At 42.7% G+C, this 144,179-nt stretch overlaps 2 protein-coding genes and 1 long non-coding RNA gene across 8 annotated transcripts in view; 2 read left to right on the top strand and 1 right to left on the bottom strand.

Annotated features, from left to right (window-relative positions):
• Positions 1 to 39,854: 39,854 nt before the first annotated feature.
• On the bottom strand, positions 39,855 to 44,291 carry LOC116742748. Of its 2 annotated transcripts, none has more exons than XR_004346559.1 (3): positions 43,112 to 44,291; positions 40,179 to 40,374; positions 39,855 to 39,909 (listed from the first exon to the last, which is right to left on the bottom strand). It is a non-coding gene; the product is annotated as an uncharacterized LOC116742748 (long non-coding RNA). The 2 variants fall into 2 exon arrangements; XR_004346558.1 differs by having other exon boundaries at positions 43,140 to 44,291.
• An 84-nt stretch (positions 44,292 to 44,375) lies between these two features.
• RB1CC1 (RB1 inducible coiled-coil 1) lies at positions 44,376 to 104,689 on the top strand. Of its 5 annotated transcripts, none has more exons than XM_032609434.1 (24): positions 44,376 to 44,691; positions 61,874 to 61,987; positions 62,923 to 63,042; positions 64,033 to 64,159; positions 64,328 to 64,498; positions 69,083 to 69,285; positions 70,933 to 71,359; positions 75,109 to 75,279; positions 77,868 to 78,052; positions 78,217 to 78,403; positions 78,488 to 78,569; positions 78,692 to 78,753; positions 80,004 to 80,107; positions 80,832 to 80,958; positions 81,046 to 82,946; positions 91,216 to 91,381; positions 93,724 to 93,832; positions 93,916 to 94,144; positions 95,263 to 95,317; positions 96,327 to 96,374; positions 98,390 to 98,448; positions 100,084 to 100,211; positions 102,474 to 102,544; positions 103,417 to 104,689. In XM_032609434.1, exons 3-24 carry the CDS (start codon positions 62,972 to 62,974, stop codon positions 103,699 to 103,701), a joined length of 4,968 nt encoding a protein of 1,655 aa, XP_032465325.1. In that variant the 5' UTR covers positions 44,376 to 44,691; positions 61,874 to 61,987; positions 62,923 to 62,971; the 3' UTR covers positions 103,702 to 104,689. The 5 variants fall into 5 exon arrangements, with proteins under 5 accessions (XP_032465325.1, XP_032465324.1, XP_032465327.1 ...); XM_032609433.1 differs by having other exon boundaries at positions 100,084 to 100,220; XM_032609436.1 differs by having other exon boundaries at positions 103,287 to 104,252.
• Positions 104,690 to 137,569: 32,880 nt separating this feature from the next.
• Positions 137,570 to 144,179, top strand: part of ALKAL1 (ALK and LTK ligand 1) — an 8,977-nt gene continuing 2,367 nt past the window's right edge. Inside the window, exons 1-3 of the mRNA XM_032610547.1 lie at positions 137,570 to 137,749; positions 138,757 to 138,772; positions 143,792 to 143,845. Coding sequence (XP_032466438.1) covers positions 137,570 to 137,749; positions 138,757 to 138,772; positions 143,792 to 143,845 — 250 coding nt within the window. The remainder of the gene's footprint in view (positions 137,750 to 138,756; positions 138,773 to 143,791; positions 143,846 to 144,179) is intronic.

Raw genomic sequence — 144,179 nt, 5'->3', positions numbered from 1 at the left:
CCATGTGAGGACATGGCAAGAAGATGGCCGTCTGCAGGCCAAGGAGAGAGGCCTCAAGAGGAACCAAACTTGCTGACACCTTGATTTTGGACGTCCAGCCTCCAGAACTGTGAGAAAATACAGGTCTGTCGTTTAAGCCCCCCAGTCTGTGGTGGTGTGTTATGGCAGGTGTTGCAGGGTAATACTGATAGTAAAGATTTTAGGCAAGTACATACCCAATGGGAAGTAGAGGTTGCTTCTGAAGCTCTGGAATAAGAAGGGGGAAAGGAGAAAGATTAAAAAGTATATATATATATATATATATATATATATATATATATATATAGAGAGAGAGAGAGAGAGAGAGAGAGAGAGAGAGAGAGAGAGAGAGTTTACATATGCTTTCATGTTGCTAGAAATGTTTAGAGCAGTTATTCCTTTTGTAGTTTTTTTTAAATTGAAGTATAGTTGATTTACCATGTTGTGTTCATTTCTGCTGTACAGCAAAGAGACTCAGTTATACACATACAGACATTCCTTTCCCTTATGGTTTATCACAGGATATTGAACATAGTTCCCCGTGCTCTACAGTAGGACCTTGTTGTTTATCCATTCTATATATAAAAGCTTACATCTACTAACCCCAAGCTCTCACTCTATCCCTCCCGTCTTTCATAATTAAAAAAGAAAAAGAAAAAAAAAGGATCACTCTGGCGAGTTGGGGAACATTTGTTGATGACACACAAAGCAATACTTTAACCCATTACACAATGTTCTAAACAGAATAGATGCAGACAGTATGTTTTGAGTTTAGTTATACAGGAATGTCATAAAGTTTATATATGGAGTATGTATTTTTGAAAAGACTTAAATTATCAGTTCTATTTTCAGAAGGTACATTTTCAGAAAAAGAGACCTCACAGCCAGTGTAATTTTAAGTCCAAAGACTGTTCATTTTCCTCGCGGCATCTCCATTACTGCAACAAACCACCACCACATTTTGCTAAATCTAAGTTATTCCAAATTAAATAAACAACACACAAACAAAGTCAGAAACATTTCCACCCCAGAGAGGGCAGCAGAATCCACAGCAAAGCTCTCTGGCTCGACCCTCCACGGCCACGGATACTACCTGCCGGACGCAGATTCTGACAGGTTGTCTTACCCAACAGCTGGCTTCAAGAACTTGCTTTACACTCAGGTCACTAAAGGACAAATTCAAGAAAAAGAAGCAAAGGGATGAGGAAGTCGCCCCGTCTCCCAATTCTGAAACTTAAAATCGTCGGCTAGAAGCGTAAAAACTCTACCATCAAAGTGTTCACTAGCTGGACCGTGTTTTAACCCGGCTCCACTGTCCACGCTCTGCCATCCGCATCCCGCCCATCCCTGGGATTAGGGTTTGGATCCATATTGTGACATATTTGTTAACCTGAATCTTATTGTGTGATTTTTGCCAGAGAAGAGTCTGCCCTGAGAGGAATGATGTTGGAGGCTCCAAGCAGAGGAACTACGTACCTAGAATTGAGCTGAAAAATGACACTGGTTGCTGTGTTGATGACAGACAAAGGAGGTGGGGGGCAAGCAGGCAGAAGAGTTAAGCATCTATTAAAATAGTCTAATGAAGGAGACGGTGGTGACTTAGCCCAGAGCATAGGAGGGGAGAGGTGAGAAGCAGTCAGATTCTGGATCTTTTGAAGGTAGAGCCAAGAGAATTTCCTGATGATTGGATTTGAGGGGTGAGAGTAAAAGAAAAGAATCAAGGGTAAGTTGGAGTTTGGTCAAAGACAAATGGAAGATTAAGTTGTTGGATGCAGGGGTCTTGGAGAATCAAGAGTATGTCTGGGGGACTTCCCTGGAGGTCCAGTGGTTAAGACTCTGCTCTTACACTGCAGGGGGCACAGGTTAGATCCCTGGTCTGGGAACTAAGATCCCGCAAGCCACACAGTGTGGCCAAAAAAAAGAAGAGTGTGTTTGGGCATATTTTGGAGATTTCACATAGAACACTGGATATACGATTAGAGTTTAGAACCAAGGTCTGAGCTGGACGTACAGATTTGGGAGTGGAGGCTGTAGAGTCTGTGTCTGATGCCAATGAGTTGGGTGTGACAGAGGTGAGGTCCAAGGTCAGAGAGACGAGGAGGGACAGCAGGAGAGATGAGAGGAGGGAGAGCGTGACACCCTAGAAACCCAGATGAGGAAGAGGCTTTGAAGAAGGGAGGTGACCAAGCAGCCTTGTCCGCTGTTAGAGCAGGACGGGACAGGGAAGGGCCATTGGTTTCCCGTACTGCAGTCACTGGGCACCGTGATAAGTGCAGTCTCCAGGCCGTGGTGGTGCAAAGCACTTTTGTAGGATGACGAAGCAGATTGCAAAGCGCTATCTGCTATGTTTTTTGTTTACATCACAGAAGGAAGCACATTAATTGATAATACTATCTGGAATCAGATTACTACCAGATTTCTGGTAACATATTGATACGAATCTATGTCGGTGTGATAAAGAAGAGATGCATATACATTGAAATATTTTTAATTAACTTGAGAGGAAACCATGGAGCCATAGATAAAAATCACAGAATCTTGCCAAAAGTTTATTTTTATCTTAGGAAAAAACCTCCTTCCTATTAAACCTTTACCAAAGCCGCTAAAGAGCGCAAAATCGACTGGCTGATAACCCACCTCTCAGCGATATTAGGTACAATTAGCAAATGCTCTGAAATAGATGCGGGACCTAGGAGGAGAAGCAATGGCCCTGAATAATCTCCAAACTGAATACTCAGCAAGCATTACAAAGCATCTGTAGTCCAGAGAAAGGTGGCCTGTATTTCTGCATCACCTTTGCCACGAGCAAGCTGCCTGAACTCTGACAGGCTACTGGCCCTTCTGGGCCTCCAATTCTTCACGTATAAAATGAGTGGGTCAGAACAGAACCTCCAATTCTAAAACGCCATAAGTCTGTACCAGCATAAAAACATTGGTGTCTTTCAGAGCAATCTTTGAGGGTATATAGGAGTGAACTCCATTCTTCTCTACGTATTTTTAAACTCAGAAGATCATTCTCGGATTCAAACTTGACACTACTGATAGCTTTCTTTCCCAGTACCCTATTCTCTATGCAAATGGACTGACTCAAGGACGCATTGAACTGCGATGATGCTGTTGAGTTGCAACATGCAGGGAAGACACAAATATTTACACCTTTCTCTTCCTCCCCAGAACCAGTCAATTCAGAAGGTTTAGTAATAATGAAGGATTACTGCACCCAACAGTCGTGAGCATGGAAATGGTGACGCTGTCCCTGTGGGGCCTTCAGGGGCTATACCATCAAATGAAATGTTTAGTTTGCTTTTCCAGCAAAGAGATCCCGAACATAATATTTCAAGCTTTGCCTATTGATGTAGCAGAACTGAAAGAAAAATCAAATCAAAATGAAACAAAAAACTCATTATGGTGAAAGGCAAGGGTTAGACGAAGGTATCTTTGCCTTCCAGAAGTAAGTTACAAAATGCAGATGCATGGTTTATAAACATTTACTTTTCTCATGACATAGAATCAAGAAAATCATACATAACAGAAATGCAAATCAGCACTCTAGGACAATAAAAATCTGAAGAAAGAACACTGTTGGCTTTCAAGTCTCATTAGATGTCAGAAGATATTTATTAGCAAAAATAACAAACCAGGGCTTCCCTGATGGCGCAGTGGTTGAGAGTCCGCCTGCCGACGCAGGGGACACAGGTTTGTGCCCCGGTCCGGGAGGATCCCACATGCCACGGAGCGGCTGGGCCCGCGAGCCATGGCCGCTGAGCCTGCGCGTCTGGAGCCTGTGCTCCGCAGCGGGAGAGGCCACAGCAGTGACAGGCCCGCGTACCGTAAAAAAAAAAGAAAAAAGAAAACCACTACTTTGCCTAGCATTTTAAAAATATAGCTTAACGAGACTGAAAGGCAGGTCACCTTGCCCACTCCCTGCTGGGCACCCATAAAGTGTTCAGATTCCATGGTGAACAAAATAGGAAGTGGTGGGTGTGCTTCAATCGGGATAGGACATGACTATTATCAACAACAACACATGTATCCTCTGGTTACAGATGACTAGTTAAAACTCCTAACATTTCCACGCCCTTTTTTAAAACAATTTATTTTTGGCTGCGTTGGGCGTTCTTTGCTGCACGCGGACTTTCTCTAGTTGCGGCGAGCGGGGTCTACACTTGGTTGCAGTGCACGGGCTTCTCATTGCAGTGGCTTCTCTTGTTGCAGAGCACAGGCTCTAGGCATGCGCGCTTCAGTAGTTGTGGCATGCAGGCTCAGTAGTTGTGGTGCATGGGCTTAGCTGCTCTGCGGCATGTGGGATCTTCCCAGACCAGGGCTCGAACCTGTGTCCCCTGCGTTGGCAGGCGGATTTTTAACCCCTGAGCCCCCAGGGAAGCCCTCTGTGCCATTTTTAATTAGAGTAAACTTCATAGACTTACCTTGCTTAAACATTCATGCACAGCAACCACGTTTGTTGAGAGTTTGCTGTGTTCTAGCCCCTCATAAGGCACTGGTGTGTATATATACAGTGGAATATTACTCAGCCGTAAAAAAGAAATTCTGCCGTTTGTGACAACATGGATGGACCCAGAGAGCATCACGCTAAATGAAATAAGTCAGACAGAGAAGACAAACACCATATGATCTCACTTATATGTGGAACGTAAGACAACGACAACAATAAAATGAACTCACAGATACAGAAAACAGATTGCTGGTTGCCAGAGGCGGGGTGGGGAGCTGAAATGGGCGAGGGTGGTCAAGAGGTACAACGTTTCAGTTATAAAATAGATAAGGCCTGGGAATGTAATGTACAGCTTGGCGACGATAGTTAGCAATACTATATTGTATATTTGAAAGTTGCTAAGGGAATAGACCTTGAAAGTCCTCATCACAAGAGAAAAAAATTGTACCTGTGTAGTGTTGGATGTTAACTAGAAATACTGTGGTGATAATTCATAATATATACAAATATTTTATCACTACGTCATTTACCTGAAACTCACATGTTATATATCAACTGGATATCAATTTAAAAATTAAAAAGACAGTTTAAAAGAAAAAAAAAGATTGGAAGGAAAATCAGAGAAGGGGATGAGAGCTGGCAGTCTCGGGGGAAGGAATGAACTCCCACCTGTACTGATTCCTAGACTAGTGGGATGGTCCAGAGGGAGTTTGCAAGGTAAATTATAAATGATACAGCAAGTGTGGGAGAGTGTAAATATTTTATTCTCTACTAGCACAACCCTGAAAAACAAATTTTCTCTAGATTTGATTACAGAAACTTTTCTTCGCTCAAAAATCGCTATATACAAATAACCAGAGGGAATAGAAAGAAACTAATTTTTTAAGAGCAATCAATCATTCGTTGTATTACTTCTTTCATTCATAACCACACAATGAGCACTGAGCACAGCTCTATTCTCTGTGCTCAGATGCTAAAGTGGATAAACACGAATTCTACAGTCCAGTGGAGATGAGGGGCGTGAACCACTCAGGGCAGGAGGGCAGTGGCCTGAGACGGGCATGCACCTTCCTGGGGTGCAGGTCACCTGGAGGACTAGAAGAGGGCCCAGGGGGTCGAGCCCAGGACCTCGGGGCAGAGACTGCAGCTGGAGAGACCCTGCACTTAGGGCGGGGTGCCGCCCAGCAGAAGGCACAGCATCCACCCGGGCTGGACTTAGGGAAATCAAGCTGACACAAGCGTCAGGAGGACAGAGGAAGACCGGCACAAATACACTGTGGTGGTTCAAGCTGCGAACCTCAGGAAGACAGAGCCCCTGCCCACCTCCAGAGGGGTCTGAGCTGACACAGAGGAAGCTCCGAGCTGGATCTCACTGTGCCCAGCGGAGAAGCACCTGCTGTCCAGACACAGCGGCGAAGGCTTATAGCTCTTATATTTGGTGTTCTCCAGACACTAGTGAATTTATATATTTGTGTATAAAGAAATACATATATCTTTTTATCCTTTTTTTCTACAAAACTTGAACCATTCTCTGCATACCATATTTTTTAAATTAATTAATTCATTTACTTTTGGCTGTGTTGGGTATTCGCTGCTGTGCACGGGCTTTTCTCTATTTGCAGCGGGTGGGGGCTACTCTTCATTGCAGTGCGCGGGTTTCTCACTGCAGTGGCTTCTCTTGTTGCTGAACATGGACTCTAGGCGTGTGAGGTTCAGTAGTTGTGGCATGTGGGCTCAGTAGTTGTGGCTCGCGGGTTCTAGAGTGCAGGCTCAGTAGTTGTGGCACACAGGCTTAGTTGCTCCATGGCATGTGGGATCTTCCTGGACCAGGGCTCTAACCTGTGTCCCCTGCATTGGCAGACAGATCCTTAACCACTGCACCACCATGGAAGTCCCTGCATACCATCCTATAATTTTGGGGTTTTTTTAACTTAACGTGTCTTAAAATTTTTTCCATCTCAAAAATATAAATTTATGCCATAATATAACAGCTGTATAATATTACATGATATACCTGGATCAAAATTTTCCTGATTATTCATCTATTGTGAGGAATATGAGTTGTTGTTTTCTATTTTCACTCTCATAAACAAAGACATGATGGAAAACCTTGCAGTTTTCCCATTATTTCCTAGGATTAAATTCCTAGGATTGAATTTACCCTGGAACAAAGGATGGTTACTTTTGAAATTTTGATACATGTTCATATTGCTCCCTGGAAAGGTCGATCCAATCTTCACTCTCACCAATAGCATGAGATTTCCCATAAAACCATCTTGGATGCTTAATGAAACACTCCCACCTTGAGATACTAACACCTGCTATGTCACACATACACAAGTGTATCAGTTTTCTTCTCAGATCATTCATTTATCATTTTTTTGATATGGTCTAAACATATACATAACGTTTTGATTAAAAGCAGTTTTCCAGTGTAAAAATCTATACACAGACCAGAAGGCAGACAGCAGAAGCAAGAAATACAATTCTGCAGCCTGTGGAAGGAAAACCACATTCACAGAAAGATAGACAAAATGAAAAGGCAGAGGACTTTGTACCAGATGAAGGAACAAGATAAAACCCCAGAAAAACAACTAAATGAAGTGGAGATAGGTAACCTTCCAGAAAAAGAATTCAGAATAATGATAGTGTAGATGATCCAGGACCTCGGAAAAAGAATGGAGGCAAAGATCGAGCAGATGCAAGAAATGTTTAACAAAGACCTAGAGGAATTAAAGCACAAACAAACAGAGATGAACAATACAATAACTGAAATGAAAACTATACTAGAAGGAACCAATAGCAGAATAACTGAGGCAGAAGAACAGATAAGTGACCTGGAAGACAGGATGGTGGGATTCACTGCTTCGGAACAGAATAAAGAAAAAAGAATGAGAAGAAATGAAGACAGCCTAAGAGACCTCTGGGACAATATTAAATGCAAAAACATTTGCATTATAGGGGTCCCAGAAGGAGAAGAGAGAGAGGAAGGACCTGAGAAAATATTTGAAGAGATTATAGTTGAAAACTTCCCTAACATGGGAAAGGAAATAGCCACCGAAGTCCAGGAAATGCAGAGAGTCCCAGGCAGGCTAAACCCAAGGAGAAACATGCCGAGACACATAGTAATCAAATTGACAAAAAACTAAAGACAAAGAGAAATTATTGAAAGCAACAAGGGAAAACTGACAAATAACACACAAGGGAATCCCCATAAGGTTAACAGCTGATTCCTCAGCAGAAACTCTACAAGCCAGAAGGGAGTGGCATGATATACTTAAAGTGATGAAAGGGAAGAACCTACAACCAAGATTACTCTAACTGGCAAGGATCCCATTCAGTTTTGATGGAGAAATCCAAAGCTTTATAGACAAGCAAAAGCTAAGAGAATTCAGCACTACCAAACCAGCTCTACAACAAATGCTAAAAAACTTCTAAGTGGGAAGCACAAGAGAAGAAAAGGACCTACAAAAGCAAACCCATAACAATTCAGAAAATGGTCATAGGAACATACATATCAATAATTACCTTAAACATGAATGGACTAAATGCTCCAACTAAAAGACACAGGCTCACTGAATGGATACAAAAACAAGACCCATATATATGCTGTCCACAAGAGACCCACTTCAGACCTAGGGACACATACACACTGAAAGTGAGGGGATGGAAAGAGATATTCCATGCAAATAGAAATCAAAAGAAAGCTGGAGTAGCAATACTCGTATCAGATAAAATAGACTTTAAAATAAAGACTATTACAAGAGACAAGGAAGGACCCTACATAATGATCAAGGGATCAATCCAAGAAGAAGACATAACAATTATAAATATATATGCACCCAACATAGGAGCACCTCAATACATAAGGCAACTGCTAACAGCTACAAAAGAGGAAATCAACAGTAACACAATAATAGTGGGGGACATTAACACCTCACTTACACCAATGGACAGGTCATCCAGACAGAAAATTAATAAGGAAACACAAGCTTTGAATGACACAATAGAGCAAATAGATTTAACTGATGTTTACAGGACATTCCATCCAGAAACAGCAGATTACACATTCTTCTCAAGTACACACGGAACGTTTCCGAATTTTTAAGAATTCCTCTTTCGGAAAGCTTATTATATCAAAGTAGTGCACAGTATTAAGCGAATTACTACAGTGATAAAATATCCCATTGCAAAAATTCTATTCTTTAAACCCTCTGTGTTAGTTCAATCTGGGGAATCATATCCGGATGCATGAAGGTGCTGGTGGGCCCCTGAGGCTGTAGGCAGGCCTCCCTTCGCATGGTTGGGCTGTAAAAATGACTGTGCCCACTGAAACCATGCTCAGTCCCATAACATCAAAGGGGAAAGTATGATTGTTCTGTGGCTTTTTAAAGTTTTTGTCAAAATATTTAAAACTCTTGGACTTCCCTGGTAGTGCGGTGGTTAAGAATCCGCCTGCCAATGCAGGGGACACGGGTTCAAGCCCGGGTCTGGGAAGATCCCACATGCCGCGGAGCAACTAAGCCTGTGCACCACAACTACTGAGCCTGCGCGCCACAACTACTGAGCCCGTGAGCCACAACTACTGAGCCCGTGAGCCACAACTACTGAAGCCCACGCACCTAGAGCCCATGCTCCGCAACCAGAGAAGCCACCGCAGTGAGAAGCCCGTGCACTACTTCGAAGAGTAGCCCCTGCTTGCCACAACTAGAGAAAGCCAGGGTGCAGCAACAAAGACCCAACACAGCCAAAAATAAATAATAAAAATAAATTTATTTTTAAAAATAAATAAATAAAGCTCTTACTGTTATAAAGGAAAATGAAAAAAATTTAAACATTGTTAATGCTAATATTCAAATATGAATTTATATTAATTATACTAATATTCATTTAAATCCTAATGAATCCTAATTTTAAATATTAGGAACATTGAGAATAGAAATATTTTATTTCTTGAAAAACTTAAGAGCAGCTTGCACACTGTATAACTTACAGAACAAAGGGAGCATATTTTCCTTGCTTTGGTCAATTATACTCCTTTCTAAATGGATCAGCTTCCAATATTTTCTAGTTTGTGCCTTTGATGTCATGAAATATCGTCAAGAATTCCCTTAACGTGAAGCTTTCTGCCAGCGTCACGGTCTCTGAGACATTGTCGTCCTTTTCTCACAACCATGGTCCTTGTTTACGTTGATAAGTTCCTCTAGCCTGCACGACTAGAAGCTCTTGGGGCAGCGGGGTCAACATTGCTGTGGTCCGGTTTCACTTCTATAATTCCATTGATGTTTCATTCAGATTTCACTTCCAGCATGGTCAGTTTTTGCTTCTTTGCTGCACTTTTGTCGTCGTCGGCCAGTTTCCTTTTCTGTGTCTATTTTCCGGAAATGTCACAGGGGTTTACAAGTGGGAGACAAGGAGGCAACAGAGCTACATGCTTTGCTGCCTGTGTGTGACCTGAGTAACCGCTCAGGGACTCATCACCAAAGGACTTTGAAAGATGTGATGACACACACCTGCTATTTATGTAATGACATACACGCTGAAGACCTAGCAGTTAAGTTTGTACTTTATCCACTTACAGTTCATGTATGGTGGACACTGACATTTCAGCTGAGTTGTTGGGGGACTGCGTTATTGAGCTGAACGGGGGGTAAATGAAAATTCATGCATATTGGGACCAAAACCAACACAGGGGCTGCCTGTATTGTTCTTACTTGCACATGCCAATAACTTGGAGGAAACTTAGGGAGAGAACAGGACCTAAGACCCGCCTCCTATTCCCTACATTATTTCTATGCAAGATCTTTCCTTTACCTATTTGCTACAGTAGCTAAAATCCCACTGATGGTCAGCCACCCTTTGGTGTTAATACCCTGCCCTCCTTTGATAAATATTTACTGAGTACGTCCTGTTCCGCACACAAGGAACGTAGTGGGAGACGAGCAGAGAGGGATCTAAACGGAGCTTCCATTCCAAAGGAGAGAGTCAGAAAACAAAATGAGCAAATAAACCTGAAGCATGACTTCTGCCTGTGAAACTTGCTTTGGAGAAAGCAGGGAGGGCGATGTGATAGAGCTGAAGCCAGAGTGTGTGGGAGGAGGCTGTGTACGCGTGAAGGAGAGCAAAGGCCCGCTGAGATTTCAGATGAGCTGCGCCCTGCTGATGGGAAGAAGCCAGGTTTCAGAAAATGAAAATGCATTTGGAGTGTTTGGAAAAAAAGCGAGGAGTGCGGCTGGGGCCCCCGAGTGAGGTGGGGGGAGAAAGGGGACGTGGGATGGCAGAGCTGGGCCAGATCTCGGAAGGCCTGCAGGGCCCCAGAACGGAATGGGGTTTTATTCCACTTACAATGGGAAAAGGTTGGAAAGTGTTAGGCAAAGGACTGGCGTGATAAGAGCTTTGTTAAGATGGAAATATGTCTGGGAAGGGTGACAAGCTGCCGCCAGTTGGAAATAGAAATGGTAATTCTGTAGCTGAGCCGAGAGGAATAATTTGGGATGAGGGGTGCCAGCCACACCGAGTAAGATGAACTGGAACTCCTCCGTGCAGGGATGTGGATGCTCCAGGGCACCCAGGACCATCAGGAGGACAATGGGCACCCCTGGGCAGGAGGCCGACCCACGCTGCCAGGTGCTCTCCGGGCCCGGTGATCCGGCCTACAGCAGCCAGTGTGCTAGAGGTATAGACGCTGCCTGCTAAAAACGGCAATTTTCTAGCCTGAAGTTTGTCATTGCCCGGCGTCCTTTTTCATTTCTTCTCTATTGTCGCTAACCCAGATCCCCTAAACCCCGCAGAGAGAAGTAGCTAAGAAAGAAAGAAGATGCATCGTGAGAGGCAGGAGGACTTGTTACTTCGCTGTGTTTCCAAGATCTCGGAAGGTAGTTGAATCTTTCCTCAACGCCTGGGGTCCTGGAAGTAAACCTGGAGTTCTGAAAACTGAAAGAAATCAGATTAAGAGCCCTTCCTATGATATTGTGAAATAAGGATCTTTTGTTAACAGAGCCTCTTTGGGTTGGGGGATGGAATAGACAGGCTTTAAAGTCAAACGGGCTTAGATTTAAATTCCAGGGGTAAATCATTTTATGTCTGAACCTCAGCTTCCTATTTGTATGGAAAACGGGTTTTATAATCATACTGACCCACCATGCTCCTGGGCAGGTGAGATGAGGCAAATATATAATATGTCAAAATCCCTGGCCCACAATGAGTGTGAAATAAATGTCTGGTATGTGAAATACGGAATCCATGGAAGTTCCCGGCTCCGATACGAGCTCAGATAGATTAGTCATCTTCCTCCCACTCCGGCCGTTCCCCTCCCCGCCTCCCTCCCTTGAATGGGATGCATGGCAGGCCCAGACCATCTGAATTTTCTTCAGTATTAAAATATTATTATAAGGTGCCAGGATAGGAAAAAGAGGAAAAGGAAAACAGTCAGTCAACAGGAACATGCAGCGCGGAGCGGTTCTCGGGGAGCCGGAGGGCAGATCCGGGCGGCGCCGTCTTCCAGCGCTGGTTGGTGCCGCTGAGCCGGAGCCGTTTGCTAAAATGATGGGATCGCACCCCACCCCGGCCCTGAAGCATCAGCCATCAGTTCCCTGTGCACAGCACACTCGGGCGCAGCTGTTCCATGAACGGGGAAGAGGGTTCTCCAGGCAGGCTCGCAAACACAGTCTTAACTTTTTAAAACATCAAATGACTGTGAAATGGTATTGAATGCTAAACAGAACATATATCTGTATAATATATATATAATATATAAAAAATATATATTATATGTCCTTAATATAATATTTTTATATTATATTATATATAATATATGTCACACATAATATATATAACACACATAATATAAATATGTGTGTGTGTGTGTGTATATACATATATATAATATATAATTTTATATAATATAATATAATATTTTTATATTATATTATATATAATATATGTCACACATAATATATATAACACACATAATATAAATATGTGTGTGTGTGTGTATATACATATATATATATCTTAGGGAAAGTGTACTGATTTCTGCAACTTACTTTGAAATGCATCAGAGAATAAGATGGGTTGATGGATAACAGAGGGATGGACAGATTGATAATAGGCAATAAAGCAAATAAAATAAAATGTTAATGGTAAAATCTAGGTTGTGGGTAAACAGGTTTATAGTGTAAAATTCTTTCAACTTTTATGTGTATTTAAAACTTTTCATAAGTAAATGATGAAAGAAATGCACTTGAAAGCTTTTCTTATACTTCTTGTAAGTTTAGAGTTAATTCGGCACTATATTATTAACGTCCATCTGGAACTGTCTGCGTCTTCCAGATCTGGGCCATATTTGGCATTGCCAATCGTGTTCTCACCCAGGCACCCCTCTTTCTATTTGCACGGTTCATCGTGCCCCCGCAAGCCCCCGTGCTCTACACCCTATTCAAATCTGTCAAGAGGCATCATAGTGATTATCCATCACGCCTCCATCTTTGTGGTCATTTTGAAACGATATACCTGTCGATCCTCTACCCCCAAACCAGGGCTGTGGTTTTCCAGGGCTTTTTACTCCATCTGATCTCTGTGCAGAGGGTGGGAGAATAGCAGTCTCCTGGGCTGGTCACTAGGCAGCATGTTTGCCCAGGTGCCTAATTTCAAGAGTCGTCATATTGAGATTATTTTTAGCCACATAAATTTTTCAGCCAGCCACCTTACACACCAGATGGCTCCCTGCTCCTTCTTTTCTCAATAGGACCTTCTAATGAGACTATGATATAGTGTGCTTAGGGTACCACAATTAGAGGTAAAATGAAGAGAGAAATCCAGGCTTTCTGATTTCACAAAGGTCCTTCCAGTGAATCCCCACCGACCTCAGTTCTGTTAAGCTCATTTTAGAAAGAGAAAGAGTAGAGATAAGGGAAAAGTTCTCCTTATTTGTGGAAATGTTTTATAGGAATACATTTACTCTTATAAAGCACAGTAGGATTTCTGTGTGCTTAGAAGGCTGGGTGTCTGCTGGCCCACGAAAGCTATCATTAGAAGGAATTAAATGGTCTGAATGCCAACAGCCAGGTGCCATCAGGATTCTCAGATAAACAGATATGGATGAGGGAGAAGATCAGATAGGAGAGGAGGAGGGAGCAGGATAATGAAAATGAAGGTTAAATCTTGATTGTAAACTTTTCAATTCTGTAAGGCCATTTTCTAAAATTCTGTCATGTTGAAATGTTACCTTATTAATGACCATGAGCACGTCTCAAAAGATTCCAAACTTCTCCATACTCTGGTCTTTCAAAGATATTTTTTTTTTTTTTTTTTTTTTTGCGGTACGCGGGCCTCTCACTGTTGTGGCCTCTCCCGTGGCGGAGCACAGGCTCCGGACGCGCAGGCTCAGCGGCCATGGCTCACGGGCCCAGCCGCTCCGCGGCATGTGGGATCTTCCCGGACTGGGACACAAACCCGTGTCCCCTGCATTGGCAGGCGGACTCTCAACCACTGCGCCACCAGGGAAGCCCTCAAAGATATTTTTTAATGCAGATCCAGACATTCTCTGTGATACTGGAGAGAGCCCTCTTGGGCAGCAGGACCCACGACCATTACCAATGCCCCAGGGAACCTCCAGTTGGGCTGCAGCAACTGGAATAATAACACCGAGCGTTCTGATCTAGCCTGCATCCTCCCTTTGGAGCCTATGGACCACCTGCCCACCTGTTCCTGTGCTTTCTATCAAGGCTACTTTCTACAGTAAGTGCACTTACCTCCACCTTTGGTCTCTTTCCTCTTGACTCGTCACCTTAGTGTAAACATGATTTTCAACAACAGGTTAATTCTTTGCATTATACCTTACTTGTCAATTTTTGACCTTAGACCACTGTTTCCCTGTGATATTCCCATGACTTTACCTATTCATATTCACACATCTACCAATGTAGATGTTCTTGTCTACGAGATTGGATCTCATAGACAAGAACACACCTTGATAGAGGGATTCAATATAGGGATTCAAGGTATAAGGGAAATAACATAGAATCTGAAATCAGGAGACGAGTTCATCTCTCAACTCAGAATCTTACTAGATGGGTGGCTTTGAAAAGTGCACACCTCTGTTTCCTTTTCAAAAGTGAAATAATATTATTCTACCATCCTCTAAAGGTTAAGCCGATGTGGCCAAATGACAAAGTGTTTGTAAATTAGTTTGGGTCCCCCTCCCCCGTCCCATGCAGATGAGACAAGGATTTAAATGCAAAGAGTGTATTTGGAAGGTTCTGGAAACACTGGTAGAGAAGGGAAGAAGTGACACCGGGAGGAGAGAAGTGACACAGGAGAAGAAGTGACACCAGGAAGAGAAGAAGTGACACCAGGAGGAGAAGAAGTGACACCAGGCAAGAAAATTCTGGGGAAAAGTACAAAACGCAAGTCTCAGAGTCATCCAACCCAAGACGCAAGGAAGCTGAATTGTTGGGTATGGAATGTTTCCGAGGGACTTATCCTCCAGCAATATAAAAACAATTGTTTCTATCCCACCTGAGAGTTCCTTTGTAGATGACCAATAAATGGAAATCAAAGCCACACTGAGCAGCAGTGGTTTTTAATCAACTGTAAGAACTGTTTACATTAAGCACTGGTTTAGAGGATTTACTCTGGGTCTTTCAGGGTAAACACTATAACATTCTTTCAGTACATGTGCCACTAACCATGTACTAAAAAAGTTCTGCCCTGGGATAAGTGAGGGTTAGACAGGTAGATGTGTAATTTATTATTTTCTGTCTGAACTGGTACACTTTTGAGAGTGAGAGGGGGTGATATTAATGGGTTATTTGTTTTATTAAGTCCATCTGTTGATGGACACTGGGTTGTTTCTAGTTTTTGGTTGTTGTGAGTAAAGCTTCTTTAAAGATCTGCTATACTAGTATTTGTGTGGACATAGGGATTTATTTCTCTTGGCTAAATACAAGAGTGGGACTACTGAATTGTATGGTAAGCATTTAATATTTAAAAAAAATTTTTTAATGTATTTATGGCTATGTTGGGTCTTCGCTTTTGAGCGCGGGCTTTGTCTAGTTGTGGCGCGCAGGGATTACTCCTCGTTGCAGTGCGTGGGCTTCTCATTGCGGTGGCTTCTCTTGTTGCAGAGCATGGGCTCTAGGCACATGGGCTTCAGTAGTTGTGGCGCACGGGCTTAGCTGCTCCGCGGCATGTGGGATCTTCCCGGAATAGGGCTGGAACCCGTGTCCCCTGCATTGGCAGGCGGATTCTTAACCACTGCACCACCAGGGAAGTCCTAAGCATTTAATTTGTAAAGACTTAAACTTTTCCCAAAGTTGCTCTACCAATTTACATTCCCACCAGAAATGTATGAGAGTCACATTTGCTTTGTGTCTTTGCCAACATTTGGTATTGGAAGCCTTTTTAAATTTTGCATTCAGTAGGTATGGAGTGGCTTCTCATTTTGATTTTATTTTCCTAATAACCATGAGCAGATTTTCATGTACTAATTTGCCATTTACTTCTCAGTGAGATGTACTTTGTTATGTTTAATCTTTCTGTTTCTTTTACTTGGGCTTTGACCTGTTTGTTTTATGGTTTTCATCATATGACAAATATTCAGCCATTATCTCTTCAAACATTTTTTGTCTGAACCCCTTCTCCCTCCTTTCTAAGACTGATTATATGTATGATGTATATTAAGCTGTATTATGTTGCTCTATTCATTTTTGTAAAATCTTTTCCCTCTGAGTTTCATTTCGGTTATTTTCAACTGCTTTGTCTTCAATTTCACAAGCCTTTTTTTCAGCGTCTTATGGTGTCTTACATGCTGTTAATCTCATCCATTGTTTTTTTTCATCTCAGATGTGATATTTTTCACATCTGGAAATTTAACTTGGATCTTTTTACAATGTGCATTTCTTTTCTCTAATCCCCTTGAGCATAAGAAGTATATTTTTAATAGCTGTTTTAATATCTTGTCTGCTGACTATATTAGTTACATCATTTCTGTATCTGCATCCTGGTTTTTTCCTCTTGGTGTTGGGACATGTTTTACTGCTTAATTGTATGTCTGGAAATACATGATTAGATGCCAATGCTGTCAATTATATGCTATTGGATGTTGGGTTTAAAAAACCATTCCTTTAAATATGTTAGGGTTTCAGTTCTAAAATGCAGTTAAATTACTTGAAATCCATGTGATCCTTTTGAGGCTTATTTGTCTAGCTCTATTAATGCACACTATGAATGTATGATACCTAGCTAAATAGTCTGTTTAATCTGATTTCAATTATAACCAAATAGCTGGGGGGGGGGGGCGGGGAAAGGTGGTCCTGAGAGCTAATCCAATTCCCTTTATTCCATCATGGCCAGAAGTAGAAATCTATCCAGAATCTTTTTTGATAGCAGTTCCATGAGAATATTTAAGTTCTCTTATCAACCTTCAAGTACATACTACAGTACTGTTAACTGTAGTCACCATGCTATGTACTAGGTTTCCAGAAATTATTCATCTTAAAACTAGGAGTTTGTACCCTCTGAACAACCTCTCCCCATTTCCCCCACTTACTGCTACTGCTACCACCACTGTTTCTGTGAGTTCAGCTTTTTTAGATCCCACATATAGGTGAGATCATCCAGTATTTGTCTTTCTCTGATTTACTTTGCTTAGCATAATGTCTTCAGGGTTCATCCACGTGACCATAAATGTCAGGCTTTCCTTTTTTATGGCTGGGCTATATTTCACTGTGTATTATTACCACATCATCTTTATCCGTTCATCCATCAGCGGACACTAAGGTTGTTTGCATATATTGCCTCTTATGAATAAGGCTGCTATGAACATGGGAGTGCTGATATCTCTCAGAGATTCCGTCTTCATTTCCTTCGGATATATAGCCAGAGGTTGAATTGATGAATTATGTGATGGGTTTTAGTCACTTGTATTTCTTTAGTTACCTGTTAGTGTCATTTTGTCTTATTTCCTCCTTTTGAGTTCTTCATGCTTTTCTTAGAGATTTGTATGAGCTGTTTAGCTAATAAGCATCCAATCATTTTTTATGAATATTATTTCCTACTTTATGCTCTCATTTTATTCACAGTCAATTCACAACCATTGTGATGTGTAGACATTTAGATCTTTTATAGTCAGATCTCCCTACCCTTTCCTTTCAGAGGCCTGCCATCCCTTTGATGCTTAGAAAGACTTATTTACCTACCTCAGTGAATGGCTCAACAGCCAAACCAGAAACCTGAAACATACATTATGATGTAAAGGCCCCCTCGTTTGTTAAAAATTATTATAAGTTTATCGTTAATGCCTGAACTAGTAGTAGGCGCGGTTGGCACCAGGACACCACGGAGACAAAAGTAAACAACATCCAGCCAGTCGTCCTGCCTCTCCCAGTGTTTCCCTCTTCACTCCCACGTCCACCATCCTAGTTCCCATCTGCACCTCCTGCCTCCGTTCATCTATGCGTTGCTCCCTGATTGCCAGAGTGATTTTCCAAAAAGCCAAAACCGTTTCTGCCACTCCTGTGTTTAAACCCCTTCAATACCTCCTTGAGGATGACGTCTCAGCAGGGTAGCTTGACTTTATTCATAGCTCATCTCTCCCCTTTGATTTAGTCACGCCCTAAATCCCACCGATTTTGCACACAAATTATTCCCTGTGGTGTTGGGAAAGTTTTAAATATCTTTTCTATTTAAACAATTTTTCTTCATTTAATACTACTGTCCTCTCTAATACACTCTACCCTTTTATTGTCATAGCCGCAAACCTCCTTGGTTCCCCAAACAAGTGGAAATCTAACAAGTCCTTTCCACATTCTGATTTGCTTTCCCTTGAAGGAAGGGTGGATGTGCAAAGGCAGTAATAAATGTATTCCCTGTCTACGTTATAATGAAATACACAAGAGTCTACAGTGCCTTTTTTTTTTTTGCCGCATGACTTGCGGGATCTTAGTTCCCCCACCAGGGGTCGAACCCACGACCCCTGCCGTGGAAGCGTGGAGTCCTAACCCCTGGACTGCCAGGGAAGTCCCCACAGTGTCTTTTTAAATTTGCCTTCTCAGGGGTGAGGAAATATGCATGATGGCAACCACATAGCAAGTCAAATGAAGTAGTCGCATTCTTAAGACGAACTTCACGGTAATGATTATTTGTGACTGAAAACTGCACGCATTTTCGTTCATAATTTTTTGTGCCCTAACTTATAGCCTCTGGAGGGGCAATTCAGAAATAATCCAAAGGATGAGGGCAAGCATTCAGCCTCAGTGTCACTGGCTCTTCTGGGTGAAGGTACTGATTCATGTATAGGTTAGGCTGCTAAGAAGCAGAATTGCACTTATCATGCCTGGCCAGTGGCTTCTGTGGGGCAAGTTTGCTGGGTGCTGAATTACCCCAGCACAGATCTAACTGTAGCTAAAAGCAAACCTACGACACAACCCATCCTTGCTTATCCTTTACAAATAAGAGAAATCAGACTGAAATTCCTGTGGTAGAGTTTCTCAACCTAAGATCCTTGCTTCTTTATTGGTAAACACGGAATTTTGTGCATCTTTCTGGGTCAGAATGTCTGTAGCTATAAGCAAATTCCAGAAGGGGTTAATGATCCCCTAAAATGCTAAAATCTATAGTTTGGTAACCGGAACTCTATTTCCTGTATAAACCCTATCCCACCTGACCCCCAAATTGAAAAGTATTCTATCTAATCTTCAACCTGAATTTACTCTTCCTGTTGTCCTTATCCTTCATTTGCCTGTTTATTTTGAATAATAAATACTGAATTTATTTTGTTGTGGCTTAATATTCAAATAAAAATCATGTGATTGACATGAACTCAACATTTTAAAACATTTGAAGGTTTCTAGCTAATAGTGACCTCTGGTGTTACTTTGAAAAATATGCAGTATGCTATTCATATCTTTAAGATCATCCTTAAGATCTTTAAGATCATCTACTGATGGTCTACTGGCCGGAGTGGGCAAACTGTATAGAAAGCTCCTCCGTCTTGGTGACCCATGGGGTAAATAGCAAATTTATCCACGTGAAATTAGATTCTGTGCACTAAACATACAAAAGAGCAACATTGTATTAGGTAATACCTGCACATGCTATTTTAAAATTTTACAATAAAACCATTTGGGAAATAAATTCATTTTATCAACTCAAAACTATTAAAGCAATAGGAAAAATAAAAAAGTGATTATAGGAATTCAGACTTATCTAATCTAGTGGAAGGCAATATCTAAAAGGAGAAACATAGATATTTTTCAAGTGCCTTAAAATCCACAATTATGCAGAATTAGGTGTTCCCCCAAGAAGAGCAAATTTAAGAAATCAGTTGTCTATGTAATAATATGAGATAAATCTAAGTAACTCATACTGAACACTAGAACATTTATCTCTGGATATGCTATTGTAATGAAAACAAAATGTTCACCTCAAATCCTTCATGGATGTATAAACATAATTTGTTTAACTTGTCTTCTATTAATGAACAGTCCATATTTTACTACTACAAATAATATTTCAATAATTATTCTTGTTCATGTGTTCTTGTTCAGTTCCCATACGTGCAGTTATGTCTATAGAATAAATTAGAATTGACACTTTTATGGTAATATTAATCACAATGGATTGTCAAATTGCCCTCCTTTGAGGTTGTAATACACTTACACTCCCAGAAATAAATATGTGCCCACTTTCTCACCTCCTTTCCAACACTATTTTTTACTTAAATACTACATTTTGGAGATATATATAGCTCTAGTTCATGCATTGAATAGTATTCAATCGTATAACTTAAACATACTGCTATTTATTTATCCACATCTCCACTAGTGGACAATGATGTTTTTCCCACGTCACTTTATCCTTGTCAGAGTGCCTCGTCCATGATAAATGTTTGTTGAGTGAGTGAATAAACTAATGAATCAGGGGGGACCTTGAAGATGGCGGAAGAGTAAGACGCGGAGATCGCCTTCCTCCCCACGGATACACCAGAAATACATCCACACGTGGAACAACTCCTACAGAACTCCTACTGAAGGCTGGCAGAAGACCTCAGACCTCCCAAAAGGCAAGAAACTCCCCACGTAACTGGGTAGGGCAAAAGAAAAAACAGAGACAAAAGAATAAGGACGGCACCTGCACCAGTGGGAGGGAGCTGTGAAGGAGGAAAAGTTTCCACACACTAGGAAGCCCCTCCGCGGGCGGAGACTGCGGGAGGCAGAGGGGGGAGTTTCGGGACCGCGGAGTAGTGCACAGCGACGGGTGCGGAGGGCAAAGCGGGGAGACTCCTGCACAGACGATCGGTGCTGACCGGCACTCACCAGCCCGAGTGGCTTGTCTGCTCACCCACCGGGGCGGGCGGGGCTGCGAGCTGAGGCTCGGGTTTTGGTTTTGGACGGAGCTCAGGGAGAGGACTGGGGTTGGCGGCTTGAACATAGCCTGAAGGGGTTAGTGCACCACGACTAGCCCGGAGGGAGTTCGGGGAAAAGCCTGCACCGGCCGAAGAGGCAAGAGACTTTTTCTTCCCTCTTTGTCTCCTGGTGCGCGAGGAGAGGGGTCTAAGAGCGCTGCTTAAAGGAACTCCAGAGACGGGCGCGAGCCGCGGCTAAAAGCGCGAACCCCAGAGACGGGCGCGAGCCGCGGCTGAGGGCGCGAGCCCCCGAGACGGGCGCGAGCCGCGGCTGAAAGCACAAACCCCAGAGACGGGCGCGAGCCGCGGCTGAGGGCGCAAGCCCCCGAGACGGGCGCAAGCCGCGGCTGAAAGCGCAAACCCCAGAGACGGGCGCGAGCCGCGGCTAAAACCGCGGACCCCAGAGACGGGCGGGAGACGCTAAGGCTGCTGCTGCCGCCACCAAGGGGCCTGTGTGCGAGCACAGGTCACTCTCCACACCCCTCTTCCGCGGAGCCTGTGCAGCCCGCCACTGCCAGGTTCCCGGGATCCAGGGACAACTTCCCCGGGACAGCGCACGGCGGGCCTCAGGCTGGTGCAACGTCACGCCGGCCTCTGCCGCAACGTCACGCTGCCTCTGCCGCCGCAGGCCGGCCCCGCACGCAGTGCCCCTCCTTCCCCCATCCCCCAACCCCCGGCCTGAGTGAGCCGGAGGCCCCGAATCAGCGGCTCCTTTAACCCCGTCCTGTCTGAGCGAAAAAACAGACGCCCTCCAGCGACCTACACGCAGAGGCAGGGCCAAATCCAAAGCTGAGCTCCTGTGAGCTGTGAAAACAAAGAAGAGAAAGGGAAATCTCTCCCAGCAGCCACAGAAGCAGCGGATTAAAGCTCCACAATCAACTTGATATACCCTGCATCTGTGGAATACCTGAATAGACAAGGAATGATCCCAAATTGAAGAGGTGGAATTTAGGAGCGAAATCTATGATTTTTTTCCCTTTTCCTCTTTTTGTGAAGGTGTACGTGTATGCTCCTGTGTGACATCTAGTCTGTATACTCTAGCTTCCACCATTTGTCCTAGGGCTCTATCCGTCCATGACTTTTTTTTAAAAATTCTTTTTCTTAATAATTAAGTTTAATTGTAATAACTTTATTATACTTTACCTTCGTTCTTTCTTTCTTTCCTTCCTTCCCTCCCTCCTTTAGACAACGAATCACCCCAAATTGAGGAGGTGGTCTCAGGGAGCAGGATTTATGATTTTTCCCCCTTTACCTCTTTTTGTGAAGGTGTATGTGTATGCTTCTGTGTAAGATTTTCTCTGTATAGCTTTGCTTCCAACATTTGTCCTAAGGTTCTATCCGTCCCTTTTTTTTTTTTTTTTCTAAATATTTTTTAATTCAATAACTATATTATACTTTATTTTATTTTTACTGTATCATCTTTCTTTCTGTCTTTTTTCCTTCTTTCCCTCCTTCCTTCCTTCCTCCCTCCCTCCCTCCCTCCCTCCTTTCTTTCCTTCTTTGCTTCTTTCTTCCTTCCTTCCTTTCCTCCTTTCCTTCTTTCTTTACTCATACTTCTACTAATTCTCCCTACTTTTTCTCCCTTTTATTCTGAGCTGTGTGGATGAAAGGCTCTTGGTGCTCCAGCCAGGAGTCAGGGCTCTGCCTCTGAGGTAGGAGAGCCAACTTCAGGACACTGGTCAACAAGAGACCTCCCAGCTCCACATAATATTAAACGGTGGAAATATCCCAGAGACCTCCATCTTAACACCAGCACCCAGCTTCACTCAACGACCAGCAAGCCACAGTGCTGGACAACCTATGCCAAACAACTAGCAAAACAGGAACACAACCCCACCCTTTAGCAGAGAGGCTGCCTAAAATCATAATAAGGCCACAGACACCCCAAAACACACCACCAGACGTGAACCTGCCCACTAGAGAGACAAGATCCAGCCTCATCCAGCACAACACAGGCACTAGTCCCCTCCACCAGGAAGCCTACACAACCCACTGAAACAACCTTAGCCACTGGAGACAGACATCAAAAACAACGGGAACTACGAAAGTGCAGCCTGCAAAAAGGAGACCCCAAACACAGTAAGATAAGCAAAATGAGAAGACAGAAAAACACACAGCAGATGAAGGAGCAGGATAAAAACCCACCAGACCTAACAAATGAAGAGGAAATAGGCAATCTACCTGAAAAAGAATTCAGAATAATGATAGTAAGGATGATCCGAAATCTTGGAAGTAGAATGGACAAAATGCAAGAAACAGTTAACAAGGACCTACAAGAACTAAAGATGAAACAAGCAACGATGAACAATGCAATAAATGAAATTAAAATCACTCTAGATAGGATCAATAGCAGAATAACTGAGGCAGAAGAACGGATAAGTGACCTGGAAGATAAAGTAGTGGAAATAACTACTGCAGAGCAGAATAAAGAAAAAAGAATGAAAAGAACTGAGGACAGTCTCAGAGACCTCTGGGACAACATGAAACGCACCAACATTCGAATTATAGGGGTTCCAGAAGAAGAAGAAAGAAAGAAAGGGACTGAGAAAATATTTGAAGAGATCATAGTTGAAAACTTCCCTAATATGGGAAAGGAAATAGTTAATCAAGTCCAGGAAGCACAGAGGGTCCCATACAGGATAAATACAAGGAGAAACACGCCAAGACACATATTAATCAAACTGTCAAAAATTAAATACAAAGAAAGCATATTAAAAGCAGCAAGGGAAAAACAACAAATAACACACAAGGGAATCCCCATAAGGTTAACAGCTGATCTCTCAGCAGAAACCCTACAAGCCAGAAGGGAGTGGCAGGACATACTGAAAGTGATGAAGGAGAATAGCCTGAAACCAAGACTACTCTACCCAGCAAGGATCTCATTCACATTTGATGGAGAAATTAAAACCTTTACAGACAAGCAAAAGCTGAGAGAGTTCAGCACCACCAAACCAGCTTTACAACAAATGCTAAAGGAACTTCTCTAGACACGAAACACAAGAGAAGGAAATGACCTATAGTAGCGAACCCAAAACAATATATAAAATGGAAATAGGAACATACATATCAATAATTACCTTAAATGTAAATGGACTAAATGCTCCCACCAAAAGACACAGATTGGCTGAATGGATACAAAAACAAGACCCTTATATATGCTGTCTACAAGAGACCCACTTCAGAACTAGAGACACATACAGACTGAAAGTAAGGGGATGGAAAAAGATATTCCATGCAAATGGAAACCAAAAGAAAGCTGGAGTAGCAATTCTCATATCAGACAAAATAGACTTTAAAATAAGGACTATTAAAAGGGACAAAGAAGGACACTACATAATGATCAAGGGATCGATCCAAGAAGAAGATATAACAATTGTAAATATTTATGCACCCAACATAGGAGCACCTCAATACATAAGGCAAATACTAACAACCATAAAAGGGGAGATCAACAGTAACACATTCATAGTAGGGGACTTTAACACCCCACTTTCACCCATGGACAGATCATCCAAAATGAAAATAAATAAGGAAACACAAGCTTTAAATGATACATTAAACAAGATGGACTTAATTGATGTTTATAGGACACTCCATCCAAAAACAACAGAATACACATTTTTCTCAAGTGCTCATGGAACATTCTCCAGGATAGATCATATCTTGGGTCACAAATCAAGCCTTGGTAAATTTAAGAAAACTGAAATTGTATCAAGTATCTTTTCCGACCACAACGCCATGAGACTAGATATCAATTACAGGAAAAGATCTGTAAAAAATACAAACACATGGAGGCTAAACAATACACTACTTAATAATGAAGTGATCACTGAAGAAATCAAAGAGGAAATAAAAAAATACCTAGAAACAAATGACAATGGAGACACAACGACCCAAAACCTATGGGATGCAGCAAAAGCAGTTCTAAGGGGGAAGTTTATAGCAATACAAGCCCACCTTAAGAAGCAGGAAACATCTCGAATAAACAACCTAACCTTGCACCTCAAGCAATTAGAGAAAGAAGAACAAAAAAACCCCAAAGCTAGCAGAAGGAAAGAAATCATAAAAATCAGATCAGAAATAAATGAAAAAGAAATGAAGGAAACAATAGCAAAGATCAATAAAACTAAAAGCTGGTTCTTTGAGAAGATAAACAAAATAGATAAACCACTAGCCAGACTCATCAAGAAAAAAAGGGAGAAGACTCAAATCAATAGAATTAGAAATGAAAAAGGAGAAGTAACAACTGACACTGCAGAAATAAAAAAAATCATGAGAGATTACTACAAGCAACTCTATGCCAATAAAATGGACAATCTGGAAGAAATGGACAAATTCTTAGAAATGCACAACCTGCCAAGACTGAATCAGGAAGAAATAGAAAATATGAACAGACCAATCACAAGCACTGAAATTGAAACTGTGATTAAAAACCTTCCAACAAACAAAAGCCCAGGACCAGATGGCTTCACAGGTGAATTCTATCAAACGTTTAGAGAAGAGCTAACACCTATCCTTCTCAAACTCTTCCAAAATATAGCAGAGGGAGGAACACTCCCAAATTCCTTCTACGAAGCCACCATCACCTTGATACCAAAACCAGACAAGGATGTCACAAAGAAAGAAAACTACAGGCCAATATCACTGATGAACATAGATGCAAAAATCCTCAACAAAATACTAGCAAACAGAATCCAACAGCACATTAAAAGGATCATACACCATGATCAAGTGGGGTTTATTCCAGGAATGCAAGGATTCTTCAATATACGCAAATCTATCAATGTGATAAACTATATTAACAAATTGAAGGAGAAAAACCATATGATCATCTCAATAGATGCAGAGAAAGCTTTCGACAAAATTCAACACCCATTTATGATAAAAACCCTCCAGAAAGTAGGCATAGAGGGAACTTTCCTAAACATAATAAAAGCCATATATGACAAGCCCACAGCAAACATCATCCTCAATGGTGAAAAACTGAAAGCATTTCCACTAAGATCAGGAACAAGACAAGGTTGCCCACTCTCACCACTCTTATTCAACATAGTTTTGGAAGTTTTAGCCACAGCAATCAGAGAAGAAAAGGAAATAAAAGGAATCCAAATTGGACAAGAAGAAGTAAAGCTGTCACTGTTTGCAGATGACATGATACTATACATAGAGAATCCTAAAGATGCTACCAGAAAACTACTAGAGCTAATCAATGAATTTGGTAAAGTAGCAGGATACAAAATTAATGCACAGAAATCTCTGGCATTCCTATATACTAATGATGAAAAATCTGAAAGTGAAATCAAGAAAACACTCCCATTTACCATTGCAACAAAAAGAATAAAATATCTAGGAATAAACCTACCTAAGGATACGAAAGACCTGTATGCAGAAAATTATAAGACACTGATGAAAGAAATTAAAGATGATACAAATAGATGGAGAGATATACCATGTTCTTGGATGGGAAGAATCAACATTGTGAAAATGACTCTACTACCCAAAGCAATCTACAGATTCAATGCAATCCCTATCAAACTACCACTGGCATTTTTCACAGAACTAGAACAAAAAATTTCGCAATTTGTATGGAAACACAAAAGACCCCGAATAGCCAAAGCAATCTTGAGAACGAAAAAAGGAGCTGGAGGAATCAGGCTCCCTGACTTCAGACTATATTACAAAGCAACAGTAATCAAGACAGTATGGTACTGGCACAAAAACAGAAAGACAGATCAGTGGAACAGGATAGAAAGCCCAGAGATAAACCCACGCACATATGGACACCTTATCTTTGATAAAGGAGGCAGGAATGTACAGTGGAGAAAGGACAGCCTCTTCAATAAATGGTGCTGGGAAAACTGGACAGGTACATGTAAAAGTATGAGATTAGATCACTCCCTAACACCATACACAAAAATAAGCTCAAAATGGATTAAAGACCTAAATGTAAGGCCAGAAACTATCAAACTCTTAGAAGAAAACATAGGAAGAACACTCTATGACATAAATCACAGCAAGATCCTTTCTGACCCACCTCCTAGAGTAATGGAAATAAAAACAAAAATAAACAAATGGGACCTAATGAAACTTCAAAGCTTTTGCACAGCAAAGGAAACCATAACCAAGACCAAAAGACAACCCTCAGAATGGGAGAAAACATTTGCAAATGAAGCAACTGACAAAGGATTAATCTCCAAAATTTACAAGCAGCTCATGCAGCTCAATAACAAAAAAACAAACAACCCCATCCAAAAATGGGCAGAAGACCTAAATAGACATTTCTCCAAAGAAGATATACAGAATGCCAACAAACACATGAAAGAATGCTCAACATCATTAATCATTAGAGAAATGCAAATCAAAACTACAATGAGATATCATCTCACACCAGTCAGAATAGCCATCATCAAAAAATCAAGAAACAATAAATGCTGGAGAGGGTGTGGAGAAAAGGGGACACTCTTGCACTGCTGGTGGGAATGTGAATTGGTTCAGCCACTGTGGAGAACAGTATGGAGGTTCCTTAAAAAACTACAAATAGAATTACCATATGACCCAGCAATCCCACTACTTGGCATATACCCTGAGAAAACCAAAATTCAAAGAGAGTCATGTACCAAAATGTTCATTGCAGCTCTATTTACAATAGCCAGGACATGGAAACAACCTAAGCGCCCATCATCGGATGAATGGATAAAGAAGATGTGGCACATATACACAATGGAATATTACTCAGCCTTAAAAAGAAATGAAATTGAGCTATTTGTAATGAGATGGATAGACCTAGAATCTGTCATACAGAGTGAAGTAAGTCAGAAAGACAAAGACAAATACCGTATGCTAACACATATATATGGAATTTAAGGGAAAAAAATGTCATGAAGAACCTAGGGGTAAGATAGGAATAAAGACGCAGACCTACTGGAGAACGGACTTAAGGATATGGGGAGGGGGAAGGGTGAGTTTTGACAGGGCGAGAGAGAGTCATGGACATATACACACTAACAAACGTAGTAAGGTAGATAGCTGGGGGGAAGCAGCCGCAAGGCACAGGGATATTAGCTCGGTGCTTTGTGACAGCCTGGAAGGGTGGGATGGGGAGAGTGGGAGGGAGGGAGACGCAAGAGGGAAGACATATGGGAACATATGTATATGTATAGCTGATTCACTTTGTTGTAAAGCAGAAACTAACACACCATTGTAAAGCAATTATACCCCAATAAAGATGTTTAAAAAAAAAAAAAATATTTTAAAACTACAACAAATAATAAATATCCTTAATGGAAAAAAAAAAAAAAAAAAAAACTAATGAATCAATGAGTAACAAAGAAACTGATTGCAAAGTATGCTAGACATCTGGTATGGACTGTAGTTGAGAATCCCTACTACAAATTGCAGTGTCAAAGGGATGCCCAAGAAACTCCAAGCCCAGCTACCTGCTGTCTTTTCAAGACCTTAGAGGTGGATGGGTAGGGTTGGGGAAGAATAGCCTTTCATTGCTTTTAAGCTCTGTATAATTTTTCAGTTTTCATAATTGGCATTAATATCCTCAATTATCACTTAATCAAAGTGTATATTAAGGATAATTTTTCTACTTTTAAATGTAAACAGTACATTATTAGTGATCTTTTGAATTGTAGGGACACACCCAGCTAGCTACAGGCCACCACAACCTGAGTGTGGCTTAGGTTGCTTTTTGTTAAAACGAGACCAGTTATTTGAAGCTCAAGTTCGAGTTCATATATTCTGATTCACCAGCTGGTTTTTATATCATGACAAAGGGACAGCTTCCACATAAGAACTTTACAACACTGACCATCCAGTGATGGCAAGTTTTGGCATAGGACATTATTTAATATGTGGGAACGATGCATTTTGTGCTGGGGCAAAGGAACACTGAAATGTGGTCGACTGAGGCCAAGCTTAGAAATTTCTCATTCCATGGCAAAATGCCACACATCTTTCTTGCTGGTATCTAGCTTTCTACTATGGGAATAGAATTCACTCCAAAAGTTTTACAATTGTAGGTAGGAGAGAACATTTTAGGAGCATGTTAAAAGACACTAGTTTTGTTTCTCTCCTGTCCTGTATTTTAGAATTGTACTTTATCTTAATGATTCTACATCCTCTTATTATTTACCTGTCTTTCAAAATAAAATTGTGCACCAAGACTTTCCTGAAATAGCCATTTCCGGACAATTTTTCTTTGAGCTGAGTTCGTGTTGACTAGGCAAGCTACAAACTTAATACATTATTCATTTGGCAAGGGTTAATTAAATGCAAGACTAAGCATCTAGGACTTCCCTTGTGGCGCCGTGGTTAAGAATCCGCCTGCCAGTGCAGGGGACACGGATTCGAGCCCTGGTCCAGGAAGATCCCACATGCCAAGGAACAACTAAGCCCGTGCGCCACAGTTACTGAGCCTGCGCTCTAGAGCCTGCGAGCCACGACTACTGAACCCGCGTGCCACAACTACTGAAGCCCACGCGCCTAGAGCCTGTGCTCCGCAACGAGAGAAGCCACCGCAATGAGAAGCCCATGCACCGCAACGAAGACCCAACGCAGCCAAAAATAAATAAATAAAGTATGTTATATTATTAAAAATAAATAAATAAAGTAAAATACATGTATGTACTAATATTTCCATAATCTTGAGACAGTTGTCTTGCCATGAAGTATACTAATGTCCTGGAAAGGTGTCCTTATTAAGAACTAAGAAAGTGCAGAAGTTTAAAAGTTACTAATTATATAAATAGTGTGCTACTATATTGTTTGGTTTTGAGAGAGCAATAATCAGCCCAAGACTGAGATAGCAACAAATCTGCCAATACAAATTATTCATGCTATTTAGAATTTTAAATAGAATTTGAGGAAAAACGGCCACTTAAGTCAGCCTGAGCTTGTATATAAAGCACCTACAATGATACCTCACACATGGTCATTCCATTTTATTAGTTCCCTCTCCTTCTCTGAAATCAGTGGTGTACCCATTTAAAAAAATTTTTTTATTGAAGTATAATGGATGTACAATATAAGTTACAGGTGTACAATATTGTAATTCACAATATACTTCATGCATAGTTATTATAAAATATATGCTATATTCCTTGTGTTGTACAATATACCCTTGTAGCTTTTTTTTTTTTTTGAGGTACGCGGGCCTCTCACTGTTGTGGCCTCTCCTGTTGTGGAGCACAGGATCCGGATGCGAAGGCTCAGTGGCCATGGCTCACTGGCCCAGCCGCTCCGTGGCATGTGGGATCTTCCCGGACCGGGGCACGAACCCGCGTCCCCTGCATCGGCAGGCTGACTCTCAACCACTGCGCCACCAGGGAAGCCCTTCTGCCCATTTTTTAAAAGTGGGTTTTTTTTTTTGATGTTGAGTTGTATGAGCTGTTTATATATTTTGTATATTAACCCCTTATTGGTCATATCATTTGCAAGTAATTCCCTTATTCAGTAGGTTGTCTTTTTATTTTATGGTTTCCTTCGCAGTGCAAAAGCTTTTATGTCTAATGAGGTCCCATTTATTTATTTTTGCTTTTATTTCCCTTGCTTTAGGAGACAGGTTAAAAAAATATTGCTATGATTTATGTCAAAGAGTATTCTGCCTATATTTTCCTCTAGTAGTTTTATGGTTTCCACTCTTATGTTTAGGTTTTTTAGCCTCCTACAGTAAAGAATTATCTGGCCAAAAATAACAACAGATTGAGAAAACCTGACTTGGATTAACAAAAGGTTTTTTGGGGGAGAAGTATTTTATTGGAGGATTGTTTAAGATTGATGGCACATAGTGATAATAAAAGCAGACTGATTATATTTATTATTGTTAAATAATTAACATCGACAGTGCTCTACCTTATTGCCTGCACCCAGGGCCAGTCATTAGATTTCCATTAGATTTCTCCTTCTAAAGGACTGCCACTTCAAGTGAGGGCTAAATCATATTTCTGCTTTCAAAGTACTTTTAAAGCACTTCAGTGATAGTTAAGTGAACTAGAGCTTAGCAACAGGTGATTCACGTGGCTATGTTTTTCTGTTTACTACTTATCTCATTTGACTTTTAAAAATATAATTTTAAAATGTTGTGAACTTTTTATTGAAATATAATTCACATACCAAAAATTCACCATTTTGGAATTTCCCTGGTGGCCCAGTGAGTAAGATTCCACACTCCCAATGCAGGGGGCCCGGGTTCGATCCCTGGTCAGGGAACTAGATCCCGCATGCCAAAACTAAGGCCTGGTGCGGCCAAAGTAAATAAATATTTAAAAAAAACAAAGCAAAAAGTCACCATTTTGAAGTGTAATTCAGTGGTTTTTAGTATAGTCATAAAGTTTTGTAACAATCACCACTATTTAGCTTCAGAATATTTTCATCATTCCCCAAAGAAACACGCACATAATCTTTTTTAAAAAATATTTATTTATTTATTTGGCTGTGCCAGGTCTTAGTTGTGGCACACGGGATCTGTTTTATTTGTGCCACGTGGGATCTAGGGATTGAACCCAGGCCCCCTGCATCTGGAGCGTGGAGTCTTAGCCACTGGACCACCAGGGAAGTCCCAAAACATGCACATAAGTATTCATATCTCATTCTTCCCTTTCCCTAGCCCCTAGCAACCACTAATCTACTCTCTGTCTAGGAAAGTGCCTATTTGGCACATTTTATATAAATGGAATTATAGAGTATGTGACTTTTTCTGAGTAGCTTCTTTCACTTAGTATGTTTCCATGGTTCATCCACGTTGTAGCAAGTATCAGTACATTCCTCTTTATTGCCAGATAATATTCCATTGTATGAATAAGCCACATGTGGTATATCCATTCATCAGTTGATATTTGGGTTGCTTTCACTTTTTGGCTACTAAGGATCCTATGAACATTTGTGTCCCCATCTTTGTGTGGACATAGGTTTTTAATTACCTTGGGTATATACCTAGGAGTGGAATTTCTGGGTCACGTGAGGAACTGAATTTCTTGCATCACATGTATTCTACTGTGTGGATGTGCCACATTTTGTTTATCCATTGATCGGCTGGTGGATGTTAGGATTGTTTCCACTTTTTAACTGTTACGAATAATGTGGTACGAACATTTGTGTACAAGTTTTTGGTGGAGACGTGCTTTTGTTTCTCTAAGAATGGAATTGTGGGGCTATATGATAACTCAATGTTTAACCTTTTGAGGAACTGCCGATCTGTTTTCCGAAGTGGCTGCACCATTTTACAATCCCACCAGCAACATATAGAGTTCCAGTTTCTCCACAGCCTTGTTATCGCCTGTCTTTGATTTTAGGCACCCTAGCTGATATGAAGTGGTATCTTCTTGTAATTTTGATTTGCATTTCCCTAATAACTAACAAAACTGAGGATGTCTTCATGTGCTTATTGGCTATCTGTATATCTTTGTTGAAATGTACATTCAAATCTTCAGCCCATTTGAAAAACTGGGTTGTCTTTTTATTATTGAGTTGTAAGAGTTCATTAGAGAGTCTGGGTACTTGTTCTTTATATGATATGTAATTTGAAAATATGTTCTCACCTTCTGTGTAGTCTTTTCACTTTTTTTTTTTTCTTCTTTTTTGCGGTATGTGGGCCTCTCACTGTTGTGCCCTCTCCCGTTGCGGAGCACAGGCTCCAGACGTGCAGGTTCAGCGGCCGTGGCTCACGGGCCCAGCCGCTCCGTGGCATGTGGGATCTTCCCAGACCGGGGCACGAACCCATGTCCCCTGCATCGGCAGGCGGACTCTCAACCACTGCACCACCAGGGAAGCCCTCTTTTCACTTTTTGATGGTATCCTCTGAAGTATAAGTTTTTAATTTTGATGAGGTCCAGTTTATCTAATTTGTGTGTGTATGTGTATTGCCTGCATTTTTGGTGTTATATCTAAGAAACCATTGCCTAATGCAAGGTCATAAAGATTTACTCCTACGCTTTCTCGTAAGAGTTTTATAATTCTAGCTATTACGTTTAAGTCTTTGATCCAGTTTGAGTTAATTTTTGTAAGTGGTATGAGGTAGGAGCCCCACTTCATCTTTTGCATATAGATATCCAGTTGTTCCAACACCGTTTGTTAAGAAGCCTATTCTTCCTCCATTGAAATGTCCTGGTGCTCTTTTTGAAAATCAATTAACTTTAACAGTTCATTTCTGGACTCTCAATTCTTTTCCTTTAATCTGTCTAACCTTATGGCAGTACCACACTGTCTTGATTATCATAGCCTTGTCGTAAGTTTTCAAACTGGGAAGTATGAATGTTCCACATTTGTTCTTTTTCAAGATTCTTTTGGCTATTCTGGTCCCTTGCACTTCCATCTGAATTTTATGGTGAGCTTTTGCCAGTTTCTGCAAAAAAACCTACCTGGGATCTTGGTAGGGCCTATGTTGAATCTCTAGATCAATGTGGAAAGCATTGCCATCTTAGTAAGTCTTCTAATCCATGCACAGGGGATGTCTTTAATTTCTTTCAACATCTTGTAATTTTCAGTGTACAAGTCCTACATTTCTTTGGTTAAACTTATTCCTATTATATGCTTTTAAAATGGAATTGATTTCTCTATTTCCTTTTTTAAATTTATTGCTACATTACAGAAATCTAATAAAAATGTTTTTAAGTAAACAGTACCGCTGAGGCAGACACATGAAATAGGAAAAGGATGTTTCTTAATCACTTAGTGTGGACTTTTGCTTTTTTTGAATGTGTACTATCTGCTCTGTTGAAGACATCCATTCCATAACTTCTTTAAAAAGGCTGGATGAACTTTCAGGAAACCTGTGATTCTCAGCTTATTTCTTGGTGTTGTTGGACATTTTTCAAAATGATAATCTTTTTTTTTTTGACAGGGAAGAAGTGATTTAGAGAGAAACACACTCCACAGAGTGTGGGCCACCTCAGAAGGTGACAGCGGCAACAAAACAATAATCCTCTTGAAACAGGAGTAAAAAGTATTCTCGGGAGCCTTGTATAGAAAGGAAAAGACAAGCATTTCACACAAAGATCTCTCTTGGGTCAGCTTCTAGGAATTTAGAGGTATAAAGGAAGGAAGGGAAAAAGGGGAAGAGGTAAAAAGCCTATAATATGAATGTGACATGATGTAAAATAAAGAAATTTGGGAAATTCTTTTATGTTTTAAATGTACCTAGATGTGTGTACTGACAAACACTTTATTAATTTCAAGAACTGATGGAGTTGCATTTTTCAAAATGTATCGAGTGGCCATTATATAATTATTGTTCTGGGCCAACACAAAATGTCTTGAGTTACGGTATATTTTACATGCCCTTTTTTTTTTTTTTGGTTCACTGCATGGCTTGTGGGATCTTAATTGCTCTGACCAGGGATTGAACTGGGGCTCTCAGCAGTGAAAATGTGTATTCCTAGCCACTGGACTGCTAGGGAATTCCCTACATGATATTTTTTTTTATTTTAACCTAGAGAGTTAATGTGGTGTAGCTACAATAGGTATTGCCAACACCATTTTAACAGGAGGAACTTCAGATCATAGATTTTCCAAATCCAAATGAGATCTCAGGTTTTCCACCTCCTAAATGCCAACAACTTTATGAACTAGTTATGTAGAAATATACACATATTTAAAAAAATTAGGGCAGGGACACATGCTTTCAGAGGGCAGGAGCTCTCTGTGCTCCCCTTTGCCTGGCAAAACAATGAAGCTATTCTTGACCAGGGGGCAGACAGAAGCAGCTAGATGAACTACAATTCTGCAGCCTGTGGAAGGAAAACCACATTCACAGAAAGACAGACAAAATGAAAAGGCAGAGGACTCTGTACCAGATGAAGGAACAAGATAAAACCTCATAAAAACAACTAAATGAAGTGGAGATGATAGGCAACCTTCCAGAAAAGAATTCAGAATAATGATAGTGAAGGTGATCCAGGACCTCAGAAAAAGAATGGAGGCAAAGATCGAGAAGATGCAAGACGTGTTTAACAAAGACCTAGAAGAATTAAAGCACAAACAAACAGAGATGAAGAATATAATAACTGAAAGGAAAAATACACTAGAAGGAACCAATAGCAGAATAACAAGGCAGAAGAACTGATAAGTGACCTGGAAGACAGAATGGTGGAATTCACTGCCGCAGAACAGAATAAAGAAACAAGAATGAAAAGAAATGAAGACAGCCTAAGAGACCTCTGGGACAACATTAAACGCAACAACATTTGCATTATAGGGGTCCCAGAAGGAGAAGAGAGAGAGAAAGGACTTGAGAAAATATTTGAAGAGATTATAATCGAAAACTTCCCTAACATGGGAAAGGAAATAGCCACCCAACTCCAGGAAGCGCAGAGAGTCTCATACAGGAAAAACCCAAGAAGAAACACACCCAGACACATAGTAATCAAATTGGCAAAAATTAAAGACAAAGAAAAATTATTGAAAGCAACAAGGAAAAATTGACAAATAACATACGAGGAAACTCCCATAAGGTTAACAGCTGATTTCTCAGCAGAAACTCTACAAGGCAGAAGGGAGTGGCACGATATATTTAAAGTGATGAAAGGGAAGAAACTGCAACCAAGATTACTCTACCCAGCAAGGATCTCATTCAGATTCAACAGAGAAATCCAAAGCTTTACAGACAAGCAAAAGCTAAGAGAATTCGGCACTACCAAACCAGCTCTACAACAAATGCTGAAGAACTTCTTTAAGTGGGAAACACAAGAGAAGAAAAGGACCTACAAAAACAAACCCATAACAATTCAGAAAACGGTAATAGGAACATACATATCTATAATTACCTTAAACATGAATGGACTAATGCTCCAACCAAAAGACACAGGCTCGCTGAATAGATACAAAAACAAGACCCATATATATGCTGTCTACAGGAGACACACTTCAGAACTAGGGACACATACACACTGAAAGTGAGGGGATGGAAAAGGATATTCCATGCAAATGGAAATCAAGACAGCTGGAGTAGCAATACTCATATCAGATAAAATAGACTTTAAAATAAAGACTGTTACAAGAGACAAGGAAGGACACTACATAATGATCAAGGGATCAAAACAAGAAGAAGATATAACAATTATAAACATATATACACCCAACATAGGAGCACCTCAATACATAAGGCAACTGCTAACAGCTATAAAGGAGGAAATCAACAGTAACAGTGGGGGACTTTAACACCTCACTTACACCAATGGACAGATCATCCAGTCAGAAAATTAATAAGGAAACACAAGCTTTAAATGACACAACAGACCAGATAGATTTAATTGATATTTATAGGACATTCCATCCAAAAACAGCAGATTACACTTTCTTTTCAAGTGCACATGGAACGTTCTCCAGGATACATCACATCTTCGGTCACAAATCAAGCCTTGGTAAATTTAAGAAAATTGAAATCATATCAAGCATCTTTTCTTACCACAACGCTATGAGATTAGAAATCAATCACAGGGAGGAAAAACATAAAAAACACAAACACTTGGAGGCTAAACAATACATTACTAAATAACCAAGAGATCACTGAAGAAATCAAAGAGGAAATCAAAAAATACCTAGAGACAAATGACAACAAAAACATGATGATCCAAAACCTATGGGATGCAGCAAAAGCAGTTCTAAGAGGGAAGTTTATAGCTATACAAGCCTACCTCAAGAAACAAGAAACATCTCAAATAAACAATCTAACCTTACACCTAAAGGAACAAGAGAAAGAAGAACAAACAAAACCCGAAGTTAGTAGAAGGAAAGAAATCATAAAGATCAGAGCAGAAATAAATGAAATAGAAACAAAGAAAACAATAGCAAAGATCAATAAAACTAAAAGCTGGTTCTTTGAGAAGATAAACAAAATGGATAAACCTTTAGGCAGACTCATCAAGAAAAAGAGGGAGAGAACTCAAATCAATGAAATTAGAAATGAAAAAGGAGAAGTTACAATGGACACTGCAGAAATACAAGGCATCATAAGAGACTACTACAAGCAACTCTATGCCAATAAAATAGACAACCTGGAAGGAATGGACAAATTCTTAGAAAGGTATAAACTTCCAAGACTGAACCAGGAAGAACTAGAAAATATGAACAGATCAATCACAAGTAATGAAATTGAAACTGTGATTAAAAATCTTTCAACAAACAAAAGTCCAGGACCAGATGGCTTCAAAGGTGGATTCTATCAAACATTTAGAGAAGAGCTAACACCAACGCTTCTCAAACTCTTACAATAAATTGCAGAGGAAGGAACACTCCCAAACTCATTCTATGAGACCACCATCACCCTGAAACCAAAACCAGACAAAGATACTACAAAAAAAGAAAATTACAGACCAATGTCACTGATGAATATAGATGCAAACATCCTCAACAATATCCTAGCAAACAGAATCCAACAGCACATTAAAAGGATCATACACCATGATCAAATGGGATTTATCTCAGGGATGCAGGGATTCTTCAATATACGCAAATCAATCAATGTGATACATCATATTAACAAACTGAAGAATAAAAACCATATGATCATCTCAGTAGATGCAGAAAAAGCTTTTGACAAAATGCAACACCCATTTATGATAAAAAATATCTCCAGGCATAGTGGGAACCTACCTCAACATAATAAAGGCTTAGATGAAAAACCCACAGTAAATATCATTCTCAATGGTGAAAAGCTGAAAGCATTTCCTCTAAGATCAGGAACAAGACAAGGTTGTCCACTCTTGCCACTATTATTCAACATAGTTTTGGAAGTCCTAGCCACGGCAATCAGAGAAGAAAAAGAAATAAAAGGAATACAAATCGGAAAAGAAGAAGTAAAACTGTCACTGTTTGCAGATGACATGATACTATACATAGAGAATCCTCAAGGTGCCACCAGAAAAACACTAGAGCTAATCAATGAATTTGGTAAAGTTGCAGGATACAGAATTAATGCATAGAAATCTGCTGCATTCCTATACACTAATAACGAAAGATCAGAAAGAGAAATTAAGGCAATAATCCCATTCACCATTGCAACAAAAAGAATAAAATACTTAGGAATAATCCTACCTAAGGAGACAAAAGACCTGTATGCAGAAAACTATGACACTGATGAAAGAAATCAAAGATGACACAAACAGATGGAGAGATATACCATGTTGTTGGACTGGAAGAATCAATATTGTGAAAATGACTATACTACCCAAAGCAATCTACAAATTCAATGCAATCCCTATCAAATTACCAGTGGCATTTTTTACAGAACTAGAACAAAAAAATCGTAAAATCTCTATGGAGACACAAAAGACCGTGAATAGCCACAGGAGTCTTGAGGGAAAGAAATGGAGCTGGAGGAATCAGACTCCCTGACTTAAGACTATACTACAAAGCTACAGTAATCAAGACAATATGATACTGGCACAAAAACAGAAATATAGATCAATGGAACAGGACAGAAAGCCCAGAGGTAAACCCACGCACCTATGGTCAACTAATCTATGACAAAGGAGGCAAGGATATACAATGGAGAAAAGAAAGTCTCTTCAATAGTGGTGCTGGGAAAACTGGACAGCTACATGTAGAAGAATGAAACTAGAATACTCCCTAACACCATGCACAAAAATAAACTCAAAATGAATTAAAGACCTAAATGTAATACCAGACAATGGGCATCATCAGAAAATCTACAAATGACAAATACTGCAGAGGGTGTGGAGAAAAGGGAACCCTCTTGCATTGTTGGTGGGAATGTAAATTGATACAGCCACTATGGAGAACAGTAGGGAGGTTCCTTAAAAAACTAAAAGTAGAATTACCATATGAGCCAGCAATCCCACTACTGGGCATATACCCAGAGAAAACCATAATTCAAAAAGACACATGCACCCTAATGTTCATTGCAGCACTATTTACAATAGCCAGGACATGGAATCCACCTAAATGCCCACTGACAGAGAAATGGATAAAGAGATGTGGTACATATATACAATGGATTACTCGGCCATAAAAAGGAACAAAATTGGGTCATTTGTAGAGATGTGGATGGATCCAGAGACTGTCATACAGAGTAAAGTAAGTCAGAAAGAGCAAAACAAATATCGTATATTAATTCATATATGTGGAACCTAGAAAAATGGTACAGATGAACCGGTTTGCAGGGTAGAAATAGACACAGATGTAGAGAACAAACGTATGGACACCAAGGGGGGAAAGTGGTGCGGTGGTGGTAGTGGTGTGATGAATAGGGAGATTGGGATTGACATATGTACACCAATATGTATAAAATGGATAACTAATAAGAACCTACTGTATAAAAAATAAATAAAGTAAAATTCAAAAAACAATTAGGGCACATTTGAAAATGACAAGTGATTTCAAATGAATCCCTTCAACAGTACAGAGATATAGAAAGTTGTGAATGAATTAGTATTTATCTGATGAATTCATTTTGAGAGAGAGGGTAGCACTATGGATTAAAAGGAGACGGAATATTTTGTAGTACTGCAAGGGGCTGTAGAGATTTAGTCCTTTGTTTCTCAAGGCCATCATCTGCATTAGAATTCCCTTTAGACCATGTTAAAAAAGTCTTGGACCCTGTCACTGGTATATATCTAGTGTATTAAAGAGTGGATAAATTTCTAATACTCCATTTTTCCATATAATGAAATTAATTTAAGTAACAATCATGAAATAATAATAATGGCCAAAAAAGAAAGAAACATTGAAAAATTTTTTTAAGACTGAAAGTTTTTATTGAAAGTTCATATAATCAAAGCAGTCAAAACTAAAGTTAGAAAATAAATATTACAGAAACAAAAAGGAAAACAATTTTTCTATAGTTTTTATATCTGCCTAAGAGTTTTTTTCTTTTTTTGCATTATGCGGGCCTGTCACTGTTGTGGCCTCTCCCGTTGCAGAGCACAGGCTCCAGACGCGCAGGCCCAGCGGCCATGGCTCACGGGCCCAGCCGCTCTGTGGCATGTGGGATCTTCCCGGACCGGGGCACGAACCCATGTCCCCTACATCGGCAGGCGGACTCTCAACCACTGTGCCACCAGGGAAGCCCAGCCTAAGAGTTTTAACATTAATCTTTTGTTAAGAGATCAACATGACATTTCGTGTAAATAACTGTCTAGCAAGTAATAAGTGAATTTTAATAAAACTGAGAGATCAAAAGATATCTTACGTAACTACTAAATCATACTGCTGATGTAATGCTTTCTTACTTGATTTTCGTTTTAAGTGGGACAACAGGCAATTAAGGACGAATTCCAATTTCAAAAGATGTTACTTCAATTCTGTAAAACATTTGCCATGTACACGAAATTTGGCACTTACCAAGGGGTCCCATGGAATGACTGAATGAGATGGTGGGATGGAGTCCAGAGCTCACCACTCCCTTCAGTAGAAGGGACAGAAGAGTGACTGTAGGGGGTACCAACAGTAGGCATCGATAGGTTTGCAGATTACTTGGCAGGAGAGCGGAGTTCTTTCTCACAGCTTCCACTTCTTCGTGATGTAGGAGGTGAGATTACTGACCAAGAGAGAGAAATTGCAAAGGAGTGGGGATTAGGGCTTTAAGAGCAGTGCAGTTTGATGGCGAGCAGAGTTCAATACTAGGGAAACAAACATAGCACAGATGGCTGAGGCAGGAATGGACACCAGGTTTCCAGACATCCAGTTTAGTGCTCTCTTTAATAAACCATATTAAAAAGGATGCCTACTGGGAAGAGTTTTACATGTATGGGCAGCAGGTAGGGTTCACTAAAACAAATGGATGATTTGAGGAAGCAGTAGTTTCTGCTTTTTTTTTTTTTTAATAGATCTAAGACAACCCAGTTCTACTTTTTGACATTTTAAGTTCTTTGTCAAAATAATGAAAGACAGGAGCTCGATGTGAAAAAATGACTGTTTTGTCTCAATCTATTGGTTTAAATCTGTTGGAAAATGAAGGATGCTGTATTTTCTTGTGGGTGTCGCATTAGAAACAGCTCACAAAGCTCCTCACTAGCTTTGAAGATCCTCACTTGTAAATTAACTATCATCATCATTAATAACATGTGAGTACCAGCAGAGCAGCTGACTAGGGCAGCTTTAAGGTCTGTAAATAGCACTGGACAGATTAACTTAATAATGCCAGAAGCCTCCAAGTATTGTACGTGACCATATCTTACACACCAAATAGCTATGGTCTTCAAAACAAAGTCCGAGACTTTTTAAAGGGGCTAACTTTTGAAAATGGAAAATTATGATTCATACTTTAAGTCATGTCCGTCGTGGTTACTGCTGTTTGAACATAATCTAAAAAATCAGCCTAATGACACGAAATTGTCTGAGAAAAATCTGACACAAATGGAGAATGAAATCCCTGATCAGGCAGAGTGAACAAAATTAAGCTGTGTACCGTGATCTTCCCAATATCCTGATGTATTTTTGGTTAAAAGATTAATGTCATAAACTTGCCACTACAATGATTTTTGAATGATGCCCTGAGTTTTTGAGATACTTGAGGGCAGAAATTTTCCACAGTACCTTACCTACTCAACCTTCAACTTGAACATTTGCATAATTTATTACATTCAATATTTTATTAATTGCTAAGTGCCCAGCTCTCTATAAAGTTCTAGGAACTTAAAAATGAGTAATTCATAGTTCCTTGTCTTAAAAGGTTTCAGATTTAGATGGGGAGCCAACAATTTACAGTTGTGTGATACGAAGCAGAGGTGGTAGAAGGGGGAGTGATCGCTATGTTGTCTAGAAGCTGGCAGCTGGCTGAGGTCCAAGCTCTGTTTTAAAGGATGCCTTTGAAAGATGAACAAGAGTGGAAGAACATCCCTGGATGATGAAACTCATACCAGGCATTTGTAAACGTGACAAGTGCCAGGAGATACCCCAGAGGTGGGTTGGGACCTAACAGATTCTTATGCTAAGAAGCTTAAATTGTATGTAAAACACCAAACAAAATCAGTTAAGGTTGTAGGTGGTTAGATAGGATGAGGTTGGTCTTAGATTGAGTAAATAACGAAAGATGAGTTGGGTGGTGAGCTATCAACTAAGAAAAACTGTAGGGCACTGTCAACAAATGTGTGAGTGCTCAGCACTGTACAGCATGCATTTGGGGAAACAGCTCCATTAAAGGACTTACATTTCAGCAGGTCAGATAGATGCTGAAAGGTACAAGGATCTAGGGGAACTATGGGCATGTCAGGGAAGACTCCCTGAGAAAGTGACAGTGAAGTTGAGACTTAGAGGAAAAAGCGGTGTTAAAGACTGGATCTGATGTGAAGTATTTAGGGTGTTTAATAGACTTTTCCTACTCCTCTTACAGACTCAGAAAGAGAACCACTGTCTTTTGCCCTCATGGGAAATCTATCAAAGGACCTAAAATGTTTATCAAATTAACGAAGTAGTGTGATGAGAACAAGAGCAAGTCTCTTATCTCTGCGCCCACAGCACCTTATATTTTCATCATTTGCATCCGTATTATAATTACTTGAGAATTTGGAAGAGGTCCAAGTAAAAGAACAGATTTAAGAGCCAAGTGGGAGACACTACAAAGGGAAGGGGGAGAAAAAAAGATTTAAAAATGTAACAGGGCAAATGGTTTAGAAGGTTCAAATTAAGTCTCAGCGTCGCCCATTTAATACAATAATTTGGGGGTCCTTATTAACCTGCAATTTCAGCAAGAAAAGTACAGTTGGCAGAAATGAGACTGTGGATCGAGGACTTCCTATCAAGAAGCTTGGGTGAGAAGGAATGCTGCATGAGGATCGTTTGTTCTTGTTTTCATTTATTAAGGGAGAGTGCAGAGGGTTTTCAATATCCTTGGTTTGAAGGAAAATGTGACTTACTGAGAACTATTATGGACACACGCAGCATCAGGAAACTGTAACAGTGTTTTCTCCAGATAGCTAGATATATGTCAAAAAACGAATGTTGATACATTTTCACTTATCGCTAGGAAAGGACATGAGGCATATCAACTCTTACTATTTACACTCTGGAGAAGAGGAAGATGAGGATTGAATTAGGTTTTGTTTTGTTTTTTCCCCCAAATAAAGAAGTCGGGCAAGTAACATTTAAAACATTTTATTTAATAGATTATCATTGGCATATTCCAGTCATGATTTGACACTCTACGGTGTATTTAAGTTGTACTGCCGGACGTCACTGATAACTAAGAGGAAAGTCAAACACCAATATATTCTTTAGAGGCCTAATCCTGTGCTCCGCTTGCCAATTTTCTGGCTGAATCCCTTCTGACCACTTACTTTCTTTATGCTGGTTACGATGCTGTACCTGATAAAATCAGCTCCTTTCTTCATCTTGCCAGTTCACACCTTCCCCCAAGGCATAACAACGGTTTAGCCTCTTAATTTTCGGTTTCCTGCAGTAGTACCTTGTTGCGGTGGTGTAATGAAACTCCATCCTTAAAAAAAAAAAAAAAAAAAAAAAAAAAAAAGTAAAAATCACTCGCCAAAAACAAGACCTCTCCAGGATCGGCAGGAGTGTAAACTTAAGAATCAAGTGGTAACACGTCTTAGCCCGTCTCAGCCATAACTTTCAGATACCGGGTCAGCGCGATGGAAACTGAAAATCCGTAATGCTTACCAGCTGTCCGACGTTTTCTTTCAGTTCCTACCATTACAAACGACGGAGCGCAGATTTCGCTTGCCCGTAGCGTGAGTTCTGCTTGGGCGCCCTCGAAAAGGGTGCTGACACGCCTCTTTACGCAATCGCAACTCAAAAGCCCTCTAGTGACTCAGCGGTAGCACCTCCAAGCTGTTACTCATACCAGAGATTCCTGGACCCAACAGGAAGCCTAGAAGTCTTACGTATTTACTCTACCTGCAACTCCCGCTCCTCAGACTTGAATACTTGCGCGCTGCGGCTCCATTGCCCGTGACTCACCGTCCTCACAGCATCAGGACCCCCGACACTGCTTTCCTTAGGGGGCTCGTGCTAACCTACTAGAGAGCTCAGGCTCGAGCTGAAAAATGCGGTGGTCGCGGCGCTTTCGACCTCCTCCCCACCGACCCAGCCTTAACTGCCTTCTTTCCCTTCCCTCATCTGAGCCTGTGCCGCCAGCGCCTTCAGGCTTGCCAGGCCCCTGGCCGGCGGCCTGCAGGCCCCCCTCCCCGGCGCCCCGTCCCCTCACGTGCCCTGGGCCGGTGGCGGGAGCCCAGGGGCCGCGACAGGCCGAGGGGGCCGAGCTCTTCCGTCCGGGTAACCCAGGATTCGTTGGGTCGGAGAGCGCAGGCCCACTCGCTGGAGCGAGAAGGTCAGGCTCACCTTGGGGCAGTCGCGCCCGGACAGCGGCCAGCACCGCCCCGAGCCGCCCAGCGGAGTCTCCCGGGTCACGCGAGGACGCCAGGGCCCCGAGCCGGGAAGCACCAATACCAGCACCGGCACCAGGCGGAGCCCGGTCCAACCCTTCCCGGCGGCCCGCCGACTTCCGGACCTGCGCAGAGCTGCCCTGCGCCCGCCGCGCCGCCCCTCCCCCGCCCGCTTCCCGGCGTGCCCCGCGCAGGAAGGGCCGGAGTCGACAATAACAAACCCGCGGCGGCCGTGTCCGCGGCCCTGCTGAGCCCGGCGCTGCCTCGGCTCCCCGTCGCCCGGCCCCTCGGCTCTGACCGGCCGCGGCCCGCCCTCCCCCGGCCCCCGACCCAGAGCCGAGGGGCCTGCCCGTCCCCGCCGCCCAGAGGCGGCGGCCCCGGCCGCGGCGGTTGTATCGGTTGGCGGCGCCGATGGATGGTTGGTAGCAGCCGCCGAAGACAAGGCGGCGGCGGAAGATGGTGCCGGGAGCCGCGGGCCCTGCTGCTGCCGCCGGCGGAGGAGGATGCGCTTCCCGGTGAGTGCGGCGTCCTGCCCCTCGGGCGCGGCCCAGGGAGCGGGTCCCCGGGCGGGGGAGGCGGGGGCGGGCGGCTCCGCGGGGGCCTGTGCAGCCCCGGCTTCCCGGTGCCTCCCGCCGGCGTCGGGAGCGCCGGGGCCCAGGGACGCACCCTCGCCGCCGCCGCCGCCGGGCTGGTCCCCGAGGTGTCAGGCTCGGAGGCCGGACGGGGCGAGGGTCTCAGACGCGGCTCCGTCCCGCCGCGGAGCGCGAGGCTTCCCCGAGGGCACGATGCGGATAAAGTTACTCCCGGGAATGACTCAGCCTCCGCCGCCCCGCGGGCGGGTGCGGGTTTCACAGCTTCCGCGGCCGGAGCCGGACGGCCCTCGTGGGGGGTCACCGCCGCCGTGCCTCCCACCGCCTGCCGCGTGCGCTGCGTTCGTTGTAGATGGTTTCGTGCCCGCGTTCCCTCCGTCTGAAGTGTAGTCGCCCCGCGGGGCCCTGGGTAGGCGCAGGTGCCCGCTATTGATAAAGAGGCGCGTTGCTGCGAGACCCGAAGCCGGAGAAGAGCGTCCGCCAGGCAGGGAGCAATGATTTGGGCCGCAGGAGCAGGGCCTAACCGCCGTTTTGTATAGTTTCTAGGTTTTCGTGTGTGGGTGGTGCTTGTGTGGTTTCTCCCGAGGGTGGGAAGGTGAGCCGCTTAGAAGCAGGGTACTAAGCTTAAGCAGACAGACAGCCTGTTTGATGAAGAATCTCGCCGTTGTATGTCCGTATTTGATATAAGCAGCGCGCTTCCGATCCTGACGTTACTATGAGGGGTAGCCAGGGACCACTGAGGAAGGTGGCTGACTCGATCCGTAAGGAGACCCTTGCTGGCGAGGTGAAGATCTCTTTTTCCTTTCTGTTTTTAATGTTGCAACAATAGAATATGGTCTGGGTGAACACATTTTCTCAGCAACATTTTTGTGTTTAATATTGTGTTTAAAACCTAGAGTTTTAGAAAAGAGATGCTTCCTGTTGATAAACGTTTGTGTTGGCAAATGCCTGTTGATGGACCTCGGACATGGACTCAGACCACGGTTTTAAAAAGTAATTTTATTTCGTCTGTTTGGAACCTTTTATGTTAGTCACAGGATTAGTTTGGGGCCTGATTCTTATATGGTAATGTTGGATGACAGGGAAGGCGAGGAGGCGAAACTCGTCTCTGAGGACAGTGTTTTTCTGGCCCTTGCCAACAAGCACAAGGTCAGAACACATGGCAGATTTGACTCCTAGCAGATGAAATTCATTAAGTCAGAAGGGGCAGAGGGCCCAAGACCTTTGCTTTTGAAAAGCCACACTTTTGAACTTAAAATTTTTATTTTGTAAGCTTGAGGAGCTTTTATTTAGCCTCTGATTTTGAGACTATCTTTAATTGTCATGCATTCAAGCAAATGTTTGAACACCTGCCCTATGCTTTACTTTTCAGCTGTATATAACTCTTCAAAAAAAGTAGTGGGTAGTGAAATTTTCTCATTCAGGTAATGCTGTTCTGTAACCCCAGTTAAGCTTTCTGTGTTCAGAAAATACTGGTTCAGGCAACTCAGGTAAAAATCTAGCAGTCCCTTTCCACGCACACTCATTTAGATGGTTAGTATTTCCTTACCAAGGCAGACCGTTGAACCAGTTACTGCAAGGAATACAGGAATGTGTTCGATATTGCTTTTGCCTTTTATAACGAAAGAAAATTGAAGTCCTGTATACAGTTAATTACTATTTAAGCATTAATTGGAAATCTGAAGGAAAGACCCAAGAGAAGTGAGGAAGCTGACTGTGTGACTGTCTGGGGAAAGAAGGAATTGTAAATGCAAAGGCTCTGAGGACCTTGGCATATACAAGGGAAGGGGAGAAGGTTGCTGAGGTGGGCGGGGCGAGCGAGGGGAGCCCAGTAGGAGCGTGTGGTGGTAGCAGAGGCTCCACAGATACTCAGGTTTCGGGGCTCTGAGTAAGGAAGGTAGCGTACTCTAAGCCCCACGTGCAAAGGCACAGAGGTTTGTTCAGTAAACCTGGCAGAGCTGGGAAGCAGCTTGGGCTGAGAGTCATTCCTTTGCTCGTGAAATGTTAAACCCCAGCAGGACCCAGTTTTAGCTCCAGCAACACGAGCAGTGAACAAAAGGAACTTTATATGTAAGCTTTGTATACAAGGTTGTAGGAAATGGTGAAACACCGGAAGTTTTCAGGAAGATAAATTGCAAACGCAGACTGCTCCGAGATGCTGAAGCAGACACTGTGCTGGGGCAGCCGACTGTGGAGTACTTGCCGTCTCTATGTAGTGATGAAAAGGATGCATATTCTCATTATTACATGACTCTGATTCTTCCATATTGGGGACCTAGTAAAGCTAATTTGTCTGTAACCTGGACCCCTTGTGCAGGGCCCTGGGAGGGGGGGGCCTTTCTTCCATGGCTCGGTGAAGTTGCTGTTCGGTTAAATCTCTCTGCAGGTACGGGGCTGGAGCGCTGCAAGGGTCCCTTCCTCCGTCGGTTAGCGTCTGCTTTCACAGCCGTCCAGTGGGGACCCAGAGGGTTACGCAGTGTGTCCCCGCAACTGCCCCCCTCCCCCAATTTTGCTCTCTGTCGAAATCTCATATTTTATTGGCTTGTAATTACGCCAAGAGACGAAATAATGGTGACTCCCCCTCCTTTGGTTGCTGGTTCAGGACTACTTGCATCATGATTTCCTTCACGTGCCTCACGTAACTGGTTAGTAACCAGCAGAAATCGAAATGTTAGTCGCATCAGTACAGTACCTGTTCATGTTTCCATGGCTGTTTTAGCCGTTACACTGCAAATTCCAGATGTGCACATCCTTTTCTGATATTGCTGTATATTTACATACAGTCCTGGTTTAATAGAATGAAACTGATTCAACATTCGCTGTAAAAGATAGTTTTGGTTCCATTTTTTTACTCTTAGGATCTATTATAAATTGAAGCATAGAAGTGGAAAATTTTGCTGTAGATACTATTGTGTGAGACTTTAGAGTTAAAAAAACAATTCATATTTAAAGAAGGTGTCATAAGTCGATATTGATATTTCAAAATTGTACCACGCACAGCCCTGGATTTAGCATCATCACGATGACATTAATACTGAAAAAATGGTTGTGGCTTCCATGGTTGATATTTGGAGGCCGCAGAGCTATTTTGTAGCAGACTGACTTAAATTCATTTTAATGGTTATTCTGAGAATCTATCAAATGACACATGAAAATTTTTTAAATGTATTAAGGATGAAATCGAATGATACTCTCTTGGGACTAATTTTTTAGACTGTGTATTTAGTAATATTTCCAATTCCAAATTATCTTTAAGTCATGTGTTCTATGCAGTTTTTATGAGTGTCAGGACATCACGGTTGTAATACATTTATATGTACTGATACGGAAGGATTCCTGTGATTTATATTATTCAACTCAAACAAGTTGCACGTATGCACGATGTTATCTCATTTTTGAGAAACCAGACTGTCCACACATAGACATGTACTTCCTGCACACGTAGGAAAAACCCGACGCACCCACTCCACACTGCTGAGAGTATTCCTCTTGCCTCCATTCTTGTCTGTCGTGCTGCCCTTCAGTCAGGTGGCCCGTCTAGTTGCAGGCAAGGCATTCATTTAGGACGCCCTGGGCCTTTATGGAAAGGTTCTCTTTCGGGGAGTGTAAGGAAGATGGCTGACCTACTCTTCTTTCCTTCTTTTTCTCCTTTTCTTCTTGGCAGAGAAAGAGGAGGATCAGATGGGAATAAATCTGATCTGGAGAGGTTGAAGCCCGGTTTGCAGTCCCTGGGTAACCCGGACAACTCCATTTGTGGTGAACGTTACTAGTTTCATTGGTGTAGCACCCGTGGCCCTCACTGAGGTCCACCTGCTGAATTACAATTTGCAGAATTGCAAATCAGTTTTCCTAATCCTTGTTCTTTATGAAGCTTTTGGTCCACCTTGTCCAGCGTCATCCACATTTCCTGTGTTCTGCTAGACTTGAAAGCAACTTGAGGGTCTTTGTACTCCCAGCACCTGGCATAGTGTCTGGCTTATGTCGGGTGTTCAATAAAAGTAGGGTGAATAATGACTGGCTTTGTTCAGTTTGGGGGGGCAGAGTTGTTGTCTGGGGCTTTCCCCTTGGTCTCCCCAAGTAGGGAAGCTGATTCTGAGTTTTGAATGGATTAGACCGGTTGACAGTAAGCTGGAGTGACTGACCTGATCATGGTGGTGGTAATCTCTCAAACAGGAAATTACAAATTAATCTCCAATGATAAATGATAGACACTGTTTTTTGTGAGTATGAGAGATGCTTTCTTGTTTTTATGGGCATGAAAGTACAATTGTAACACCTGTATGTCTGGGAATAAATGCAGCAGAATCAGTATTTTTAAAAATATGTCTCTCCTTTCCCCCTCATTTATAGCTGACTTTATCCCAGGAGGATCCAGAAGAAACAGATGTCCTTTCATGATGTGAGATTATCCCCCCCACCAATAAGATAATTCACACCACTTGATAGTGAAGAGCTCTGTTAGTTCAAGGCAGGGAAGGGAAGACTGTGGGCCACCTGTGACTAGGGAAGACTTCCCAGAAGGGCTTTTTTAAAAAAATTATTTATTTTATTTATTATTGGCTGCCTCAGGTCTTAGTTGCAGTGCACGGACTTCTCTCTAGTTGCGGCCTGCAGATTTTCTCTCGCTGGTTGTGGCACGCGGGCTCAGTAGTTGTGACACAGTGGGCTTAGTTGCCCTGCGGCATGTGGGATCTTTGTTACCAAGGATCAAACCTGCGTCCTCTGCATTGCAAGGTGGATTTTTTTTTTTTACCACGGGACCACCAGGGAAGTACCCAGAAGGGCTTTTGATCACAGTTGGATGAGTAAAGTTCAGATGAGACGAAATGGGGGCGAGTATTTTATCTGGTAAGACTATGTATAGATAAAGTGAGAGTGTGGGTTTCGTGTAGGAGAGTAGCTGGAGATACTTTTAAGAAAGACAGACTGGGGTTGATTATGAAGTCCTAGAATGTTGAAGATTACTTAAAATTACAATTGGCACCATTTTAGAAGCTTTTATTATATTCCTTACACCATAATCTGAAATGCATTATTGCTATCCCTCTCATACACTCTGCAGAAGGTATGATTTCAGTTCATAAACTGATGTGAAGAGGTGCACTGAGCGTGGGAGAGCTGGCACTCAGATACATGCAGGTGGCTCTTGCTGTTTTCCTGCGAATCTAGCTTTAGGCCAGAGCTGTGGCTTCACACGTTTGACGGGGCAGGCAGAAGATGAAGTTCAGGGAGACTGTCTGTGTACACAACCGGGTCCTGCACCCAGGTCACAGACGGCGGGGCACGGTGGGCCGCTGGTGTGCCAGCTGCTCTGGCAACAGTGAGGCTCCGGGGTGGAGGGGCGAGGTGGCGTTGCCCGCAGTGTTGTAAGTGGAGGGCGTGTTCAGGAAGGGCTGGAGCCGGATGAGGAGAGCTTCCAGGCTCTGAAAGAAGGGTTATGTCGTTGGAGAATGAGGGGTTCGATTATAAAGGGGAAGAGGGATAGGATTTAGGCAGAAATAACTGAAGTCTTGGTAGCAGGAGAACCATCGTTTTGTTCGCAAAAGAACTTAGGGAATAGCTTTAAAGGAAAAGCACTGAGTTGAAATGTAGACGTGTTGAGTTTGAGGAACAGTGTGGTTTCTGACTGGAGACAGCAGCGGCCAGGCGCTGGTCCTGAGCTGAGGACAGAGGTCTGGGAGAGTTAACTGTCTTGCACTCGGTTTGCATAACCCTCCTGTGTATATTCTTCTCTGCATTCTCACAGCCTGTGAGTTGGGGAGTCTCCTTCCTTTTTGTATCAGAACAATTCAGGTTAGTTGAGGTCCATCTGCATCACACAGTCGGTAGTGGGGGCGGGACTTGCATGTAGGTCTTCTGACTCGTGATCTCACGTTCTTTTCACAGTTCTTTTCACAGTTCTTTTCTCCCTCTTATGTGCACATCAAGACAGTGAATGAAACTTGAATGGCCATCTAGGGAAGTGTGCAAAGTAAGCGGGGTGGGTCCTCCTGGGGCCCCGATTGGGGGCCAGCCTGGGACCAGCAGGTGGGGAGGGTTGTCTTGTCTCTTAGCTGGACCAGCTCTTATAGGGCAGTATCTTCAGGTCCTTTATTTCTTTGGAACGTGTAGAGTGTTGTCTTTTTTTCTTTTTCGAAATGGAAGCAAGTATTTTTAACCTCAGATTATAAATGTGATTTTAAAGACACCAGAGAGCGTGAAAGTCCTGCATCCAGAGATAGCCTTTGTTAAAAACGTTGATGTTAAGTTGTTCCAAACTTTTTTAATGCTTGTGTCTGCGTATATATCCCTCAGTATTAGTTAATAAAATAAAAATAAAATCCACAAACAGAATCACATGATATATTCTGTAACTTGCCTTCTGTAACTAAATGATAAATACATCACTAATCGATGGGTCTAGATCTAATGAACATTTTAAAATGTCTGAGTAATGTCACATTATATAGTTGAACTGTAGTTTATTTGACCGGCACCTATGATAGTCATTGTTCTGATGTTTCATTGTTAATAACGGTGTAATGGAAATCATTGAATATATACCTTTGTACACTTGCCTGGTTATCTGCTTCCGATACCTTTCAAGAAGTGGAATTTCTGGTTTGCACATTTTAAATTTTGGTGCATATCGCCAGATTAAATCTCCTTAAAAGGTATACCAATTTATATTCTTGTCAGAACTGTGCCAGTGTGCTCACTGTTACCTTGTCAGCAGTTTTATTCATTAATCATTAATAGTAATCTGAAGTGTAAAAATGGTATTTAAATAGACTTTGTTTTTCTGCATGCTGTGGATAGCCATTTAGTATAATACTTTGTTTGAACAGTTTTTACTTTCTCTCAGTTTGGATTTCTCCTATTGTGTATGTGTGTGTATGTGTTTAAAGATATGTTTGAATCTCTTCTGTTCCATGTGATATCTATTAATGGGCCAGAATCCTAGTTTTAATTGCTGTTATAGTATGTCTGATGTGTTTTGATCAATGTTCTTTCCTACAGTGTCTCAATATATGTACAGCAGGCTGGTAAGTTGTATTCTCAACCGACAGAAACTAAAGACTGTTTATGCAAAGGGCCACATAATTTTAAGAAAATTTTGTGTCAGTGGTTGAGTTACTAACCATTTGATTTTTTTTTAAATCTAATATTGGCTTATTTTCTTTCTTTTTTTAAAAAAATTATTTTTATTTTTGGCTGCATTGGGTCTTCGTTGCTGCGTGCGGGCTTTCTCTAGTTGAGGCGAGCGAGGGCTACTCTTCCTTGCGGTGTGCGGGCTTCTACTGCGGTGGCTTCTCGTTGCGGAGCACGGGCTGTAGGTGCGTGGGCTTCAGTAGTTGTGGCACGTGGGCTCAGTAGTTGTGGTACGTGGGTTCAGTAGTTGTGGCTCGCAGGCTATAGCCTGCAGGCTCAGTAGTTGTGGCGCACGGGCTTAGTTGCTCCGCGGCATGTGGGATCTTCCTGGAACAGGGATTGAACCCCTGTCCCCTGCATTGGCAGGCGGATTCTTAGCCACTGCGCCACCAGGGAAGCCCCTGACCCTTTGGTTTTAATTTAGAATTGTGTTGTGTTAACTTGTGTAATACTGAGTATGATTTCATCTTGTAGAAATTAAGAAAAAGTTTATATAAAAAGACATGGCAAATTTTAGAAAATCTTGACAGGTGGAAAGTAATGTTACATTATGAACTAAGCTTATATTTTATATGAGGCACATAAAGTTAGTTTGTAATTCCTTCAGCAGCAGTTGGCTTCTGTGCTGGTACTTTATAATTAATTGCATGTAAGAAGGATGTCTTTGACCTCTTTGCTTAAAAATGGAGGCAATGAAATGATAGGAGCCAGGGCACAAAAGGTGAAGCTTATTCCTCCCTGTTCAGGAGGTCAGCGGAAACGGTGTGCAGCTTTATGTAGCGAGCTGTAGAAAGGCGATGCTGGAATGTTAGTCCAAGGAACTTAGATGATTGCGTAGATGTTATCAGGCGTTTTTAGTTTGGGGAGAAGTACAGTGACATTAAAATGAGACTAAGACTGGGTAGTTGGTGATGTCCTCCAGGATGGCTTTGACATGACTGCTGCGGGTAGAAGGAGCTGAGCTAGGCTGTTGGCCCAGGTGTGCAGTAGCAGTGCTAAGTTAGATCGCTTCCTGGGAGTAAAATGGACAGAGGGGCGCACAGACTTGGGGCTGTTAGGTCTGTGCCAGGGAGTACTTCTTCACATAAGACATGTTAAACCAAACTGATCACCACTGGTAAAAACAAAGAGGTGGGTAGGAGGGGTAGTTATAAAGAGAAGGATATGTTTAAGGTAGAGGTGATTATTACTGTTTTGTTTTTTTATTAAGGAACCTTGGAATATGTTGGCTGCTAAAGAAACTACCAAAAATTAGCTACTTGGATGTGATCTCTCTCAGTTACTATTTGAACTCTGCTTTGCTAGTAGTGGAGTTTTTGTTCGTGAGGACCTATTCATTCAACAGATAATCTTGAGTACTTTGTGTTATGTCACAAGATATTTCCTGTCCCTAGGCAGCATTTTGGAGTATTTACTGTGGAGTTGGCAGTGTGCTGAATATGCTCTTTTGTGGGCATTATTTTACTTGTTTCTACAAAAGCAGTATGAGGCAGGTATTGCTAATATCCCTGCTTTACAGGTTAGGAAATAGAAATTCAGATGGATGTGTACTGAAGAGGATGTTGGGTTTTTTTTTGTTTTTAACTCTGTTTACTTGACAGTGAAGCCATGTGGCTCATGGATTGGCTGGAGAAGATGTAACTCAGTAAAATTTTATAACTTTGATTTAGATTAAACAAAATTGGTCTTTATATAGGTCTTATGACATTTCTTTTAAAATAATTTAAAATATTAGCGTGAGTAAATATATTTTGATCATTCTGTTACCCTTTTTAGAACATTTAATTTTATAACCCATACTTTTCAGTTAGAATCTGACCAGAGCTTTTATTTCGCTCCCATACAGATTCCTATTTCCATTCCCTTATTATTGTGTCCAGTCTGCAGATTATGAAAAAAAATAAAATTAAATGTAGAAATAAAATCTTTCCTCTACCAAACAAACTTAGCTTGCTGTGAAGCCGTAACATGACCACCTAAAAATTAGTCATACAAGGTTGAAGTTACAGCTCAAGATAGAAATAGATTGTTTTAAAGGACTTTAGTCTTAGAGGAGCTAAGGTAAAGGAGAGAGAACTTGAGATCAGGCAGCTTTATGAGGAAATGCAAGTGGTGGAAAAGCAGGGGTCTCTGTGATACGCCTTGGCTTGGACTGGGACAGAGTGCTTGCCTGAGAGTCACGGGACATCTTTCTCGTTTACTGTTTATTTCACATCTGGCTCTTTGAATTGTTAGTTACATCTTACTTGTTACCCCTGCAAGATGGTACACCCTTCAGGACAGAGACTCAATTTTGTCTGTTTCCATGTACACAAAATTTACCTTATAGAACCTCCCTCTAGTAGGTCGGTACTGTGGGTGTCGTCCGTCTTTCCTCTCAGGGCAGTGACAGGTTTGGGGAACTCTTAGCTCAGAAGTAATTTCATTTTTCCTGTCTGTAGTTTGAGAATAAGAAAGCCTGGACTGACCTTCATACTGTATATGGATCAGGTGTTGGTGCACAATGGAAGTTTGGTCTGTGTGTTTCTGTATATTTATGCTCACTTGTAGGAAGTTAGGATTTTCACTTCACTGGCAGTTGTTACTGTTCCTTTTAGGTAGTGAAGCATAATATTTATGCCTTTCCGTGGACACAGTGGCCACAGAGTCCCTCTGTACAGGCATTATTTGTATATTTTGCTCATTTTCATGGATTGGCTGGGAATATGATATGCTGAGAGCTGATAGGAGATGCTGGGTCCAGACTTACTTGAAAGTGGGATGAAGACTGCCTTGGAGAAATTATGGAAAAGAAAATTTCTTAGCTCTGTCTTACCACAGTGAAAGGCTGCTCCAAAAGTGTTTCAGTGACTTGTATCCATCAACATGAGGAAGGATGACCAAAAGGTGTGGGGGGAATTAAGTTTTTGTCCAGCATGAACGGTGGGAGATCAGGTTCATAATTTCTGGTGTGCGTGTAACCCTTGCACAGGCATATGTAAGTGTCATTTTGTTCAGTAGTTATCTCATGGCCAATCTTGCTTCATGTATGTTTCCCCCCCTCACTTCCCCTTGTCTCACTACTTTGATCTTGTAAATTTTGAAGAACAGATATGCCCCCGATAGCTCTGCAAGGAAGATATTATCTCTGTTTTTGAGATGAGAGAGATGTGTGTTTATTAAAGTTTTACTGACCTATCCCAGGAACACCCGTTGCTTTTCAGGAAGGTCATAATTATTTATAGTAGATTCCCACCTATAATATATGAATGCTGAATGTCTTGTGTGCTTTAATGATTACCAGTATTTTGCCAATCTTATCTATCCCCCTGTCTAGCTAAACTCTCCCCTCCCTCCCTCTCTTTCTTCCTTCTTAAATTTGCTTTTGCTAGACTATTTTAGAACATTTCAAATATCGTTTTACACATGAATTTTTTTAGAACTAATTATTTTTTACAACTCTTATTTTATAACCAAAATGCTATTATCATCCAAAAAGAGGAATCATATTATATAGATTTTTTTTTTAGTTAATTAATTAATGTATTTATTTTTTGTCTTCGCTGGGTCTTCGTTGCTGCCCGCCGGCTTTCTCTAGTCGCGGCGAGCGGGGGCTGCTCTTCCTTGCGGTGCGCGGGCTTCTCACTGCGGTGGCTTCTCTTGTTGCAGAGCACGGGCTCTAGGCGCATTGGCTTGAGTAGCTGTGGCGCATGTGTTTAGCTGCTCCGTGGCATGTGGGATCTTCCTGGACCAGGGCTGGAACCCGTGTCCCCTGCATTGGCAGGCGGATTCTTAACCACTGCACCACCAGGGAAGCCCTGTGCGGTGGTTTGGTCGAATCTGGACTTAGATGGAGGGGTCCTCACAAGACTGCTCTCACTTGGGATACCAGCCACAGGTTTGGTGGTGCCCAGGACCACCCTCACTTCGGACCAGCTGACTGCAAAGTCTGGTGTTCCCCAAGCTCACAGAATTCAGGAAAGTGCTGTGCTTATGATTACGGTTCTATTATAGTGAAAGGATACACATTAAGATGAAAAGCAGACAGAGGCAGATCCGCACGGAGGGGGGTCTGGAAGGGTTCCAGGAGCTGAGCTCTGGTGGTGCCCACCACAGGGTCGAGGGAGGCTCCGTGCTGCCCTTCCCTGCCGCAGCACAGAGTATGGCGCCCTGGGGCTTACCCGAGTCGTTGGGCAGAGTTGTAACTGAGGCTTCCTCACCTAGCGTCCCGTGGCTGGCCTGTAGTCTCTGGCTGCTCCTGGAGGCCAGACACACATCTTCATTCCCCATGTCCTCTGGGGACTGGGACTGATGCCGTGTTTCCCAGCTGTACACACAGTTGAAGGAATAAAACAGAAAAGAGCTAGCATAGATGTTGGAATTGCTTTTACTTAAAAATAATGTGCTTTTTCTTCTTCTTCTTTCGCTGTTCTTTCTGAAAGTAGATATCATGGAGTTTGTGTTTAGATATAAAATTTTCATGTTGCCCACTAAGATGTAAGCTTTATGAGAGAAGGCAATTTTATCATATTGTTTTCTCTTTATTCCCAAAGCCAAGAAAATGCCTAGGATGTACTAGAGTCTCAGGTGAATTTTTATTGAATGAATGTTATTCATTGACCTGGGTTCAAGGCCCTGGAACGTTTATTTACTACGTTTCTGCCTTCGGCAGGTTGAGGAAGCTCTGAGTCTTTTTGTTCACCTGCAGAGGGGGACAGTAATACTATAGGTATCCTACGTGTTGTGTAAAGTGAGTGGAGTGATGCTGAGCCGGATGACCTCATATGGTGCACCCTGTAAGCACCAGCAATGATGATTTCAGGTGCCGTCTCCTCAGGACAGCGGGATAAATAGCATCTGTGGTCCTGGCAGCCAGCAGCCTGACATTTGCACGCAGACCCTCAGTGCTGTGGACCCCGGGAATGATGACTGGCCTCGCCAGCTGGGTTTTCTGCACACTGTTCAGGGGAGGCCCTTGGTGCGGGCTGACGGTGAGAGTGCGGAGTGAAGATTCAGAAGGGGGCTCTGGTTCACGCTGCTGGTTTGATGGCTGTAAACCATAGTCAGGGGATGAAAACATGGGACATCCTGTCGGGGTGGGTGGGCTTCGGAGCTGTTGAAATGAGCGGAACGCGCAGTGATGGGGTCAAGTGTGCCGATACAGTGGAGTGGAGTTCTGCTGAGTTCTAGAGCCACTGACATCAGAACTGTCCTTGAAATAGGTACCTTGTTCATCAGGTGTGCAGACAGACTCAGTCTCAGATAAGTTTTGTTCAGGTTTTTGTCAGTGTTGTGAATGACTGCGGGTCACAGGTTGAGCTGCGGCTTTGGGCGGGCGCCCAAAGAAGACTGGTGTTTGTTTGAAGGACACAGGAGCTGCTGCAGCTTCTCAGTTTCTCCCATTTGCTGCAGGTGTTGTGGAGGAGGGCGGCGACACTGAGGTCGGTCGCTAATCTCTGATGCTCCTGATTGACTGAGAGTGAGGTTGTGAAAAGGAAAAGGAAAGATGGAGTGTTCCAGATTGAAGGAGATTAAATAGAATTTACAGCTAAATGCCACACATGGTCCTGAGTTGGATCCTGTATTGGGAGAAAAAAACTTTAAAGAATATTATTGGGGCAGTAATTTGAATATTGACTGTGGATTAGATGAACAGTAGTGATCAGTGGATTTGATAAAGGTACTTTGATTATGTACAAGAAAATCCTTGCTGTTAGGAAATACACATTCTGAAATATTTATGGATAAAGAGACATTCTATTCTGTCTTCAGATTACTTTCATAGTTTAGAAAAAATATATCTAATATTTATATGTATCTAAAGAGAGAGAGGAAGAAAGAAAGAAAACCGTGCACGTAGCATGAACTGGTCCAAATGGTAAAGCAGTGGAGCACAGTGGGTGAATCTGGGCAAAGGGCAGAAGGGAGTTTTTTGTACTATTTTTGTTACCTTTTTTCTTATGTGTGAAACTATATCAAAACAAAAAAGGTAAATAATATTGAAAAGGAAACAAAAAAAGAAAACTTAGAATAATATAGTGATTATTATAAAGACTTTATGTTTAGTCTCAGAGAAATGCTGTGTCTTCCTGTAGTGCCTTCCCCACCTTCCCAGGACAGGCTTCCTCTCACCCCCTGCGACCCTGTCTAAATGGACCCACACAGAGGCCTGCTGCCATCACCCCAACCTAAAGTAGGTCCTCCTTCCTGCCTACTCTTCGTTCATTGTAATCATCACAACTTACATCATGTTTGCTTTCTTCTTGTTTGATGCCTTCTTCTCCCTCAAGACGGTGGACTCCATCAGGGCAAAGACCATATCTGTTCTGTTCACAAAATTCCCAGTCCTGGCGCCTAAGTTCATAGGCATTGGGTGGATTTGGATGAATGAATGAATGCATGAGTGAATGAATGAGTCATCTCCACCACCAGTGTTCTTATACTTCTGTTTTAGTCACATACTTCAGCTATATAATCTGTCGTGAAACAAGATGGCTCCTTTTCACCTGTAAGATAAAGTTTGTGCATTCACTGACATTTTTTAACTAATTCGCCCTTTTATCCCTGAAATCTTCATTGACTGCAGTCATGTGATCCCCTGCTTATCTCTAGTTTCCTCTCTTGATAACAGCTCAGGTCTGCATCCTTTTCCTAGGGATGCACCCTCTGGCTAACTCTTTTCTTGTCAATCTGAGTACCTTTCCTGTTTCCCTATCACTCTCTACATACTTCTTAGATAGTGTTGAGATTATGGTCATTCTGCTTACTTTTCCTGGCGGCAGATGTTACTTTTTTTTTCATTGTTTCTGTATCTTCAATGCTCAGCCCTTGAATGTACAGAATCTACAGAATCTAATGTTGAGTACGTTTCTCGAGTGCTTGTCTTAGGCATTGCATTGGATGTTTATATATATATCGTGTTGCTTAATTTTTAAGCTCACTGGATAAGATGAGTTTCCATTTTTTCTGGTAATTGAGGTTCACAGAAGTTCTGGGACTGTGCTGGTCTTATTTACTGTTACATCCCACGTCTAACATAGTGCATGGTACGTAGTAGGCAACCTATGCGTGAATAAAGTCAGACTCACGAGTAATCAGAGACCGGGTTTACATGTAAACTAATGAAGTACGATCAGCAAGCACTTGAAAATAGGGTGATGGCAAGGTACAGCGACCTTGCTGACTGGGTGCATTGCCTGAGGAGTATAAATTGGTAAGAAGCAAGCCTAACAGCCTTGAAATCTTTGGATGCTTTGACCCAGCGGTTTTACTTCTAGGATCTACTTCATGGGAATGATCCTAAGCATAAGAACAAATGTGTACCTGTGAGATTAAAAAACAAACACCTGGAGATAGTAAGTAGACTGTGGTGAATTCACAGGTTGGAATGCTTTTTGGCCATCAACATTGATGTTTATGAAGTATTTGTAATGGTGTGGAAGGATGATTATTAAGGGATGGACAAGTAATTTAGATAAGTCAAGATAGTCTGCATAATGTTCTGGTATGAAATTCTCATTTAAACTTTCAGTGATTTTTCACATGTTTTTCTGTCACACTACAAGCCCCACAGGGGTGGGCAGGGGACCGTGCTTATTACCCAGAGACCCAGCTCTGCTGCTTGGGATGCCCTGATAATCAGCTCTTTATTTATCACTTCAGTCTGTTGGCTTCCTAGTCACTTTCCTTTATTCATTAAAAGATTTGGTTCTACTGTAGTGTAACGGGAGCATATCTCTTCGTGTAAGTTAGGTATCTGTTTAGTCGGGCTGAGCCACTGGGGTTGCATTTGTAGAGTAGTTGCATCACCCATAATCGGTAGTGGGGCGAGTGTGTTGGTGGTGGGTGAAATGCAGCCTTACTTATCCTCGGTGGAGATAAAGAACCTGTGGTCAGTGCCACGCATGTGACTTCTTAGCAGTCTCCATAATGAAATCCTTTACTGGTGTAAGATTAATCATTCATTTTATTGAGAAAGTATTTTAGAGCTAGTTCCCAGGAATACAGGGTCCTTGCTTTAAAGAAGCTTGCCGTTCAGTAGAGGTGAGAACTCTAAAGAAACATCACAATGTATGCAGCCTAGAAGCGCATGTGGAGTACATAGTCAGCACAGCTAATGGCAGGATTGTGTGATTAACTCTGTGAAAGACTGTGTGTGCGGCGGGGGGGGGGGGGGGGGGGGGGGCAGGGGGAGGGTGATCACAGCAGACCAAGGAAGGAGGCTCTAGGCTGGGGAACAGACCTCACGAAGGCTCAGAGACTTGAAAGGGCTAGTTTTGTTCAGGAAGGTAGGCAGGGTGGTATCTGGGAGTGACAAGCTGGGGAGGGGTGGGAAGCGGTGGGGAGGCTGCGGGTGGAGAGGAAGAAGCCACGCAGCGTCTGCTGTTTTCCTGGGTGTTATCATTGTGGTTAAAGACCCGAGAAGACGGAATTGGACTGTCTGGGTTTGAGTCCTCACTTATTACCCTGTGACATTACTGAAGCCCGTAATTCTTAGTTTCCTTGTCTATAAAGTGAGGGTGATGATAGTATCTGCTGTAAAGCATTCTTGTGAGGATCCAATGAAAACGTTTCATTTAGTAAAGCGTTTAGAGCAGTCGCCTGGGACATAGTAAATACTGGTAAACGGTGGCCGCTGCTGTTAAGGTCATCCTGACCCTGGTTGGTGTCCCGGAGCAGAAGCGCCTGACCACCCGGGTTGAGAACGGCCTCCCTGAGGGTGGTGGGAGGGTATATGCGGGGGTGGGGGTGGGGTCAAGGAGGTGGGGAGCTGGTTGAGAAAGTCCAGAGTCAGCGAGGGCTTGGGTACCCACAGGAACAGGGGTAGGTAGCGTAGATGTTGCGTCAGAACCAAACAGACGTGGATCATTACCGACGTTTATGGATCTGTGAGGAAGACGGAAGATCTAGGGCAGCACGTGAGAGTGGGTGAATGTCGGTTCCATCAACAAAGAGAAGCGAAAAATGAACAGTTTCAGGTGGCAGAGCGGATTCGAGAGGGGTTGTGTAGTGAACTTGGGGCCAGGGAGTGGTTCAGGCTGGGTTCGGTGGTCGGCAGTGGTGCCTCTGCAGCCCCGGGGGGGCGGTGAGGTCCCAGCCGAGCGCTAGGGAGGTGGCCTAGGAGGACGAGGGGCCCGGGCAGGCTGGCGGCGGCCCTGCCCAGCGCTGTCCTGTGGGCCTGTGGTGGGCTGCCGCGCTACCTGTCGCTGAGGAACAACTACCACGATCTTCGCTGTTTAAAACAGCACAGACGTATTATTCCACGTTTGTGGGCACGGCTCGGCGGGGTCCTCTGCTTCACGGTCTCTCACAAGACTCCAGTGAAGGTCTCAGCCCGGGCGGGGTCTTGTCTGAGGCTCAGCAGGAATGATCCGCTTCCGAGAGCTCGCTGTGGTTGTCAAGAACCGGTGGTTCCTCGCAGGCTGTCGGACTGATGCCCTTAGCTTCTTGCTGGCTGTTGGCTTCGGTTTCTTGCCACGTGGGCCTCTCCCTATGACAGTGCATTCCATGGAAGCTGGCAGGAGGGAGGTCATGGTCCTGAGTAGCCATCATGTAAGTGACACGCCATCACCTTGGCCGAATCTCAGTGGTTAAAGCAGATCACAGGCTCCGCCCACATACAAGGGGACTTGGGGAAGCCAAGGGGCTGCCTCAGAGGCCCAGTGCTACGGGCACCATTTTATTCCTGTCTTACAAAAGAAGAAACTGAAACAGTTAAGCATGCAAGTAGTGGGGCCGTTATATTTTAAGGACTGAAAAATGGCTGTACGCTTTGACAGTGTTGGGGAGTTCTTTGGGGACTTTTGTTTGCTGTCTTTTTAATGCAGTGGTGTAGGTCAAGGTCATATGCTTGTGGTTCAGTGAATGTGCAGGTAGGAAGAGAAGCTGAGTAGAGATTACTCTTTCAGAAGGTAATGTTAAAAGGAAGAGCACTTAACCGTTTTTTGTAGTCACATTGAATTATTTCTCTCTATAATCAGAAATTTTTCTTTTCCAGTTCACTGAGTTTAACCAGTAATGCCATTCAGTTGCCAATATCAAGCAAAGCAAACATAAGCCACTTTTAATCTGCTTTTTAAGAAAGTGGTAATCCTTTTCACAGTGCCTGACGGTAAGTCACAGTTCCTGCCTTTATAACGGAGTTTTGATCTAATGCATTTAAAATAGCGATTTTGGAAACATTAATTTTAAAGCCTTATTTGCTTTTTTCTTCCCTCATCTGCTCTAAGTTCATGTGGAGAGAGCATAAAGAAAGATAACTACTAGTTTCTGGAAATGTATTTGTCATCTTTCATCACTTACATTGCTATTGGGGATTTTTACCTCCAGTTGTTAAAAATAAAACGCTAGCTCTTGACATCTGTCCCTTTTATTTATAGATGAGGAAACTTTATTTTATATATGGGGTTTTGACTTGGACAACTAGGTGATGGCAGGGTTGTTATAAATATTCTGATTTCCAGACCTGTGCACTTTCTGCTGTTCCACTGTAAGGGCCAGAGTTTCTTACGTGAAGTGTTTCTAACTCAGCGTGGAGGTGGAACTCAGAGTAAGAGGCACCTGGTGGAAGGAATAGGGACTGACTCTTTCCCTCCTATTGCAAGTGGTGGCTCTTCTTGTTTGCTGTTAGTAAGTTTAACCTTAAGAGTTTTTCATTGTTACAAGGTAGAAGCAGGGGAAGAACTTTTGGAGTTAGGATGATGTTGGACCACATTTTTAATTTTTGTTTTTCTTCTTAATGTAGGGTGGTCCATGAGAACAGTGTGAAATATACACCAAACTGTTCTAACTACTGTCTTCTTTCTTCCTCAGAACAAATTATTTTTCTTTATGATAGAAGTTACGCTTCTTATTAGCCTCATTACTGTTCATTTTTGTTTTTTAAGCAACAAGTTTACTGAATTGTCCAGTTAGCCGTTCTAGACATCAAAACCTATTCCGTATTTTGTTGCTTATGTAGTATAACTGTGCTCTGTCTTACGTGAGCATAATTGTCTTTGTACTTGCGTTTGTAAATTGACCACTTTTCTTGTCTGTTTCTTTCAGTAATCGTATCAGAGTGAGGTATAAGCTCACAGAATCCAGAGAAATCATCATGAAGTTGTATGTATTTCTGGTGAACACTGGAACCACCCTGACATTTGACACTGAACTTACAGTGCAAACGTGAGCTGGGTTTCATTGATTCTCATCAGTTTTGCATTTTGTCCATGTAAAAAGTTAAAGAAAGATTTGGTTTTGAGAATACTATTCCTTTATTAAGTAAGAGTAGCGGTATGGCGAGTCTTCACTCTTTTATCCTCAGCGTATTACATATACAATTGTCATCTTCCTCTAAAGCGCTAATGATAAATTTGTTAAGTTGTGCTTTGTTCTGTTTGCGTGACTGTGTTTTTCAGAGTAAACATACTGATTTCAAACCAAAGCAGTCGAATAGAAGCGAGTTTTCATAGCTAGTTGCTCTTCTGAGTCGCACAGGGCGCTGCTGAGGGGGTTATTGCTATAGCTACGTAAACCAGCATGTACCAGCCCTGTGGTTTTTCGTCATTGTTTTTATGTGAATAAAGTCAATAGTGTTTGTTTTGTTTGCTAATGATAGAATAAAATTTCGAATTAATCTTATTTTTTAATGGAATTATGAAATTATTTTTTTGAAAGTTCTAGTTTTTATAAAATCTGATTTGACCTGTAAAGGAATGGTTTTTTGAAAGATTAGGAAAAGGAAGCGATTTCCATATGGTGTAGACTTCATGTGTTTTGTGTAATGTGATGTGGAGATTTTAACACACATTCTTTGTTCTGAGGATTTTAACAGACCTGCTGCTAATTTGAGCATGTTCCTTTGCTACGTTATATAAAGATCACAAAAATAAATGTTTCTACTGCCTGCATTTCACAAGCTCACTTTTAGGTGTGGGACACGGGTGATCGTTGACCTTCTAGTTATTTATGATTGGCTGGTTGATTATGGAATCCAGCTGCAGAAACAAGAAGCTTGTAGTTTTTACTACTGTTTTTGGGGAAATTTTTAGAGTGAAATTCATTTATCTGTCAGGTATTTTTACATAGTGCCACTTGGATAATGAAAAAAGTTGTCACTGGGCAAATGTAAATAGCTGATGTTTTGGCCCCCCGCCCCCCCCCCCTCTTTTAAAGTGTGGCTGACCTGAAGCATGCCATCCACAGCAAGTACAAGATCGCTATTCAGCACCAGGTGTTGGTGGTCAACGGGGGAGAGTGCATGGCTGCAGACCGGAGAGTGTGCACCTACAGTGCCGGGACGGTAGGTGTCCAGGGCCTTTCCTTCCATGCAGACGCACTCCAGCTTCACGGAGGGGCTCGGGGCTCGTGGTCGCAAGGAATGTGTATCTGATTGGTGTATGGAGGGCAGTGTGCACGTTCGGTATTTGTAACATTTTACTTCTTTTTTTTTGAATTTTTACTTCTATAGGACACAAATCCAATTTTTCTTTTTAACAAGGAAATGATCTTATCTGAACGTCTACCTGCTATTCCTAAAACTACCTTTTCAACAGAAAATGACATGGAAATAAAAGTTGAAGAGTCCCTTATGATGCCTGCAGTTTTTCACACTGTTGCTTCAAGGACACAACTTGCAGTGGTAATTGTAATATTTATTTATACCTAGTACAGTTTAAAAGTAAAAATTGGCATTATTTAACAGAATAATGTCTTACTCACATGCTTGGTAATGTTTTTGTGGACTATTAGCTTACTAGGCATTGGCGAATGATCTAAAAAATTGATTGCTTCTAAAAGCATTCAAATCTTGGGCTTCCCTGGTGGTGCAATGGTTAAGAATCCGCCTGCCAACGCCAGGGACACAGGTTCGAGCCCTGGTCCAGGAAGATCCCACATGCCACGGAGCAACTAAGCCCATGCGCCACAACTACTGAGCCTGAGCTCTAGAACCCACGAGCCACAACTACCGAGCCCACGTGCCACAACTACTGAAGCCCACGTGCCTAGAGCCCGTGCTCCGCAACAAGAGAATCCACCGCAGTGAGAAGCCCGCGCACGCAACGAAAAGTAGCCCCTGCTCGCTGCAACTAGAGAAAGCCCGTGCACAGCAACAAAGACGCAATGCAGCCAAAAAATGAATAAATTTATTAAAAAATAAAAGCATTCAAATCTAAATAGCAGAGTAGTCTAAATTATAGAGGAAACATGCCAAAAACATGAAAAATAACAAACTTTGAAAAAATATTTTGTGATTACTTTGGTTTTTAAATTTCAGGCGTGTGCTTTGTTCGTCATCCTACGTTTGCAAACAGTTACAAAATCTTAGGGTGGAACAACTGTCTTAAACATGGTTTGTTTACTCTTTCCTAGATGATGGTGTGCAGTTAATGACTTCAGGACATTGCTTTGATCAGTGCAGTACCTATGTTTGAGTAGACAGACATAGGCACAGAGAGCTTAAAGAACTCTTAAGATTGTGACTTTTCTCTCACATCCATATTTAGGTCCTGGAGGAGCGCCCAGTCTCTTCCTAATACATACACCTCTGTGTTGCTGCTTGCAGCCCCCATGCATTGTCTCCCAGCCATTTGGTTTTTGTTTTTTTGTGTTTGTTTTTGACTTGCTGGTACTTTACTGTAATACTGGCTGTAAGCTATCAGTCGTGGGACACATTTTGCTTTCAGACATAAAAAAAAAATGTTATCTTTTAGAATCAACTGAAAAAGAGTATTTACCTTTTATAAAAATAAATTAATGAAATAAACTATTAAGTAGTAATATTTGCGTTTTTAAAAGAAATTTCAGAGCAGGTTGTTTTAATGTAGTACATACATTTGTGAAACTATACCATTTTTCACACAGGATATAACATAAAAATAGAATAACCTCATCTTTCTGGAATATGCTTAATAAACATTAAAGAGTCTGGAAATGATTTTTAGAAAGCAAAATTATTTTTAAAAAGACAAACTCTGTAAACTGAATTTATGTAATAGAGTCCTTGAGATTTGTTTTCTGATTATTGGTCTATAAATAAATTAATAAAACTAATAACACAGTTGCATGCCACTTAAAAAGCAATAGTTTTGATTTAATTGAAAAATATAGATACTACATGCTAATAGAAAAATGTAATATTAGATATAAAAATTATAGGCTAACCAAATAGGACGTATAATTGTTAAGTGATTAGAGTAAAAAATCAAAAGAACAAATAAAACTTGATAAAAAGATTTAAAAATCAAACAGATGAAATGAGAGAGAGGATTAGTGTAGCAGTAAACAATCTTTGCAGTATCTAGTGATGCCAGGTGACAAGTTAAAGAATTGTAAAGGTTTAATCCAGGCATGGATTAAGTCAAGTAGGAAAGAGAAGGGGGTATAATGAGTAGCAGAGAAGAGCTAGGAATGGATACTATCTTCATTAAACTAGCAAAAATCTAGATAGGATATAATAGAAATAATAAAGTGAATACTAAACATAAAAGAGTGAGATTAATACAGTCCAGTATTTGGTTATTAATTAGCCAACTTTTCTCTTATTAAAAGAAATTTTATGGTATGATCAAAACAGAAAACAACTATGCCATCACAAGAAATACTGCTAAAACAGGTTGCTAAAGTATGAGAAGAAAGATAGGCGCGGCGCTAGTAGATAGTGGTTGTTAAAAGCATTAAACAGAAAAAAGCGAAATTAATAATAAAAGATTTAATTTGTGAAAAAGCCAAGCCACATCTGTATTTGCCTATCAACACAGGCTAAAGATAACAATATTAATCCCAGGAGAACTTTTAATATAATGACGTACGTCAGTGTTCATAGCAGATGGTGGAAACAGCTCAAATGTCCAGCGGATGTATACACAAAATGCGGTATATTCATACAGTGGGATATCATTCAGCCTTCAACAGGAAGGAAATTTGTGATATAAGCTACAGCATGGAGAAACCTTGAAGACAGTATACTAAGTGAAATAAGCCAGACACGAAAGGACAAATAGCGTATCATTCCAATTATATGAGGTCCCTAGAATAGTCAAATTCATAGAGACGGACAGTAGAATAGATGTTACCAGGGACCGAGGAGTGAGGGGAATGTTGAGTTAATTGTTTAATGGATGCCGAGTTCCAGTTTGGGATGATGAAAGAATCCTGGAGATGGGTGGTGGTGATGGTTGCCCAGCAATGTGAATGAGTTCATGGTACTGAGCCATACACTTAAAGATGTGTTAAAACGGTAAAATTTATGTGTGTTTCAGCACAAAAAATTTTTTAAGGGAGGTTTTAATACATTTCTCTCATAATCAAAAGGATCTTGTGGACTAGATTGAATTCTCTGAATCCTAAAAATATAGAATATACTTTTTTCCTTATAGATAATAACCCAGAAGAGTATCAAAAGACTAATATATTAATAGCAAAAAGCAGATGTTATAGGGATACAAGGATGGTTCAATATTTGGATATGTATTAATATAATTAATTGTCTCAATCACTAATACTTTACAGGAGAAAACATAGAGCATCATATTAATGTTGTCTGGAAGAGGCATGTGTTAAAATTCAGCAGCTGTTCCTAATTAATTAAATAGCCCTAGAAGGGAGCAAAATAAATGTAACACAGACTTGACCAAATATAAAAAGATAATCAGCTTTCAAATAAGTGAAAAGCTAGAGTCACTTGCATAAATCAGAATAAACCTGTTCAGTATTCTTTTGGAACTTCTGGGAAATATACTGAAATAAAAAAAAATCAAGTAAGTGGTGAAGTTAATGGAAAAGAAGCGAAAAACATCCATTTTAGATGATATGATCGCATATTTGGGAAATTTGAGAGAATTTAATAAAAGCCCACTGGAAGGAATTTTAAGGTTGATTGGGTGTTTGCTAAATATATAAACATCATTCCTCTTTCTCCATATTGGCACTGCTTTAGAATAGAAATGGGAAATAAATTGCATTCTCAATAGCAACAACAACAAAAGTCTATAAAGTTCCAGAACATAAAAACTTATTATTTTTTTAATCTTTAAAAAAAAATTTATTTTATAATGGAGCATAGTTTATTAACAATAAAACATAATCAAATGAAAAGATATATTCTTAATGTTCATGATCATATTCTAATTACTATCTGTTCACTCGCTTAATTAGTTACAGTTAATTGCTATGATGAAGCATTTTTGCTTTGAGGGGGGTGAGGGGAATTTGGTTGTTTTGTTTGTTTTACATTAAATGGATATTAAGTTTGCTTGGAAGGATCACTGTCCAGGAATAGCTAAGAAAGTGATGAGAAAGAAGAATGGGAAGTGGAGGGAAGAATGTACCTCTCAGTTTGTAACATTCACCCAGAGCTACTCTAACCAAGACAGAGACCCACAGTCAAACTGTCCATCATGTCAGCAATTAGAGGCTCGGTCTTTTTTTTTTTTTTTTTTGCTGCACCACTGGGTTTGTGGGATCTTAGTTCCCCCACCAGGGATCAAACCTGGGCCCCCAGCAGTGGGAGCGCAGAGTCCTAACCACTGGACGCCAGGGAAGTCCCCAGCCCTCTTGTCTTTTAACCATCCAGAGCGTGGTCTCCAGAGTCACATGTCCCAGTTACTTGTGTGACCTTGGACTGTTGTCTTTACTGCTAGTGAAATTAATAAGTAGAGTGTTGTTTATTGATAAACATATTTGAAAATGGACATATCACAATTACACATTCATAATTTTTAGTGCAGTTTCACAAAGTGAACGCAAATTTTAAAATACGGTGTCACCCCAAAAGCCCCACTTCATGCTTTCTCCCTTTCAGGACCCATTATTTCTTTCATGAAGTTAACCAATATCCTGACTCCTAAAACGGTTTGTTTTCTTTTGTGTCTGGCCTCTTGGACTCAGCATTACGTTCCTGAGACTCGTTCATGCAATCACGTGTATTAGTGGTTTGTTTTCATTGCTGTGTAGTATTCCACCATAGAAAGTTCACAGTTTTACTTTTGATGGTTGTTGCTGCGTTGCCCTGTGTGGACCTCTAGCCGCATTTACTCCCAGGAGCAATGAGTTCCTCCTCATTATCACGGCAACAAGCAGGAACCAGAAACGGAAACTTTCCTGTAGCAGTGCTTCCTTTGAAATGAGTTCAGAGCACATTCATGCGTGTACGTAAGTACACATATGCAGACGTGCACACAAACATTACCTTCTTTTACCGATTATTTCTTCTTTTCCAATATAGGAAATGTATGAAGTTGCCAAGAAACTTTGCTCTTTCTGTGAAGGTCTGGTCCATGATGAACATCTTCAACACCAAGGCTGGGCTGCAATCATGGCCAATCTGGAGGATTGTTCAAATTCCTACCAAAAGCTACTTTTCAAATTTGAAAGTATTTATTCGAATTATCTGCAATCCGTAGAGGACATCAAGTTAAAACTTACTCAGTATGTATGCCATTAAAATGGATAATAAGATGTTTGTTTAAAATACCTTTGCAATTTATCAGTAGTTTTAGTAACAGTAATTTCGTTCCTAGTAGGCCATATATTTATTATAATTGAGGTTCATGTTTTTGAGACTTTTATGGACTGTACAATTTTTAAAATTATGGACAGTTTTATCCATATATTTTATGAATCTGCCATGTTTCTTTTTCTTGTATTTTCCTTATGTAAAAGACTCAAAATACTTTTGAAATCATTTAGAAACCAGGAACCTTTGTCTCTTGCCTTGCTACCAGTTTTACCATAAAGTAAAGCAAAATGCAGAAATAACAATCTAATGGGAGTGGAAAAGTTTTCAAACATTAGTCAGTCAAGGAAAATTATATTTTTCTTCTTAAATATTGCCATATGATGAAGGCTTGCTGAGATGGAAAAAAGCCTTTGTGTTCTGGTTCTCATTTAGATGTTTTTCTGGTTCTTTGCATATAAGCCCATCTGATACCCATTGGTTCTTTTTTAAAAGGGCTATAATGAATGTAAAACAATATGGCAATAATTCCACACAAATGTAGCCCTTTGTTGTGTGTGTGTTTGTGCTTTCAGTGTTTTGTATTCATTTTTTTGGGTTCTTCTTAAACTTTTTATTTAACTAGAGTTGGAGGGAAGTATTTTCTTTTTCTTCTTTTAAGTGAACTTTATTAATTCAAGTTTCTCTATTTTGTGGCATGAATGTTTAGAACTTTTTGGCCTTAAGTGGACAATGGGGTGCATCTTGGGAAAGAAGGAATGATTAATGAAGACTGGAAGGAGCATTTACAATTTTTATAACCTGAGATTTCAAGTAACTGTGTTTTGGGGGGTGGGTAGTTCTCTCAGATGTTAATTTAATGTAGGATCCTGGATCATTTTACATAGTTTTTACAGAAGTCAAATCATCAAGATATCATCTTTTCCCCATGTTTTTTTTTGTTTTTGTTTTTGTTTTGTTTTGTTTTTGCAGTATGCGGGCCTCTCACTGTTGTGGCCTCTCCCGTTGCGGAGCACAGGCTCCGGACGCACAGGCTCAGCGGCCACAGCTCACGGGCCCAGCCGCTCCGCGGCATGTGGGATCTTCCCGAACCAGGGCACGAACCCATGTCCCCTGCATCGGCAGGCGGACTCTCAACCACTGCGCCACCAGGGAAGCCCCCCCATGTTTTTTTGACAGCATACATCTATCTACCTGTTTATTTTCAGGGAGTGATGAATGCAAGAGTTAACCTTAATCTCTAATAAGAGTGTTAATTTTATGCTTTGCTTTCAATATATCAAAAATGTTTTATCTTTAAGCTAGTCGAACATTAAACTTTCTATGGTAAATCTTTTTTATAAGTTCCAATTTTTTATACCTTAAGGTTTGTTAAAAACCAAGTGTCCACGTGTCTAGTGTAAACTTGCTATCTTTAGAGGGTGTTTCAGCGTGTGAACGATATCCTCCTTCTCTGTCTTCTTTTAAAGAACACCTCATGGACTACTTAGATGCATGTAGTGTTAACAGAGAGGTGGTGAGATTTCTGTGTGTGATAATAACATATTATTTCTTTCAAAATGCTAACCTCTGACTAGAGCAGTCCCATTATTTTACTGACAGGTCTTTTGTACTTTAAGTTTAGGAACTGCGGTTTCAGTCATGGCCAAGATTCCACTGTTGGAGTGCCTAACCAGACATAGTTACAGGGAATGTTTGGGAAGACTGGATTCCTTGCCTGAATGTGAAGGCTCAGAAAAGGCCGATATGAAAACCTCCACTGAACTGGTGCTCTCTCCCGATATGCCTGCAACAATGAACAAACCCTCCTTGACCTCATTTCACAAGTCCGTGCAGCATGTAGCCCCAGACACCACAGATGCTGAAAGTGGAAAAGAAATGAGGGAACCTTGTCCAAGTCCTGTCCAGCAGGACGAAGCTGCAGTAGATGCTAAAGACAGTGACCTGCCTTTTTTTAATGTTTCTTTGTTAGACTGGATCAATGTGCAGGATAGGCCTAATGATGTGGAATCGCTGGTCAGGAAGTGCTTTGATTCCATGAGCAGGGTAAGAGTCATCTGATTTTTCTTGTCATTTAACCACTTGAAATTATGTTACCTGTACTAAATATTTTCTGTACAGTAATGGGAGAAGGGGCGGGGGTAGTACCATGTTATAGCGGAAATAATGAGCCTTGGAATAAAACTTTATAACCATATCTAAGACTTTGGACAAATCAAATCATTTAATGCATAACCTTATTTATGAACTGATAGTAAATTTGGGAAGATTATTAGAAGTAATATAGGTAAAATCTCTATGCAGTGCCGAGCCTTGAGGTGTCCACTCCAATGGGGATGGTCTTGGTGGTGGTGGTACTTTGAATTTTTTTCCCCTGATTCTGTAATATTGCTTGGACTTTTTCATATCTCCTATCCTCTAATTTGTCCCTACAGTTAGGCTCTTTGATCTGCTGGGTAAAACTTGGACAGTCTTGCTGGTTTTCATTATTGCACCTTGAGTACTGAGCACTCTCTACAAGTAAATCTACAAGTAAATGGATAAAATGATAACATTGGGCCATCGCTGTTTCTTACATTAACTTAATAATGATTCATATGTTCACATTTACAGATGCCGTAGAACTTTCAAGCTTTTGGGGGGAAAATATTAATGATATAATTTCGTTTTTATCTATAACAGTTTTTTACGCTGAGAATGATTGACGTTCGATGAAATACACAAGTCTTGAGTGGTTAGTTCACGGGAGTAACCAACATCCAAAGGCAGATACATTGAACCTTTCCACCTCCCGGAAAACCCCCATGGGCCTCTTTTGCATCACTCCCCCGCGCCCCACCCCCTCCCAGGGAACTCATCTCTGAGGTTTAAAAGAAGTAATTTTAGATACAGTATCTGCCTGAGATATTTTAAAATTCAAAACCTAGACATCGTGTTTTTAGTTTTAGTTTGTAACCATAGTGACTTGTGTTTTGGATTAAGTTCTCCCCCAAGTATACTTATAAAAACTTTTAAACCTGGGGAATAAATCTGGAATAAACCTCTTCAGATATGATCAGTAAGTGGATAGAAAATCTTTGAGGCCTGAGAGGAAGTTGTTGAGGCACATGCGTCAGTGATGCAGACCATATGAAACAATATTTTGAAGGCTGCTGTTGTCTAAAGGTGATGGGCAGAATACTTAAACTTTTCTCAAAGGTAAACTTTGACTTGGAAAAGAGGCTTATAAATCTTTGGTTGGTTATTGGGGGAAAGGCAGCACACTGTCTGGGATGCCCGGAAAATAGCAGCATGTTTTCTCGTTTAAGTTGTTGGACAGTAGAAATGGAATGCATTCCAGAGTTTATTCTTAATTCTCTCAGTACACCCATTTCCTTGATGACATCCTTTAGGCATTTCTTTCATTTTGACCATTTATTATTTGTTGTCAAAGAACGCTTCAATTAAGACATTTGCCAGGGCGGGGAAGCATGGAATATATTGTGCAAAGATTACTGCCAAAAATGAATGAAAACTAGTGTTCCTATTCAAACTGTTGACATTTTAGTAGCCTAAAAATTCCATCTGTGATTGTGGAAAATCAACCACATGATTGTGATAGGGTGATTGAAGCGTCATTTTTTATAATTCCGCATGAATCAGAGAACAGGGCTCTAGGCCACGGGAACCACTTTTTTAAAGGGCTTGCATTTGGCTTTGTGTTTGCATGTTTAAATGAAATCTAGCAAAGCCATAAGTTTTATTCACTTTATATGACAAGAGAGAAGAAACAGTGATCCTTTTCTGGCTTAATAACGAAAATTCACAATAATTTATACCTACAGAATTCAGTGAATCTTAAAATATTCTTCCATGCTTGTCTGTGTAGTTGTGTTGTACTCTGAGTGAATTATGAGATACAGAAGCATTAGAACCAGGAGCCATGGTTTGGAGTTTGTTTTTTCTTCCTTAAATCACTGCTGTGTTTTACGTATAGCTGTAATTTGGCCCAGGTTGAAATTTTGAATTATTTTAGTCATCTTTTTTAGCCTTTTATCACCCTCATAATTTATAACTAGTCAATACTTTGGATTGGAAATGTGTGCACATTGGACTCACCATGGAAATGAGGAAATGTTCACATATGCACAAGTTTTAGTTAATATTGTGTGAAGCAGGTGCTGCCCGTGTTAAATAATGGCTGTGTTAACTTTTTTGTGATGTTAGAAATGCAGCTTCTTATTGACTACACTGAATTCTTGAGAACAGTTCATTTTTAACTGCTTTCGTATGTTGTCTGTGAACCTAACACTGTACCTAAAATGAGTAATTTACAGTCCCTTTGTGGTGATCAGGGAAGACACGAAGGAGGTGGTATAGACTAGGCCCCTCACAGGGAGGCTGAGGTGGGCTTCAGCAGCTGGCAGGACAATCCGTGTGAACAAAAATCAAGCTAGAGAAATAGCATTTGTCTGCAGTTCAGTGTTCTGTGCTTTGGGGACACGTCTGGGGGCCGAGGGAGCCGTTTCGGGATTCCAGCAGAGGACAGCTTAGCAATCACGGCCGATGTCCCCGTGGAGGTGTGAGCGGGCAGGCAGAAACCCGGGCTGAACATTTGTGAGAAGGACGAAGGGTTGGACAGGCGCGGGGTGTTCACCTCCTTCGAAATCCTGTAAGAAACAGTAAGGATGGGCCATAGCACAGAGTCCTGCGGGATCTTGCCTGTTTATGGAGGAGACAGAAGAGGAGCCAGACCCAGCGGAGGGGACGCCCGAAGCTGCGAGGGGTGGTCTCCCTCCCACGGGTAGGTGGGCTACACTGTGAGCCCCACCGGAAGCCAGTGCACGGAAGACGCCAGTGTGCAGTGTTCTTCCGGGGGAAAGTGGAGCAGGGTGGAGAGAATTTTGGGGGTTCCTTGAATTACCTAAATCCCAGAAATCTTGGAGAATTAAAGCCCGGGAACAGGAGAGATTGCAGAGTAAGAGAGTGTAGTTGATCAAGCAGCTTCCTTGAGGAGCTGCAGGCTGAGAATAAAGGTCTCTCCAGGAGGGAGGGAGGTTTGAAGGTGTTGCTTTGTTTTAGGGGGAAGTTGATCGATCAGACAGGTAATGACCGAAGAATGTGTTTTCGTTACTAGTTCTGCTCTACTTCATAAGACCTTGAAAATAACATTTTTGGTGGGATATTGAGAATTGAATGAATTGTGGCTTGAATTGAAAGGTGTAATGCGGCTTCCCTGGTGGCGCGGTGGTTAAGAATCCGCCTGCCAGTGCAGGGGACACGGGTTTGAGCCCTGGTCCAGGAAGATCCCACATGCCTCGGAGCAACTCAACCTGTGCGCCACAACTACTGAGCCTGCGCTCTAGAGCCCGCGAGCCACAACTGCTGAGCCCATGTGCCACAATTACTGAAGCCCGCACGCCTAAAGCCCGTGCTCCGCAGCAAGAGAAGCCACCGCAATGAGAAGCCCACGCACCGCAGCAAAGAGTAGCGCCCGTGCGCAGCAGCGAAGACCCAACACAGCCAAAAATAAATTAATTAATTTTTTTAAAAAGTTTAAAAAAAAGTGTAATGCCTAGAACTAGATTCCTACTTATGTATCCCAATATAATCAGTAATAATTGTGTTTTATTAACACCATCGTTACCCTGTTCTTGACCTTCTTGTGGAAATATAACCTTGATTTCTCGTGCTTTTGCTTTTCTGTATTTTTCACTATTACTGTTTTTCATTAAAGCTGTGTATCAAAATAGTGTGAAATACTTTTTAAGCTATTTGCAGAAAATTTCATTCGCACGTGTTTCCTTGTCATTCAGCTTGATCCACGGATCATTCGGCCCTTTATAGCAGAATGCCGTCAGACTATTGCCAATCTGGATAATCAGAACATGAAGGCCATCAAGGGGCTGGAGGACCGGCTGTACGCCCTGGACCAGATGATCGCCAGCTGCGGCCGACTCGTCAACGAGCAGAAAGAACTCGCTCAGGTGCTTGTCGCAGACTTCTCTCAGGAAAAGGAATTCGCGGTTTTCTAGACCCGTCTTTTATGTCGGTTGCTGTGCACCGTGTTTTCACTTCACCCATGAATGCTGTTCACGGTATTACTGGTTCCACGTAGTAAAGGTGGAGGCCAGTTCTTCGCGTTCGGGTTTGAGAGCACCACGTGAGCTGAGGCTGCGGAGGGTGACGGGGAGGCGGCCCGGAGATGCTGTGAGCGGCAGGGGAGACCCGCGCACGCGACAGCCCCCTGCTCCCTCCTGAGGAAGCCGGGAACCTCAGAAAATTTAGGTCTCGTTTAATGCAGTGTTCTAGGAGCCCTGTTGCCAGGTTAGGTTGATGACCTGAAGAAGGTGGTGGACTCGAGGGGAGTTTTCCACGTGGTGACTGGCTGTGACTCCCGACTGCTCTGTGTGCCCCTCCCCTGGCGAGAGCACTCTGTGAGAACAGCCTGGAGCCAAAAGAGGCCACTTTTCTAACCTTGCCGCTCACACACGCTTTGCTGCTTCAACTTTCCCTGCCACCATTTTCCTCTAAATGTCTTCTTTCATTAGAACGTCAGAGTGGTCACTTTAATGGGTACGAATGTTGTACTTCACCTGCGTGGCCGAGGACGTGTAGTATCGGGGAGGTAGCTAAAGCGTGTAGATAGAGCCTTGCTGTGTTCTTTTTAAACATGTTTAAAATATTCATAGCATTTTTATAGTTTACTAACTGAATGCATCTTGTAATTACCAGATTCTCTTTTTCTGTCTCTTGATTTTGGATCCGGCCCCCTTACTGTGAACTGAATTTCTTTATCTTGTGTTTGCACCGAATGGAGCCCTCCCAGTGTAATGCTAAGATAGATGTGATACTGGGTGTCCTTGGTTAATTCCTGATCTGTAAAAATGATCGACATTTCACCATTACAGTGTTCGTAGTAGGTTTTTTTTCCTCCTTGTTTTAATAGAAACCCTTTATCAGATTAAGAAAGGTACGTTCTGCTTCGAATCTTGGACCATCCTTGGATTCTTGGAATAAGCTCAATGTGGTCATAGTATATTGTCTTTTTAACGTATTAGCTGTATTCCTTTTAAGGAATGCATACATCCTTGATGTATTAAAGTCTATCATACGTTAAAATATCCTTTAGTATTTCCTTCCAGGGGCAAATGCAGGTTTTGTCATTTGAAAATCCTTTGTTTCTGAAGGATATTTTCTCTTAATAGAGAATTCTAGGCTGTTACTGATTTACTTGTAGCACTTTGCCTTTGGTTTGGGTTTATGCAGTTGGACTGTGACGTGGTGAGGTGTGGCTTTCTTTGTATTTCTCCTGCATTGGGCTTGTACGTCATGAATTGTGGATTGATGCCATATTTTTCTTGGATTCAGTAAAAAGCAATTGAAAACCTATTAAGATTTTATCAAAGGAGAATAAAGCAGTAAGTTACTTTTTAAAAATAGATTAAGTTACAGAAAAAGCACAGCCACGGTTAAGCACGCAGGATATTGAAAGAAAAGTAAGATGTAAAATAATTACTAAAATTATCTTACTTTCATATATTGAATCATCTCGACTTTTTTTTAACACACATCATTTAAACTTAAATATTTTCATGATATTTAGAAAAAACATGAAACAGAAAAGAAGAGAGAGAGAACTACCAGAAAGTAAGAAGACACACTTGCTGTCCTTTGTTGGTTGTGTGGTTGAGCCCTACCAGGATAATTACCTATAGTAGCAAGTGCGACAGCGAGATGGGTGTGCAGATCCTAAAACTTCTATAACATGGTAACTAGTGAGTAGAGTAGGGAAAAAACCTGTGAATACAGTGATCAGCAAGATGTCTCATCAAGATGTCTTTGGACTTTTTTTTTTTTAAGTGTTTGCTCTTGGCTTTGGCACATCTGTCTGAATTAATCTATAGCCTAAAAACAATCCCTGCCTAACAAAAAGATGCAAGGTTCACCTGTGAAAATAAATAAGGATAGCTAATAAAAAAGTGTGATAATTACTTTTCCTATGAAACAATAAAATACACTGTAGAAGTCCTTGTTCTAAAGATAATGAGCACAGATCAGTGGAACAAAGTATATAATAGCCCAGAAATACCAGAGGAAGGAATGACTTTTCAGGGAGTAGTGCAAAGTCGATTGATTGATTTTTATTGGGGGAAGTATATAATATGCTATTGAATATCATTGATTAGATTAAATCTGTTAGTTTTCACAGGGCTTCAAGTCAGTGCCCCTGTTTTTATTTACCTGTGCTCTGACTGAACTGTGGTGTAACAGGAGTTTGCAGTCATAGGTTCTAGTTCTGATTTGCCTGCTGTGTCTTTGGATATGTTGCTTTAGCTTCCTGGGTCTCATTTTTTTTTCTAGCACGAAAATGGAACAGAATTAGATGAGCATACATTTCTTAAGAACTCTGAATCTTTGCTATGGACACACCTACTACACTCAGAAAAGTAGGAGATTTTAAAATCTTATTTGAAAGTAGAACAGTTCATGTCTAACGTAAAGCTTTTCCTCTTAAATGAATGCTCATGGTTTTAATGAAAGTTAATATCCTTTAAAATATTTTCTCCCAAAGGGATTTTTAGCTAATCAGATGAGAGCTGAAAACTTGAAAGATGCGTCTGTGTTACCTGATTTGTGCCTGAGTCATGCAAATCAGTTGATGATTATGTTGCAAAATCATAGAAAACTGTTGGATATTAAACAGAAGTGCACCACTGCCAAACAAGAACTAGCAAATAACCTTCATGTCAGACTGAAGTAAGTGATTCTAGGGTATCTAATTTGGGTTGTTGAGAGTTGATTTTTTTTATTTCTCCCACGTGATGGCGTAGTCTTATCACCATGTTGACATACTCCACTGGTTGATTAGCGTGGGCTTGGATGATGCTTACGGAGCTGTGTGTCTCGATTTCATTCTGTAGGTGGTGTTGCTTTGTGATGCTTCATGCTGATCAGGATGGAGAGAAGTTGCAGGCTTTGCTCCGCCTCGTGATAGAGCTCCTAGAGAGAGTCAAGACCGTCGAAGCTCTGAGTACAGTCCCTCAGGTGTACTGCTTAGCTGCTGTTGAGGTTGTCAGGAGAAGAATGTTCGTAAAACACTACAGGGAGGTATGCAGGTTGGACTGTACTTTGATTGTGCCGGAGCCTCAGTGACTTGGTGTGTGACACTAACAGAGGCTTTCCTTTTCTTAGTGGACTGGTGCTTTAGTCAAAGACGGAAAGCGATTATATGAGGCTGAAAAGTCAAAAAGGGAATCCTTTGGGAAGTTATTTAGTAAGTGTTCTTTATTCATAACTTATACTTTTTAAGAAAAATGCTGTTTTTATTTCATAGATATAAATAGCATTATATAGCATGAGTTGTAAAATAACCATATTGTTCATTTCTTTACACAGGGAAGTCCTTTTTAAGAAATCGTCTGTTTAGGGGATTGGACTCCTGGCCCCCATCCTTTTGTGTACGTAATTTATTTTCTAATATGACTAAATCCTGTGTGTGTTCAGACCTTTATTTCAGAAGTAGAGATATTTATCAGAAACAAATTTTTTATCAAAATGGTTTTGGCTTTAAGATGAATTCATAGTTTTTGGTCAGGAGCCTTCACTGCATGGGACGATGGAGTCCTACTACACTGTCGAGCCTACGACAGTGTCGAGATGGGTGGGAACAGATTCTCCCCTTCACCTTATCTGTCTCCACCCCTCCTGTCCCTGCCGCCCTTTCCCTCCCCTCCCCTCCCCTATCATTCGTGTTGCACAAATCAGAATAGGGTGACCCATCAAGTCATCTTCATTGAAACAGTGAAAAATAAGGTTGCTGTATTTCTAAACCAGAGGGGTCTGGGGACCACTAATTTTATTACATGAAACATATGATTCCATGATCAAAGAAGTCTTGGAAATGCTGTAGGTTTGTTGTTTTCTCCTCAGACACACTGCTTAACTGTTAAACATGTGTTTGTACTGCAGGATTCCTTAGGGCTTTAAATGTATGTGCTTTTATGTATCTATGAATGAGTGTTGTAATAGGCAGGATTTCCCACACTCCTTTATCTAGGAACCCTGCTTAATGAAGGGTGTCTTGATGTCTCTAAATCTGCGTTAAGTGATGACTCAGACCAAAGGTGCATTTCTTGGCAGTATTTATAAAGAAATGGTAGATAATTTTTTTATGAATCTGAAATCGGCTAAGACTTTGTATTCTGGAAAATGTAATGAAAAGGTGAAGAAAAGGGCAAGGAGGAAGTTTTGCGTAAGAAAAAACGATCTTTACTGCATTAAAACAACACAGCACGCTAGTAGGTGACAGGAGTAGATACAGAGGGCTGGGGCTGTCCTCACGACTGTGCTGTTGGTCAGGTAGAAACTTGGGAATAGCCTGTGTAATAGCGAGACAAGTGGGTTCCTTTAATGCTGGCGGGAATACCAGAATTCCCATGAAAAGACGCTGAGAACAGAGAAGTGGGGAGTGAGCACGGCAGTTGATCACCAACAGCTTGCACGTCCCTGTTATTTCAGACTCAGAAAAGTGGTCTCCGCATCCTCACTGAATAGTCCTTCATTTGCATTTTATTATTTTATTCAGTTTCTTAGGTGTGAGTAGATCATTTGAAGCATTTTTATTGGTTATTGAATTTGATTATACTAAGAAATCAGTTACAAAATTATACTGTATATTTTTTTGTAAATTACTATTTTTTTAATATAGACACAGAAGCCTCGAAAGTTTGACTGTGAACTTCCAGATATTTCATTAAAAGATTTACAGTTTCTGCAATCATTTTGTCCTTCCGAAGTCCAGCCGTTCCTCAGGTAAATACAGTTCATATTTTTAGCTTCAGTTACTGTCTTGGGATGATTTCGTTGCTCTGGAGCCGTGGGAAGGGCAGCAGCACCGCGAGGGGTGCCGGAGCAGAGGAGCACGTCGTGAGAGCTGGCTGCTCGTGGCTGCTGGGAAGTTTCTGGGGAGTATAAAAGTGATCAGAAAAAAATGAAGAAGATAAACTAGGAGGGAATTAATGCCTTATATGAAGTTAATTCTTTTCTGGTAGTGATCTGACGTTGTTGCATACTGTGAGAGATTTCTGATTTATCACTTTTATTTACTATATTTATTTATTTATTTATTTAATTGGAGTATAATTGCTTTACAATGGTGTGTTAGTTTCTGTTGTACAGTGAAGTGAATCAGCCATATGTATACCTGTATTCCCTCCCTCTTGGACCTCCCACCCATCTAGGTCGTCACAGAGCACTGAGCTGAGCTCCCTGTGCTTTACAGCAGGTTCCCACTAGCTATTTATTTTACACACGGTAGTGTATATATGTCAATCCAGATCTCCCAATTCGTCCCACCCTCTCCTTCTCCCCCCCCCGCCGCCCCGTTTAATGATATGTCTTAGTCTGCTTAAACTATTCCTGGTATTGACTGAAAGACGATGGTGAGTTGCTTTTGACATAGATTTTAATATTTGGTTGCGGTTATCCATTTTTCATTGAGAAATTAGAAATCTAATTTGATTGTGCTCTGTTTCAGGGTGCCCTTACTTTGTGACTTTGACCCTCTACACCAGCATGTACTTGCTCTACATAATTTGGTAAAAGCAGCACAAAGTTTGGATGAAATGTCACAGACCATTACAGACCTACTGAGTGAACAAAAGGCAAATCCCGTTCTTTCCAGTGGTTCGCCCGTTAGCGTAAATGCCTGTGTTGCTGCAGCTCTGTAAGCCTGTCCCTCTCTTTTCCAGGCATCCGCGAGTCAGACGTCCCCACAGGCGGCTTCCTCACCCCGGATAGAAAGCACGACAGGAATCACAACTACTACCTCACCCAGAACACCCCCTCCACTCACTGTGCAGGGCCCCTTGTGTCCTGCAGTCTGTCCCTTAGAAGAATTGTCTCCGGATAGCATTGATGCACATACATTTGATTTTGAAACTATCCCCCATCCAAACATAGAACAGACTCTTCACCAGGCTTCGTTAGACTTGGATTCGTTAGCAGAAAGTCCTGAATCAGATTTCATGTCTGCAGTGAATGAGTTTGTAATAGAGGAAAACTTGTCATCTCCCAATCCTATCAGTGATCCACAGAGTCCAGAGATGATGGTGGAATCCCTTTACTCCTCAGTCATCAATGCCATCGACAGCAGGCGAATGCAGGACACGAGTGCCCGAGGTCAGGAGCAATCGGGCCACCACGCGTCTCTCGGCGTCCAGCTGGAGAAGTGCCGTGTCACTGCCCACGACTCGCACCTCAGTGTACAAACCATAAAGGAGGACCTTTGCCACTTCCGAACGTTTGTGCAGAAGGAACAGTGTGACTTCTCAAATTCTTTAAAGTGTACAGCAGTAGAAATAAAAAACATTATTGAAAAAGTAAAATGCTCTTTGGAAATAACACTAAATGAAAGACACCAAAAAGAACTACAGTCTTTAAAAAGTGAATATGAGGGCAAACTTGCTGCACTAGTAAAGGAGAGTGAAGAAAATGAAAACAAAATCACAAAGCTGAAAGGAGACTTGGTGTGCCTTGAGGAGGTTTTACAAAATAAAGATAACGAATTTGCTATGGTTAAACATGAGAAGGAAGCTGTCATCTGCCTGCAGAAGGAAAAGGATCAGAAGTTGTTAGAGATGGAAAGTGTAATGCGTACGCAACACTGCGAGATGGAAGAACTGAAGCAGTCACGGGAGACCGTGCTAGCAGACTTAAAGAGGCTCCGCGAGGAGAACGATGAGAAGCTCCAGCTGTTGAGGGCGGAGCTCCAGTGCCTGGAGCAGAGCCACCTGAAGGACTTAGAGGACACTCTGCAAGCCAGGCACACTCAGGAGCTCAAGAAGGTCATGACCGGCCACGAGGTCTGTTTGGAGAAATTAGAAAAGGAAAATCAACAGAGAATCGAGCAGATGCAAGATTCTCATGCCACAGCCATCCAGGAAAAAGAACAGCAGCTCCAGGAATTAAAACTCAAGGTTTCTGATTTGTCGGACATGAGATGTAAGTTAGAGGTTGAACTTGCCCTGAAGGAAGCAGAAACGGATGAAATAAAAATTTTGCTGGAAGAAAGCAGAGCCCAGCAGAAGGAGACCTTAAAATCTCTCGTCGAACAAGAGACAGAACATTTGAGAACAGAGATAGGTAAACTAAACCAAAAGATTCAAGATGATAATGAAAATTATCAGGTGGGCTTGGCCGAACTAAGAACGTTAATGACAATTGAAAAAGATCAGTGCATTTCAGAGTTAATTAGTAGACAGGAAGAAGAATCTGATATGCTTAGGGCCGAGGTAAACAAAGTGACATCATTGCATCACCACGCATCTGAAGTAGAAAAAGGCCTGAAAGAAGAATTGGCTGAACTGCAGAGTAAACTGGACTCAGAACTGAGTGCTCTTGAGAAAGAAAAAGATGAGAAAATCACCCGGCAAGAAGAGAAGTACAGGGCTATTATCCAGAACCTTGAAAAAGACAAAGAGGAATGTGTCATGTGGCACCAACGGGACCGAGAACAGCTGATTCAGAGGCTTAATTGTGAAAAAGAGGCAGCTGTTGAGACTGCCCGTAAAGAAATGAGCTTGGAAAGGGAAGCTGTTGAGAAGGAGTTGTTAGAAAAAATTAAACATCTTGAGAGTCAAATAGCAAAAAGGTAAGGATGAACTTTAGTCTATAATCATAAAATTAAAGTCTCAGTGATGGAGATTTTAATTGTGAGTGTAATCACAGTACCTTGATTTACTCATTTACCTTAGGTAATACCTTAGGTAAAGGTAACAGTGGAGATACTTTATGAAGTAAAAACGTACTTCTGAAAGTAGTGTTTCTCACAGACATCTAAAAAAAATTAACAGGCTATGTGAATCCATTAGGAGGGCTTTTAAAAATGGATTCGTATTTTGGATTTTGAGAGGAATAATTTTTGAAAATTTCCTATGTGTTCGGGATCTTCTTATTCCTTTTTTAAGTTATAAATTTCCTTTTGGTTTGTTTGTAGTTCTTTCCCTAAACTCTTCATTTGAAAGTTACTTATTTTCATTCTTTTAAAATACTGTATGTATGTATGTATAAAGAGCAGCAGTTAGTAACTTCTGGGTTGGTGCTGTGTAGCTTTCTGGTGGTTATTTTCTTGATATTACAATTTCAGTTATTTCCTCTGTGATTCAAAAGATAGTGTTAAATGCTGGGTTTATACAGTGGTGAGGGTTTTCGCGTTGTTATTGTTGCTGCCGGATGTTACTGCCTTGGCTGAGAGAAATTGGGCTTCCGCATTTCCACTCGTTAAAATTATTTGAAGGGGTTTGTGGCCTAATAAACAATTTCTAGAACGTTATCAGTTGGTGCTATCATTAATTTTTCCAAGGGAACATATGTATAGGTATATTTGCATTGGCTATTTTAACCTCTGGCCGGAGGTTAAAGGGACTTTCACACCGCCTCCTGGATCGACTGTCCGCTGTGTGGTGTTCATACCCTGGTGTGCAGTTTCACCCTCCGCGTCTGTTTTGAAGACAGAAAGCCTTTATGTGTTCTGGAAGGATGGCGGGCTCTTAGAGGAACTAGGCCATACTCGAACCTTCTCAGAGCTTGGGGGACGCCGAGGTCCCGGCAGTCACCGCAGAAGGCCGGGAGGGCACCGGTGACACAGCAGGAGGACAGACGCGGGCGCGCCCACCGCGGCTGGCGGCCGGCGGGGCCCCGGGGACGGCGCGGCGGCTCCGGGCGTCCCCGCGGGGCCCAGCGATGGGCTCGGGGTGCGGCTCGGCCCGGGACTGTGTTCCTGGATGACGGGGAGCAGGCCCAGCCGCCCTTCTCCTTCCGGACTCCACGCTCGTCCTCCTCGTTGGCGGATTTCCGGTTGCAGAGGGGGTTCCGGGAATAATCCGGCGCAGGTGAGGCTCTGGCACTGGGGTGGGCACAGCACGGCTGGCCGCCCGGCCCCGAGCACCCTGGCCTCCCGCGGCTCCCGCGTCTCTCTCACCCGCACTGACCTGCCGGAGCCAGGCTCCTGCGACGCGGCCTCTGTCCCCCGTCTCCCCTCCCTGGAGCGCGGCTTTTCGTTCACCTTTCCACACGGACGGCCTCTCTCCCATACTCTGTTGGCCGGTCCTCCCCCGGGGCGGGCGTCCTCGAGTTCACTGCTGATCATGGGCGCCCCTGCCCGCCGGGCTCTCGTCCTGCCCCTGGGCTCTGGAGCCCGGGCTCGCCGTGGCTGTGATGGAGGGAAGGGAAGCACCTCCTGTGCCCGCCTGGCGCTGCTGGGGCTCGTGTGGGCCCGCCTCGCGTCCACCACGTCGTCACCAGAGTGGGCGAGACAGTGTCCTCTTCCTGACAGGCGGCTCGGGTCACGCGGTAACTGGGGAGAGCACGGTCAGGCTCTCGGCCTCTACAGACCCAGGAGCGAGCCCTGAGCCATCTTACGGAAGGGAAACGCTCACCTGCTTCAGGATCCTGAGGGCCTCAGCCGCGATTCTCCTGTAGGACTTGCCGAGGCTCCGTACACTGCCCGTTTCTGCCGCAGACACGTCTGGCACCCGCTGGGAGACGGGCCCCGCCGCACGGCAGCTGGCGCGGGTTGCAGGGTCTCCCACACAGCAGGAGGCTGGGCAGGTGTCCAGGAGGAGCTGAGCGTACTGGGTGCTGCCCGCAGCCCTCGGGGTCCTCACCCGCACCCTGGACGGGCGTCTCGCAGGCCTGGACCGCTGGGCACTCAGAAATCTCGCTGTGCTGACAGGCTTGTGGGCTTCCACGGCCCTCATTGCTCACCCCACCGGCACTCACGTGTCTTGCCCTGGTCGCTCAGGTAGTGGCTAACTCCTGTTTACCAGGCCTGAGGAGCATGTTGCCATAAGTGGGTTGCATTAGTGTGATTTCTTGAGGGATAGCAGGAAGATCGGTAATGCCTGCCAACGAGACTTCAGCAGAGGACCGGAGAGTTGATCTAATCCTGGATAAGACAGAGTCGATTGCGGTCCCTATTGGTGAAATCACACTGCTTCCTGTGGTCTCTACCCGGGATTGATAGCCTGTGGCCTGTGGGAATCCAGCCCACAGCCTGGTTTTGTAAACACAGCTGTATTGGCTCACAGAGAGGCCATTTCTGCTTTGTGGCTGCTTTCAGCAGAGTTGAGTAGCTGTGACGGAGATTGTCTGAGTCACATTTATACTATTCAGTATTTGTCTTTACAGAGAAAAGTGTGTTTATCCCTGGTCTGTTCTAATAAGAATAAAGGGGGAAGAAATCACCGAATCAGTAGCTACATGTCAGGTAGTAGTGGTCTTGTTAATTTGCTCCAGTGAAGAGGTTATGTATGAAATAGCAGTTTTATTGGAGTCACTACCTGATTAAATTATGATAACCCGTTGCTTGTTTTTATATGTTTCCGACAGGACGCATACTTAAGTTGAGCGAGATTGTGGTAGAAATCTCCTCTGTGTTTCAGGGATTTTATGGCTCTTTCTGCCGTAATGGTCCTCATTCCATCAGTAGGGGGACCAGCAGTGATTCGCCAACAGTTGCTTTTACATCTGTTGCATTTCAGATCCTGGATGGAAGGACGCGTCTCTCGTGTATGGTTGTCAGTGGTGTCCTGGGGGACCACAGCGGCATTAGAGTCACGTGAGAGCCAGTGCTCAGGATTCCCTCAAAAGTTGATTAGTTACCTTCCTTGAATACACACTCAGCCTGGAAAATGGCCGTGGGTCTCTTTGAAGGTTAGAAAGAAAACTCTGTATAAAATTTTGGCATTGTAGTTGGTGACTGACTCAGGTCTTGGAATTGGGTGAAAGATGGCGATTCTCTGGAAGTTAGATCTCTGAACGCCAGCTACTGGGTTTTTTAAAAGTCAGTTTAAAAGCCTTTATCGGCCCATTCTGTTAGAGCCCTAGTGACAGCCACTGCCAGAGGTTCTTCTGGGTCAGACTTTCGGTTGCTCTGGCTCTGCTGCCTGTGAGGGCTAAGTGGTGCTGGTCGGCCTCTCCCCTCCAGAACCTGTCCTGCCTGTGAAGCTCGTTGAATTTTACTGGCTTGTCCCGCCACTCTCCCTGTCCTGCAGGCGCCCTGCAGAGCCTTTGGGGTGGTGTTTCTGAAAGCCTTGGTGAAGGGGCATTCTCTGGGCCCTACCAGGGGGCATATAATAAAGCCCAAGATTTTAGTTTCTTTTTAAAGTGTCACATTTTGTCAGTGGTAACAAGTTATGTCACTTATTCATTGAAGTCATGTTGATCATTTTTGAGTAAACATCTATCAAAAACGCAAGTCTAAATAACCAAAGCTTGTCATTTTTCAAATAGAAGTAGCGCACCATGAAAGAAGGTGCTCCTTCGGCGCACACAGAACAGCTGTGCAGGTGCTTTGCCGTGAGACAGACGCACCTCGTGATGCAGAAGGGCTTCGTAGGTGCTTCTCGTTTTGTCACACAGAGGAGTAAAAGACGTAGGCTCAGTGGTCAGGATCCAGTAATATTAATAATGTTACTGCATCAAGGATATTCCAAAGTAAACCTGCCTTCACTTGGAGCGCCTTGAAGTGCAGGATACACTGATTGAGAGTATAGTGGGTGCTACTGTCTCTCCATTAAGGGGTCAGCAGTTTTATCATCTGTGCGATGCCAGCAGGGAGTAAAAGACAGCATCTTGGCGTCATCGTGTGCGTAGTTCTGACCTTAGTGATCCCTTGACAGTGTTTTAGTTACCTCCAGGTTCTGTGGATCACCCTTTGAGAGTCACTGGTACAGAGAACCAGTTGGCAGTTTCTGTGAAGGCTTCCTTTTCAGTATTTTAGGCTTTGTGGGCTAAGTGGTCTCTGAGCTGTTTAGCTTCGCTGTTGTATCAAGAGGAGTGAGAGAGGTGAACGAACAGGCGCGGCTGTGCTCCGGTGAAGCTCAACAGGCCACAGGCCGGATCTGGCCCGCAGGCCGTGGTTTACCCGTTAGGTCCACGTCTCAGGCAATCACCATAGCAAACAGATAATAGCTAATATTGAATCTAGAATCTCTGGTCTTTACATCCACGCAAATTTTGGCCTGATTCTTCCTGTTCTAACTCTCATTGGATCCATCCGTGTACGTACTTCCTGTGATTCTGCCAAAATAAATGAAGAAAATCTTGCAATTGTATTTTCTCCTTGGTTAGATTTTTAGCTCCCCTGGGATCTGGGGATTTGAAAGCCGCGCTGGGTCTGGTAGTAGTGAAATGGTGGGAGAGGTTGTCGAGAAGGAAGATCAGCTTAACTGAGAAGGGACCTCAGGAAGGTGATCCTGATCTCTCCAGGGAAGGGGGCAGGGGAGTTTGGTGGGCACTGGGGGCTCCGCTGGATGTCTCCAGACTCTCGCTCCCGGAAGACACAGCTGTCCGGTTCTGCAGTGGGGGCCTGGCTCCACTGGAGCGCCCATTGCCCTGGCGCCAAGGTGGTTGCTGCCTTCCGGTTGGAGCCGGTCAGAGAATCAGTTCCAGGTCCCTGTCTTGATGGTTTTCTCCCCTAGGGTCGTATCTGTATCTGTCTGGTATGAGCTTAGAAAAATAGAACCTCTTTTAAGTATTCCAAGAATAAAGGGTTTAATACTAGGTTTAGAACTTGTATGAATTTGGGGAGGGCTGGCGGAGCGAAGGGTAAGCGTTGCTGCTGAAGGGCTGGGAACTGGTAGGTTCACAGTCACCTTAAGTACAAAGCTGGTGGCTCGTCAGGAAACCGTTACAGATTCTTTGGAGATTGCTGCCAGGTGTCTACTGCGACGTCGACCCAGGAAGCCCCTTGTGACCCTCACTGCCCTCCTGTCTGGTCACAGCCCCCTCTGGAGTGATAGACTCTTTAGCACTCCTTCATGCAGGTAACTTTTTGTTGCCAAACTTGAAACCAGAGCTTCCTGGGAAGGGGATTCTGGATAGTGTCGTTCTCGGCTGCCGTCGCACAGAGGAAACCCTCGAAAAGGAGTGAGGAGACTTGAAGGGAGTGGTGCTGATGTGACGGCACCCGGGCCAGCTCCTCTCCCAGCCGTCCCCACTCGGCCGGTTGTCCATCTGCCAGCAGCAGCGTTGAGAGGCCACCTGCCTGGGAGAAACGTTGGCGAGATATAAATGGGAGTATTAATTATGTCTGTAATGTCAGAGAGGTCCCGCAGATCGGAGAGAAAAGGGCAAACAATCCATGAGAAAAATGGGCAGAGGATGTGAATCGACAGATAGAGAAGACAGGAGACACACAGCCAGGATGCGAATGGCTGCTCCGTCTCCTTGGGATTAAGGAGATGCAGAATTAAAAGTGGGTGCCTTTTCTCCATATCACTGGGAAAAATGAAGTCAGTAGTATATATTATTTTGAGAGTTGAGGGCAAGGGCTTTCTCACACCCCGTGTACACGGAACACGCATGCAGGACACATGTGTGTGGTTTGCATGTGTCGGGAAGCCTGCCTCCCGTGCCGCTCATAGGCGTGTGTCCAGGAGCAGTTGCTGTGGGTCTGCCTGGGGACGGGAACACTGGAATAGGGTGTCGTTTCGAATCTCTTATTCTGTGATCTCAGAAGAGTTCTTAAAAACCCACGATCAACTACTCGGTTACTAGGCCCAAATCTACTACAGTCACTGATGGGGGAGAGGCCACTCTGGCGTGTGTTCAGTGCGGGTTTCCTAGTTACTAGGAGCACTGGGTGTAATAGCTTTGCTCGCACACACTGGTTCATGGACGTGGGGGAACCAGAGTTGCTCTGTTTCAAGTTCTGTGTGATGGGATGACGTTCCCAGCTGGTAACAGATATACCTTGCTTCCTTCAGTTTTAAGTTCAGGGCCTTTTTAAGGTTTTAAATTAATATATGGAAAGATAGGGTTGTGTAAGTTTCTCTTTGGGGGGAGGGCAACCTTTATTGATAAATTTCTTAGATTTCCATGGTAGTACCGCTGGATCAGAAACAGCTTTAACTAAATTGTGAGATACTGGAACCCTTTTTTATGTCTTCTCCCCACACAACACAAACATGGCTCCTAATTCCCCAGAGGAAGCCAGCCAGTGATGCTGTTAAAAAAACTACTTAAAATATTCAGCTCTTACTTACCGCTCAGTTTGCTAGGGTTAATGCCCCCTGAGGTCAGAGCCGTTTGGGGCCTTAGAGTCCTGCAAACTGAAGCTGAATGATGGGGCTGGTGGTAATCTGGAGCGTTTTCTATGGGAGCCTCCAGCAATGTGACACAGTGTGTACTTTGGGTCAGACTAATAATAACAGTCCCTCGATGCCATGGGGATTGGTTCCAGGACCTCCCCCAAATACCAGAACCCGCTGAAGCCCAAGTCAGCTTGTATAGAGTGGTGCGGTGTTTGCATATAGCCTCCTGAGCACGTCAGAGCATCTCTAGATCACCTGTAATACCTAACAATGCAGGTGCTGTGTAAATAGTTGCCAGCCCTCAGGCAAATTCCAGGTTTGCTTCCTGGGACTCTCTGGGATATTTTCAACTCGTGGTTGGTTGAATCCGTGGATGCGGAACCCAAGGATAAGGAGGGCCGCCCATAAAGCCACGAGAAGCCCTGCCCCAGCACAGCATGGTTCTTGATCATTCTTTGTGTTAAAAGCTCCCTTTTTTTGTTGTTTTTTTTTTTTTGGCTGCGTTGGGTCTTCGTTGCTGCGCGTGGGCTTTCTCTAGTTGCGGCGAGCGGGGGCTGCTCTTCCTTGTGGTGCGTGGGCTTCTCATTGCGGTGGCTTCTCTTGTTGCGGAGCACAGGTTCTAGGCGCACGGGCTTCAGTAGTTGTGGCACTCAGGCTCAGTAGTTGTGGCGTGCAGGCTCAGTAGTTGTGGTGCACAGGCTTAGTTGCGCCGCGGCAGGTGGGATCTTCCTGGACCAGGAATCGACCCCGTGTCCCCTGCACTGGCAGGCAGATTCTTAGCCACTGCGCCACCAGGGAAGCCCCGTAAACTCTCCTTTCTTTGTTTTTACTGCCAAAGTGTTCACCTTGTGGGTCAGCATATACCCTGTGCTGATGTCACGGGTGCTCATCCTGGGTGTTGGGGATGACCGTGTGTTTACAGAGTCAGTAGCGTCTGAACGTCCTTGTGCCTGAACTGTCCTTCCTGCCTCATCCTTGCATAGCACTGACCCTGAAATAGAAACAGCACTCCCCTCGGTGCACTGGGCAGCGCACAGGTGCAGGGCACCTAGGAAGGAAGGTCCTTCCCGCCTGTGCACGCACACGTGATGTGAGCGCACAATTGCACTCCTACAGGATTCTTATTACTTAGCGTCCTGTGTCAGCTGAAACCTCTCATGCAGACATGCCCCCGTGTTCTGACCAGGATCTTTACAACAAGTCTTTTAAAAATCTAAATTCACTATATGACATTCTTTCTAGACAAAATTCTTCAGTGACTTTACATTGTACTTAAAATACATTTGGTTACTTTTTTATTATTTTGTTTGGTTTTTTTTTTTTGTTTGTTTTTTTGCGGTACGCAGTCCTCTCACTGTTGTGGCCTCTCCCGTTGTGGAACACAGGCTCCGGACGTGCAGGCTCAGCGGCCACGGCTCACAGTCCCAGCCGCTCGGCGGCATGTGGGATCTTCCCGGACCGGGGCACAAACCCGTGTCCCCTGCGTCGGCAGGCAGACTCTCAACCACTGCACCACCAGGGAAGCCCTGGTTACTTTTTTAAAAAAATTTTATGGTTGAGAGTCTGCCTGCCGATGCAGGGGACACGGGTTCGTGTCCCGGTCTGGGAAGATCCCGCATGCCGCAGAGTGGCTGGGCCCGTGAGCCATGGCCGCTGAGCCTGCGCGTCCAGAGCCTGTGCTCCGCAATGGGAGAGGCCACAGCAGTGAGAGGCCAAAGTACCGAAAAAAAATAAAAAAAATGTTATTGAAGTATAGTTGATTTACAATGTTGTGTTAGTTCTGTGTAATTTTGAAAAAGTTAATGCTGTATTTAATTTTTAAAGTCATACCATTGAATCTACCAAACAAGATTCTTCAAGCCTAGTCGCTGAACTTCAAGAAAAGCTCCAGGAAGAAAAAGCTAAGTTTCTAGAACAACTTGAAGAGCAGGAGAAAAGAAAAAACGAAGAAATGCAGAATGTGCGAACATCTTTGATTGCTGAACAACAGGTTTGTAGGTCTCCCACCTTACTGCATTCATTTTAGGTCTAGAGGAGATGAACATACATTACCGAGTAAAATTTCTTTGTGTAGCTGAGGTTTCTTGTATCTTAAATGTGATTTTCCTACATTGATCCTGATGGTATTTATTATTATATATCTTCTTCGTGATAGAAGCATTTTCTTTTTAACGGTCATTATGTCACATAGGTGCTTCAGAATGAAGCAGTGCTAGATTAGAAATGAGGAAGTGTAAATTCTGTTCCTTAGCTACCTATGCGATCTCGTAAACATCATTTAACCGCTTCACATCAGTTTGTTTTTTTTGCAAATGAAAGTGTTTGTACTGCTGCATAGATGATATTTGAATTTTTTTTCTAAGCTCTAAAATTTTATTCTAAATTACATGCTGATAATTCTTATCCATGTGATAGGCTGGCGGTAGGTTATGGTGGAATACTGTTGAACTTTGGTGATTCCCTTATTAATATGGATCAGTGGTGAGAGCTGACGCTTGTGAGGTCAGCAGCGGCCAGTCCACTGAGGGTCAAGATGCCCTGTGAGGGAGCATTACATCAGCTAAGGTGCCGGGCGGCAGTGGGAGAGGAAATAAAGGAGCGACGCGGTTGGATTTCTACGTAATCAGGATCGCTGGCTGGGGCGCGGGGCAGAGCGAGGGCTGCCAGACCAGACCGGTGTGAGAGCAGGTGTCAGTCAGGCCAGGGGTAGCACGACATCCTTTTTTGTCCCGAGGAATACGTTTCTGAGACTGGTAGGCATGTTACAGTCAACGTGCACGTTTAATGTGGTGTGCTGCAGTTTTCCTTTTCTCACTGTCTTTTTAGAGTTAAAAAAAATGTCAACCACAGAACAGAAAGAAAATGTAGAAGTAAAGCTCCAAACACTTAGGAACCTTAAATGTTAAGGCCTGGGGAAAGACAGAGGAGCCTGGAAAAGGGGGGATGAGAACGAGTAACCAGAGACAGAGCGTGCTTCACGGCAACCAGGGAAATGAACTGCCCAGGGCTGGGAGGAGCCACCAGGTTTAAAGTGAAGAGGCCATTCAGCTCTGTTTTTAGAAGTCTGAAGTTGTGCATTCTTTCATGTCTCCTCCTCCGTGAGCTAGGTCTTTCTCTCCCGCTTTCTTGCTGCCTGTCTCTGTGCTCCTGTGAGCCTATGCAACTGCAGGCTTCCAGCATTAAGGGGGGCTGCAGTAAGATGGAGACCAGCGTGGAAAGCTGCCAGCCATCTGATCCAAATGTAGTTCTTCTTTTAATAGCTGTCAAACGAGAGGGCAGGTGACTCCTAAGGTACCTGCCAATTTTAAGTGGTGTTTGGATGTCAAGTGGTAGTTACTTGAGTTGATTTGTAACTGGCTTTATAAGGGCTCCTTGGGCCTAGTTGGCTCTTACATTAACTAGTCTTGTTTCTAATGTGTGTATTATAAATTGTGTTAACTTTTCTGAGAATCCATTTGATATTGCAGAAACAGCCAGCGGTTATGAAAACAAAGTAACTAATGTACTATTATAAACATTTGTTAATTTTCTACCATAAATGATACAGAGCAATGGTTTAATACAAAGGCATAGCATAAATATTCTTTTTGAGGGGATCTTCCTGTCTGCTTTCTGGCTAGAAATGAGTTTAACTCAGTATTTAACAGATTCACTAATTTTGGCCCAAGAATGCCACGTTCTTGTTAAATGTCTCTGTTTCTAGCATCATTGGCATTAATGATTGATTGGAGGATCTTTGACTCTTAATTGTGGAAATTGGCTCATGGGATCTCTGCAGGCAGCTGGTATGTATGAGATCCGCAGTGAGAAGGCTTTCCTAGAAGTCGAGGAGTGGCAGGTCCAGCCATTGTAAACCAGCAGATACCCAGATGAGAGGAGGAGATGGGATACGGTCATGTCCAAAATGTGACTGTGGAATCGAGATTTAGCTAAGGACAGAAGGAAGATTCCAGAGGCAGGGAGATCACTAAAAGGGACAGTTAAGTATATAACAGCACTGGTTAAAGTGTTGGTTATTTTATTTCTTTCCCCCACATTTAAGACATATTTACTGATGCTTTTCCTCTGACAATAAATCTGTGGACAATAATGTGAGAATAGCATTCATTTTCAAGATATTAAATTGGAACATATCTTAATACAGAACTAGGAAAATACAATCGAATGTGTTTACCACAGCGTGGCATTTTTATTTCAAAATAAACATCACTTGTGAATTAGCTTTTTCTTCTCCCCATAGAGACGCACCGTGCAAAAATAGACGTATTTTCTTTAGCTCTGGCTGCCCCGTGCATGCAGGTAATTTAAGTAGTTATCGTTCTGTTGTTCCAGACCAATTTTAATACTGTTTTAACAAGAGAGAAAATGAGAAAAGAGAACATAATCAGTGATCTCAGTGACAAGCTGAAAAGCACGATGCAGCAGCAAGAGCGGGACAAAGGTCAGTGACGCTTCCTAATGCAGCGTTGTTAGTTCCGTGTCACACTCAATGATTGTAACGCTCACGTCCGCCCGGGGCTGCAGATTTGATCGAGTCTCTGTCCGAGGACCGCGCGCGCTTGCTGGAGGAGAAGAAGAGGCTGGAGGAGGAGGTCAGCCGGCTGCGGGGCGGCGGCCCTGTCCCCTTCCCGGGGGTGGCCGCTGCCCCCGAGCTGTATGGGGCCTGTGCGCCCGAGCCCCCGGCGGAGGCCCCGGATGCCCTCGGCGAAGGCAGGCCGGACTCAGCGCTGGAGACCAGCACGATGTCTGTCCGGTGAGTGCCCGTCCTACTCGCCGGGGGCCGCGGCCCGTGGACCTGAGAGCTGCACGTGTGAATTCTCCGTGCCACGGCCCGTGATAGCGCTACTGATGGTGTGCGGGAATCCACTTCGGCACGTTTTCATACCGTGCCCAGGTGCCACCGCAGCGTGTAGGCAGCCGGGCGGGGACCCTGCAGTGGGGTCCAGGCCTTGAGGCCATGGCGTCAGGGGCGCAGGGCTTCCTTAGGGTCGCCAGTGCGTTCAGCGTGCTGAGGCCGTACTGTGGGGAGGGAGTTGTCACTTCTGTGTGGAAACTGAAGTAAAATCAGAAGTCAAACTCACGGAAGCAGAGAGCAGGAAAGTGGCTGCCAGGGGCTGGGGTGGAGCATGGGCGGTGTTCTCACCGAAGAGGCGGGTAAATGACGTGAGGTGATGGGTGTGTTAGTTAACTTGATGGAGGGACTCCTCCCACAGCGCGCATGTGTATCAGGCCATCACGCCGCGCACTTTAGATGTATTACGGTTTTACTTGTCGGTTCCGGCTCAGCTTAAAAAAATGAAATAAAAGCCTGCGTGCTCTTGCTTGTTTTCTTTTCTGGTTAGTTTCTGACTACCTCAGTGTGATGGGCAGATTCACACGTGACAGTGACTAGCGCTTTGTAGACATGTAGGAATACTTTTGTAGTCTATATAGATTTGGTTTGTTCTTTATGAACTGAAGCTTTGAGTTTTATAGCTCACTCAAGGACTTGTGGCATTTTGTTTGTTTCTAGTTTTAATGGTGAAGCCGCCCAAGAATGGCCGTTTTATCCGTAACATGGATAAGAGGAATGGTCCATGGGAGAAAGCTTGAAATTTCAGACATTATCCCTAGAAAAATGCATGCACAAAGTTTTGCTCATAATTTCAAAAGGTTTATCAATCTAGGTTCAGGATCTGTGGTATAAATTTTATACCATCCTACACCATCAAAATGTGTCCTAATTTAAACAGGCTGCTTCTGAAAATTTAGTACAAACCCTTAAATCTGTAAAGTGCTCTGTATTAACAGTTACGTTTCCAAAACCTTATTGGAGACTGTGACGTCCAGAATTTTAAGACCTAAACTGAAATAAGCCCTCTTCTCTCTTAGAGAAAACGCCCACACGCTCTCTGAAGAGAGGCGGAGGATAATGCTGTTGGAACGCGTAAGTGCATCGTTTCCTTGGAACACAGGGTTTAATAAATACGCTCACTCCGGGATGCAGTGAAGTAAACCTTACGCTGAAAGCAGACTTGATTTGTGTTTTTAGATTAGGGTTTTTTTTTTCTTTTCTTTTTTTAAATTAATTTTTTTGTCTGCACCGCGTGGCTTGTAGGATCTTAGTTCCCCAACCAGGGCTCAAACCGGGCCCTGGCAGTGAAAGTGCTGAGCCCTAACCACTGGACCGCCAGGGACTTCCCCAAATTAGATCTTTTTTAACGGTTATTTTTGTGGTTACTTTTGAGAAGTCCTGTCATCTCTGATCCGAGTGGCCAGGAACAGTTCAGGATTCAGCAATGCAATAGAAGTGTGAATTTCACATACTAATTTCAAAAAACAAAATATTAACTATTTTCCAAAATAGGGCACAAGTAGAATATGTGAATAATGAAGAAAAGTTCGGGTTTTTATAGTGATTAATTGGAGTGAAGAGAAAAAAATGGTAATAAGGGGTTTCTTCTCAGCTGCAGACTTTACACATCTTTGTTCAGAGACCACTTTTCACTGCTTAGGCTTTGAAGATTTTTAACACTTTAGCTCCCTACAAGATAACCGTCTGATAAGGACTCGGAGTCAGAATTGTACAGATTTGTGCTCTCGTGCTGCGCGTGTGCTCTTGTTAGTGAAGCATCTGCTGGCATGAGTAGTATAATTGCAGATTCCTCCTCTGGGGCCCGACCTCCTAACAGAGCCTCTGGGGATGCATCTCAGATAGCTACTGCGTATTTACAAGGTCACAAGTGGTTCTAATGCATATTAAACTTTGAGAATCCTTGGCTTAAGGAAATAAACCTAAAATTGTTCTTATTCTCTTTTAAGCCAGTAAATAAGACAGTTGGAAAGGATTCCTAGAAAAGAATGTCCCCACAAACCTTTTACAGTAGAACCAGACTTGAGCACGCAGACTATATTTTCGAGCATAAACCGGGGGTCTCTCTTTCCCACCCCTGCAGACACTACAGTTGAAAGAAGAAGAAAACAAGCGGTTGAATCAGAGACTGGTAAGGTCTTCTCGCCCAGTTGATCTTGACATTTAAACCGTTTGCATTGCATTTCGTTATAAAGATCAGGAGGCTGTGTGGCGTGGTTAGTTCTTTCCTGGTAGTTTTCGTTGAGCTGCGCTGGTCACTGATGACAGCTGACTCTTAAGCCTGACCACATGCACTGCCTCAGTCTTACGATGTTAAAAGCAGCCGGCAAAATCCAGATTGTCTTTTCCGATTATTAATAAGCTATAATCTCTTCGGATTGCATAATGTGTTTGTAATGTCAGGTTGGGGCTCTTGGTTAAGTGCGCAGGTAGTCAGAACGGCTCCTCACGAGGCTCTCATCGGCGCGTCCGCCCGGAGGTGTGTGGAATCAGCACGTTCTGTCCGTCACGGATTTTTTTCTTTCTTTTTTTGACTCAGGGTGTTTGAACCTGACACCTTGCCTGAGACCCTGCGTGGCCCTCTGAATTGCCTCGGCGTCCCTCTAGCCTGTGACTCTAGCCGCGTGCTTGATGAGTCAGTCTCACAGTCAGTCTTACCTGCTGAATAAAGCAGTTGCTTCAGATTCTGATGATGACAGTTCACGAGGAAATAGGAACAGTTTAAGGCCTGTGTTCAGGACTTTAGAAACATTTTAAGGTACAGATTAGAATTGAGTTTTTTTTTTTAAATAAAGTGTCTTGTAGGGAGACATCTGTGCTTTCTTTCGTTTGCCTTTCTTAACTTGAACAGCAAAAATGACGTATTAATTCCATGGCTCTGCCAGACTGTCAGTCATGAATTTATCACCCAAACAATTTTTTGAAGGCTATTTGCTGTTTCCGTGAGTGAAGCAAACCCTTTTCAAGGAGCCTTGGAGGAGTTGCCTGCAGCCACTGGGGACGCTGCACAGAACAGACATGCTCCACGTGTGCTCCATGCAGCGTCCCCAGTGGGATGGACGCTGTGCTGGGCGAGGGTTTCGGCGCTTTGTTCACAGGTGTGCTCCTGGCACCCGGAATAGTAGGCGGTGCACAGCACACAGTAGATGCTGGGGAAAGGCTTACGAGGGAAAGGGTCTGGTCCTTCAGGTCCAGAGCGCACCCGCTCCCCCGCGAGCGGCGCCTTTCCTATCGATTGCCAGCTGTGTTCAGCCAGGGCTCCCTCACGTCTAAGCCCTCGTTTGTAACAAATACGCGGAGAGCTCAAGCTTTTTTAAGAAAATCTAAACAGAGTTGAATACGGTCTGAAAAATGGATCATTAAACTTGTTCTCACTGGCAGCATGTAGACTATTTGGATGATTTTGAAGACAGGTTGGAATATACTTTTAGGTCTTTCTAGTCAGTATTTGTTGTTTTCTTTCTCTTTTGTTTTTAAACATTAATTGAGACCCTTCGTAGTGTTCAAAGGGAAATGGAAGAAATTCTGAGCGTCAGAATTAAACTTATGAACGAAGAGAAATCCATTTTTTCTGTCCCTGATTTGTGTGGTTATAATTGGGTCCACGCTGCTTGGGAGGGATGCCTTGAGACCCGTGTCCCGTGTATCATGTGACATGGTGAGAAATGTGCTGAAGCCTGACTGAGGAGTGGAGAGTCCTGGCTGAGCTGAGGCAGCCACAGACCAGTTAGCCTGTCCCGTCCCGTCGTGTCCCCTGCGATGCTCACTGTGGGGGGGCAGCCCCTTCCTTGTGTCATGCTTGCTCGGAAGAGTGGGTTTTAAACTCTTCTCGAAAAACATGTCTCCTTCCTAGTGATATTTTTTAGGATTAAATATGTATTTATAAATGAAATTCTATATTCAGTCTTTAATCCAGCCAAACCTGATTAAGAAATAACATAAGTAAAAGTGTAGGTAAATTTGTCCACTGAAAGTAATTGTTGAAGGAAAGGAATCACATTAATGGAGCAGAGAAGTTTGGACCCTGAAAGCTGGGACACAGACGTGAATGTGTGTCGCGTTGGAAGAAACGTTTGCAGTGTGGACCTAGTAAGTGCATCGAGAGAACGTTACTTGTGTAAGCTTTGTGAACTGTTCTCTTTCTAGATGTCTCAGAGCATGTCGTCCGTGTCCCCAAGGCATTCGGAAAAGATAGCTATTAGAGAGTAAGTATTTGATTTGTATTTTGTGCTTTTTTCTGTGAAAATAATGTACTGAACTGAGTAGTATTGAATTGTCAATGAAAATGTATTTCAATGGCTATAATCTTTCAACTTCAGGTTCAGTCAGCTGAGTGTTTTGTACTCATTCGTAGTTAACATTTTTTTTTATTGAAAAGCAAGGTTTTTCTAAATTATTTTGGGAACATTAGGATTGTATTCGAAGTCCTTCCTATCATAGCTTTAATTATCACACATACATTCCTGAAGCCTTTTCAGCTGGTGCCACCTCTCTTAAATCCCATTTATCACCTTAGTCTTTTTCATTTTAGATTGGAGAATCTTGGTATTTGAAGTTGGAGTGTTTCTTCATTTTTATTTCTCAGACTTCATTTTACTGATATGCTACAAATCCATAATACGCTGTTAAAATTATCACTTGAATAACTTAATAGACAATATTCCAGGACCAGATTACCCCATAGTAATGTATTGGTTTTTGGCATGGGCTACTGGAAAGGAGGGTGTCTGATAAAGCATTGTTAGCAGCTCGTGAATACTGGTCATTTCTTCTCTACTTGTCAGGACTGACTTAAAAATAAATGAGTCCCTCCGTTTTGTCCGTAATGGATCCATCGACCATATGTCCGGTTATCAGGCACTCCCAGTTACTGATCTTTAACTTCTCATTAGACTTTTATCTTTTCTCAGTGATTTGGAAGGGCTGGGTGTATCAGTCTTTATCTACCAGCTGTACGTCAAGTCAAATCAATATAAGGTTTTTCAAAGATTAGAGAGAGATGAGCTTAAAAAAAAAAAAACAACTGCCTCAGAGAGGCCCTATCTTCCTTTTTTAAGGTATTATCCTCCAAAACATTGCCTGTCACATCTTTTTAGGCAGGCAGTTAAGTGTAGAATAAATAATTAGTGGATGATAGACTGTTAACTTTTTAAAGTTTCCCCAGTGATGTTAATGACTTATTAGGTGTAGGACCCACTAAGTTATCTTAGATCTAGGTTAACTTTGAACTGATATTCCAAACGACACTTCCGAAGGACCCTGGAGAGACAGACACCAGCTGAGACACCCTAGGCGGTCACACCTACTCTCTCCTTCTGCTGCCTCCTTGCTGGCTTCACCCCGAGTCGGGCTGTTGACTTGTTTGAGCCTAAGTACATGCAGCTGGTTCAGTTGGGTTTTCTTTCAGATTGAGGAGACTACTTGGAGACCGGAGAAGTAGTATAAGGTAGTTCTTTCCTTCCCACTGTGACTAAGTTTGCTCCCCCAATTTATGTTTTTTATTGTAAAATGAAAGATGAGGATGAATGCCTTCTTTCTATAGCTAGATGCACTATAATGGGTATTCTTTGTCTCCCCCTCACCCAAGCCTGTTTTGGGCTGTGCTCTTCTAAACAGTAGATTTATTGGAAATTTTATGTTTAAAAATTTGGGGTCTTTGGCGGTTGCTCGCGTTAGCCTTTGAGCGTCTGTGTGTCCAGCATTCCCATGAGGGCCTGGGTAGAGTAAAAAACAAATCATGTAAGTATGAAATTTCCTATTGCATTGTTAATTGAATGTTTCGTTGAACATTGCAGAATCAGGGTGACTCCTCAGATCAATGAAATCATTCCTTTGTTCAGTTTTCAGGTGGGAGATCTGGTCCTCATCATCCTGGACGAGCGCCATGACAATTACGTGCTCTTCACCGTGAGTCCCACCTTGTACTTCCTGCACTCAGAGTCGCTGCCTGCCCTGGACCTCAAACCAGGTGAGGGGGGTAAGTGTCACATCTGTAACCAAAACAATAAACCTAGAGTGGAGAGAATATATGAAAGTTTTTTCTCCCACGTTGTCTAATGATGTCAGAATTAAATAGGTGAGCAGGAACTCTGCCTTATCAGGTTTTTGTTTGTTTGTTTTTCTAAAATCTTCATTATCCAGATGATTGTTCCTGGATTCTGCTGATGCAGTTGGGTCAAGTATCTCATACTCTAGCAATAGCAGAGTTACACTGTTAAAATTCTCATACCTATTTAAGCTTCAATATAACATGCTCATTTGTTTATAAGGGCATTACTTGTTTTGGCAAAAATAAATTCTTTTAAATTATAAGATGTCTTTTCTCTCCTATTTATCATCCTGTTTCTACCTTTTTCTTTCATTGAACTTGTCAGTAATTTTTTTTAAAGAGGCAATAAGCTTTTTTAAAGTATACTAAATTACAGTTAGTATATTACTATCATCTATTACATTAATCTTTAAAGAACTCAAAAAGAACAGAATAGGTACCCTGGGATACTCAGGCTAAATAGAATTATTCAGAAACAAGACTGTGTGTCCGCTTGGTTTGATGTTCCTGTTTGAAATGACTTGTGAACATGGTCATATGCCCGTTCTCTGAAGTAGGCCGCACACGATCACGCCACCATGGCTGTTGGTGGTGGGTTATGTAGAATGTGACCATGAAAAATGAGAAGAGAAGCTTGCAATTTAATTTACTGGTTTTGTACCTTGAAAACAATGAACTTGATTTTTTTTCTAAAAACGGAATTTTTTTGGTAGGTTTTTTGGTTTTCATTTATTTAGACCAATTTGAAAATGATTTTTAAATTTACCAAAAAAGTTGCATAAATAAGGACAGTATAAAAAAGCCCGATATCCCTTCGCCCAGAGTCACCTGCTGTTAACGTTCTGCCCCATGTGCATTACCTCTGCCTGTGCACGTCTAAATGTTCTGCTCCACAGCTGTACACAAGCAGGACATCCTGCCCCTTTAACTACTTCACTCTGCATTTCCTAAGAACAGGAAGAGTTCAGTGTTTACATCTAGTAACCGCTCAGCGTCTACCATGCGCATTTGCATTGTGAAGGCTCTCACAAGTCCCACAGAAAAGAACTTATTTGATAGTCTTACTTTACCACAGAACTCAGGCCCCCTTTTTTCCTCTTCCTCCATCCCTCCCTCCCTCCCTCCCTCCCTCCCTCCCTCCCTCCCTGCATACGTCCATGCATACATACAGAACAGGATGCCAGTTGGGGTAATGCTGCCTACCGACTCCTTGCCCTGGGGGTGTGTGGGTGACCAGGGCGTTGTTATGCCCATGACAGGGACTCATCACTCCGTGGATATGAGTGTTAGATGATTCTTTTCAGAAATCGTGAATTATCCTTGAGGGGCTCTGTTAGTCCTTAGAGTAGACTTGCCATATCCTGTGGTCCAGGAGCTTTTTTATCTTTGTATCACATGGTAGTATCTGTATGTTCATTTCAGATGGTTTATTCAGGATATCTTTTTTGTATATCATGCCAAGTAAGGTTTATGGAATAAAAAATCAGTTTTAGCTTCTCAGAGGCTTTACCCTTAACAGATAATTTATTGGTCGAATACTTTTGGAATCAGCTCTTTGATGACAACTTCTCTTCCGATGAATTTTAAAAGAGAATGAGTATTTATCTCTTACATACTTTGCCGTGTGAGAACTAGCTTTTTCGTCGTGTCTCCTTCCACATTTTTTTATCTCCCCTCCACACAAGTACTGCCCTTTAGACTTTCTTTCATCCTTAATCCTTATTTGTTATTTATTGTGCACTGACTGGGTTTGCATTGCGGTGCCAAAAAAAAGAGAGAAGACAATGCTTTGCTTTGAACCTAGAATATAAATTTTGTCTGTGTAACGGTCTGCTTTCAGTAGCAGAAAAGGTCATGTATTAGCACTTTCAGTAGGTGGCACTGCTGAGCTAATTTAGAGTTCCTAGATTTATTTGTTCATGATTTGTACTCAGATTGTGTTTTTGTTTCTTGAACTTTGTCAGTTCTGTGGTTTGACTTACCATCTGCACTTAATGAGTAAGTGAAGCCAAAATTAGTGGTTGAAAAGTAAGGCGAATTCCGTTTTGTTTTATAAATCGCTATGCATTTCTGTGATTTCCCTCTCAGAACGTCATTAAACTGTTGTGACTCGGGCAGTTACGTTTTCATGAATAATTATCGTTGTACTTTCAAAAAGAATTTAATGGTTTGATTCCATAGCTTCAGGTGTATCTCGAAGACCATGGGTCCTTGGGAAAGTGATGGAGAAGGAGTACTGTCAGGCCAAAAAGGTAAGCCCATCGTGGGACATGGACCTAGGAGTTTAAGAAGATTCTCAGGATGCTTTATGCAGAACGGTGCTCTTCTTGGCCTTCTAATTCACTTGAACTAGGCCTGAATTTAATGAGTGTGAGTTTGCACCAGCAATTCTATGAATATTTATGTGATTTGCCTTCCAGTAGTAGAGGTAGATGGCCAACAAGCTATCCACATATCCGGGAAAACTACAACAAGTTTCTGTTCTGAGTATTAAATTACTAGTGTTTTCATGTGCGAAAAAAGGAACACAACATAACTGGTGATTGATCTGTTTGTAGGTAGAGCTGATGTTTCCTTACTTTTATAATGCTACCCCCAGTGAAGAAAGGTAATGTGAGATATCGATGGCTCAGAATGCGCCTGACTGATGTCGGCAGTGTCCGTGCTGTAGAGTCAGAGCAGTGAGCAGTCTTCCTAGCTCGTTTGTGGACCCTGTGCGCCAAAACAGCAATAGAACTTGACCTGTGTGTTGTTGAGGTTTCTTTGATGTTTAAAATAATAACATATGGCTCACTTTGTACTGTGTTATTTAGCGGTGCTTACCGAGCCTTCCGTCAGTATTAGCGGCTCGTCTGTTATATGCCCATCGGCTGAGGGGCGGATCTGCGTCCTTTGATAAAGACGCCGCTCTTCCCACAAGGATGGAGCATGGCATAGTGTGGTAGGATGGTACCTCTGTAGTTTGGTTTAATCACCCTTTTCTTTCTGTCTTAGGCACAAAACAGATTTAAAGTTCCTTTGGGGACAAAGTTTTACAGAGTGAAAGCTGTGTCATGGAATAAGAAAGTATAATTTTGGAAGAAATTGAGACATTGTGTGACGTTTTTCTGATTTGTCCCAACAGTGCTCATTCATCACTCCAAAAACAGCAGGCCATCTTTTTATATACAAGTCAACACGACAGCATACTTCTTTCGTGTATATCATTTACTTTCTACCTGGCTACATTTTAGGAACAATAAATTCATCAAAACCCTTGGCTGAGTTAAAATGGTTTTGTTTTTGTTTTTCTACCCAAGTAACTCTAGAAATGCGGACCAAACTAGTTCACTTTCTCAAAGGGCACACCCCGTGCACTGTGGTTTATGATCAGCCATATTCTTTGCCTGTTACATATACCTTAGCTTGAACTTAGATATTCAGTGTTAGTTGTTATTACCAGCATTTGTCCTTTTGTGAAATCAATATCAGAAAACTTGCACTCTTTAACACATTCTTTATAAAATGTATAAATTCTTCAAAACTATTTAAGGAGGAGTGTCACTGCATGCAGATAATCATAATTTCGAGTTTGCCTCTGTAGATTACTAAAACAAATCGTTTCATTTATTTTTTTAATGCCCTTTGATGTTTCCAAACAAGAAGGAACTCTAATTTGATTGACTGACTTTACGATCAGCCATAATCAGCAATCTTCAAAAGCACTTTGAACAGATTGGTCGCCTGGGTTCCACAGGGGGGAGTGTGCTAGTGATGGTTTCTCAAGCAGCACACAGACCTTCCCAACACTTTATTATTCTGTTTAGAATAATCATATTGATGAAGTCGTAATTTATGGTTCAGTTTCAGAAAAAACATATTCATTGTACATTAACCATTTAGAGGTCATTTAAATATAACAAAATGTTGTATTGTAAAAGACATGTAGAATTTTAAAACAATAAAGATTTGAACCTGTAAGTGTGTGTGCCTTTTAAAGAAGGATACATTTTTAATACATTTGAGTGATTGCTGGGAAGTGTGAAAAACTTGTTCTGTATCATATCAAAAGAGAAATGTGTTTATTACAAAAATGTTCTTTAACTATATGCTATGTAACAGGGTAAAACAGTGTTACGTAGAATAGAGTTGTGTGAAGCCGATCTTTAGCTAAGTGGCCATGGAGCGGGGTATTTAAATGAGTAGTTGAGTTGGTTGAGACTTGTTTCAGGTTTGTTGCTAGAGAACAATAATAAAGTGATTCTTTTTTTCAGAAAATATTTAATTTCTTCGTAAAAATAAGTTAAATATTTTTTTAAATATGTATGTCTAATAGTACAGAAAATGGAATAAACACCATAGTGTATAGAAAACTGAATTTGACAACATATTAATGAATAAATGAACAAATGATTTCACATGTTTCTATTCAATCCTTCCATTACATCTTCACGCAGAGAGTATCAAAGCACTGAAGAACTTTCCATGCAGAGCGGTCCTGCTGAGCAGATGCGGTTGGTCTGAATGAATCTGCCGGGGGCCTGTTTGACTTGAGATTTCACGTGGTCATTGTGCCGTGGGGCTGTGGGCTGGCATGTGACATCTCAGGAGTGTCGCTCTTTCCGTTGCTTAGAGTTTTTCTTATATCCCATTTCACATCTGTGCTATCAGTGGTCACATAAACCTTCACAAAGCGAACAGAAAGAAAATGCAGTTTCTGTAGTTAAAAGGAAGAAAAATGAAGGCTGGTTGAGTCCTTACCATTGGGTCGTTGAGGTGAGCCTTGGCATCAGAATGTCCACGCTTCAGTCCCAGATCTAACTTTAATTTTGGCCAAGTTGCATAAACTCTGAACCTCAGTTTTCTCATGTATAAAATGGTGTAATAATAAGACCTACCTCGTAGGGTTATTTTGAAAATTAAGTGATGAAAATTATAAAGGGCTTTGAACAGTTTCAGATAAACAGGTTAAGTACTGAATAAACATTAGCTATTATAAAGATTTCTTTATCAGAATCTGTAAATTCACTATTCAAACTCGAGTAGAAATGTAGCTCTCTTTATTATGAGAATGAAAGTTTAAGTCACATTTAACTGCAAGTAAACTTTAAGCGTACGTGAGTTACGTGGATAGTTTTATTTTTGCAAAAGTACTTGGATATCCTAAGAACAGAATGAGCAAAAATTATACAAACTTTCATTTTTATTTATTTAAAAAAATTATCATGGTATAAAACATGTACATGCTTTTAAAAAAATTAATATGCCCTTAAACCCCTGTCCTATTTCGCAGTTTTGCCACGTGGAAATAATTTTGCTTGTTTGGCCTTTTTTTTTTTTTTATGTGCCAGACCATATGACTATACTGGTATTTCTCGATAAATCAATTTATATTATCAGTTTACTTTCTCATAGGATACGAAGATTTAGTTACATCACAAGAACCTTTCCTGAACTGTATATTACTTTCTAGTTGGTTCATTAGCATTTACATTATCATGACTTTTTTTTTAGTAGCCATCCTAAGTGGGTGTTTTATGTGCTTGTGGGGCATTTGTATATCTTTGTTGGAGAAGTACCAGTTCAAGCACTTTGCCCATTTTTTTCAGTTGTCTTTCTGTTGTTGAGTCGTAAGAGTTTTTTATATATTCTGGATACTAGGCTCATATGATTTACAAATATTTTCTCCCATTCTGTAAGTCATCTTGTCAGTTTCTTGATAATCTCCTTTGATGTGCAGAAGTTTATCATCTTGATAAAGTCCAATTGAATTTTTTTTTGCCTGTGCTTTTGATGTCATATCTAAGAGCTTTGCGGTATGAACTCATATTTAGACTGTTGATTCATTTTAAATTGACTTGTGTATTTGGTGTGATGTAGGCGTCGAACTTCATTCTTTTGTATGTGGATATCCAGTAATCCCAGTACCACCTGAAGAAACTTTTTTTACTCCAGTTGAATTGTCGAAAATCATTTGACCATTGACCTATGGGCTTATTGCTGGACTCTCAACTCTAACTAAGGTTATGGGGTGTGCGTGTGTGTCCTTAGTACTGCAGTCTTTACTGTATTGAGTTTTATAGTAAATTTTGTAATAAGTTTTAAAATCTGGAATTATGAGTCCTCCAACTTTGATCCTCTTTGAACATTGTTTGACTCTTTAGGGTACATTGAGTTTCCACATGATTTCTTTTTTTTTTTTTTGCCACGCCGTGAGGCATGCAGAATCCTAGTTCCCTGACCAGGGATCGAACCTGTACCCCTTGCAGTAGAAGCATGGAATCCTAACCACTGGACAACCAGGGAATTCCCTCCATATGAATTTTTGAATTGGTTTCTCCATTTTGGAAGAATGACTTGGAATTTTGTTAAGGATTGCATCAAATCTGTAGGTTACTTTATGGCAGTACTGCCAATCATTTTTTTTTTAATTAATTAATTAATTTATTTTTGGCTGTGTTGGGTCTTTGTTGCTGTATGCGGGCTTTCTCTAGTTGCGGCGAGCAGGGGCTACTCTTCGTTGCAACGTCCAGGCTTCTCATTGCGGAACACGGGCTCTAGGTGCGTGGACTTCAGTAGTTGTGGCATGTGGGCTCCATAGTTGTGGCTTGCGGGCTCTGGAGCGCAGGCTCAGTAGTTGTGGCACGCGGGCTCAGTAGCTGTGGCACATGGGCTTAGTTGCTCTGCAGCATGTGGGATCTTCCTGGACCAGGGCTTGAACCCATGTCCCCTGCATTGGCAGGCGGATTCTTAACCACTGCGCCACCAGGGAAGTCCCTGTATTGACAATCTTAGTATTGTCTTTCAGTTCATAAACACATGATGTCTTTCCATTTATTTATATCCTCTTTATTTTAGAAACATTTTGTAGCCTTTGGTGTACAGTCCTTTTTTAGTTAAATTTATTTTTAAGTATTTTATTCTTTTGGATTTTGTAAGTGGAATTGCTTCCTTAATTATCAGATTATCTGCAAATAGAAATTGTTCTGCTTCTTCCCTTCCAATTTGGATGCCTTTTATTTCTTTTTCTTGCCCGATAGCTCTGGCTAGAACATCCAATACTGTGTTGAAAAGAAGCAGTGAAAATGAGAACCTTTGTGTTCCTATTTTAGAGGGAAAGCTTTCAGTCTCTCACCATTATGTATGCTACTCACTGTGGTGGGTTTTTCACGTATTGCTTTCATGTTGCGGAAGTTCCCTTCAGTTTCTAGTTTGTTGAATGTTTTTAATCACAAAGCGGTGTTGAAGTTTGTCAAATGCTTATTCTGTATTAATTGAGATGGCCATGTGTTTTTCTTGTCCTTCCTTCTGTTAATGTTATGTGTTACGTTGATTTTCATATGTTGAGTCATGCTTGCATTCTGGAGTAGACCTCCCCACCCCACCCGGTGGTCATTTTGTGTAATCCCTTTAATCTGTTGAATTCAGTTCCTAGAATTTTGTTGAGGATTTTTGCATCTTCAGTGGAGGGACACATTCTCTGGATACTAATCCACCATCTTTTGTGACGTCACTATTGGATTGATCCTTTTAAAGACAAGAAAACAGGTTTGGAGTGGTTAGTGACTTGGCCAATGTCTCAGAATTAGGAGCTCAGTGAGAATCACGTCATCACTCCTGACTTAGCATAATGTTCTTCCAGTTGAGGGAGAGAGAGGAAAACCCCAAAACCCCGGGTTTATGGCTCAGTTTATTCCGATGGTTGGAGTTGTTTACATGAATTCCATTTCTTTCAGGCATTGGCCTGAGAGAACACACACAGATGGAAAGAGATATATTTGCTAGAAATTAGGACTATACATTTATCATAAGTGCTCTGAAGTGGATCGTTTATATTCTCCTTCCTGCTTACTCAAAGTTGGGGGTCGGGTGGTCTTGTTTATTTTTAAAATGTCTTTGTGCATATATGTTTATCAAAGTACAACCCCCTTAAAAATGCTGTGGGTTTCCTATAAAACTGTTTGGAGTTCCCTAAATGTTCTTTAAAAGCTAAATCGTGATTCACACAGACGCCTCTGGAATAGTGAAGTGCTCTGGGGAAAATCTCTTAAGATGCTTAAGAACTCCTTTGTGGAGCTGACAGGATTTTCTAGGTGCTGGCGTAACCCTGAAGTCTTAATAATGGGCACAGCAGTTACAGTCTTGATTTGATCATATGATCCAGGAACCATTTCGTACTTCGAGAATCTTCAGCTCTGGAGAGAGTGGACCCAACCTTACAGGTCCTGTGTCTTCTATATTTTTGCTGAACTCTTCTTGCAAATGAAAAGTTTCTTCTCTCTTTCATGTGCCTCTTCCCATGCCTCATACAGAGCTGAAGGAAACCAGTGGACAACTTGAACATTTCTTAGCAAGTTTCTTAGCCAAAAACACACATTTGCTAGTTTTGCCAGTTGTTTTGCTACTTAGAGATGTAACTCACCATCTTTCCAGCTTCCAATAGCAGTTTTGCTTTTCCAACCTTCACGGACAGTTAGTTCCCTGTTCTCCCAGGCTTGTCAGGCAGTGCCAGGTGTTCTGGGTTTGGGGTACCAGTTTCTGTGTCAAATACATTGTAACTGCGCATTCAGTGAGCAGTGGCGTAAAGTATCGTTCATTTGCTTTACGTGGCGTGGCTGCAGTTGTCTGTCAATTCACTTCAGAATGGCTGACATCGCTCAGTTGGCTGGAACTGAGTTAGGGTCACCGGGGATGCCTTGGTTCCTTATGTGTCCTGTCAAAGTGCCCCGGTTTCTAAACAGCGGCTGCAGGGCTGCAGTATTCCTAAAAGAGGGGGCAACAAAGTCGGAGGCTTGGAAGTCATACTTCCAAGTATGACTTTTTGATCATACTGAGTGAGCCACAACTCAAAGTATAGGAGTAGCTATTGGCCTTTAATGTTAGGTATAAATGTCCTTGAAGATTTTTCTTTTTAAAGCATGTGATTTAATGATGCCTAAAGCCACAAAACTGAATACTGTTTCGTTTTTTAAGATTTTTTTGATGTGGACCATTTTTAAAGTCCTTACTGAATTTGTTTACAGTATCACTTCTCTTTTGTGTTTTGGTTTTATGGCCGTGAGGCATGTGGGATCTTAGCTCCCCAACCAGGGATCGAACCCGCACCCCCTGCATTGGAAGGCAAAGTCTTAACCACTGGATTGCCAGGGAAGTCCCCAATACTGTTGCTTTAAAATCTAATTTTCATAAATGTACCCTTTTACTTAAACACTTACTAGTGATGACTGGGAAGCAGTTTAAAATGTTATTAATGTCCATTAATTGATGGCTTTTATGTTAGTCATACTCTTAGAATATAAACAAGCCATCTTTGGCCAATTCTGAAAAACACTTTGTATAATTTATAATCTTTAAGGGTAAGATGGAAATTCAAACAATTCCTAACATAGTGGTAATGAGACATACTGTCAGCTGTAAGCTATTTGGTTTACATACTTCTTAGGTGTCTCAGACACCACTGAGGTTGAACCCCACCTGATTGTTTCCTTCTCACCTTAAGATAGATGAGGCTTAGTTAGCAGCATCACTTCCAGTGTTAGCGGAAACAAGCCTCCATATAACGAAATGGACTGTCAGTCCTCTACATACCCTTGTGGTGAAAGCAGTACGTGTGTGTGTGTGTGTGTGTGTGTGTGTGTGTGTGTGTGTGTGTCACGTAGGGACACTTCTGCCCGGGGTCTCTGCCTCACTAAAATGCTGGGCCGTCAAACCACTTTAACAGATGTTACCCTTTTCCTTCAGAGCAGGGCACTAGGCAGGAATCCTCCGTCATCACTGTCACTAGAGTTTAATGGCAATTTAGGAAATTCCAACACTTTCAGTGGCTTTCAGGGACTATTTTTACAAACGTTATGTGTCGCTTCAGAAGGATCTCTCCAGTTTTGTGGACCCTAATAGCACAGATGCTTGTCTGACAGTCTAATTCTGAATTGATGCTGTAATACTTCTTAGACCGACTTAGGAATGCCACCAACTAATTCCCCCACTGGTCATAGTAGTAATGTTACTCAGTGAATAATTAACGTAGGTGTCACTCGTAATCTCTTTGGAATTCTGTTTGGCCAGTGGGTGTCTGCTTAACCAGCTTAGGCTTTTAACATGAACTTGGTTTCTTAAAGAATGAGTTCTTAAATAATTCCTACAGAAGTGTAAGGCCTAACCTTACAAGCATATATGATGCCTGAATTCTTGGCAATTTCAGTCACAACCATACACAAGCTTATCTCTTCATCCTACCTGTTTGAGAAGTATGGTTTCTGGAGATGTCACTGTCTATATAGGTGGTGCTGCTTTTTTTTTTTTTTTTTTTTTTTTTTTTCTTCTGCATTACACGGGCCTCTCACTGTTGTGGCCTCTCCCGTTGCTGAGCACAGGCTCCGGACACGCAGGCTCAGCGGCCATGGCTCACGGGCCCAGCCGCTCCGCGGCAGGTGGGATCCTCCCGGACCAGGGCACGAACCCGTGTTCCCTGCATCGGCAGACGGACTCTCAACCACTGCGCCACCAGGGAAGCCCCTAGGTGGTACTACTTTTAAAACAGGTTGTACGTGGTCTAGTCGAAATGCATACTTTTCCCTATGTTTTCATGCCACCATGTACTGAATTAGGTCCTTTTAAAAAAGTAACATTTTCATGAATGTTACTCAGATTTAGGCTGTAGCATTGAAGAATACGAGGGAGCATGAATGGCAACTTTTTCAACTATGACAATGGCCATTTACGCTCGGGAAATCTTCCCAGAGGGCTCTTCTTACCAATTAGCACTAAAAGCAATTGTGCATAATTTAAAATATTTTGAGATGCCTTACAAATAATAGTATCATTATGTAATAAGTAAGAGCATTCAAAAATTATACACTCTACAAGAATTCTCTCATCACTCTGGTCCTGATTTTTCCGTGGCGATCCAGAGTGCTAGACAGAGGCCACCTTTCAGCCTAGGTGCCTGACACTTGCCAAGCATTTCTGTATTAACCAGTGATAATATGAACCATCGTGTACTCCTTAAGACACTGGAGAGGCTTTTCAAACCATGACGTTTTGATTTCTTGAAAAACTAACTGGCCATTTACTGTTATCAGTAATCATGGTATTCTCAGCTGAGGTAGCTGAAACCTCACAGCATGAACTAAATGATAATTCCTAGTGGGTAGAGGCTTCTGGATATAACTGGAACGTCAAAACAGTTTCTCCACTTGCGAAGCATAAACGCTGTCTTCTTATTCCCTTTGAATTACTTATCACTTTCCTTCTATAAGCATGTCAGTGCTGCTATCTTCTAAATACCTTTATGCAAAACTGTTTCCTAAATAGATATATGTATACACACACACATAGCTATATATTTAAGAATCAGTAGTACCAATTTTTCCATGATTATGTATAAAGGCAGACCATGTCACAGGGGTCATAGTTCTGGTATAAAGCAAAACCATGCTGATTTGTGGTGAGTAATATAGTTGCCAAGGGAACATAGGATACACGATGGTCCAGCTTAACTTCTCGACTACCATGTGAAAGCGATATGCATTCAGTAGAAACCGTACTTCGACTTTTGGATTTTGATCTTCTGGACAGCGAGATGCGGTGGATCCCCTCATAAATGCTGGGCAGGGCAGCAGCAGCTCCTGTCACCAAGAGGTCTCCAGGGTGATCCACTGATGCACTGGCAACCCTTCTGTACTAATAGATGAAGTCTTTCTCTTGTTGGACGCCACACATCCACAGCCTCTAAGACTATTTTTCCAGATGACTAATGCATTTTTTCTCTAAACTTTTCTAATTTTACTCAAGTTCTAGGGATGCCTGCATGTGTTCTCTGCCGTGTCCATTAGAATAAGCAAACTTAAATTAGAAATACACAGATTATTCACAGAAATCTTGACAATTCCAACACTTCCGACATACCAAAATACCTGCTCAGTGCTCACTGCCATATTATTTCTATTTCGTTAAAAAATTACAGAGCTTGTCGCTAAAAGTTTATGATTAGAATGAAGTTCAGAAAGTTTCCATTAAATAAATGCCTGACATCAAAATGATTCTGCTCTTCAGGCAACAGCGAAATTCAAAGTTTGATTGGGGTTAGAAGGACCAAAGCCAAATGCCTTCTACTTCACGTGCAGCGTTACTTAGGGGGGTGCAGTTGCTAAATGGGAGATGACTGACATTTAGACTATCAATTTATTACAATTACTTAGCTCAATATTTTCTCGTATATTTTTTTCAGTGTTTGGGGAGCCTCTGTATTCAAGTTTCCCATAATAACAAAGTTGGATGTTACAGAAAGTGATGCGTGGTGGCTGTGATCCTTTCTGGGAGCAAGTTCTGTACGTTAATATAAGAGCACAAGCAGACCGTGTAAGGATAGCGTTTGTCCGACAAGAAGTGTGTTGACTATTTCCTGCTTCATAATCCTTGTGAACTGCTTTGCTACGGGGAGTCTTCCCGAGTGAATGCAGGGAGAGGAGGAAACAAGAAATCCATAATTTCACCATTAAAGTCACACATACTGCTGAGCCTATGTTTATGGGAACCAGGTGCATTCTGAGATGGACTTAGACATTTTCACAAGGTATTAAGTATTCAGTGACCAGGTACTTGTAGAGAATTGAATTTGGTAAACTAGTCCCACTGGGTGCATCAGAGAAACTGTGATCAATACTTACATCAGGAGGTTTTTTTTTTAGTTATCGTATGAAGAATATGTGTAATTTTATTTCTTAAAAATATCACAGCCAAAATATACACAAATATTTCTTCTTGTAGCTGTTGTTGCCATTCACGATCAAGAGCTAAAAATGTGCTTTTTTAATTAAAAGATAGTTTATAATTGGCAGTGCAAACACAGATAGCATGAATATCTATAATTATAATAAATGCCAAGATTAAAGACAAATAGATGTAATATTTTTTTTTACTCGTAAAAGGAAAAGGAAAAGTTAAAATCCCAGGTTATAGCACTAGCTGTTATTTATTTCCCTGAGATCTCATTTGTAGAATATTTCTAGTAGGTATCCATATATACAACCAGGAATATAGAAAATGAATTATGAACAATGCAAAATAAAGGCTCCTTAGGCGTTCATGTAATTTCACTTTGTTTTCTGGATCCTGGGTTAAGGGACATATTAAATTTTGTATTATTTTTTCTATTAGAAAAAGTAGATATAATAGAATTTATAGTAAAAAGTGTCTGGATCACCGTGGCCATTACATGGCCTGCAGCTCTCTGCCGTCTTTGGCCTTATAAAGAGATGGAAAGTAAGTCAGGGAAAAGAATCAAAAGAACTCTACCAGAGCAAAAGCATTCATGTCTCCACCTAAAAATAGCATCTTGGGAAATGACTGTCTCCGGTCTCACAATCCAGTTACGGTTTCTGCTCACAGGGTAAAATGGAAAAGAAACAGAGTCCAGAAATAGACTCACATATATACAGTCACCTGATTTACTAGAAAGGCACCATTGCAATTCAGTGGGGAAAGGATGGTCTTCTTAATACAAGATACCAGATGCAAAATAAATGCACCTTGGCCTTGACTGCAGGTTATGCACAAAATGTATTTGAAACACACAAAAAATGTATTTTGAAATGGATCATAAAATTAAACATAAAAGGTAAAACAGTGAAGCTTTTAGGAGGAAAAAAATAGAAAAATATCCCTTTTTTTTTCCCTCTGGGGAAGAACCAAAGAAAACATTAAAAGAAAAGATTGAGACATTGGATTTCATTGAAACTAAGAACTACTAGCTATCAAAAGACCCCCTTAATTAGAGTAAAAAGACAAGTCACAGACCGGGAGAAGATAATTTGCTCTACATGCGTCTGACAAGGGGCTAGTATCTAGAATATATAAAGAACTACAAATTGATAAAAAAAAAAAAAAGCTGATTTAAAAGTGAACAAAAGACTTGATGGGTTCTTCACAAAAGAGGGTAACCAATGGCCAATAAGCTATTAACAAAGTGCTTATATCATTAATCATCAGGAAAATGCAAGTCAAAACCACGATGAGGTGCCACTACACACCCACTCGACTGACTTAAATTCAAAAGACTAACAATACCAAGTGTTGACAAAGAAGTGAGACAATTGGAACTCTCATACACTGCAGGGGGAAGAGATTTGAAAGCACGGCAGTATCTTTTGAAATTACACACTGCACTGACTTGGTAATCCCACTCTTAGGTATTTACCCAAGAATAATAAGTGCATATGTTTATCAAAAGATGCATACAATAATGTATAGAGATAAAACCTGGAAACACCCCAAATGCTTTTCAGTAAGAAATGGATAAAAATTGTGCTATATTCACACAGTGGTATATTATGTAGCAATTTATAAAAGAATGAGCTATTGGTACACATAAAAACATAAAGAAATATCACAGACGTAACAATGAATTAAAAGGACAGATACAGAGATTTCATGCTGAATGATTCCATTTATACGAAGTTCAAGAATGGGCAAATGAACCATGCTGACAGAAGTTAATTTTGTAGAAGGGCCCTGAGGGAGACTTCTTGGGTGCTAGAAATATATATTTTCATTGGGGTGGGGTTATGTGGGTGTATTCACAGACTTTACTAAATGTGTGTTTCACCTCAACTTTTTAAAATAACTGCAAAGGTTGATTTATGTATTTCTTCTCACTATTTTGCCATATGTTCTGTGTATTTTTAGACTGTATTATTAGGTAGATCTGTTTTCATAATTGTTACATTTTCTTGATATATTTTCCCATTAACCTTTATACAACATTCTTCTTTGTTTAGTATGATGCTTTTAGTTTAAAAAAGTATATTTTGTCTTATTTAATAGCTACCCTTGCTTTCTTTCAATCCATATTTGCCTGACATCTTTTTTCGATCTCTTCATTTTTATCCTTTCTTGCATTTTGTTTTAAATAAGTGTCTCTCGTAGAAAATATATTGATGGATTTTTAGAAAACATTTACTTTAAATATTGTTATTTTAGGACTTAATTCTCTTTCCTGATATTGGCAGAATTTTACTCTGCTTCCTTTTTATTTCTACTTATGTAAAAGTTATACACTTAAAAAAAATCTTTCTGGTGATTGTCTGTAATTTATTAAGACCCACCTATATGCTTCATTTTCCCATAAGTGTCTAAAGCTTTATTTATTTATATTTATTTCTATCTATGCTTTTCCCTAAATAAAACCTTTCCTCTATATAAAGTCTTAGCACGCTCATTAGTCCCTTTTGTTTCTCTTGACACTGCCTGTATTAGTGATGTTCAGAGGTTTTTCCCCAAGTTTTTAAAAAATTTATTTAATTTATCTTGGCTCTGTTGGGTATTCATTGCTGAGTGCAGGCTTTCTCTAGTTGCGGCGAGTGGGGGCTACTCTTCGTTGCGGTGCGCGGGCTTCTCATCATGGTGGCTTCTCTTGCTGCGGAGCACGGGCTCTAGGTGTGTGGGCTTCAGTAATTGTGGCACGTGGGCTTCAGTAGTTGTGGCTCACGGGATCTAGAGCGCAGGCTCGGTAGTTGTGGTGCACGGGCTTAGTTGCTCCGCGGCATGTGGGATCTTCCTGGACAGGGCTCGAACCCATGTCCCCTGCATTGGCAGGTGGCTTCCCAACCACTGCGCCACCAGGGAAGTCCCTTTCCAAATTTTTTGACAACATATTTCTTTCCTAGAAGTTCAAGGATTGAGCTGAATCAGAGAGCCAGGTTTACCACCTTTTCCAACCTCGAAATAAATCTCTTTCTCTGTTTTTACACATAAGGACAGTGATACTCACAGGGGTTAATGGAGTAGCTCAGGGTCAGGACCACAAATTCTGTCAATCACTCACCGGTTCAGCAGTTACAGAGAAATGGAAATACTCGCAATTACCTCCTTTTCCTGGCTTCCCATTTCCTACCGCAGGCAGCCTCACTCCGCCTTCTCCCTCTCACTCCCACTGGGAGGTCCATGTGTCCCTCAGACCCTTGCTCAGTACTTCTATACGCAAGTCATCATGAGGGTGACGGGGTATGCCGGGGAGAGTATGTGTCCCCGGTGGACACGACCTTCCCGTTGGTCCCCAAATTCAAACGTAGTAAGCATCCTATTGGACCACTGCTCTGAGGTGTTCAGTTCTCATGGAGGATGTCTTAGACTTTAAATTGTATTGTCTGCCCTTGTATGTCTTTGTCTCGCATTCATCACCCTCCAGGCTGTGAGCCCCAGAGAGGCAAGAACGGTGCCTGGCAGAGGTGCTCAGAGCAAGTTTGCTCCCTTCTCCTCGGCTTGGGGAAGTCCTTTACCTCAAGTCTAAATCCAGCCTGACGCAATTTTATTTTATTTTGTTTTATTGAAGTCGAGTTGATTTACAATGTTGTGTCAGTTTCTGGTGTATAGAAAAGTGATTCAGTCATACTTTTTTTTTTTCAGATCCTTTTCCATTATAGGTTATTGTAAGACATTGAATATAGTTCCCTGTGGTATACAGTAAATCCTTGTTGCGTATCTACTATATATATAGTAGTGTATATCTGCTAATCCCAGACTCCTTATGTATCCCTACCCAACCTCCTTGGTAACCATAAGTCTGTTTTCTATGTCTGTGACTCTATTTCTGTTTCGTAAATAAGCTCATGTCATATTTTAGATTCCACATATAAGTGATATCATATTTGTCTTTGGCTTACTTCACTTACTATGATAATCTCTAGGTCCACCCATGTTGCTGCAAATGGCATTATTTCATTCTTTTTTATGGCTGAGTAATACTCCATTGTATATATGTACCACATATTCTGTATCCGTTCACCTGCCGATGGACACTTAGGTTGCTTCCATGTCTTTGCTATTGTAAATAGTGCTGCAGTGAACACTGGGGTGCATGTGTCTTTTTGAATTAGAATTTTCTCTGGATATATGCCCAGGAGTGGGATTGCAGGATCATATGGTAGTTCTATTTTTAGTTTTTTAAGGAACCTCCGTACTGTTCTCCATAGTGGCTGCACCGATTCACATTCCCACCAGCAGTGTAGGAGGGTTCCCTTTTCTCCACACCCTCGCCAGCATTTGTTGTTTGTAGACTGTTTGATGATGGCCATTCTGACTGGTACGGGGTGACCTCATTATAATTTTGATTTGGATTTCTCTAATGATTTGCAATGTTGAGCATCTTTGCATGTGCCTGTTGGCCATCTGTATGCAACCTCATGCAATTTTAGACTGCTGAACCCTTGGTCCATGTCTACTCACAGGAGGAACATGGTCAGAGAGGGGAGTTCAAAGGAAGACAATGGGGGAGGGCCGTGAGTTTCCTGTCGCCGGTACTTTATGGAGCATGCAGTGCTCCGTGGCTAGCGTGCCCGGGACACTCGGGGCTCAGGACAGATGATCTTGCCCGATTCTGAGATTCAAGTTAAATCAAATTCAGTGGTGTAGCGTGAGCCTGTAGGAGGTGTGTGCGTGAACAGGGAAGGGCAGATCCACATCCGATGATGGGGAAGGACAAGAGAGCAATGATTTATTTTGCATTTCTAAGCCCCTCCCCACATTGAGGGGCCTCCTTGGTCACTGCTGGGTGCCTGGTAGCACTGGGTGGAACCCCACAGAGTGACCCTCGCCAGCATCTTGCGTCTCAGTCCTTAAACAAGACCTCTAGCAGCTCTCTTTGCCCTCGGCTAAACCCATCACCCAAGGCTGAAACACACCACAAGGGAAGAGCTGAGTCCCACACCCCTTTATAAAGCAGCGGAGGAAAGAGGCCCATTTAGCCAAACCAGCACACTTTATAAATGTAGGCAGCTGGCTCGCTTGCAAAAAAAAAATGAACCTAGTTTCCTGCCCAAAATAACATCCAGAAGAACTGAAGATAGAAAATGTAGATGCCATTTAAAAAGCAGCCCAGGGATGGAGTTAAATACTTGTTACCACCCTGAAAGGGAGAAGACTTTCTAATCTTACGAAGAGAAGAAATCACAAAGGAAAGGAAAAAAGCTAAACTTGTCTGTGCTAATGGAAAAGTATCTTCGGTGAATGGAATAATGGCCAGCAGCTCACAAAGAAATATTATTTCTACAGTTACGATAAAGACTTATTATCTTATGTAACTATAAATAAATACAAATTAATAAGAAAGTTACAGTCCATGAATGGGTGCAGTTACTACAAAAGATGCCAAGAAATTTTCTAAACAAATTGGAACCTGTTTTACTTTTTACCTTTTAAAAAGAGTGTATCGAAAGAGAACGTTGAAACTAAAAACGGTCTCCGTGGCCTAAATCACACACTGTATACCAGCAGCTTCAATAGTTTAATCCCACCTACTTCTTGGTGGGTTTTAATTTCTCTTTCAGGAGAACTTCAACTTTTCAGACACATCAAAATTGTTCTATCAAAATGTTTAGTTTTATTTCTGTTTGTGACTGAAAAGCCTTGGATAATCGTGAGTTGTTATGTATGGATTCAAGCCTGCCCTTCGCCTGCCGTTTTCTTTCTTTCTTCCTCCTGATCTGTGTGTTTCCGCGTCGCGCTTGGTGTGCTTTTGAGCTCCCTGCCTAGTGAGCACTCTAGGTGCATCGGGTATGGATGCTTGTGGGAAATCTCAGAGCTCCCAGCCCGAATTTGGACAGCAAAAAGTATAAGTAGATGTCAGTAAATTCAGCAGTACTGTGGCAATCTCGTGCAACTTGGGTTAATCTGTCCAGTACGAGTTGTTAAGTCATAACCCTTGAAGACGTTCGGGAAACTGCCTTTTTGCAAGAGGGTCGAATTCCCCAAACTTGAAGAGCCAGCAATTACAGGTCTCTCTACTGAACTCCAATGACGGACCTTCCTGGGGGCCCGGGGCTGCATTAAGTGCACTGGGGGACGGTGCCCAGGCTGTCTCATTTGCTTGCTGTCTTTGGAAATTTCGTCCGAGGCCTCTTCTTTCACACTCGGCTCGTTTCACTGAATTCGCCAGCAGCCCCCTTGCTGACTAAAGAGGCGCGGAGAGCAGAGGCGGCTTGCAGCGCAGCTCACGACGGCCACCGGCAGCGTCCCCAGAAAGAGTCCGGGAGAGTCCGCGTCCCCCTCACGTTAAGCATCAGAGGCGCTGTGCTTATTCCTGCGTGGCTGAAGCGGGCTGCGCGTGCAAGGCTGACACTGTGAGCGTCTAAGCACCGTCTGTTTTCTACACGTCCCGTGTTGTTCATGAACAGTTTTTAGATTCGTATACTTAAGACTAAAATTCTTAAAAATTGCCTTCAATTAGGAAATCATGCCATAAATAGATGCTACCTCATTAGCAGCTTCGGGGCAGGAACAAGAGGACCATCGGAGGCCGTCCGGGGGGTTGCCGAGGTCCAGGCGAAGGGCTCCGTGTGCCCTGGTGGTGCCGGCCGTGCCCGGGGGACGTGGAGGAGGGCTGCTGCCAGCCGACGCTGCCTCCCAGAGGGCCGCCGTCCTTCGGCCACTGTCCACGGTGGCCCTTTTGGGGCTGCTGCATCCTCACAGACACCTCTCCACGTGGGGAAGCGGGAGTGCGTTATTATCAGCAGTTACGTAGAATGCTTGCAGCCAAGCCAAGGACCTAATTGCTGATTTTGTAGAGACGCAGACGTGCTGCCTGGAGAGGGAAGCCAAGCTCAGAGCAAGCTCCGCGCACCTCCCCAGACAGGTCAGAGCCAGAGCCTCCTGACCGGCGAAGCTGGTGACGTCGGATTTGGTTCAGATGATTCTGTTCGGTGGATGAATTCGTGTAGAAGGAAGAAACAGGAAGGCGATGGCGTCGGCTGGGCACAGAGAGCATGATGTCTGGAAGTTCAAGTCCTGACTCTGCCGATCACGAGCTCTGACCCTGGACCAGTGACCTTCTCCAGGATTCAGTCTCTCCATCTATACGATGCAGATGGGGCTGGTCGTAGTATTAACAGCTCATAGGTGGCCGTGAGGACTAAAGCCGTCATCAGATGTAAAGGGCTTGGAACGAAGCTGGCGCGGTCTACACGGTGGATGTGAGCTGTTGTCATTGCGTGGCCTCCGTCCTCCTCGCTAGCAGGTGTTTATCTTACCTGTAGTGAGCACATTACCCCCAAACTCAAACGTACTAACAAGAGAGGGGATAAATTACGATATATTTCAGTAAAAGTACTTAATCCTCTTAGGGAGTTATTAGTAATTTTTACTGGTGAGTATTGATTATTTCAGGAGTATGATCTATTAGAAATTGTGACCCAGAACCAGTGGCAACAGGCCTTAGCAGCCTTAGCAACTCAGTTTTGTTTCATCAGACTTAATACTGACAACAGTTTGAATCAAACATGATCTAAGCAGCCATTTATTCTTTAAAATGACACCCTTTATGACCCTAAAGATGTTCTAAACCATGTTATAAGGCAGGATTTCTCAAGCTAGTGTTCACAGCCATATTCTCATGATTCCATTAAAGAATTCTTTGAATTTAGAGGTGATACTTAAAATGAAATTATTTTAGCAGTAATAATGACTAAACATCTAGTTGATAGGGCAACATCACAGTTGAAAGATATTTTCATACAAGAAGTTTACATTTAGTGCTTCTAAGACAGCTTTTCTTTTTTCTTTCTTTAATTCTAATTTCTTCTAAAAGGCTGAGGATCAATTTACAAAAAGGCCTTAAATGTACATTCCAAAGTATGTTAGCCTGGAGGTACAATAAAGGCCTCAACACCAATTGCTGACAGCATCAGGAAGAAAAAAGCTCATGTATTAGCAGCTGAAACAATATCCTGTAACTTAGAGATGCCCTCAGTGACGTGATTTCAAACCCTAACCCTAACCCAACCCTGAACCTAACCCTAACCCTAGCCAAGTAGTCTGAACTCCTCTAACAGTACAGTAAGGACAAAGATAAGAGAAAGGGCATTTAGGGTTTGAGTGATACACCTAGGAAACACATATTATTACTCACCATCTGCTCCTCTAAAACATGCCTGGACATGATTCCTAGTGACAGAAGGTGAGACCAGGCAAAGTCTCTCAACTGTCGAGGATGGTCCCACTGAAAACAACAGTCACCATCTTGCTAAAGTGACTGTGGTGTTTCAGCGACTGGTCATCAAGTTTATGATGCGCTATTTCCTCTCTTCCACTTGACATCGATGAGTACTGGTTATAAAGGTGGCAACTGCTTTAGTAATTAGGGCACCAAAAGAGCATGTGAAATTAACCGTGTTTCTTTGCAACTGCCTAGTATTTACATGCAGGGTGCAGCAAGGCCTCTATCATACAGCTACGCTCAAGTCTCTTGGAGCTGAGGAATAATGGATGAAAACATCTAATATAAACCTGGAATTTTTTCAACTATCCAGACCTCATTCATACAATAGGTATTTGATGGAGTCTTCCTGCAATTAATGACTTAAAATCTATTCTCTTCATTAGTTGGCAACTTCTTAGGAAAATCAAAATTTAATAGATGATTCCTTTGAATAGCATATGAGCTTTTCCACCGTGATTTGGATACAAAGCATGAATTCAGTTACCTTGGCTCCAGTATTCTAAAATTCAAACCTATTATAACTCATCGGTAGAGTTGTATAAAATCAGAAAATATCAATATCAGAGACTGCCAAGGCCATCATCACCAAAATCCGAAACGATGCTTCTTGTCTGTAGCATATTTGAATTTCCTAGGGCTATCCAACTGAAGGTTGAATTGCTCCAGAGATGCAAAATTTACTACCACCCAGGACAGGGTTGAAAAAGTGTAAACCTTTACTGTAAAAGTAATGTCTGAGCAGATCAGAGGAATGAACGTCTCAAACTAAAGCGCAGGGCTCTCAGCCCTGAGGTTCTGGGCAGAGTGGGAGGTGTAGAAACACCTGTTCAGTGTGATAGAAGGCGGCAAGGCTACTTAGCAGTGACACGGCTCAAGGGACAGAATCATTGTCGTCGCTGCATAAATTTTTAATTTCCCCAAAGAGAACTGGAGCATAGAAGGAAGGTCTTCTCAGGTGAGATGTCCGTGGCATGACCTTGGGATCTAACTGTGAAGGAGGCAAGCCTGGGGCGAAGGCGTCATCTGTGGAGGACACACAGCTCAGGTTCCGGCCCCGGACTGGGAATGCAGGAGCATCCCACGGATGCCCCAGAACGCCGCTGAGCAGCTGGGAGGAAAAAGACCGGCTGTAAAGTAGAAAGTAACTAATACCGTCATAAAACTGTCAAAAACCCTCTTTGGACAGTGGGTTTTAGTAATCATATTAATCGCCCTCACGAGGTTTACAAGGTTACGAGCAGATAAATAAGGTCACTTGTTTCCTTAAAGGGTTTGGATTGGTTTTATAGTTAAGACTGTTTCAGAAGATAGAAGATGGAAATTGAAACAAACTTTACAGTAAGTTTAAGGAGCGCAGCATCCCTGGACAGCTGGAGATTTTCCCTCCCGCTGCCTTCTCAGCCCAACCTTCGACCTCATTCAGAAAACATTCATTGATTTGACTCGTGGCACCGAGCCCATTCATAAGAAATAAACCATCCTGTGAATGGTTTGTTTAAAGCCAATATTTCTATCTGTATACCTCAAATTATATTTTTCAATTTTTTAATAAATGAGCATTCTTTCTGCTGCTAGGAACAGCAAGTAAGTCAATAGTCCTTTGAGTCATAAAAAGCCATTTCCCTCATTCTCGTCATTTGTAAGCATTTTAATCGAAGTAGGAGGTACTACTTTCTTCAGAGGACTCAAGTAACCAGAGTGAATTTCCTTCATTGCTCAGGATGGCAATCAATTAGTTTGTTTATGGCTCGTAGTAACAGAGTATTTACATGAGTTATTGCAGTGGAAGGAAAAGATGCTCCCCGGCAGCCCGATCTCACGGAACCTCTTCCAGTCTTTGTGAAGTTGGCACAAGAGATAAGAGGGCTTCTGCTGACGAGGAGGTCAAGACTCAGCTCGTTAGCGATTTGCCCAAATTCACACGCTCGGAAGTGGAGAGGCTGCTTCTAAACCCTAGTGTGTGTTTTTGGTTTTGGTTTTGGTTTTGGTTTTTGCGGTACGCGGGCCTCTCACTGTCCCGGCCTCTCCCGTAGCGGAGCACAGGCTCCGGACGCACAGGCTCAGCGGCCATGGCTCACGGTCCCAGCCGCTCCGCGGCATGTGGGATCTTCCCGGACCCGGGCACGAACCCGTGTCCCCTGCATCGGCAGGCGGACCCTCAACCACTGCGCCACCAGGGAAGCCCTGTTTTTGTTGTTTTTTAACCAAAACTTCAAATCGACTCTCTTTCCTGACTTCCTGTGTCAGGTCCTTCTTTGGAATGAAGTCAAAGTTACACAAACATACATACCACTGCTGTTGGGTCTACTTAAACATACTAACTTTTTACAGCATCTTGAACTACAATAATGTGTTTTATCAGTTTTTCTACGATGGTTCCTTATACAGCAAGCCTCAGGACATCCAGAGCTCTCCAAAGACTAGGATTAAGAAACAAAAAAGAAAAACAAAACCCCTTTTCCAATACTGCTAAGAGGTCCTGGTGTTACAATCTTGAATGAAAACCAGTGCTTCTTCGTCCCCCACAAATGCTTTCCTGCAGTGGGCAGAGAAGCTGATGGGTCCTGGGGGAGTGATGACCCTGAATGAAATAATTCCCCTGATGCTTCAGGGGGGAAACCCTTCTGAAGCAGTGAGACCACCTGTCGTGATTAGAACGGTGTCAAAGTGATTGACGGTGTCAAAGTGACTGAGAAGCCCTCGTGCCAGAGCAGCGGTTCCCAGGTGTGGTCCTTGCTCACCTGCATCTCAGTCATCGAGCGGCCACAGTGACAAACGCAGATTCCAGGCTGCTGTCCTGAGCCAGGTTCTCTGGAGCTGGTCTCTATGTGTGTTTCCTAAGCAATTCTATAGGAGCGCCTGGCGGATACCAGAAATTCAGTGATCACCTCAGCCTGATACAGCAGGCTTGGGGAAAATAAGGGATGCTAATCCATCTCACCTGGGTCTGATTAATAAACTAGAATGTTCTCAAGAGCAGGGACTATATCTGACTCACTTATGTGTCTCAGAGCTTAGAGATGGCCTAAGTGATCACAGAAGCTCAGTAACTTGGCTGAACACATGCTAGAACAGAGTTTCTCAAACGTAGACAAGGAATTGAATAAATATAAATAAGTATGGAAATAAATGGGAGAGAAAAAGAATCTAAAAAAAAGAGTGGATATATGTATATGTATAACTGATTCACTTTGCTCTACCGCAGAAACTAACACAACATTGTAAATCAACTATACTCCAAAAAGAATTTTCAAAAAAAAACAAAAACAAAAAGGAAAACCAAAACCAAAAATAAATAAATACATAAATGGGGGAAAAAGGCTGGTTCTACCTTAAATACACTGCCAACTAATAAATGCAGACTATTGATAAAAGTGGAAAATTACCATTAAGCAAACACACAGGAAAAATTGTTGCAATCAAGAATCAGCAATGGGACTTCCCTGGTGGCGCAGCGCTTGAGAGTGCGCCTGCCAATGCAGGGGACGTGGGTTCGTGCCCCTGTCCGGGAAGATCCCACATGCAGTGGAACGGCTGGGCCCGTGAGCCATGGCCGCTGAGCCTGCGCGTCTGGAGCCTGTGCTCAGCAACGGGAGAGGCCACAACAGTGAGAGGCCCACGTACAGTAAAAAAAAAAAAAAAAAAAAAAGAATCAGCAATGGATGCTAAAATTAGATGTTTAAAGTATGATGAGAAACAAGATATTTGGTCAAGAAGTACCTCTCTGCAAGATACCTGTTCATTACAAAGGGAAAACTAGTACATTTACAGTGGGGATGTCTGTCAGACGGATGATCAAAGATGACAGCAGTAATGAGACATAGTCCCCAAAATATAATTTATTCATTGTGAAGTCCCCTGCTTTCATTTTCCTTGTTATTCTTGAAAGTTGCTAAGACAGTAGTATTAAATGTTCTCACCACACACACACACAAATGGTAATTAGGTGATGGCGGTGTTAACTAACCCTGTGGTGGTAGTCATTTTGTAATACATGTGCATCACATCATCACCTTTAAACTTACACAATGTTATATGCCAACGTATCTCAATGACGCTGGAAAAAAATTATACACAATCTAGGTTTCTGTTTAAATAAACTGTTTAATTTAGAACGATTTTAGATTTACAGAAAAACTGTGAACATAGTACAGAGAGTCCCCGTATACCCCACACCCAGTTTCCCATATTATACCGCCTTGCATTAATATGGTACACGTGTGACAATTAATGAACCTGTATTAAACACTGTTATTCCTAAAACTCCATCCTTCATTCAGAGTTCCTTAGTTTTTAGCTGCTGTCTCTTTCCTGCTCAGGGTCCCATCCAGGAAACATTGTGTTTGGTAATTGTGTCTCCTTTGCCTCCTCTTGGCTGTGACAGTTTCTCAGACTTTCCTTGTGTTTGATGACCTTGGTGGTTTTGTTCAGAATTTTGTAGAATGTCCCTCAGTTGGGGTTTGTCCAAGGTTTGTCTCATGACTGGGTGATGGGTTTATAGGACGAGGACCACAGAGGTGAGGTATTAATACCGTTTGACGGCATCCCATTGGAGGTGGGATATGTACTCTCCTCGTGACATGTCTCTTTCTGTTGACCTCACTCAGCTGTCTGAGGTGGTTTGGTCAGTTTTCAGTAATTATAAATAAAGCCACTGTAAACATTTGCATGCAAATGTGTGGACATAATTTCCGGATCCTTTGGGTAAATACTCAGGAGTGTGATTGCTAGATTGTATCTTAAGACAATGTTCAGCTTTGCGGAAACTATCAAATTGTCTTCCACGTGGCCGCACCCTTTTGTATTTCCATCAACAATGGATGAAAGTTCCTGTTGCTCCAGGCATTGATACTGGGGGGGGGGGGGGTTGGTTGTTCATTTGTTTGTTTTTTGATATTCTGATGTGTACCGATATAGCATTATTGTTGCAGTTTGCAATTCCCTAATTACAAATGATGTTGAGCACCTTTTCCTACGCTTATTCGCCATCTGATTATTTTCTTTTGTGAGGGATCTGTTCAGATCTTTTGTCCATTTTAAAGTTAGGTTGTTTGTTTTCTCATTGTTGAGGTTCATTTCTTTTCATATTTTGGAAACCAGTTTTCTATCAGATACACGTTTTTTAAAATGTTTTCGCCTGGTCTGTGTCTTCTCTTTTCATTCTCTTACAGTGTCCTCTGCAGAAGTTTTAAATTTTAATAAGGTCCAACTTATCCATTTTTTTTCTTTCATGGACCATACGTTTAATGTTGTATCTAAAAGTCGTCTCCAAACCCATGTTCATCTGGATTTTTCTACGAGGCTGTAGCTTTGCATTTTACATTTTAGGTCTATAATTCATTTTGAGTTAATATTTGGGAAAGGGGTAAGATCTGTGTCTGCTTTCATTGTTTTTGCATATGGATGTCCAGTTTCTTCAGCACTAGCTTTTGAAAAGACTGCCTTTCTTCACTGAATGGCCTTTGCTCCTTGGTGATGGTATTGGCAAGAATTTCATAATCAAGAACAGTGATCATTTGTTCAACTTTTCAGCTGACCTTTTGCTCTCTCCCAAGAGCACATACATTTCCCTCCTTCTGTCTGGAAGCTCACAGTATTTTGAAAGAGAGCACATGTCTCTCATCTGATCTTGAAAACCACCTAGCGGGGTAGGAAAGCCTTAAAGAAACAAAGTGCTGAGGGAATAGGGAACTGGGAGATCAATCCCAACAGAGCAGGCACCAGGGAGTGAGTGGGAATATAAGGATACATACAGGACACCTGTGCTTGAAGAACAATTGAGGAGACTAGTTTAGCCAGGTAATAAAATAAGAGTAAAAATTACAAAGGCCCCAGACAGTGACCATTTGAGAACCAGGACGATTGTTTGGACTTGGCACTGTCAGCCATGGGGAGCCCCTCCACGCTGAGCAGGGGCTGACGCGATCGGACCGGCTTTTATGAACATGATTTAGTAGAAATCCCAGAGAAGGCTTAAAGAGTTGAGACAGAGAAGTCTAGCTGAGGGAATTCCTACAACTCCAACTGTTCTGACCGCCATAGCTTAGGGCAGCTGCAGACAGAGCTGAGAGAGATGGGGAGGGCTTTGGGGCCCGGTAGAAAGCACAATGCAGGGATGGAAAATGAAATTGGGCACTTTGGGCAATTTACTGCCTTTCTGGTATAATCATCTGTCCAGAAATTAAGTCACCACTGCCATCTATTGGTGAATAAGCCGCCTGTTCTAACCTTGTCCTGCACAGAAATATACCGACAAGAATCTTGTTGATTTCTCTCACTCACTCCAGTCAGCCCACCCCAAAATATCTATTGAGCTCTGTTCCAAGTACCGAGGGGAGTGAAAGATAAATGCCCTGTGTTCAGGCTGGGAGAGTTTAAGGTATGGTTTAAGAGATAATATATGCAAAACAGCTACCTACTCATCTGTTTAAGTGCAAGGTGAGGCCCCAGGGGAAGAATTGGACGGGAGTAATTTAGCTTGCTGTCGGCTGAAACGGCGGTGGAAGGTGGCCCATCCATAAAGGACACACGCAGACGGAAGCTTTACATGTGGTCTGAAAGGGGAGTCCCCAGGTCCAATGCACCCTAGAGCAGGGGTCCTCAACCCCGGGGCCGCAGACTGGTAGCGGTCCGAGGCCTGTTGGGAACCAGTCCACACAGCAGAAGGTGAGCGGCGGGCGGGTGCTGCTCCCCACCGCTCCCCACCGCTCCCCACCGCTCCCCACCGCTCCCCATCGCTCCCCACCGCTCCCCACCGCTCCCCATCGCTCCCCACCGCTCCCCATCGCTCCCCACCGCTCCCCACCGCTCCCCATCACTTGCATTACCGCCTGAACCATCCCCCCCCATCCACCTCCCACCCTCAGAGAAAAACCGTCTTCCACGAAATTGGTCCCTGGTGCCAAAAACGTTGGGGAGCACTGCCCTAGAGAACCGTCAGCCTCGGGCTCCAGTGGCATTTCTAACAAGCAGGTTTGAGAGTTAATTGTCCCAGGCTTTGAGCCAGCTGTACTTTTCCAAGATGTATGAGATGCTACGAGGAGAAGGACATCTCCTTTCTTTAAAGACACCATTTCCAGGCAAGAGCCCGCTGTGGCCACCTCCTCGAAAGGAGAAGACCCAGATGCATCCAAAGAAATGAAAACATTACTCACATCACTAGCAAAGGACTGAAAATTGTTCGTGCTAAACTAGAGGATCAAATGGCAGCTGGTCTCTGGCTGTCCCGGGATTTGTATTTACTTTAAAGGAGACTAAAATTAAGTCTAGCCTAGATGTGGCCATCACCAAAAGTGAGTGGGAGACAGAGGCTTGGAGAGAGTTAGGTACCCCTAAGGTCACACAGCAATGAAGTGCAGAGCTGGGATTTGCATCCAAGGAGGCTGATTTGGGACCCCTTTTTCTGGAAATGTCACGTTAGACCGTTTCCTCGACTTTTCCGAGTTAACTGCAGCTACTTGATATGGCATTATTAAATTGCTGGTACCATGAACTATGACTAATTTGTATTATTTTAAGCACAGTCTAACAAACACTATCTTGTTTTTCCATGAAGATCAGAGTAGTGTCTTATCATTTTTCTCCATATCATATTTTACATATAAAACTTTATTACTTTCAAATTCCAGTCTTTTTTGAACTATTCCCAATCACTTGGATGGCTTATGTCTACTTAGCCATGACATAAATGTTTTAAAAGTTTGTAATGATTCAAATATTTACCTAAGAACATTGCAATTTGTTTCTTTATCTTTCTGAATATCTCAACTCAAAAATATGAATAGGATGCACTGTGATGCCCTTGCTAGAGAATTACGTCTACTATCTTTTCCTCCTACTGCATTTAAGTATGCTAGTTAGGTGATTCGGAATCATAAAAGTGACATAAAGGTAGCTCAGACTAAACATGTATGAGAGAAAGTACACAAATTAAGCTTTTTATAATTGTCGACATAATTTTTACCATCTTTAAAGACCCCCATGTGTTCAGAGTGACCACCTTGACAGCACTGTCACGTGTGTTTGCATGATGGACCCAGAGCCGCTTTCCTGTGTTGCCTTCTTTGGCAGAGACCATCAGTGTGGAATCAGGAAGCATAGGTCACCAAAGAGAAACGTGTAGTACAAATATACTGTATAATTCTCTTCTGGCGTTGACTTGATTAAAAGGGACATATGGGCAAGGAATCTTTTAAGAGTTGTGTGAGAGATTATAGTTAAAAAGAGAAAAAGGTAAGTGTGAAATGTAATACACCAAGTTCTAGAGAGAAATGAGCTTGAAAGATTTTATTACTGTCAGAAAGGGCTTGATTCCACGAACTCCATGACACGCTTTGTCTTGGAAGTTCCCCCAGGTTTTTGTGTTACAGTCCTAACCTGTTCCCTGAATTCAAAACTGAATTGGGGTCCTGAATTTCTAACAGACAGCCTTGAATCGATAATCGCAGCTGACATGAAATAGGACTTGTATTCACTTTGCTCAGGAAAAATAATCTTGTTACCCAGGAAGGTACAAAATACATATGGAGGGCACCTTCAAGATGACAGAGGAGTAAGACGTGGAGATCGCCTTCCTCCCCACAAATACATCAGAAATACATCTACACGTGGAACAACTACAGAACACCTACTGAACACTGGCAGAAGACCTCAGACTTCCCAAAAGGCAAGAAACTCCCCACGTACCTGGGAAGGGCAAAGGAAAAAATAAAAAACAGAGACAAAAGAATAGGGACGGGACCTGCCCCTCCAGGAAGGAGCTGTGAAGGAGGAAGAGTTTCCACACACTAGGAAGCCCCTTCACTGGAGGAGATGGGGGGTGGCCGGGGGGAAGCTTTGGAGCCACAGAGGAGAGCACAGCCACAGGGGTGCAGAGGGCCAAGCGGAGAGATTCCCACACAGAGGATCAGCGCCGACCGGCACTCACCAGCCTGAGATGCTTGTCTGCTCACCCACCGGGGCGGGCAGGGCTGGGAGCTGAGGCTCGGGCTTCAGAGGTCAGACCCCAGGGAGAAGACTGGGGTTGGCAGCGTGAACACAGCCTGCAGGGGGTTAGTGCACCACAGCTAGCCGCGAGGGAGTCCGGGGAAAGTCTGGACCTGCTGAAGAGGCAAGAGATCATTGTTTCGGGGTGCGCGAGGAGAGAGGATTCAGAGCACCGCCTAAATGAGCCCCAGAGACAGGTGTGAGCTGCGGCTATCAGCGTGGACACCAGAGACGGGCATGAGACACTAAGGCTGCTGCTGCCGCCACCAAGAAGCCTGTGTGCAAGCACAGGTCACTATCCACACCTCTCTTCCTGGGAGCCTGTGCACCCCACCACTGCCAGGGTCCTGTGATCCAGGGACAGCTTCCCCGGGAGAGCGCACGGCGCGCCTCTGGCTGGTGCAACGTCACGCCAGCCTCTGCCAACGCAGGCCCGCCCCACATCTGTACCCCTCCCTCCCCCCGGCCTGAGTGAGCCAGAGCCCCTGAATCAGCGGCTCCTTTAACCCCCTTCTGTCTGGGTGGGGGAACAGACGCCCTCAGGTGACCTGCATGTAGAGGAGAGGCCAAATCCAAAGCTGAGCCCTGGGAGCTGTGAGAACAAAGTAGAGAAAGGGAAATCTCTCCCAGCAGCCTCAGGAGCAGCGGATTAAATCTCCACAGTCAACTTGATGTGCCCTGCATTTCTGGAATACCTGAACAGACAACGCATCATCCCAAAATTGAGGAGGTGGACTTTGGGAGCAACTGTAGACTTGGGGTTTGCTTTCTGCTTCTAATTTGTTTCTGGTTTTATGTTTATCTTAGTTTAGTATTTACAGCTTCTTATCATTGGCAGACTTGTTTATTGATTTGGCTGCTCTCATCCTTTTTTTAAATGTATATATATATATATATATATATATATATATATTTCTTTTTTCCTTTTTCTCTTTTTGTTACTGTGTATGTGTATGCTTTTTTGTGTGATTTTGTCTGTATAGCTTTGCTTCTGCCATTTGTCCTAGTGTTCTGACTGTCCGGTTTTTTTTTTGGGGGTTTTGGTTTTGTTTTTTTTTAGTATCGTTTTTAGTGCTTGTTATAATTGGTGGATTTGTTTTTTGGTTTGGTTGCTCTCTTCTTTCTTTCTCTTTTTTAAATTACTTTTTTATTTTTCAATTTTTTTTTCTATTTTTATAACTTTATTTTATTTATTTATTTTGTTCTTTTTCTCCCTTTCTTCTAAGCCATGTGGCTGACAGGGTCTTGGTGCTCTGTCTGGGTGTCAGGCCTGAGCCTCTGAGGTGGGAGAGCTGAGTTCAGGACATTGGGCCACCAGAGACCTCCTGGCCCCACGTAATATCAAATGGTAAAAGCTCTCCCAGAGATCTCCGTCTCAACACTAAGAACCAGCTCCACTAACCAACCAGCAAGCTACAGTGCTGGAAACCCCATGCCAAACAACTAGCAAGACAGGAGCACAACCCCACCCATTAGCAGAGAGGGTGCCTAAAATCATAATAAGGTCACAGACACCCCAAAACACACCACTGGACACGGCCCTGCCCACTGGAAAGACAAGATCCAGCCTCATCCAGCAGAACACAGTCACCAGTCCCCTCCACCAGGAAGCCTACACAACCCACTGAACCAACCTTACCCACTGGGGGCACACATCAAAAACAATGGGAACTATGAACCTGCAGCCTGTGAAAAGGAGACCCCAAACACAGCAAGTTAAGCAGAATAAGAAAACAGAGAAATACACAGCAGATGAAGGAGCAAGGTAAAAAACCACCAGGCCAAACAAATGAAGAGGAAATAGGTAGTCTACCTGAAAAATAATTCAGAGAAATGATAGTAAAGATGATCCAAAATGTTGGAAATAGAATGGAGAAAATACAACAAGGACCTAGAAAAACTAAGGAGCAAACAAACAATGATGAACAACACAATAAATGAAATTTAAAATTCTCTAGAAGGAATCAATAGCAGAATAACTGAGGCAGAAGAACAGATAAGTGACCTGGAAGATAAAATAGTGGAAATAACTACTGCAGGGCAGAATAAAGACAAAAGAATGAAAAGAATGGAGGACAGTCTCAGAGACCTCTGGGACAACATTAAACTCACCAACATTTGAATTATGTGGGTCCCAGAAGAAGAGGAGAAAGAAAAAGGGACTGAGAAAATATTTGAACAGTTTATACTTGAAAACTTCCCTAATATGGGTAAGGAGGTAGACAATCAAGTCCAGGAAGCACAGAGAGTCCCATACAGGATAAATCCAAGGAGAAACACACCAAGACATATATTAATCAAACTATCAAAAATTAATACAAAGCAAAAATATTAAAAACAGCAAGGGAAACACAACAATTAACATACAAGGGAATCCCCATAAAGTTAAGAGCTGATCTTTCAGCAGAAACTCTGCAAGCCAGAAGGGAGTGGCAGGACATATTTAAAGTGATGAAAGGGAAAAACCTACAACCAAGATTACTCTACCGAGCAAGGATCTCATTCAGATTCGATGGAGAAATTAAAACCTTTACAGACAAGAAAAAGCTAAGAGAATTCAGCACCACCAAACCAGCTCTACAACAAATGCTAAAGGAACTTTTCTAGGCAGGAAACACAAAAGAAGGAAAAGACTTACAATAACAAACCCAAAACAATTAAGAAAATGGTAATAGGAACATACATATTGATAACTACTGTAATTGTAAATGGATTAAATGCTCCAACCAAAAGACACAGACTGGCTGAATGGTTACAAAAACAAGACCCGTATATATGCTGTCTACAAGAGACCCACGTCAGACCTAGGGACATATACAGACTGAAAGTGAGAGAATGGAAAAAGATATTCCATGCAAATAGAAATCAAAAGAAAGCTGGAGTAGCAATTCTCATATCAGACAAAATAGACTTTAAAATAAACAATGTTACAAGAGACAAAGAAGGACACTACATAATGATCAAGGGATCAATCCAAAAAGAAGATATAACAATTGTAAATATTTATGCACCCAACATAGGAGCACCTCCGTACATAAGACAAATGTTAACAGCCATAAAAGGGGAAATTGAGAGTAACACAATAGTAGTAGGGGACTTTAACACCCCACTTTCACCAATGGACAGATCATCAAAATGAAAATAAATAAGGAAACACAAGCTTTAAATGACACATTAAACAAGATAAACTTAATTGATATTTATAAGACATTCCATCCAAAAACAGCAGATTACACTTTCTTCTCAAGTGCTCATGGCACATTCTCCAGGATAGATCGTATCTTGGGTCACAAACCAAGCCTTGGTAAATTTAAGAAAATTGAAATCGTATCAAGTATCTTTTTTGACCACAATGCTATGAGACTAGATATCAATTACAGGAAAAAATCTGTAAAAAATACAAACACATGGAGGCTAAACAATACACTACTAAATAACCAAGAGATCACTGAAGAAATCAAAGAGGAAATTAAAAAAAATACCTAGAAACAAATGACAATGAAAACGTGATGACCCAAAACCTATGGGATGCAGCAAAAGCAGTTCTAAGAGGGAAGCTTATAGCAATACAATTCTACCTCAAGAAATAAGAAACATCTCAAATAAACAACTTAACCTTACACCTAAAGCAATTAGAGAAAGTAGAACAAAAGAAACACCCCAAAGTTAGCAGAAGGAAAGAAATCATAAAGATCAGATCAGAAATAAATGAAAAAGAAATGAAAGAAACAGTAGCAAAGATCAATAAAACTAAAAGCTGGTTCTTTGAGAAGATAAACAAAAGTGATAAACCGTTAGCCAGACGCATCAAGAAAAAAAGGGAGGAGACTCAAATCAATAGAATTAGAAATGAAAAAGGAGACGTAACAACTGACACTGCAGAAATACAAATGATCCTGAGAGATTACTACAAGCAACTACATGCCAATAAAATGGACAACCTGGAAGAAATGGACAAATTCTTAGAAAAGCACAACCTCCCGAGACTGAACCAGGAAGAAACAGAAAATATAAGCAGACCAATCACAAGCACTGATATTGAAGCTGTGATTAAAAATCTTCCAACAAACAAAAGCCCAGGACCAGATGGCTTCACAGGCCAATTCTATCAAACATTTAGAGAAGAGCTAATACCTATCCTTCTCAAACTCTTCCAAAATATAGCAGAGGGAGGAACACTCCCAAAGTCATTCTATGAGGCTACCATCACCCTGATACCAAAACCAAACAAAGATGCCACAAAAAAAAAAAAAAAACAACTACAGGCCAACATCACTGATGAACATAGATGCAAAAATCCTCAAAAGATACCAGCAAACAGAATCCAACAGCACATTAAAAGGATCATACACCATGATCAAGTGGGGTTTATCCCAGGAATGCAAGGATTCTTCAATATATGCAAATCAATCAATGTGATACACCATATTAACAAACTGAAGGAGAAAAACCATATGATCATCTCAGTAGATGCAGAAAAAGATTTTGACAAAATTGAACACCCATTTATGATAAAAACTCTCCAGAAAGTAGGCATAGAGGGAACTTACCTCAACATAATAAAGGCCATATATGACAAACCCACAGCCAACATTGTACTCAATGGTGAAAAACTGAAACCATTTCCACTAGGATCAGGAACAAGACACGGTTGTCCACTCTTACCGCTATTATTCAACATAGATTTGGAAATTTTAGCCACAGCAATCAGAGAAGAAAAAGAAATAAAAGGGATACAAATCAGAAAAGAAGTAAAGCTGTCACTGTTTGTAGATGACATGATACTATACATAGATGCTACCAGAAAACTACTAGAGCTAATCAATGAATTTGGTAAAGTTGCAGGATACAAAATTAATGCACAGAAATCTCTTGCATTCCTATACACTAATGATGAAAAATCTGAAAGAGAAATTAAGGAGACACTCCCATTTACCATCGCAACATAAAGATTAAAATACCTAGGAATAATCCTACCTAAGGAGACAAAAGACCTGTATGCAGAAAACTATAAGGCACTGATGAAATAATTAAAGATGATACAAACAGATGGAGAGACATACCATGTTCTTGGTTGGAAGAATAAACATTGTGAAAATGACTATACTACCCAAAGCAGTCTACAGATTCAATGCAATGCCTACCAAACTACCAATGGCAGTTTTCACAGAACTAGAACAAAAAAAAGTTCACAATTTGTATGGAAACACAAAAGACCCTGAATAGCCAAAGCAATCTTGAGAAAGAAAAATAGAGCTGGAGGAATCAGGCTCCCTGACTTCAGACTATACTACAAAGCTACAGTAATCAAGACAGTATGGTACTGGCAGAAAAACAGAAGTATAGATCAATGGAACAGGATAGAAAGCCCAGAGATAAACCCACGCACATATGGTCACCTTATCTTTGATAAAGGAGGCAAGAATATACAATGGAGAAAAGACAGCCTCTTAAATAAGTGGTGCTGGGAAAAGTGGACAGCTACATGTAATAGAATGAAATTAGAACACTCCCTAACACCATACACCAAAATAAACTCAATATGGATTAAAGACCTAAATGTAAGGCCAGACACTATAAAACTCTTAGAGGAAAACATAGGCAGAACACTCTATGACATAAATCACAGCAAGATCCCTTTTGACCCACCTCCTAGAGAAATGGAAATAAAAACAAACATGAACAAATGGGACCTAATGAAACTTCAAAGCTTTTTCACAGCAAAGGAAACCATAAACAAGACGAAAAGACAACCCTTAGAATGGGAGAAAATATTTGCCAACGAATCAATGGACAAAGGATTAATCTGCAAAATGTATAAACATCTCATGCAGCTCAACATTAAAAAAACAAACAACCCAATCCATAAATGGGCAGAAGACCTAAATAGACATTTCTCCAAAGAAGACATACAGAAAGAAAGAAAGAAAGAGAGAGAGAGAGAAAGAAAGAAAAAGGAAAAAGCTCTGCACAGGCAAAGGAAACCATCCAAAAAACTGAAAAGGCAAGCCACTAAATGGGAGAAAATATTTGCAAACTATCTATCTGTTAAGGGGTTAATATCCAAAATATATTAAAAACACACACAATTCAAGACCAAAAAACCCCCTAAACAACCTGATTAAAAAATGGGCAGGGGAACTGAATAGACATTTTCCCAAAGGAGGCACACAAATGGCCAACAGATACATGAAAAGATGCTCAATGTCACTAACCATCTGGGAAATGCAAATCAAAACCGCAGTGAGATATCATCTCACACTTGTTCGTATGGCTGTGATCAAAAAGACAAAAAATAGTTAAGCATTGGTGAGCATGCAGAGAAAGGGGAATCCTTGTGCACAGTTGGTTCAAAATTAGTGCAGCCACCATGGAAAACAGAACTACCATATGATCCCGCAGCCTCGCTTCTGGGTTTATAGCCAAAGGAACTGAAACCGTATCTCAAAGAGATTTGTGCACTCCCATATTCATGACAGCATTATTTACAATAGCCAAGGTACGGAACCTCCTAAGTGTCAGTCAACAACAGATGAATGGATAAAGAAGACGTCACATACACACACACTGGAATACTACTCAGCCATGAGAAAGAAGGAAATCCTGCCGTTTGTGACAACTTGGATGAACCTGGAGGGCATTATGCTAAGTGGAATAAGCCAGACAGGACAAATACCGCATGATATCACTTACATATGGAATTTTTTAAAAGTCAAATTGATAGAAACAGAGTAGAAAAGTGGTCGACTGGGTTGGGGAAACAGAGAGAGGCTAGTAAAAGGACAGACTTTCAGCCATAAGATAATATGGTCTGAGGGTGTTTTTCCCTGACGGATAGTTGATGGGGAGTCCCTGCCCCACGGTCGTTTCTATATCCTTCTTCCGCCAGCTCCGAGCTGGGGGCGGGGCGAGGGGCTGGGGGCGGGGCTCGAGCTCAGGGGACCCGCACCTTCCCTCCCAGCAGCTGCGTCTCCGCCGCCGCCGCGCGCCGCTACCGCGCCGCTCCCCTCGGTCCCGACCGCGAAGTTGGTTGTCTCGATCCCCGTGGGCTGGACGGGGCGGCGGGCAGAGCCGGCCTTGCGCGGGGAGCCCGGACACCCGCAGAGCCGAGGCGGGGCCGTCGGGGAGGCCGCGCGGACCTGTGAGCATCTGCGCGCTGGGCCTCGCCCAGGTCCCCGGGGCAGCCGCGCGTCCCCGCCCGTGTCCTCGTCCTGCGTCCCTCCCCGAGGCGCGCAGGTGTCGCCCGCCGTCCGTCTTCGGGGCGCGGACCCTCCGCCTCCGCCCGAGACCCGCCTGATCTCCCTCCGGCCGCTCCCGCGCGCCCATGCGACCGGCGAGGCCAAGCGCCTGGCTGCCCGCGCTGCTGCTGCTGGCGCTGCTCCTGTCGCCGCGCGGGACCCAGGGGAGGCCCGGGGGCCGCAGGGGCGCGCGCGTCGCGGGCGAGGAGCCAAAGCCCTGGCTGTCCCTCCCCGCGGCCTCCCGGAGCGCAGGTAAGCAGCCCCGCGCCCGCGGCCCCGTGCGCCGAGCCCAGGGCGGGAGGACTCGTGCGGCCGGGAGAGGCGCGCGCTCGGGGCGGCCTGGCTCGCGCACCGCGGGAACAGGCCGGCAGCGCTCGCCGCCGACGGCGGGCGCTCGGGGAAAGAGGCAATGAGCTGGTGAGACGTACCGCAGCCGGGACGTTAAGTATCCAGAAACCCATCTTGCGGAGGAACCGGCTCGATGTGCCTCTTCCCCGTGAGAGAGGCCGGGCCTCGGAAGCGGGGGCCCGGAGCCCGAGGACATGCGCTTCAGTCCCAGCGGCCGAGGCGGGGCGGACAGGTTAGCACCTGGCGGCGCCTCTTTCCGGGCCAGCCCGGGTTTGGGGATTGGGCCAGGGTCCTGGCGTCGCGCGCCGGGACGCCCCTTTGCGGCCCCCTGGAGCTGGCGCAGGGCCTGGGTAGCTGAGCAGGCTCCACTCGCCGCCGCGGCTCCCGGATCAGCTCTGCGCGCCCAGGTTCCTGGCGCTTCGCTAACCAACGAGTGGTGGGGATGAGAAAAGGGAGAAAAAGTAGCCGACACGAGGGGTCCTGAGACACCCCAAGGCGGCGAGGACGGCGGCCGAACGAGGAGTAAACGTGAGAAGCCCGGGGCGAAGCGGCCCGACGGGGCGGCGGGGTTGCGGCTCGCTTAGGGCAGGAAGGCCGGGGCGGGACAGGAGGAGGGAGCCGCTCAGACGCGCCTCTGCTGGGAGCCCGCGCACCTGCGGAGCGAGGACGCGCTGGCCGCCCAGCCCGGCAGCAGTAGGCGCCCCTCCCCGGGGCCCAATGGCTGAGGTCGCAGCCCAAGGCAGCCTTGCTGTCATCTCCTCGCTCTTCTGCCTCTTACTTCACTTTGAACAAAGCAGAGAGGGGTTTCTTAGGACCGTTTTTCTTTCATGATAGTTACGATATAAATATATACACATTCACTGCACAAATTTTCATCCAGTACTTGCTGCGTGCCAGTCACCATGCAGAGGCCGAGGCCACCCAGGGGAGCAGGCAGTCAGGTGTCTGCGCTCTGACGGCACGTTCTAGGTGGGGAGGCGGGGAGGCTGGCGCACAGGTAGACGCAAAGAGGAGGCCAGTGACGGGCTGAAGGGGAGGCAGGGGATGGAGAAGGTCCAGGAAGCTGAGACAGGAGGACCCAGGACCTCGTCCAGGGCTGGGCAGAGCTTTCCAGCGTGGTGGGGACACACAGGGCTTTCCCGGAGGGGAGCTGGGCAGGGACGGTGACCACCGCAGTGATGCAGTGACGGCCCCACACCCTTCGCATCCTCGGACTTGCAACTTCTTGGCCCCAACGTTTATCTCAGAATGGAATGTCACTTTGGAAAGTAAAAGAGTGGAAGAAAGTCTCCAACTACTGAACATTTGTGGTAACATTAATTCAGACCTGTGTCATTGATGTTTAACAGATCTTTTCTCTGTAAAAGGCTGAAGCTCTACCGAAGTGAGTTTCTAGGGAGAAAGAATATTTTATTAAAAGTTAAAATGTAAGTGGCAACAATCCGAAGTTTAAAAAAACAACACAGCCCAGCAGAGCGTGATCTGTGCACCACATCGGTTGCTTTCTCCAGCTGTTTGTGATGTAGTCTTTGGATGACGTGAGGAGGAAGGGTGACTCTTTACATCCGTATTTGAGTCTGTGAAAGTGAAGGGACACTCGGACATGGGTCAGGGACCAACAAGGACGTGAGCTGGCCCTATCCAGGTGGTCCTCACAGGCACACTCGGGTGTGGCGGGGTTCACAGCTCATTCAGGAGGAAACATCTCCCAGGCTCTGGAGGCTAAGGACTGTCATCCCTGCCAGGTACCTCGGGAATTCTGACCCCGTGATTCTGCGACATAGTAAACACCATCATCCGGGCCTTCGCATGCGCTCTGGGCTCTGAAACCCTTGCTGCACCTGCGGCTGCGGTGCCTCCCTTTTCTGTAGGTCAGCGGCTTCCCTAAACACTCCCGTGAGGCTCGAGGTGCAGGGATCGGTCCACGTAGGGGAAGCAGTAAGTGGGGAAGCCTCGGGTGAGAGGGTGACCAGCGAGGATGCCGTTAGAATTGGAGGGGGGCACTGGGAAGGAGGAGATGCGAGAGGTAGGTACCCATCACCCTCAGGATTCACCATCCCCGGCCCCCCTTCCTCCCCGCCCCATGCATTGTTCACGTATCACCCATCCATCAGTTCATCTAGCCACTCACAGCACACACCTGACGTGCTCTGATGGGCGTGGGAATACGAAGTTAACCAACATTATTGACTCGTGCTGAAGGAGCTCAGGTTAATGACCAAACCCCACTCCCCATGTCTCTACAATCTGATCCTTCCTTTTTACCGTCCTGCCCATCGCCCTGGTTCAAGCCTCAGGACAATGTCACACTGTCTCCCTAACTCGGGTAGCGCCCCCTGCTGGGCTGCCTCATTGGGCTAAGCATGGAAAGTGTGTGTTTTCATAACCTGTATCCCTTCTCCCCTCTGTTGTCTGACCATCACACCAGCGGAATGGAGCAAAGAATCGTTCCCAGAACTCTGCAAAAGAAAGGGAGCACTGCGGTACTCGTCACTGAAATGAAAACAGAGTCAGATGTCTGAGAAGTGGCAGCGGTGGGGCTGGAGAGGGGGGTTGGAGGAATTTGGGACAGAGAAGGAATTGGTGTGAAATTCGGGAGATGGAAGTATAAGGGGGACTTTTAGAAAGTTTTGATGGAAAAGCTTTGCCTTTTCAAGAGATGTCACTGAACATTTACATTCTTCTGCAGGCTTCATGGAATCAGATTTGTGTTGCTGGGTTGTTTTGGGTTTGTTTGTTTTTAATGTAAAGCCTTGCTGTCATGAGGCTTAAGGCAGGAATGTGAAGACCATTTTGGAGAGGTTCTTACAAACAATTACAAATGAATATTCTTTTTTTGAGATTAATACATCATTTTAATTGTATTTTTAAAATTTTTTAATTAAAAAAATTTTTTTTGCGGTATGCGGGCCTCTCACTGTCGTGGCCTCTCCCGTTGCGGAGCACAGGCTCCGGACGCGCAGGCTCAGCGGCCAGGGCTCACGGGCCCAGCCGCTCCGCGGCACGTGGGATCTTCCCGGACCGGGGCACGAACCCGTGTCCCCTGCATCGGCAGGCAGACTCTCAACCACTGCACCACCAGGGAAGCCCCTTTGCTCATTTTTAACAAGAAGTAGGTACAAGAGATAAGCTTGCCAACGTTATATACATAATATGCAAGTCTGTTCCTTTAAAAATATGTTATTGTAAACTTAAAATTGTTGAGGGTGGCAGATGGTAACTGGTTTGGTTAAATGAAAACTAGAAAATTTCATAAATTGGACGAATGAGATGATAGGTTATTCAAGTTGTTCCAGGATAATCATCAAGCATTACCTAGGGATCCTTTTATTTATTTATTTTAACTATTTATTTATTTATGGCTGCGTTGGGTCTTCGTTGTGGTGCATGGGCTTCTCATTGCAGTGGCTTCTCTTGTTGTGGAGCCCAGGCTCTAGACACGCGGGCTTCAGTAGTTGCAGCACGCGGGCTCTAGAACACAGGCTCAGTAGCTGTGGCACACGGACTTAGTTGCTCCGTGGCATGTGGGATCTTCCCAGACCAGGGCTCGAACCCGTGTCCCCTGCATTGGCAGGCGGATTCTTAACCACTGTGCCACCAGGGAAGTCCTGGGATCCTTTTATTTTTAACCCATGTGTACATGTAATCTATACCGTTGTCCTTAGATACCAGAGGGGTGAAGCCTACATTCTATTCTTGTGCCATCCAGCATGGTAGCCACTGGGTACCTATGAGTACTGAACACTTGCAGTGTGGCTGGTCCAAACTGAGGTGTGCTGTGAGTGTAAAATACACCTTGGATTTTGAAAACTTAGTATAAAAAATGTAGACTATCTTACTAGTAATTTAAAAATATTGATTACATATTGAAAGGATAATATTTTGGATATAATGGGTTAAATAAAGTATTAATTTAATTTTAATTTAATTAAAATTAATTTTAATTTTTCAACTTTTTTTTTACTTTTTAAAATGTGGCTACTAAAAATTTTTAATTACATATGTGGCTCCCATTTCTATAATGGAAGCCGATTGTTAAGACTGTTTTGCGTCAGAGCTCAATCGTCTAATTTTTTGTTGGGGGTAGTTCTCTCTTATTCAGTTCTTCATTTAATATTTTGTTGATCGAAAGTTATCACCAGGGCATCTAATCCCTAAATACAGATTCATTTTCAATTAACTAGTTGCTTATTGAAAAATGAAAACAGATTTACGTTGAAAAAAGTTGAAGTTGGACTTCTCTGGTGGTGCAGTGGTTAAGAATCCGCCTGCCAGTGCAGGGGACAAGGGTTGGAGCCCTGGTCCGGGAAGATCCCACATGCCACAGAGCAACAAAGCCCGTGTGCTACAACTACTGAGCCTGCGTTCTAGAGCCCACGAGCCACAACTACTGAGCCCGTGAGCCACAACTACTGAGCCCCCATGCCACAACTACTGAGCCTGCACTCCAGAGCCCATGCTCTGCAACAAGAGAAGCCACTGCACTGAGAAGCCCGTGCACTGCAACGAAGAGCAGCCCCTGCTCGCCACAGCTAGAGAAAGCCCGCGTGCAGCAACCGAGACCCAACGCAGCCAAAAATAAATTGATTAAAAAAAAAATGTTAATGAAAAGAGTATGCACTGAAAAATCTCTCTTCCCTCCCACCCTCAGAATCCTTGTCGCTGTTACCTCTCTGTAGACAATTGCCATTTTAGCTGAATACAAATAGGATGCTACAGAGCAGGCACTGGCCACCTTGCTCTATTTCAAACATTTTTAAAATATTTGGGGCTTGGTGGGCCATACAATCTCTGCAACAATGTCTTGCCCCTGCATCGTAGCCTGAAAGCAGGCGTAGGCCACACGTAAATAATGAGCATGGCTGTGGTCCAGTAAAACTTTATTTACAGTAACAGGCGTGGGGCAGGAGGAGTCCTGAGGGCAGTTTGCTAACCCCTCCACAGGCCAGCGCTGTTCGACACATGCACGATGACTTCTCTGTAAACCCTTTATCTCATCTCTGCATCTGCTCTCGCCCCTCCGTACCAGACATGATGATCTTTAAAAATGAAGCTCGATGGTATCACTCCCTTGCCTAAAAATCCTTGCCTTCTCCTCACCCTTAGACAAAGTTTATAAAGATGGTGAGCATCCTCCCTGTCACCCTGGCCAGGGCTGGACATACAGACTTGGAATCAGCTGCGTGAACAGCCACAAGCTCATGTGTTTAGTGCTTGTCATTATAGTCTACTTGTAAGGATATTAAAACTATTTTATTGAGGCAAAATTGACGTACAACATTACCTTGGTTTCAGGCGTACAACATAATGATTCGACATTTGTATACGTTGTAAAATGATCACCACGAGAAGTCTGGTTACCATCCGTCACCGTACAGTTAACTTTCAGGGTTTACTCTTGGCACCGTTCTAATGTGCTCCACAGTATCACTGACCATATCCTCATGCTGTCCATCGCACCCCCATGACTTATTTATTTTATAACCAGAGGTCGGTACCTCTTGACCTCCTTCGTCACCTATTCTGCTTCCTCCCCAGTGCCCCTCCCCTCCGGCAACTACTGTTCTGTTCTCTGTTTCTGTGAACCTAGTTTTGTTTGTTCATTTGTTTTGTTTTTTAGAGTCCACGTGGAAGTGGAATCATATAGTATTTGTCTTTCCTGTCTGATTTATTTCACTTAACGTGATTCCCTCTAGGTCCATCCATGTTGTCACAAATGGCAGGGTATCATTCTTTCTTAGGGCTGAGTGCTATTCTGTTGTATACATATATACCCCATTCATTCATCCATCAGTGAACAGTGAACAAGCACTTAGGTTGCTTCCGTATCCTGGCTGTTGTAAATAATGCTGCAGTGAACCCCCGGGGTGCAGATATCCTTCTGAGTTAGTGTTTATAAGGAGATTTTGTAATGATGGAAATGCATTCAAGAAATTCTAAAGTTTTCTTTTTCTTTTCAGAAATATTCCCAAGAGATTTGAACTTAAAAGACAAATTCATAAAGCATTTCACAGGTAGGCATGAACTTTATCAGTGATTCAATTAAATGAAGAGATTGTAGCACATTACTCCATGAGGCATTGAGGACATGAAAATAAATGTCTGTTAGAGGCTCACAGTCCTGTCAGGGAGGAAGGCAAAGGCTACTAGCTTGTTTTAATGGTGATGGGAACCAGATCTGGGTGAATGATAGAAGTGTAAACAGAATTTTAGGGAGACACAGGAAGTGGATGGTTTTGCCGAGAACTACCAGAAAAGGCTGTCGTGGACACGATATATAAGCTGGGCTCTAAGGATGAATAGGGTTTTCCCGGATGAGAGAGGCATCCTGGTCAGAGGCAATCCTTT

The sequence above is a fragment of the Phocoena sinus genome, chromosome 17 (assembly GCF_008692025.1).
Source record: "Phocoena sinus isolate mPhoSin1 chromosome 17, mPhoSin1.pri, whole genome shotgun sequence".
In the NCBI taxonomy this organism is placed as follows: Eukaryota; Metazoa; Chordata; class Mammalia; order Artiodactyla; family Phocoenidae; genus Phocoena; species Phocoena sinus.
Note: the sequence above shows the minus strand (reverse complement) of the source record. Positions and strands in the feature narration are given on the sequence as shown.

Coding starts and splice junctions, on each gene's coding strand:
- RB1CC1 (XM_032609433.1), top strand. CDS start 62,972: ATGAAGTTGTATGTATTTCTGGTGAACACTGGAACCACCCTGACATTT. Junction 78,754..80,003: donor CCTGGCCCCCATCCTTTTGT/GTACGTAATTTA, acceptor TTTTTAATATAG/ACACAGAAGCCTCGAAAGTT. Junction 96,375..98,389: donor AGCGGTTGAATCAGAGACTG/GTAAGGTCTTCT, acceptor TTCTCTTTCTAG/ATGTCTCAGAGCATGTCGTC.